Raw genomic sequence first — 112,113 nt, 5'->3', positions numbered from 1 at the left:
TAACGTGCAGCAACGTAGCCATAGCTGCTGTGCCTCTCATATGTGGGGCAACGTGGGATGGGAAACTTCAAAACCAGACCTCATCCACTCTAACTGCGGGTACGCCAGGTAGGCAGGCAAATGCCCTGCAGAGACAACGCCAGCTGCCCCTGCACGGAGCTGGCTCAGGCATGGGGAGCTGCTTGGTCTGCATTCGTCAGCACATGAAAGCAATTCAGCTCTTTGCAGGACTGAACTGGTGCGGGAAACGTTCAATCTTCTGCTCCTGATATCTCCTCGTAGCCAGGCAGCTGCAGCCACGCGGTCACGGAGCCATGAACCGCGTTGGGACAGCAGACATCTAAGTGCCTGAGCTCTTTTCAGGGGAGCTGGAATAAGAAGGAATAATTAGTGCTGGAGTCCCAGCGAAAGCCTGTCTGGAAGGACTGCAAAGAGGGCCGTTTTCAGTTCTGAGCCCCAGAAAGGCCAGGAGGAGAGAGGGAACCTCCTCTTGCAGAAGGAGACGAGGGACTGGGGAAGTGGCCGGGAAGCAAACTGCTCCTGGGCAGGAAGGAATAGCTCTGTGTGGCACTGTCGCTGGGATCCGGCATCGGGAAGCAGAGACAACCAACGCCTGGCAGCAGGGGTCATCTGTACGCTCTACGTTTCAACTCTGTGCTGCATTGCCGGGAGAGAAAGGGAAGGAAAGAAGCTGAACTAAGTCACGCACACGAGAGAGACCCAGAATTCTCAGGAAAAAGAGCTACCTCCGTCACATAACTTAGCTGTCAAAATATACGCCGTGCGTTAATAAGAATACAGAATAAGCTCTTAATATGCTGCCCTCCCTTATTGGCACATTCACCCTTTCCTTCCTCCTCAGCTGTCAGTCACTTTGAGCTGGTATCTCTTCTCATTTTGCCCAGCACCTGACCGCAATTGGCACCGAGACCAGAGCGGGAAAAACTATGAAAGTGTGCCTTTCAGCGTATCGTCAGGTTGACAGAGTTCCTTCGTAACAGAGGTCTGCTGGAGTCTCGGCTGCAGTCTGTGAGCGTATCAAACGTATTACCTGCCATTGGGTTTTGAAGGAGGTTTTTAAAATTAGTTTTAAACCCTACCAAAAATGAGATAGGGATTAACATGGAAAAGATGACCATAAAGTCCTTAAACATAAAAGAAGAATCCTAGTGTCTTAGCAATCTGGCTATAAACTAACTCTTTTTAGCAGGTTAGCAATTTAGGAGAAAGAGAGACAGACAGATGAGAAGACAGAGGTGGGTTTTGTCAAAGTGAATACTGAAGGTGCTCAAATCCTGGTAACTCTGCCTTACGCTAGCGCCAACGTAAAAAAAACCCTCAAAACCACGTCGATGGTATTGGTACAAGTAACAGTTGAAGAATCTGTCCTTAAATTTGTTCAAAACAGTAAGAAAGTTAGCATTTGAAGAAACTCAGGTAAGCTGTTTGAAGACTGTCAGCATTTACAGTCAACATTTTCACACGTGCACGTTTTCTATTTGTATTCTTCCATCTTTCATTTGATAGTACTTGCTTTAAGAAAAAATACCTCTTCAAAGGTGCTGGAGTATACAGTTAATTCACCCGAGACAAAGAGGACCCTGTGGGGGTTTCATCTTATTTAGGAATGCAACATCTGGTGCACAGGACCAACAGTAATCGCGGATTACAGGAAACAAAACTACTTGTTTTATAATACTGCCTCGCTTTATGTAAAGAACACGGCGTTTATATAAAACAGGTGCTTATAGTTTTATAGCTGCATTTATCTCTATTTAGTTAAATTTTTCCAAATATGCAGAGAACTCTTGCAAAAGAAGTGGGGTTTCAATCTCTAACGTAGAAAGCGAGAGATCGATTTTGTGTCAGCCACGTTTCTGTTCTGAAAACAGAAATGGTCTCCATTTGAGTGATGCATTAATAGTGCTACGAATCTTTTAGAATCATAGAATGGTTTGGGTTGGAAGGGACCTTAAAGATCATGTAGTTCCAACCCCCCTGCCCTGGGCAGGGACACCTCCCACTAGGCCAGGCCGCTCAAAGCCCCATCCAGCCTGGCCTTGAACGCTTCCAGGGAAGGGGCATCCACAGCTTCCCTGGGCAACCTGTTCCAGTGCCTCACCACCCTGACAGTAAAGAATTTCTGCCTGATATCTCATCTAAATCTACCCTCCTTCAGCTGTAAACCGTTACCCCTCATCCTATCGCTACACTCCCTGATAAAGAGTCCCTCCCCATCCTTCCTGTAGGCCCCCTTTAGGTACTGGAAGGCTGCTATAAGATCTCCCCAGAGCCTTCTCTTCTGCAGGCTGAAGAACCCCAACTCTCTCAGCCTGTCTTCATAGGAGAGGTGCTCCAGCCCTCGGATCTTCCTTCTTAACCCCCTTTTTTCTTCAAAAAAGGAGGACAACCCAGAAAAGAGAAAGAAGGAATGTACTACAAGAGATGAAACAGCTTGGCCAGTGTTACGGCAGAGCAGCCGGGTGGCTCAAGCAGCAACACGATGCTCTTAGGTCCAGGCAGCACCCACACACTTCAGCCAACATGCCCAGAAGGGTCACGTTAAGAGAGCATAAAGGATGATTTTCAAATTACAATGAGCAAAAAAGAAATCAATGTACACAGAAAACTAAGATTTGTTAATACGGAAGCAAAGCGACCTCATTACCTGGTCATTATAGATTTCCAGCACGTTGAAAGTGTTCTGTAAAGACAAGAAGTAATTAGAAGGTAAAACAGACAGGCAACAAACAGCAAAAGCTAGGCTCTGTATTTCAGCAGCTTAAACATTAAGTTTCTGCCCCATGACTTTTCTCTTCTCCCTGTTGCTTATTCCGTGTGCCTGCACTTTCCACAGAACCAAAGCAAGCACCGTGAGCTGGGCTGGAAAACCCGTGATTTCAGCAAAAATCCGGTACTGGTAAACCACTCTTAGAAATCCTTTTGCTCTGAAACAGGATATTTCACCACATCATTCTAGTAAGAAGCCATTTGCTACAGATAGGAGGGTTTTAAAAAATTTAAAACGGTGTTTAAACTTTGAGAGAAACTAAGGGATATCTTCAACATTTCCTACTAAAACTGTTTTCTCTTATCAGAGAAGACTTTCTAAACTCCATCGTAACATACGTTTCAATACACCATTTTATTGTATTTTTGTTGTATTTTCCCCTAGCCAAATGTGCACGAGGAAACCGCTAGCAGACCTCAGGGTGGGCTAGCCAGTGAGCAGGAGGAAAAGCCATCTCTGGAAAGATGCGGTGTCTCAGCCAGAGGTGAGAGACGGAGCCCAGAATTGGGGCACAGACGACAGCTGGGCTCAAGGCTCTGCTGATCCTCTGGGGCTCTGCAAATGTGGCTGCGTGGGGGAACCTGCAGAGTGACAGCATGCCTCTGGTGTCACTCGTGAGCTTCAACTGCAACAAGCCAGAGAGGCGGCTTTCTGTGAGCTGCCCCAGTGCAAGATGGCAGGTGGTAAAGGCACGGCCCCGTCTCTGGCAGCCTGCGTAGCCAGCCGCGTTGCTGTCGTGCATGTGTGTGGTGCACCCTCAGCCTTGCTACTGGCCTGACCTGCAAACGGGAAAGCAGCAGCCGCATCCAAGGGTCTGGGACAGAGACACCCCCAGGTCTGGGGTGCACCAGGCCGGGCTCCTGCCGCCAGGAAGGACGAAGCCCCGGCTCAGCAGATTTGTAACAACCCTTCGCTACTTGGCAGACACCGGCATCAAGCTTTAAGCTTCGCAGTATTAAGTTCACCAACGCCAAAAAGAAACCTGTTCTGTACCAGGAAGACTACGGAGAAGAAGTAAATGACTCGTGAGACCCTATGGATTGGTTTCTGCCCGTAGCTTGTTTTCCCCACCAGAAATCAACAACAAAGCTATTTACGAGTGGTTACATGGGAACTGATGAAATTGCAGCAAACAATTTTATTGAAATAACAAGCCTGAGAGTAGCGTTCCACGAGGGGAAGTTCTGATGGGGGATTAAACTGCTCGGTTATCCTCAGACATATTTGCACACCGGGCATATTCTTGAAATACGATCCAGGCTTTATCCAGTGCACTTCCAAAAGGAGAGACGAATTTTATTTCCACCGGTGGAGGTGACCAAGAGCCTCCTTTTCTTGTGGTCCTGAAAAGAAAGAGAAGTATCAAATTGATTTTTTGATTATCAACAGTATTCAGTAGAGGAAAACGTTTTGCAATGTTGGAATTACAAAATCGATGCCAAAGAATTATTTATGGGCTTCTTTGAAGATAGGGTCAAGGCAGAAAACATACAGAAACAAGCTTCCTTTTGCTTTCGTTCCTTACCAGACTGTCCCAAGCATTCTCACTCAGTATTCGTGTGAGCTTTTTGAGCGCCCCCACGCCCTGATTTTAAGAGGCAACTCTCCCCAGACGGTTTTCCAGAAGGAACCGGAAAACACGGCCAGAAACAAGACGTTCTCTTTACTCGTCGTCTGACCCACTCCTGCCTTCTATGGGGAACTAAAGACCGTAAGAGCGTGGTTTCGTAAGGCGGAATGACAGGAGAGCACGCCATCATTGCAAAGAGTAGCACCCACTTGGCCTTTCCTAGCCCCTCCCTCTTCTGGTTCCAATAGAAAACTGAATATAAAAATATAAAAATATTGCACAGCTTAAAATACAATTGTTTACATTCTGACTTCGATACAATGCAACTTAACTGTGAATGTAAGGAATTATCATTTTGTATTGTAAGCCCAATTATTTGTGCCAGAAGGTCAAAAATCATTTATAAAATTTACACTAGTACATTTTACACGATTACTTGTTAAAGGAGTTCTAAGCAAACTTTAAAAAGCTTAAAAAGCTTTTGGCCTCACTTTCGAAGGCTTTAAACACTCTTGCAAACCAACATTAACATTTCTGACCTATAAAGGCCATTCAACCCTATGTTCCCTCAAAAAGCTATCAGACAGTAAGCATGTTGTGAAGTATACATTTTTATTTAACAATCCTAAAATAACTTGTATTTACATATTATATAAATGTATGAAGTCTTACTATAAAATAGAAAACTGCATTGACGGAGGAAATAACACTCCATATGGAGTTACTTATTGAAGACCGTTTGTTTATGAAATTTTACAATAATTTATATAAATTAGCTCTTCCAAATTAGATGATTTTTTTTTTCTTTTTACTAATCCACACAGTTTTGATGACTTTACGAACAGTGGTGTGTGTACATTATAAACTTAAAACACTGTTACAGCATCTTCCGGCGCACAACTGGCTTTGGAAAATTAGACAGTCTTTTTTTGTTCTTTCGTAGAGTCTTCTCTGCCGTGTCTGCGGTTTCTTTCTGTTTGCTTTTTGTTCCATCTGCTGGAGTTCCAAAAGGAGAGACGAATTTTATTTCCACTGGTGGAGGTGACCAAGAGCCTTCTTTTCTCGTGATCCTAAAAAGAGAGAGAAGTATCAAATTGATTTTTTGATTACCAACAGTATCCAGTAGAGGAAAACGTTTTGTAATTTTGGAATTACAAAAATCGATGCCAAAGAATTGTTTATGGGCTTCTTTGAAGATAGGGTCAAGGCAGAAAACATAGAGAAACAAGCTTCCTTTTGCTTTCGTTCCTTACCAGACTGTCCCAAGCATTCTCACTCACTATTCGCGTGAGATTTTAAAGCCCCCCTCCCTCCTCCCCCTGCCGGGATTTTAAGAGGCAACTCTCCTCAAACACTTCTCCAGAAGGAACTAAAGACCGTAAGAGCGTGGTTTCGTAAGGTGGAATAAGATGACAGGAGAGCACGCCATCATTGCAAAGAGTAGCACCCACTTGGCCTTTCCTATCATGGACATTTTTTCTCCTGGACCTCAAAAGAGGAGGCGAAAAGACAAATTGAGAAGACAGGTCCGGGTCCAAATCCTTAAGCTGCACAGAACGGTCTGCTTCTCCAGCTAAAACCACAATGCACTGTTAGCATACACGGACACTAGACATAAAGGACAGTGACATTAAATTGCAGCTGATAATCAAAAGCACAATAGCCGCCTGAAATAAAAGGTCCAATCAGGTTCATAAACACTCAATGTGGAGGTATTTTTCCCCTAGTTACTGCCTCTTAGGATCCATTCTTTGGCAGTACATAGTGAAACAAAAATAATGCGGTGCAGTGATTTTACCTACACTTAGGTAATCAAAGATATTGCGCTCAAGAGGCATCAGCAATCCTTAAACATCTCAAAAGAGTTCTTCTTATCATGTACTCTAATACAAAGAGCCCAATGCGCAGTAACTTCACTACCAAAGTATATGTCCATGGAAAACAGTCACATCATTAAACAGCTGGATAGTTTGTTACAAGACGCAGCTCATTTTAAGTTAAAAACTGAACAGGATTTTGGAAGCATGTCCCCTTTGTTTCTCCAGTGTGGGGAAGAGATGTCAATCACATATTACCAGATACCCTCCGGTTTTTGAAACAGGTAGAAATTAAGCTCATGATAAAAATTCAGATTAAATTTCATATTACTCTACTCAGATCAGCCTCCTCCACCACTAGCCAGCCAGTCACGTAGAGTTCAGAAAACAGATGAATCATCTCCTCCCCAATTTTTTTTGTATGGTTAGATTCTTTACAACGCTTAAAAGCCGTCCTCACAGTCTGTTTTCTGTGGTTTACAAAACAGCAATATCCCCTATTTTGCGTATAAACATAATGCTCCTACCTTTACATTTCTTTGTCAGCTTTGTGAGAGGAGGGGAGAAAAGGAAGGACGCATTTTCCTCAACAGGCAGTTTCTGATGCACGGCAGTTTTGCGGGATCTGGTGCTCATAACGCGATCTGTTGAAGTTCTTGATGTTTCATCACGTCCTGATGGATTTAAGTCTTCAAGCAGCAAAGGACTGCCACCAGGTCCCTGGGGGAAGGCCCCCTCCCCTGTGCTCTCCTCCAACACTGCTCGTCTCTTTCTGCCCCGACGCCCTGTCCTTACTGCCGTCCTGGGTGGGGTTAATTCCTCCTTTGGCTGTGCAGGTGTTTGCTCATGAGTATCCGTTTTTTCTGGCTTAGCATGTGGAACTCTTCTGGTACTTCTCCTGGGAGTAGCAAGGATTTCCACCTTCCCGCCTGAACGTATGCCTTCCCGAGTAGAGAGAGATTGTGTCTCTGCCAAGAGATTTTGGGCCCCCTTCCTAGCACTTCTTCTAGGAGTCACAGGAAGTTTAAATTCTGTTTGAGGAAGTGACGATCTAGACAGATCAAGGTCAGAATTTTCTGAAACTTCTGATGAACTCATCTTTCTTCTTCTGCCTCTTTTAGTTGGCACAGGTAAAAGGACTTGGTCACTAGACTGCGCCTCTTGGTCCTTGACAATACTTTCAGTAAATTGTGAATTAATGCCCTTCAGTTTTCCTGCCCTTCTGCTGGGACTGACGGCTGGTTTTACCTTATGATCAGGGTCAGCCTGGCCAGGTCCTTGATCTCCTGCTGAACTTTTTCCTCCTCTAGTCCTCTTGGAAGCAGCAGAAGCAGTAATGCTACCCTCAGAGAGAGACGTTTCCTCAATAGCCTCTTCTTCCAAGACTTCAGACGTAGCTTCCTTTGCTCTCCTTAATCCTCTTCTTGGAGTAACGGCTATGGACTGCGTACTGACGGACAATGTTTGTCCGTCAGAATGGCTGCTTTCTACTTTCTGTACGTTAGTCACTTTAGGCTTCCTACCTCTCCTAGGAGTAACAGGCATCACAGGTGTTTGCTCACCTTGAGCATTTTCTTCTGTTTGAAGACCAGAAGTCTCAGGGGCTTCTTTGGCTCGCCTGGTACTTCTCCGAGGAGACAGTCCAACCAGAAACGGTTTATCTGCCTTCAGAAGTTGCTGAGCACCTGCAGATGGAATACTTAAACTTCTACTCAGTTGTCCCCTTGTGCGTGTTCTAGGAGTGCTAACATACTCCACTTGATGGATGCTGGTTTCATCTTCCGCTCCTTCTGGCACAGTTGTTAAAGGAGCTCTGGCCTTCTGGAATCTAGTTCCCTTTTTTCCTATGGTTTCATGAATAGATTGTTCTACAACTTCAGACGTGAATTCTTTACTTCTTGTGTCTTTGATTACATCCAGTAAGTTCTCAGCAATAGCCACCTTAATGGGTTCAGGCACATATGGAAGCGACTCTACAATATTTTGAGATTCCTGATCATTAGTTACAGTGGACGCTGCGTTTGTAACATGTTCTTGGTTTTCAGTATTTCCTAAACTGTTCACAGGTTTCTCCTCTGTTGTTGCGCCAGCCGGCTTAGAAGCATCTCCTAGTGTAGGGTCTCCCATCTCCCCTTCACCACCTTCTTCTTCCAAGACTAAAGTAAAATTACTCTGAGATATAAAAAGCTCTCCATCTCCCTCAGCTGCATCACATTCACCATCTTTATCGTCAGGCAAATCACATGCAAACTGCTGCTCTATAGGATCACAGGTGTATGGAAGATTGCCTGATGGATGTCGTTCACTATAGGGTGGTGTTTCCGGTGCCTCTTCAGAGATTTGTGCCTTAACCCCACTGTCTTCAATCACCTAAAGTTAAAAAAAATGCCTGTTAATGCAATAGTCATTACCAAAGAGACCGACTTCAAACTGACCCAGACGAAACTGAGGACAGTGAAATGCTGCTTTTCCTTTCGGATCACTGCTGGGTGTAAAGTCAGAAACATACAGTGTACTCCCTGCTACCGATGACAGCTTCTGTGTTTAAGGGACAGAGAAGAGAGTGTTCAGTGTACGCCATCGCGTGCTCCATTTACCATCTAACAGGGTAAAAGGCAGCGATGAGAGAAAAGCTGAAAGTTCCAGTCGGCAACACTTTGTCAAACTGGCCAGCCCTCACATCCGACAGCTCAACCCTGCACTCTAAGGAGCCGCTTGGATTGCCTGAGACAACACAGCATATTCTAAATAGCTCCACCTCGTGTTTTTATGGTGCGAGCAAAGGCAGTATCTGTTACGTATTTCCAGGGACTCAGATGGTCAAGATAATTTAATCCACGTGTAAAGATCTTTTCCCAGCCCTCTAAGTTGTAGAGCTAGCCAACACCGGCAGAAGGAAGAAGCCCCTCAAGAGCAGTCCCCAGTCTCCATAGAACCTGCTCATTTTCTTGCCTCCTGCTTTGTCAAAAGTTGCTAAAGCATCATATTATAGCAACGCGCCATGCTTCAAAACTAAATCCAAGAAATACCAGTCTGCATAAACTTTCCTTTTATGCTTACAACTCTATGAACAAGAAAGCGGTAAGCAGTTTGCCCTAAGTTTCCCAAGTCTAGAACCATCTTCTCTACAGCGTTGTCCTAAATCCCAAAGCCCAGACGAGCTACATCAGTGACTGCCTGTTTAACTTCCTCTGCAATCTGGGACACCGAAACGCATTTTCTCTTACTTAAGACCAATCTAATTGTGGTACCCCTACCTTTCAGTCTGTATTTCACTCCTAACTATTACTAATTCCTGTGACTACAATCCTACAGGAAATTGACAGTATGCTCTGCATGGTACGTGGATTCATTGTGGATGTCCCCTAAAGAACTCAGCAGCCCCAGCAGAAGAAAGAATAATGGGACAACTAGAGAATCACCAGTGCTAATTTTCACTCCACGTGAACAACCTTTAAAAAGTCCTCTTTTACGAAGTGGAGATGTTGCAAAAAAATGCTGTTGTACTTAAAAAAAAAAAAAAAAAAAAAGAGCTTGAAGTACCTGGAGTAGCTGGAAATATCTTGACACTGAAATGAACTCACTGCTGGGATTTCTGTTTATGTTAATAAGGAAGAGAGAGGAAAGGATCCAAGCACCTAAATCATTCTGAAAATGAGTTTGGTTCCCGCATCATTTTGTCCTTTCGTAAACGGCCCCCAGCATCAACAAGCTGCACTCCCCAACTTTTTGTATCATCTTTAACAATTAAACTACTACTTTGTTAAGTCAAATAAGAAATGTTTACGTTCCAGGAAACCAAATGAATGCATGGTTATTTTAAAAAATAGTTTAGACATTTGTTTGTCCTTCTACAGCTCTCAAAGGCCCAAGTTTTGACAGGTTCTATTTGGTGCTACAGGAGCAGAAAATGCACAGCAGAAAAAGCGATCTGCCCTTATGGAATGAGGTTTTCACTTGTGTTGACCAGCTAAAGAAACACAGATGGTTTTGTGTGCCTTCTAATTGTCAGTAAGATGGGACTGTCCTCAACACTTGCAAAGCGTTTTCTATTTTGTAGAAAATGGGAAAAGAGTTTACTTACAGTCGTTTCCTCAGTTTTAGGAAGATTGAGAGAAAGAGTTATTTCTTCCTGCAGAAAAGGAACATTTTCTTCAACTTCAGCTGCTTCCTGGTTCTGTTCTTCAGGTAAATCCACACACTTCCCCTCGAGGCGATTTTCTGAATGAGTACTGACCATGTCCTCACTGTCAAGGATACTTATCACAGCTGGAAGAGATTTTTATAATTTAAACTCAACTGCTGTATAAATGACACAGTTGTAAGCAACAAGAAGTAACAGACGGAGCAGGAGCCAACAATGGTAGTCTCCGTCCTGCCACCTATATTGGGCTTCCTCCAAAAACTAGAAGCCAGAACTATCTACCTGGTGAAAGAGGCAGCCCCACAATAAATTAAAAAAAAATACTGAAAAAAAAAAAAAGGAAAAAGAAAAAAGAGGAAAAGGAAAATCAGCTGGCAATTCCATAGAGAAGAACAACAAGAGAGGAAAGGGGGGCTGGAAAGGCACACTCATAGCGAGCTCTTCTTCACAGCCTGAACCCCGAGGATGCATCATCTTTTAACGCAGGAACTCAAGCAGCAGATCCCTGTCCTGGTTTCAGCCAGACGGGCTTAATTTTCTTTCTAGTAGCTGCTGTCTTTTGGATTTGGTATGAGAAGAATGTTGAGGAATGTAGATAACACCGACTGTTTCAGTTGTTGCTAGCTAATGTTTATATTGGTCATGGACTTTTTCAGCTTCCCAGAGAAGCTGAGGGACCATAGGCACCACCAGGGGGATATTCCATACCACAGGCATCATGCTCAGTACATAAATGGGGGTTGGCTGGGGCGGAGGGGCGGGCAGGGATCCGCGATCACTGCTCAGGACAGGCTGGGTACGGGTCATCGGGTATTGTATCGTTTTATCTTGTATACCCTGTTACCATAATAATTATTATTACCACCATTATTATGACTTTCCTCTTCTGTTACTGTTCTATTAAACTGTCTTTTTCTCAACCCACGAGGGTTTTTTCTGTCCCCTCTTCTCCCTACCCTGCTGGGGGGAGTGAGCGAGCGGCCGCGCGGGCCTAGTTGCTGGCTGGGGTTAAACCACAACAATCCCATACCACACAAATTAGTAGTGGTGCACAACAGCCAAATAAATACTGATCTCTCCCTCTAATATTTTAAATTCTACCAGTTTTCTCAATATCTTTATCAAGAACTGGAACATTCGCTATGCGCCTTCTACAAGGACTTTGTTTGAGGAGGGTTTTTTCTCTACAGTTCAATGAAAGTTGGCAGTAACATGCTAGTACTACCTCAGTCTGAGACACCTCTAGTGGTATGGCCGACTACACATTTTACTTCAGGAGTCCAGCTACCTCAACTCACATAACAGCTCCAACGCACTGTACGTACACTCACCGTCTGTCTCCGGGGATGCAGAAAGCTGTGCATTTGGTGCAACTGCTATGGCTTTTTCTTCGGACGAAGAGGACATTTTGGACTCCTGGTAGTTTGTTTCACTTCTTGAACAGAAAAAGAGAAATGCCTCGTTAAGCTTCAAAACAAACCTTGCACAACTTTACAAATGACTAACATTCTCTCAAAAAGCAGCTGCAGCTTTTAAAGCATCTGGTGAGAAAAGGGCTTCCCTTTCCATAAACAAATAGATGCTAATTGAGCACGCAGAGAAAATAGAAATTAAGTGTATAAAACACTGCCAGAAAGTATTCAAACCCCCAAATAAACCCGCTTATGTTACAGGAACCTCAGGTGTAACTTTAAAAGCTACTCCAAAGTCGTTTGGTCTGACCTGGCAGAGATGTTACTATTTTCTTTGCTGACATCCATTTTCTCCAAACCATCTCCAGGTATGCTTTCTGAAGACTCTTCCGTTTCAGCACGATCATCCTCGGGATTGCTCAGAGTCAACAGAGTTGGTTTAGCTCTACTTTCCGACCAAGCATCCTCCACCACTCCACGATGATGATGCTCAGACGAAGGTCCAGACAGCACTTTAGCATCTTCTGTCACCTTTTTTTTTTTTCCAAAAAACAAAATTGACAATCAGTAACACGCAAATGCCCTTTGTCAAAGCAAGAAATAAAAAAAAAGGAAAAACAAACTGATATACAGTATAAGGATTACAAGTGTCAGCTTAATCAAGGTGCTACAAAATTAATTCTTATTCTGGCACTACGTTAGCCTTTGAAGCCAGCTGTCACAATTAAGCATGCTTTTGACGCCTCATTGAGTTTCCACGACCTTGGGGGATTAGGATGGAGTGAGTCTTGAAAGAGATCGCTTATACTGTCATCTCAGGGCGGTTCATTGGGTTCACTGCTGTCTCTTCAAGAAGAGCAGGAGCTTTACGTACCTAAAATCATAACTCAAGATTTCTCTTTCTTTACCTTTGCATTTTTCAACTTGGACGCACCGCTCAAATATTCCACTCTTCACTATGCCCGGAGCATGGAACGAGGAAATTCATGTGCTCACGCTACAGTATCAGTAAGAACTTTGTAGAGGAGAGGGAGCCTCTTGCTATAATTGAGTAGCTCTTTGTAACAGGCAATAAAAGGTATAATAAAAACTGACTGTGACAATTTGTTAGTACCTGTACGGAAAGCTCGTATGTGTAGACACTAGCACGTGCCCCTGTTCTGCCCCTGATTTTGGTACGTTACTTCGACAACTGCAGGACGAGCTGAATGAGGGAATCCAAGCGAGAGAACAAAAGGAAGAGGGGAAGGGGACAACTTTCAGGTGCACCAACTTCCTTTGACCACTATCCGAATGCTACCCCTGGTGCAAGGCAAGAAGCAAAACTGAGCACCTGAGGGCTGGAGAACAGACAGCGCTACAGCTCTCTTCATCCGGGGTCTGTTTTTAACGTCCCTTTAGTAAATCCAGCCTTGCAAAAAGAGAGACTAGAAGGTAATGCAGCTCATGACTACGCTGCTTTCAAAGGTGTTTAATTCACCAAGTTTAACAAACCCAAACACCTGGCTCAATCTATATTCCTTTCCTGCCTGCCATACCACCCCTTCATAAGGTTTAGCAGGAAGCTGAACTAGCAATCGGGAACACTCACAGCTCCTAACGACACTTGAGTAAAAACCACCAAGATCACTGGTATGTATTATGAAGGTGTTCCTGCAGGCAGGTGATGCTACAGAAGGTCTAACACAGCCGTTTAGGACCAAATTCAAGTCTGCCATTCTGATGTGCAATTCCAGGTCTCAATTTAAGGAGGCAGGCAAACTCTATAAAAATCCAAATCCAAACACAGTCTATAAAGACTTTAACTGGAAAAAGATCACTCACTGCAGCCCAACTTACCCCAACAGTCCACGCTGCATTCGAGTTCTCCTCCCTGAATGATATCCTAGGCTCCTTTGCTCGTAAAGGAGGAGTGACCGATCGTCCCGGAGACGCGGAGGGAGTAGCTAGGGGAGTGGTGCGAAGGCTGGATCTGAGAACAGACCGAGGAGTAAACCCAGGAACACCAGAAGCAGATGTGGCCAAAACTTTAGCTCTCTAGGAAAAGAAATAAAAGCACTTAATTTAAAACCCATTAAATGTTCAAAACAGAAGGCTTCCCTTGTCAAAAGTAAGAGTTTAAATTACAAACCGAGTTTGTACCAGCAGGGAGGATGTTTAGCCTCTGCACTGCTCTTTTTCCAGAGGTACGAAAACCTTAACGATAAAAAAGCTTTTTATGTCTACAAGCTTTATATAACGATAAAAAAGCTTTTTATGTCTACAAGCTTTTGGTTTGGTTGGTTGTCACTGGTGTGTTGCGTTGGTTTTTTTAATACAAACCTTAACCACAGGAGGAGTGGTAAGTAAATTCAGCTCTGAGCCTCCTGAAAAATTATTTTGTGAGGTGGAACCATGCATATTTGATCTCGGTGGGCTGGATGGCATGAACGAAGTGGAAGCTCTGCACGGTGACTGTGCTGCAGAACATGAAGGAACGGGATGGACCATCAAATCAGGCAACCTGTTAAGAGACACGATTTAAAAGAGGAAAACAGATAAATCAATGGGGGCAAGCTCATGCTGCGTTCGAGAAATCTGACATGACACAGCACAAAAACATTCAATCAACAAGAAATATGGGTAAGCCCTCAGCTGTTCAGGTGATGTATCAGGCCCAGGAAGAAGTTACAGGCATTTCCTTTTTGTAATTATTTCTCTACATTTCACACTTAATTTCCCAAATCACTGCCTCTGAGGCAAGAGTAATCCCATTTCAAGCTGCACAAGGCATGTAAGTCCCATGCCAGAAGAAAATGTATCTACATTTCTGCGCTGGGACCACTTCCAATTCTCCACTTAGTCGTGTCCCTAAGTTGGCCTTTTGGAAGCATTCATTCTGTGGATGTACTATAGCTGGAACGCTTCCATGAAGATTTCGTAACTGGCGTCCCAACAAATGCATCGCGCCACTCTGCACCAGGGAGAGGATGTGTTATGGCTGGTGGTCCTGTAGCTCGAGGTCTAGAATTAAAAGGAAAATGTAACTGACTGTCATTCCCCTGAAGTCCACACATACCGGAACTCAAGTTCATTTGACCACGCCACTCGTAGGAAAGTCATCTGACAACTACGAGCCTCCTTCCTGCTCTTTATAACTCTGCCAAATTTTAAGCAAAAAGGGCAGAAACAAAGCAGACACTGGGCAGGAGGTGGTAAAACAGGACTATTTGATCCCACAATCAAGTCTATCAGTATCTGTACGCCCATACCTTGATGGTAATCATAGTCTTAGTTTCAGCTACCTAAAAGCCTGTAAACACACTTCCCAGAATGTAAACATATATGTATTTGCATAAATGAGATTACCATAGCAGAAAAACTGTCTCTCCACACAGTACTTATGAAGTATTGATTCTTAAATGTAATATGTTGAATGTGCAAAAAGCCAAACAAGGCTTTAGTCAGGTGCACCTTCCTTCTGGCACACAACATAACGTATCTGAGCAACTGAATGGTAAGGCTGTCTGAGTAAGAAGACGTGTATTTATTGCTCAGTTGCACAGAAACTGTTTTAAGTGGGGTCGTCAATGGTGTGTAACATTGAATAGCTTCATAGAGTAGCTTTGGAGTAGTGCCATATTTTGTTCAACATTTAGCTTCAGCTGTAAGCAAAGGTGTAGAAACTTATTCCTAGTGTTTCAATGGATAGTACAAAAAATACAGGACGATTTTTATTGAGAACTAGCAAAACCAGTTAGTAACACCTAACAGAAGCTTGCACACTTGAGAGAACTTTCTCCTGGAGCAGGCTGCAAAGGTTGGCATCCAGGCACCTTTTGGGTACCTCCAGTGAAGGAGACCCCACTACCTCACTGCAGGCAGGCGAGTAAGGACAAAAGACCACATAACCTCAAGACAACGGTACGGAGTCAGGTGACCTTTATAACACGTAGATCAAGACTAAACTTTGTTAAAGGGCTGCTTACCTATCAACACGTGAGAAACCGGTTTCCTGCTCATTTCCTTCCCAGACTTCTCCAGTTTTGCACAATACAGCACTGAGGAAATTTTCTCTAGTACACAAATGTCCTGCATTAGCTGGGTTTGTTACGGTGGATAATGGCGTTGGTCTTGAGACTGGAAAGCAAGAGGGGAAAAATATCAGCCTGCTGCCGTCAAAGAGGTGGGTGGTTAGTTCTCCACCATATTTCCCCCCCTAAAAGTTACCTTCTCTTACGACCGACGCAGGCAAATGGTAAGGCTTGGCTCTCTCTACGGCCAGCTTCCTTTGAATTCGTGGAAGGATCTTGCCATATTGGGGTAATGCAGAATTTCGGGCAACTGCCCTCTCTCTCAAGCGAGGATCATGATCATTCTGATGAAGGAAAAGCATAAAGAAAAACTTTAACTAATTACAAGAAGTTCCTTGCACAGACCTCTCCGTGCTATTTCGCATTAGTGAGCAGATTTCCTCTACAGGTATGGGAAAACACCTCCACTGCACAGAACAGCGGCAAGTTCTACCCATCCGCACACACCGATTTCACCTGGTACTTTTAGCAAAGTGGAAGGAAGACTGGAATAGCAACAGAGCCTACAACTTGAAGTTAAAACAATGCTGGCACTCTGCAGAACCTTCTTCTGATAACACCTGTTATCACCTGCAATTTTCTGATATCACCTGCAATTTGCAAACGACTTACTACATAGCAGGCTTTCCCTTGTTCTTCCTGAAACGCCAGCGCCCTGAATATACGGGACAACTGGAAATTACCCTGGACAACATGATGTGAAGATTAAAACAAGCAAGAAAAAGCGACCTACGCACACCACCTGGCCGCAAGACAGTTTTCAAATGCAGGACCTACGACTTCCAAAACCACCTTAGAAGTTTGAGTCACTGGAAAACTATGATTCCAGAAAACAGCAAACGCGTCACAAATCCAGAACACAAGTTCATGTAACACAAAATGTAATCTGGCTATTTTGAGAAATAGAGGTTAGACAAGAATTTTTGTCATAAAAGCCGTGAAATGAAAGTTGTGGAATTGGAGAGCACACTGTAACTCGCAGAAATTAAAAAAACAAAGAAAACCCACAGAAATTTAACCTGTGGATTGGCATCTAGCCTGCTCTCAGCTAGAAAAATACAGTTGCGTGCAAGACACAAGCGATGACATACAACCTACTCGTCATCCCACAGGAAGGAGTGACACAAACAACTTCCAGTAATCTAAGCCACGCATAACATAAGTATCTCAATCACGGAATGGTAAGATTGGCTGATGGGAAAGATACATGTTTATTCCTCAGATGCAAACAAACTGTTCTCCGAGGGGTCAACAGTGGTGTGTAACATTTAATTTATAGCTTCATAGAGTAGCTTTGGAGTAGTGACGTATATTGGTCAACATTTAGCTTCAGCTGTAACCAAAGGTGTAGAAACTTGTTCCGAGTGTTTCAAAGACTGGTATGAAAAAAACAAAGCAGGATTTTTATTGAGTACTATCCAAACCAGTTAGTAACACCCAGCAGAAACTTGCACGCTTGACAGAACAGAAATTTCACGCTTACCATAAGATTGACATTCATGGACTGATTCAGCTCTAGTGCTGCAATGTAGTTGGCACGCTGCAGATGGTAGACTAAAAGGAATTCTTGATTCTGAACACCAGCACTGGTCCTTAAAAACTTCTCCAAACACTCCTATGAGAAAAAAAAAATCATTCCAAAAATCTGTTATGGCTCTGCCTTTTCTCTTTTCAAAGAGACGATGAACATTTTTCCTTGCTCCCACTTACTTGTTCGGTGTCTGTGAAAGGCAGCTTCAGCAAGTCTTCCATCAGGCCCATCTCCCGGCACGTTTCGTACATGTGTTTTAAGAGGTCTTCTAAGTTTGCCTGAGCGGCATGTTGGTGCAACAGACCCCAAGCCTCCACCATGCACCTGTAATTAATGTTTCAGACGTAAAGGCATGTTAATAGCATAACCAAAGAGATGCCCCAAGAGTCTTGTACTCAAAGTTTAAAGGAAACTTAGGGGATGATGATTTCTATTCTTTGTTCTCCATTTTCACAAGATTTGCGTGACAAAATGGTGGGGTGTATTTCTTTACCTATTGGAGAGCAACACAGTGAGGAGAAGCTGCACTTCCCCGCTGCTTGACACTGATGGATTCATCATCTGGATATATCTGAGGGCTTGCCCATGCTCCCCTTGGCACAGGAGGGACTGAATAATTCTCTTGTGCTGCCATGACGCGGTTTTGATTGTAGCGGGATGAAAGAGCAGGGCCAGTGAATTCTGTACAAGTTAGAGATCGGGTTTTAAAATCATTTTCTAGATTATAGCTTTGTACTGCCATGTATGTCTAACTCAACTCTACCATACTTACTTCGTAATCATTGTGATCGAGAAGCCAAAAACCTTCAACAAGCTTAACAAGTCCCCAAGGCATGCCAAAGGCAGTTGGGAAGGAGTCGACTGAAGTTTCTGTCTCACTCGGAAAGGAACGCTTGATATCCAGCAGCAAGTAAATTGTCTGACATCAGGTATCTCATTAAGGCTAATCAGTTTATAAGACCAAAACTTTATCACATTACCTTTAGAAAAACATAATGAAGTAAGAATATAAAAGTGGTAGGAAGCAGAAAATACATTCAAAACATTGGAGCATCCAACGCTCAATTATTACAGCAAATAAATTCCACAGTTGGGTTTTTCCCTCATGTCCAGCGTCTATAAAACAGTGTAAATTGTGGCATCCTTACAGTACAGCTCAGCTCCGAATGCTTAAAACTGGATTTAAACCAGTATGCGGGTCACTCATTGGTAGCGTCATTTTCTCTTTCTGACGTCCGTTTTTAGGGACATCATCTAACAAGACAGCTCTGGGCTATAAGCGTTTCTAAGCCCCTTGCTCTCTAGGCTCCCCTCGCGGGTTAGGCAACAAACAGCAAAAGCAAGGCTGTGTATTTCAGCAGCTTAAAAATTAAGTTTCTGCCTGTGATTTCAGCAAAAATCCGGTACTGGTAAACCACTCTTAGAAATCCTTTTGCTCTGAAACAGAAATTGTTTTATAACCCATCATGGGTGTTTTAGAAAATTTTAAACGGTGTTTAAATTTGGAGAAAAACTAAGGACATTTTATATCTTCAACCCTTATTACTAAAACTGTTTTCTCCCTATCGGAGAAGACTTTTGCAACAAAACGTTTAAGAAAAATGTCATCAAAAATCCACAGTACAAAGAAATAAAACAGCGCTTCTGTCTACAACTTAACGCTAAACTAAATGTTTTCACTTGCATCGCCTTTGAAGCATAAATGAAAAAATGTCATGAAACAGGTCGGCGACCAACACTGAAGAACATTTATGTGCATCCCCTGGAGGTGTAATAAAAATAACTAGAAAGGATACAATTGCGTGTTTGCAGTTTTCTTCAATGCTTTCTAGCAAATAGAGATCCAGCAGTGCCTGAAATGAAAAATTAACAGTTCTGAAAAAATGCCTGTCTTCCCTAAATCATTGGCTTTTGGGTGGGGTTTGGCTGGGAGGGCGGCCGTTTGTTGTTGTTCTCAGTGAACAGGACACTCACATGCAAACTGGCAGGCGGGTATTTCCCAGTTCCTCCTGCATCTCTCCGCCACAGCTTCTCCACTTGGTCTCCTAACTGGGAAACCATTCCATCAACCATCAAGCAGTCCGAGTCCCATTTTCCTCTGGAACAAAAGGTAGCAAGGATTTGGACAGAGTTAAACACTAATTCCGGCCTCCCGGTGTAACGGCTTTCCTCCAGTCTTCTGCTGACTGCAGCCCTGCCCTTTCATCTCCCGATGGCACAAAGCAGAAAAAGGACACTAGCGGCTCTGTGCTTCGAAGGAACACACGAGCCTGTATGTAAGTTACTTGAGAAGTAAGCCAAGGAAGATGAACTTTGAAGTCAATACCTCCTACCCTGCAGCTTCCACCTTAACTCACCTTGCAGCCTCTTGGTCACAGTGCCATCGCCGAAGCTTGGTCAGCTCTTTATTCAGTTTTCAGTACAATTTCCAAAGAAAAACCTATTATCGGCTAATCCAAGGCATGCCGCCTATGTGCTAGGCAGCTAGTCCAGGAAAGAGAGCTGACGTTAGCAAGTGACTTCTATCCGACAGCCAGCAGAGTGCGAGGCGTGCCAACTCCATGTAACTCCAACCATCTTACAGAATCACACCACGTACTTGTGAGAAGGGGACTTAGGCCAACAAAGTTATGACCCTCTATTGGTCATATGGTCATAATCGGTCATATGGTCATATGGAGGTGACTGATCCTGCCCTAATCACATGGCCTTTTTCAGTAGTCAGAAATTATACACATTAGCCAATTAATAAAATAGACTCCCGAAAAATGATGATACCAACCAGTGGTACTAAGCAGAGGTAGATAGCAACGTTTTAACACAGGAAAGTAACCTCTCTGTTCAACAGAACACACGTATCACTGAAGTCAAGAGTATTGCTGGCAGCGGCATTACGCATAGCCCATGCAACTGTTGAGATAAAAGCCATTCCCTTCCACTTCTGAATTTGCCGTGGAAGTGTTCTAGAGTCTTCCTCTAGCTCTTACCTTGATAAACGCTCAAGTTTCTGTCGCTGACCAGTATAGTAGCTCTCAATCAGAGGATAATTGTAGAAAGGTCTCGACAAACGCGTATCGTCATCTACAGGCAACAAAGTAGAAGCAAGTTAAAGCAGTCATATCACACTTGTAAACGAAAATTTTTGCCTAAAGAGACAGAAGATCGTACAAGCTAAGCATCAAGAAGCCTCCAACTCTGAAAGAAGCCAATCCTCTTTCTGCCTTTGCTAAAAGAACTCTAAGAGACGAGACTCAATTCCTTCTTGCCCCAAGTGCCGTTTCAAGGTTACAGTTCACGCAGCATTCACAACATGTAGGGTAAGCTGAAGTTCACTATAAAAAAACCCACCCAGTTCTCAAAGGGAATGGTTTCTAAACATGCCGCGTGAGCATCTGTGAGACAATTAATGCTGACAATGGAATTTCTAATCCATCCAACTAAAGAAGGATTTCCAAGGTGTACTTTCTCCTCAAGCAACTGATAGAAAGTTCAAAACATGCAGGTAATGCTCTCACTCTAAAAACAAGCATTCCGGTACTTGTTGTTTAATAGTACTTTGTTTAAAATCTCAAGTAGTTCAAGCTGTGGACACAAGCAGCGCCTTGAAGTCAGGGGTCCATTGCTATTCCTAAAATCCACCCAGGAAAGAAACTGCCTGCCTCATTCTACGCCGTGTACTTGACAACCCAGCAAAATCTCAACTTCACCCACAGAACTTCAGCACACCCTGCCACTGAACCAGCACGACTTCTTCCTGACAAAACCGTTACAAAAACACGGCTAAGCATGCGTTCGTGGGAGTCACTCACTGGATGGTCGCCTTGTTACAAACGTATGACAGGTCACGCTTACCTAAACCCTCTGGAAGGAGACCGGATCGACAGAACCAGATGACCACTCGTGCATACAAAGAAATGAGGCCGGTTACCGCTTGCTTATTTGTCACGTCTGCAAAACCTGAACAAAGGCAGGAGATGATTAGCGTTATGCAATTCTGTTCATTTTCACAAAACTCCCTTCATCCTACTAAACCAAAAGTATAAAAATAGCACATTAGAAATCTTTCTCTTTGCGTTTTTCATGCTGTATCGCTTTCTTATTTGAAGAAAAAAACCACTATCACCACCAAACCAAAAAGCAACCCCTATAAAGAACTAAACTCACTAAAGGCTAAAATAAAAAAAAAAAAAAAACAAAAACCCCAAAGCCTGAACTACTAAATGCACGCAGGAATAAGACATCTGTTTCTCACGTAGCAGAGATTCTTCTGATAGCAAAGGGATATTCTTTTCTTTTCTCAATAGGCCAAGAACGATTTCTAAGAGAAAAAGCTGTAGAAACTCAAGTAACTTACTTTGCACGTTACTCGTTTACGCTTCCTTCGTATTGTTTAGCAATTTGCAACACGGTGTCTGCATGCAACTAGAACTTGCTAGCTAAGAACTCAAAGGAATAATTTTCAGCAATACCACATTCGGTTGCTGTAATTTCAGCCCAGTTGCCTACAAAGCTTCTCTCTGAATGTAGCCTCCCCCACCCCCTTGCATGAGCTCCACCATAAACTGTTGCCCTGAACTCCATGCGTGTTTTGTGGTGGTCCCAAGCGCTCAGCTTTAAGCCCCTTCTCCCAGCTAAATGTGACTGTCTTCCAATCCTCAGAAACAACAAAAGCCCATGTTGCCACAATTCCAAATCTTAATAAAACATACCAAAGATTTTGTAGCACTACTACAAACCTTTTCCAGTAAGCTCTTGTGCTTCTGTGAGAAAACAGTTTAAGACCGTGCTAAGGTTGCTCAAAAGCAACTGGCAGCGCTGGAGAGACCGTAATGTCTGGGCGTCAATGAAGTTGCAAGAGCCATTAAACAGCGGAACACCTTTTCAAGAATAAATATTAAATCGTTAGCCGACAGAGCAATTCCAGAGTTTCAAGGCGCACTTCAAGGACCGCGTGCAATATCCTATAGCGGCGTATTACTGAGGAAGCTCAATCAGAAAGAACGACTTTAGGTTTGCGGAATGACTACACTAGTACTCACAGATTTGGTCAAATTCTTCCTTTGTAGAGATCACTTGGTTCCATGTCCACTCAAGAACAAACCGTAAATTACCAGCAGACCTTGGCTGCTCTTTAAACAAAGAGAACAAAAAAGAAATGAATCAACAGGCTCCAACTCAAAGAGGTACCACGTAAAAAAACAACGTTCCAAGTATTACCTTCAGATATCCAATGTTTAATGCATCCAGTCAGAAGTCCCACAGAACCTGTCTGGACAGCAGCTGACAATACTGCTTCCAGCTGCTCCTCCTAAACGTAACAGACAAACTCAAATGAGAATCTTACCTACTTGCACCATGTGAACCATCAACAGTAAATGTTTCTTTCTAACTGTATACTCATTCAGACATCACAAAGTCAATCAGGACACAGGCCAGGAATGCCACGTCCTTTCTCTTAATTCCAGCCACAGGCTGGACTGCTCACTGCTCTGAGGAACACATTAACACACTTCTCCTCTGACATTTCAACTTACTGCAGCCTAATTCTAATCTTTCTTCGCATGCCTCTGCATTACAGTCTTCACGTACTGAGTTCCAACTATTTTCAGAAACATCCTCTGCTATCACCTGTTACGCATTCTGTGCATGTAGGTTTGCCATTGGAGTGCACGAAGGGGGCAGAACAAATACACTGTTTGCTTGGAAACTCTTGAAACTACAGCCAAGCAGTTTTCTAGACTGTGAAGACATGAAGCAGGTCTCATACCCAAAAACACTGTTAGAATTTTCAGTCAGCCAGAAAATTAAGTTATAAGTCAGCCAGAAAAGGAAGGTCAAAAAAAGCGTACCCCCTCCACGAGCAGCGCTGGCAAATTGGTAACAATGCCCAGTGACTGGAAAAAGGGAAACACTGCACCCATTTTTAAAAATGGTAGAAAGGAGGACCCTGGGAACTACCGACCTGTCAGCCTCACTTCTGTGCCTTGGAAGATCGTGGAACAGATCTTCCTAGAAGCTATGCCAAGGCACATGGAGGACAGGGATGTGATTTGAGACAGCCAGCACGGCTTCACCAGGGGCAAGTCCTGCCTGACCACCCTACTGGCCTTCTATGATGGAGTGACTACACCAGTGGACAAGGGAAGAGCTACGGGTTCGTTTACCTGGACTTCTGTAAGGCCTTTGACATGGTCCCCCACAACATCCTTCCCTCTAAATTGGAGAGACAGGGATCTAATGGGTGGACTGTTTGGTGGCTGAGGAATTGGTTGGATGGTGGCATCCAGAGGGTAGTGGTCAATGGCTGCATGTCCAGATGGAGATCAGTAACAAGTGGTGTCCCTCAAGGATCCAGATTGGAACCAGTACTGTTTAGGATCTCCATCGGTGACATGGACAGTGGGATCAAGTGCACCCTCAACAAGTTTGCAGATGACAGCAAGCTCAGCAGTGCGGCTGACATGCCTGGAGGTTGGGATGCCATCCAGAGGGACCTGGACAAGCTCGAGAAGTAGGCCTGTGTGAAGCTCATGAGGTTCAACAATGCCAAGTGCACCTTGGGCAACCCCCAGTATCAATACAGGCTGGGGGATGAAGGGATTGAGAGCAGCCTCGAGGAGAAGGACTTGGGGGTACCGGTGGATGAAAAGCTGGACGTGTCTCAACTGTGCACGTGCAGCCCAGAAGGCCCACCATATCCTGGGCTGCATCCAAAGAAGTGCAGCCAGCAGGTCGAGGCAGGTGACTGTGCCCCTCGGAGGGCTGGAGCACCTCTCCTATGAGGACAGGCTGAGAGAATTCGGGTTGTTCAACCTGGAGAAGAAAAAGCTCCGAGAAGACTTTATTAGGGGTTTCAGTAGTTAGAAGGCGGTTATGAGAAAGATGGGGACAAACTTTTTTGCAGGGCCTGTTGCGATAGGACACAGGGGTAACGGCTTTAAACTAAAAGAGGATAGATTCAGTCTAGATATACAGAAGACATTTTTTACAATGAGGGTGGTGAAACACTGGAAGAGGTTGCCAGGAGAGGTGGTAGATGTGCCATCCCTGGAAACATTCAAGGTCAGGCTGGATGGGGCACTGAGCAACCTGATCTAGGTGAAGATGTCCCTGCTCACCGCAGGAGAGGTTGACTACATGATCTTTTAAGGTCCCTTCCAACCCAAACGATTCTATGAATTTTCTGAAATAACAGAAAAGAAGTGAAACATTTCCATTCTAATAGGTTTAAATTTTAGGCTCTTCAAATACTGGATTATAATGTGGTGCTAATCCTTTAGAAGAATAATCCACAGGTATGCACAGAGGCGCGATATTAAGTAGTAGCTTGTCTCAGCTGGAGTTCTCATACTTCTTTCAGATGAAAGGATCCCTCAGAAAACTTTATTTTGTTGTGGGGGGTGATGAGGGGAGGGGAGATTTGTTTGTTTTTTTAAACACACTGAAAAGTATCTTTCCCTTCCAGGCAAAATCATGACATTCAAAGCGATTTCTACACATTAGAAGACACATGAGATGTTTCCACCTTTTCTGAATACTGGTTTCAGGCAAGGAAACACACCAAATACTGCTCACAGTGGCAAACAAAACTGCAAAGCAAGCTTCTTGACCCTACTTCTGAAATTTGTCTTCCTAACACTCACAGGAAATCCCTGCTCAAATGCATAACAAGCCTGATGTAGAATCCAGGAGGCAGGAAGATGAGGGCAGCGGGAAGGCTGCTCTCCCCTTCCTGCTGATGGCTCCACTGCATGATGACCAGCTGGCTGATCCTTTCGCTTAGACCCTGCCGGGGGGAAGAAGATGGGCTGCTCATCACAAAGGCTCCATCTCTCACGGAACTCTTCAAATGACAGAGAAAGGTTGATGCAAATGGAAAACCTATGGCAGGGGGAGTGAAGTCACTGTGGTGGCATAAAGCACAGAGAAGGTAGCGAGTGTCATGAGATAAAGGTGATTAAGGTGTTGCAGCTGCAAGAGGGCAGTCTCAGAGCAGCAAATTGGGCTACTGCAGCACAAGGCAGAGGCTACAGAGGTGGAGATCCGCCCGGAGAGGATGCAGAAAAGCCTACCGATGAAGGGAAAACGAGGGCAAGCCGTGAAGAAATTGCCAGGGAGAGCTGACAGCAGTAATCCTTTACCACAGCCCACTTCCTTGGAAGCAAATGATCACGTACAGTGACAGTGCAGCAAGCCGACGTCTGCAAGAGCTCGCATCCCAGTGAGACGCCCCCATTGTCGGCTACTGCACTGAACCACTGCTTTGAGAATCTGACAGGGATGGGGGTTGCTCTGGGGGACACATGCGTTATGTTGGGCATGACCAGCACTGACTGCACGCTTCCTTGTGCGCATCTGTGTGTGGCACCGAATTAAGAGAGGGGTCTCTAAAGACAGATCTCTTAGGGCTGTTCCCAGTCAAAGTCACTACTTTGGATCTAAGGATACGGTTACTTCTGCTAGCTCAGGTCATGCCTGTATTTCAATGCAACTTTGCAAAGAATCCAAAAATTGGATTATCGTGTCTTGTAGCCCCTCCAGCCCTGTCAGACCAGATGGATGTATTTCCCCCTTGATTCCCTCATAGGCACTCACCTGACTCAAACTGGATGGCTGGACATCAACTGGTCTTGGAGACCGCAAGCCAGCTACAAGACACCTATTGTAGCTCTCCTGAATGGCTTCACATATTGAAGGACCAGATTTCTTCAAAAAATTCAAGGTCTGAAACATCAATCGAAAACCACAGATTAAGACAGCATTGTTATTCCGTCACTACACTTCTGGATAACCTCTAAAAGGAAGAATCTAAACGTTCACTGACACCGTCAGACAGCCTGAACCACTAAGATGCTTTAGGTTAGCAATCTGCGTAATTAAGTCTTTTCTACCTTCTCTGTCTATACACAGGCCTTGCTCTTTCCCTCAACACTGACACAAAATACATTCTGTATAAGCTAAGCTAACATGCAACTTCACGCTTTGGAAGATCCTTTCCATGCCTGTTCGTATGGAAGCCGATTCATGTTGGAAACATTTAGTGAGCTGAAACTTCACTCAAAATTATCTGTCACAATCTGTGCCGTGGCTCAGAAGTTATAATTGGCCGAGTTTGGGAGAAAACAAAATTTTCACTCCTCAAACAGTTATGTCATTTTTCATTTTCTCCATTCCCTCCTTTTTCAAGAGAATTGGGGATCAAAACTCTAACTCAAGACTATGCAGGCAGTTCGACTGAGGGGCAATAAAGAAGTAACACCTTTCCCCGCCTTCTACAGTGGTTTTGTTCTTGCTCCTGGAGCGACGTTGCATTCCTTTCTAGACGTTCAATCCCCGATCGTGCTTCAAGAGGAGACAACGGCAGTTGTACAGTCCCAAGAGGGGACCTAAAACATTACCATTTGCATACAACTGGCGACAGGATACAATTGCAACTATGCGTGTGGACGGGCAGGATGAGCATGAAACGGTCCCTAACACGGAAAGCAGTGCAACAGAAAACTTAGAAAAGCTACATCTCCTGCCACTCGCAATAAAGATACAGTAAAAGATCACCTCCTTCTGGAAGCCGGTGCAAGTCATGTGAACGACTCCGGAGGTCAGCAAGCACGTACCATCTGCAGAAACAGGGAACGTTTGACAACCTTCCGTACTCTCACAGTTATGGCATGACCACTTTACATTTTTTACACACCGGTATCTAGAAACATATAACTGAGTGCTTTGAGCTTCAGTTCACAGTCATTTCAGGCTATAACCAGCACCACTTCACCGGCTACATTACAAAAGCACCAAAACTCAGCCGGCTGTCAGATATGTTCCACAATAGTAAATACCTTGTCAGTACAACGTGATCAGAGTTGGGTTTGGGGGGGACTGGGTGGTTTTTTGGTTTGGTTTGGTTTGGGTTTTGAATGACAAACAATGACTGAACAAGAGAACCAATGAATGGCATTTGACCTCATTTTAAGCTTATCACTCTCAAAAGCAGTGAAATACCTACCAAAGTTATAGGTGCTTGGATTAAAAAACTGCTCAGGTGGTGGATAAGAAGGAGGAACTCCCCGACTTAGACTCCGCTCATGGACCAGAATATCCAAAAGGAGCTTCGGAGAAGTCACGCTCACTACGGTATCCAGCGACCACAGTGCAAAATAGGGGCACTCATGAGGGAATTCTTCCGGCCTTAAAGAAAACAAGCGCGTAAGCTAAATGCTGACATTCAAATGAATTATTGGCAGGCATATGGAAAACTACTGAAGAAAAATCTACCTTAGCGAATCTGGCATTTGAGCAGAATACCAGCGATTAATGTCAAATACACCCAGGTAAGTAGATGGTTTTCCCTGACCGTACGTATTCACTTGCCAACTGAAGACTGAGACACTGGTGTCAGGAGACGTGACTGTAAAAGACAAGACGTTGTTTCTGACTTGTAGAAAATACGATAGATCCGATAGTTTTAAAACACCACTTTCTATTTTGGCTTCATTCTCTTCTGTCACTCGTGAAACACAACACTTCCTAAGAGTGATTACAGTACTTACGGAATAGCAAACATCTCTGTGATAGGTTTCAGTCACACTGCCCCTTTTTCTTGTCCCCTCGTCCAGATCACTGGTCAAGATACTAAAGAGAAGTGGCCCCAGTGCAGTGCCCTGGGGAACAGCACTTGTGACGGGCTACCATCTGGATGCAGATGCGGACATCGGTTTGAAGAAGGGAAAAAATTCTGGTAACATTCCTAAGCAATGGAGAGTTTGAACTTCTTGTTCAAAGATGGCAGCTGGAGGAGTAAAACGACTGACCATCATCATACAAACGGCCCCACCATACATCGCGATAGCATGTCAGCAAGCATAAAATAAAACTCACTTTTTCCCTTAAAGAAGTCCCACATAACTTAAGCATCCATTTTTTCTTCGTAAATAATCCCAACAATCTAGTCTATGCAGATAGGCAAGACTTTCAGACTGTGGGGACAGAACAGCATTCGTTGCTTAGGTTCCAAAAGCACTTCTTTTAAAATCACCAAACACGGACATCAGAACAAACCTTCATTTACGCTATCCTCTCCGCCAACGTCGCTGCGGAATTTTTCGACAGTCTGGCAGCTGATTAATGTAGTACTCATCTGGCCTCTCAAGGGAAAGACTCCACCCGTGAGATCTAAACTGAACTTTTCGCCACAGTATTCCAAACCCTGGGGGAAAAAATCAGAGAAGAGAGCAAAGGTCATTCTAAGATAAAAACATACATTATGGCTAAATATGAAAGACAGTCTAACAGAATAGGCTTATTATACTGTGTATTTCGCATGAGCCTATTTCTGATGGTAAATAGAAACTACGCCTGACATGCAAGAGAATGCAGTGTCAAATCGTAACGGGTAAGTTTGGCTGTAAAGGCTTTGCAGATCTAAACATGCTTTGCAGAATTCCTTGCAACATCAAGGTTTCTTTAAAAAACCTAAATATATCTCTACAAAGGGATATCTGAAATAGTGCAACACACATGCATGCAAAGCTCTTGGCTCTGCATCTTGACTACAGAACTCATGATGTTAGAGAAGTCCCAGCAAAAGAGCAGTAAGCCTTAACTGAAATACCGGCAAGGTAATACTGAACAGCAAGCAAAGCCCTTCTAAAACTAAAACACCCAATCCGGGTGCGCTGCTCCTCTAGAGCAACGTATGTTTCTGTCATAAAAACCCTGCACATCAACAAAGATAAGGAGATGGCATCCAGCACGCCATGAATCCCTGGAAGATCCTTCTACTTGGTCACCGTGATAGATAATGCATTTTAAAGAAATTTTTTCCAAACACCTAACCTCTATCTATGCAAAAGCAACAGTGCCAAATGAGGAAGCACCTTTCCTACACATAAGCAAAACACTCAAAAATCTAAACCAATCCAAAAAAAGGCACAGTCCCTACAAAAACCAGAGTACCACGATACAAGAGTCACCCCTGTTTCGTTCCATAGCTATTGAGAATATGCAAGAGAAAGTACCAAATCAGGAGGAAAGACTTGCTCTGAACTAAGATTACTGTCCCCTCAAAAAGATTTTGGAAGACTTCCAGGCGTACAACTGAATGGAATTACACATCTAACAGATGCGCCTTGTCTCTGTTAGCTATCTGAGATACAAGGATACCTCACATCTGTATTTTAAACGCATCCTCCTTGGAGCCAGATCTAACATTTAGGTACACTCTTCTGACCAAATTACATATTTTCCTGGCTTTAAGAGTAGATTGAATAGGTCACCCAGCCAAAAAGAAGAACGAGTTATCTTTACAGCTACTAAGTGGCAGGATCAACACTGAAGAGACACTGTAGGTGCATTTCATGTGAAAAGTCCGGCTGACAAAGCTCTAAGGGAAACCAAGAATATAAAACTGAAGATCAGCAAAGACTAGAGTATGACTGTATTTTAAGAAAGGGAGAGAGACAGAAGCTTATTCAAGTCCGAAGCTTGGTTAAACCAAGCGATTCAAGGCCCAGTCTTCTCTTCCTACATGCCATTCGTTTGGTATTTCAGAATAATTTTATTTGCAAAAGCCGCTTCCTCTTCAGGAATTTCATTTATACGGGCTCTTTGCAGATGGATCTAGCTGGAACACACGACACTGCAGTATAAAATGGTACGCCTTCTTTCCAAAAGGTATGGACAAAGGCCGTGCCCAAGAAGACTCAGCAAAACATGATTATTTTTTCAGCCAGCTCTGAAGGTTGATGGTAAATCTCACCCCTGTAACTCAACTGATACTCCCTTAGAGAAAATTACTATTGTCTGCTTTTCCCATGCATGCACCTCTTACCTCATACATGACTTGTCCTGAGGCCACGCGTTTTCTGTCACCAAACGTTAACTGCAGCAGGTGTAAACTCACCACATCACCTTCACTGAAAAAGGGATAAATTATGAAATTTGGTTACAAAGCTGCTTTATAGTCCTCACTGTCGTGTTAGTAGACCTAAATGTTTTCTTAATAGCATGCTCCTGCTGAAAAGAACACCACCTCTTCCCAAAACATCATCACCGGCCACATTTAGCCACTGAAACATAAAGGAGGGTGTTTGGACACTAACAGCTTCAGGGGCAAAAGCCAACCGTACAATTGGAAAGCTGTAATATGTTGTATGGACTAAGAATTGTTGGAAATAGTTCTTCACAATGAAGAGTTCTCCATCAAAACTGCTTTGAAGTCAAATTTTAAAAGACTGCCACTCTACCAACAGCTGAGCTGATGGAATCGCTTGCTGATGCAGACAGAGAGATCTCTCTGCCCTTCCCTTACCACCAAAGTTCCCCTCCCCCTCTTGCACACTCTGCACCCTTCCAAGTCCGATTTGATTCAGCAGAACAGCAGGAACCCATTGGCTTTTCTGCTGAATCGTTTTCTGCCCGGGGAGCTGCACTGCCTCACCAAGGCTCCACAGACTGCTGACGCTGGCACAAGGCCATCGGCAATACTGTCACCGCCGCCTTTAGGGGCGGCAGGCTGTTGTGTGGGCACGTCTGGTGTTCTAGATCTGCAGCCTCAACTGCTCCTAGTGGTATTTTAATACCACGGTGTGACTATCAAACAAATGATGAAGCGGTCATCGAGGAACAAAAGCAAACCATTTGAGAATGCGAGCAGAAGAATATGGCCACTGTTGCTTTGCCTTCTGACAGAAGGCAGGAACTAGTAGGTCCCTCTTCACGTCTGGTAAATCCTGTAAAAATTGCATTCTAAGTTTAACACCTTCCGTACCGGAGAGAATCGCAGACACACAACAAATACACATGTTCAACTGTATGGGAACAAATATCCTTAAAAAAAAAAGGAATTAATTCAGTGGCTGATAGTTAAAGTCTTTATTCACCTTTCCTGCGTAGACTGAACAGCCCACAAGTAGCAACAATTGCGAGGATCATTCTCAGGCTCTTGAAAAGTGACAGCATAGACAGGAATCCTCCCTCCTTCAAGCTGAGCGTGGTGCCTACAGGTTTAGGGGAAAAAAAAAGCAAAACGAAAAAGAAAACAAAAGGTGAGCCTAGTGGCCCAAACACAGGTAGTTTCTCGTTTCTTGGACTACGTCAAGCATTGTTCTTCCTGACTTCTGAACCTTACTTGTACCTCCACACTCTACTCTTGCCACCTAATTATTCCTCCACTGTCTATTTATGCATCCAACAGCTTCTGGGGAGTCAGTGCAGATCTGCTGAAGGGAATCCCAACCAGAAGTTAGCCAAATATTTCAGGTGAGATTGCTCTTTCGGCCAAAGCTGACATGCAGGAAAGAATACATTTTTCAGGCACAGGTCAGCTATTGAGTTTTCATGTCTCACTAGTTTCACCCTGGACACTTTAGAGAATATCGGCACCAAAATCACATCACTGACATACTTCAGCCTTTCAATGGATGCCCCAGTTGCAGTAACTGGTTCTGAAAACCCCAGGAAGCATGCTTCCCACAATTCCTCAATCCACAGGCACAATAAGGAAAACAATCCTAGTCCACTGGGGAGAAGGCGGACCACTTCATCCAGGTATGACTGAAAAGTTATGTCAGAAGAGGATTTCTGAACGTGCCAAGATTATACTCATACTCATTTCACTCCCTGAAAAAGTTCTCTTTACATCCACATACTTCCTTAAGCAACAAATCGAGAGCCCCGCACCTCCAGGCATGGCCAAGTGTAAAGGCCTACTTACTCTCTCTTCAAAGTTTTCATATTCCAGAGCGACAGGTAGCCGTCTGAGAAACCCACAACGAGCTGGTTGCTTCTGCTTATGTAGCACAGGGCTGATACTGCTGTTCCGGAAGCATTTTGTAGTTGAAAACAGAGACGTCTCCCTTCGCTGGTCACAGTTTCTCTTCTTTGTGCAACTTCAGCAGGATTTTTAGTGACAACTTCTAGATCTACACACACAAAACCAAGCAATAAATGAATACGTTATGCCATTTAGGCTGCATTTTAGGCACTGACGTGACAACCCCTATCATCTAATGCTACCGTGCCAGGCAAAATAGCCATTTATGCAACACTTTTTTTTGCCATTTCCATTATGTATGTCTTTGAACAACATAAGAACTCTCGGATCAGACAAGTATTCTCACTCACGTTTGAAAGCTAGGTAAAAGCGTAACCTTAATAACGTAACCAAATTCTTCCTGGACTCTGAAAAGCAGGAGTTTGGGCCTCGTGATGAAATTTGAAGTGGCACCTCGTGTTTGAAGTGGCACCAATTTCTGAAGCTGCTGTTGTAATAGCCAAAACGGTGTATGCAATCTGAGTACACCTATTCGAGATTTCATTCATCCAAATGCATGGGTGTTGGTAAGTGGGGTTTATTTTAAAAAACAAGCCCAAAATTTGCCCCAAGTCAATTAACACAAGCAGAAGAGCATTCCCGGGAAACAGGGCTCCTCCAACACAACTTCCTACCAGGCGGCCGCACCGGCTCACGTGGCAAAATTCCTACACCTCTCTGGCAAGAATCATAGTGGCACAGGGATCTTGGTGGGAGGGGGCATTTACAACACTGCGAGGAGCAGTCAGACGCTCCCAGGTTTAATCAGGTCGGGACTATACGATGTCAAACTGCCACCTGTAACCAGTCGTCAGAAATGTCTGACACAAGGGTCTTCAAAGTGGGATGCATACTGTTTCGTTAGAAGACAGAAGTTTTCTTGCGTTTAAATTCATGTGGAAAAACTGCAGGCTTACCCAATGCTTCGATATCATTCTGAGTGCAGGAGCAATCATCCAAACTAAGGTCAACCAGAAGCAGATGGCCAGCATCTGTAGCCACTGCTGCCACCCCAAAGAGCCATCGCAGACTCTGATGGAGGTGCTGAGTGCTCACGCTGGGTCCTCCGTGATTCGCTATGGGTTCTATAGCGGTTACCTACAGGAAAACTACAAGTTACTATTTGAGCTCTTTGACAAGCTCAATAGAGAAAGTAAATACAGGAGCATCAAAGCATTGTTTGCAATTAGATCAAGAAAAGAGACAAAGACAAAAAAGCCCCGTACAAAAACCTGTTACTGCCTTCCATTTACTAGATTTCCTGCGGGTAAGTGACTTAACTTCAACTTACATGGGGCATTCTATTAGTACAGCTTAGCAATTTCCATTTCCTACTTCGCAGTAATTAACTGGAGGAAAACACAGAAAATCAGTTATACGCAAGAAACTTTATCGTATTCAAGGGGCTTAAGACAGACAAACACAACTACATCAAGGTCTCCCACCGCTCACAGCCCACCAGCACCGCGGTACAGTCTATGCCTTCTTTGACAAACGGGCGTTAGGATAAATCAGGGCTCCAGAGTCAGACGAGGCAGCGGCCAAGTTGCATGGGAGACACACCATTTCCATGGGAGCGAAACGTATTTAGAAAGCGTTGAAGGGAGAGACCAGCTTAGTAAAATTCACACTAGTCCGCATTTAGAAGAAAAGTAACAACCACATAAAGGAAAAGAAGCTTTAAATGCACACCAGCGCTTTCACGAATGTTGAGAAAAATGTTAAAAGCCAGCCTAAAGCAGCAGCTTCTCAGATAAAAAGGTGACTCCACCTGAAGGAGGAAGCGCACACTGCTCTCTCACGTGCCCAGCAGTCTGCACGCAACTGTCTCACAAGGTGAAGACAGACCTTTCAGCACACGTTGCAGCACATCCCAGGACAACACTGACTGCTAGAGCAGAGACACGAGCACACAAAGACTCCTGCGCTAAAGCTGCACGTATTTCTCTCTCTCAGTCACCCCAATACGAATGCTTACTACTAGTCATCACACTGTAGCATTACAAACAAACAAAACTCCACCTGTATTCTAGCAAGTCAAACCAAAGCAGCTGATGGAAAGCTGGCTAAGAAGTTAGTTAGTTAGTTGTTGCAGATTCTAAGATGATAAAAATGAATCTTGATGTTCTATTGACTGCCACCGATTCTTGTTTACATTAAGATAATGAGGCTAGGGGACACACATCATTTGAGTTTCTGGGTTACAGAAGACAGAAAACATCAGCAACATTACACCAGTGTGTCCCATCTACACAAACACACTAGTCAGAGAGCAGAGATTCAAGGACTGCAGGCTGAAAGGTGACCTCCCAACAATCTGTCAGATAACTCACTAGAGGCTCTTTTTTCCTCTCCTAAGTCAACAGAAAAATGTGTTCTCCTCAGCCTGCTTGCTAGGCTGAGATTCAAGGCAATGTGTCGAAGTCATTTACAGCACAACTATGGAATTCTGAGCCATTTTAAAGACGGTATTTCTGATGGAAATCAAGCAATTAGGGCCAAACAAAGGTGCTTTTCAATGCCTTTTTGCGGAAGGAGAGAATCGGGTAACTCTGTGCTCTACAATAAAACCAGAAAACTTGTTTTACTCTCAGTAAACTCCAACAATAATGGCACATTAAGCCCAAGATTTTACAGCAACACCGTCTTGACTGGATACTCTCAAGTGACAGGATGTTAACGCACGATAGAAAAAATACCTCCTACAAAGAGACGCTCCAAAGCTTGTCCTAAAACAGGCCTACGCAGCACCTAACAACATCAAAGCTTCGTTTCTCCAATTAAAAAGTACCTACCCTCCCGGGAAGAACAACTGCTTTAACCACTCTTGAGAGTCCAAGGTCGTACAGACAGAGAACGCTTCCCTCTGCGTCTTCCAACCCAACCAGCAGTCCAGTTCTCTTCTCCCAGGAAAACTCCTTCACCACACGAACAGTGGGAGGCTGTTCATTGACTCCACTGAAACGGTACGCAGAGAGCCGCTCTCCTGTCACACAGTTCACCACCTCAAGGTGAGGACCACGTGCCAACCACGCCAGGCCGTTTCTCCCTGTGAGAGAAAAGAAAGAGGACTGAAGCAAATGTCCAACGGAAGACTGAAAACAGCTGAAAAAAAATCACAGTGCCTGCCCCTTTCCTTCAATAAACGTACCTAGCAGAGGAAGACCGACCTACCTCATTCTAGTCAATGATTCAAAATCACCCGTTGAAATCCCCAAGCAATCCCTCCTAAAATTAACCACCTTGTTATTTTGCATTGGTACTTGTCATTCCCGCACCGAAGAATCTGGGTTGTTTGGGATAAAGATGACAAGGTCCTGATCGACAGCCTTTATACCATATTCGCCTTGGTTTTGCTAGAAATGATCTAAACGCATATGGGAATACAAGTCTTAGAGCGTAGAGGAAGAATCAAAGGCATTTTGTTTCGCTGAACTACTGCCAGCCCAAAGGAAGTATGAGCTCAATTCCTGCATTTACACTCAGGTAGATAGATTCCACCTGGTCTTAACAGAAGCCTAGACCTCCAGATAGGCACCCAGCTCTACTGTCACATCACCTGGAAAGTCCACTTCAAAGTTTAACTATACTCACGTTTTAATATTAGCATTTGTCATCGCTGAAGCACCCTTTTTGTTCTCTCTCTCTAAACAGGATGCCTCTTAACAGCACCAACCTGACACAGCTGATACGATGACCTGAGGCTTCAGGTAGCCTCCAGGCAAGAACAGCTTTGTACCGAGACCAAATTTAAAGGAAAATGCTCACCTCCAGAAAACCTCCCGCACAGCACAGAGCCGAGGGTTCCCTCATCTTCCCCAAGTGCCTGAAGAGTCACCTCTGGAAACTGCAGCAGACTGCTCGTTACCTCAGCTGTTAGGTCTTGCATTCTTCGCTGTAAATACAGGAAAAAATTGCACAACTAGACTCACGTCAGCCAGAAATATTCTTGAGAGTGACAGAAGTTTCATCAGTATGCAGTGAAAAATCCCCTAGACATCACCTCTAGCTCTTTTCCTTGCAAATAATGGCACTCGGGAGACTTTTTGCTCTCCCAGCAGAGCAAAAGGAGAATCCTTTGCTTTTCTGATGCCTGTGAGATCACCAACAAAAAGCGACCCAGACGTATCCACAGAGAAATAACAGGAAAAAGCCCAATACACTGAGTTCAAGTCTACTCACACAGGTTAGGAAGATGGGAGCTGAGAAAAATCAGATTTTAAAAAGCTTCTCAGTAACAGGTACAACTTTCCATTTGTCCTTTCCCTTGATTTCGTACTTTACCCTTTGTTACTTATTGTCAGTTGTCTTCTAGCAGCCAAAATTACCATTGGTCTTCACCTTAGGTACTTATGACTTCCAAACTATTTCCAAAGAAAGGAGCGTACCACGAGTCACAGGCTGAGGATAGATTTTTGCATTAAAAAGCTCCAAGTAGAATAAACATGGAGAAATTACATGTTCAAGCAGAATCACATTCAGCCAAGTCAGGGTTCAGGGACGTCAGTTTTGACTGACGGTAGTACCTGAAAATCCATTTCAAGGGCCAACAATGCAATGGGCTTACTGACGAAAAAGCTAAAAATATGGCCAGCCGCAGCTGAAGAGATGGTTTCACAAAACATGCTGACTTCCCTGCCACCAAAAGAGAGGACTTGCCGCCGCCTCCCATCTCTCCATCTGCTCCTTTGTTCTACTACCGTACTCCTGTGGCTCACCTCGCACTGCCTTAACAGTGCCTTAGAGCACTTTAGGAGCCAAGTTCACTCCCTGAGCAGGCAGGAAACTCACACAGAAAAGCAGGTGGTGTTCCACCAGCTTCGAGAGCTCAACTGCCTTGCAGAGACAACCAGCAAGCATAAGAGGTGGCACAAGGAAGGAGGCAGGACCACGCATCGGGAAGAAGGAGAGGGAATTTGTCCATCTCCTTTTTGTGGCAGTCAGCCCGGGCTGCTAGCTCATACCCGGGTGAAACGGCACACTCAGTTTGCAGGGAGGGCTAAAAACCCCTTCACTTTTAGAAAGGACACCACCCAGGACACAGTCAGGCATCTTTTAAGGCAACTTTTAACTCCCTCTTGCACGGAGAGACTCCCTAGCTCTCTGGGAAAGGCTGCAGCTGACAGGCGTCGTTCTTTCATTCCGCCAGAGGTGGAAGCTAAAGTGATTTCAGGGAAGGGTTATAAAAGGGTTTATAAAAGTTATACCAATTTTTGAATTGTTGTTCATGACTGGTTCCATGACATTTTCCCCAGAGAAACAGGAAGCAACTCACAAGCACTGGAGGAGCAGCAGATGGAAAAGTCACTTTCTGCACTCTCGTAGTCGTCAGGTTCAGTGAATTTGCACTTTGCCGGATTTTACTCCTGCAGAAAGAGGATTTAGCGAGTGAGTGAGCAGGTGATTTAGGGAGTACCACCGGGTCAGGTCTTTCCCGCTTAGGCAGAAAGCCTCCCCGCTCCCGGCGGTTTAGGCAAAAACCCTACATTTCATCCAAGCCCTAAGCTGTAGTCTAAAAAGCCACCAGCGTGACAGAGACGGTCTGTACCAGAATCCTACAATCGGCCTTATTTCACTCAAGTGCAGCCTACAGATTGTCTTGCCGAGTTTGTGCAGATGCTCCACAAGCACAAAGCTACAGCAGAAGGTGAGACGAGGAAAGAATTTCAGCTCTCTACCCCAACAGCCCCCAACAGCGAAGACCCTGTGTCTGATGCAGACCACAGATGTGACATCCCTCTCCATGAAAAAACAAACAAAACCAACACAGATCAGAACCTGACGCTGGAGCCACTTTACCCAGCTACCTCCTGCGGTTATTCCCCAACACGACTATACTTCCCTTCAAGAGTTGCAGTCCCCGTCTACCGTGGCGAAGCTCGCAGCAGTTCCCAAAGGCACTTCTGACCTTACGCTCTTTTTTACCTTGCTCGGTGCACCTGGACAGACAGACGTAGGCGCTGAGTGTCTCAGGACAGAACATACACGCAGCCTTCCCAGCACAGGGAGACAGTGGTGAGCAAGGCACTCCCAGCACACCACACCGCTCGCCTCTCCCAGCACGAATTCCAGAATCCCAGCACGAATTCCAGAATCCCAGCATCACAATGAAGAGAAAGGCCTTCCAGAATCACTGGAGGTCCTCTGGTCCAGCCCCCCTGCTCAGGCAGGGTCACCTACAGCAGGCTGCCCACGACCGTGTCCAGGCGGCTTTTGCGTATCTCATTCTGAAACATACTTTGACAAAGAGCAACCTGACAAGCCCAACTGCAAATGCATTTGCAACACGTGCAACAGGCCCGGCTTGTTGGTGACTCTCTCCTGCCAATTTAAGGCTTCTCTCCACCACACAAGTCAAGCAATACCACACCAGCAAAGCCTTGTCACCATTAGTTCTCCAAAACTGTATCCGACAGCTTCCTAGGTAGAAGGCACAAAATTAACAGAAGCCTGATTACGTTCTATTCTATGCACATTGCAAATTTCCCACCTCCTTCATTTGGCAGTTTCCCATGTTGAAACAAAGAAATGGTCTGCAAGGAGCAACTGGGAGGGGGGCAGCGTATGGCCTTTCAGTGAAGCTGTGCCTTGAATGATTTATTAAGTCACCAGCAGACCCCTTCCTTCCCAGAGCAGCCTGTCGTGCACTCCTTGGCTCCTACACACCACAGCATCCTCCTGAAATGCTTCTGTCTGGCTAAGTACATTGTGTTAACATTGGTTGCTTCCAGAAGCATGCCCAAAAATTAAAAGCAGTATTAATTCAGAAAAAAAAAAAAAAAAAAAAAAGAACAAAGAGCACATCTCCCCACGTTGTGGGATGTTTATCTTGTGACTGGTTTTAAAGTGAAAATCTTTGGTTCTCCCTGTCAAGGACTCTGCAATGACACAAGTCTGAGCTGCTTTGACACGACTCGGTGCTTTCAGCAGCATCTTTTATTTCAGTAATCATTTTTATAACTACAAAATGAAAACAAGACAGTCAGGAAAACCCTCAGGGCCTTGATTAAGGGGCCAGGAGCACAAGTTGTGTTCTCCTCTACCCCTCCAGCTGCAGGGTATAATGGGGGCAGAAATAGGAAGACCCTCTGAGTGTGGCATCTCCAGGAGGACTTTGGGTATTTTGGTCATGGTTTGGTTTACATGACACCAGGCCAGCAGGCGACACACAGGGTACAGCGGTCTCAAAGGGGCAAAAAGACTTTTGCACAGGAGTTGGCAGGGCTCATTGAAAGAGCTTTGAGCTACATTTGAAGGGGGAAAGGGATAAAACCAGGCTACCAGAGACAAGCCTGGGGGCGGCACATCAATATTTGTGGGACAGCATGCTAGTGAGGTGCTTTGGTCTGCCATCGCAGGGGAGGAAGGGGATGGAGTGCCATGCGGTAGCAAAGACACAAGGGATATTGATGGGTTAGAAATCATGGAAGCACCTGGGAATGGTCAGGTAGAAGCTGGGGTTTTCCCACCCCCCCCAAAAGGTGGTGGGATCAGTAGCACAACTGAAGTGCTTCTACACCAACGCATGCAGCATGGGCAACAAACAGGAGGAGCTGGCAGCCATTGTGCAGCAGGAAAACTCTGACATAGCGGCCACCGCAGCAACACGGTGGGATGATACGCACGACTGGAGTGCTCCATCGGATGGCTATAAACTCTTCAGAAGGGATAAGCCAGGAGGGAGAGGCAGTGGGGCGTCCCTGTGTGTTAGGGAATGTTTGGACTGTCATGAGCTTAATGATGATGATGACAGGGTTGAATGTATACGAGTAAGAATCAGGGGGAAGGTGAACAAGGCAGATATCAAGGTGGGACTCTGTTACAGACCACCCAACCAGGATGAAGAGGCGGACAAAATATTCCATAAGCAGCTGGGGGAAGTCTCACAATCACTACCAGTTGTTCTCACGGGGGACTCAACTTACCAGATGTCTGCTGGAAATATCTTCGTCAACAACCTGGACGAGGGGATCGAGTGCACCCTCAGTAAGTTTCCAGACGACACCAAGCTGGGTGCGAGTGTTGATCTGCTTGAGGGTAGGAAGGCTCTACAGAGGGCACCTGGACAGGCTGGATCGACAGGCCAAAGCCAATGGTATGAGGTTCAACAAGGCCAAGTGCCAGGTCCTGCACTTGGGTCACAACCACCCCATGCAGCGCTACAGGCTTGGGGAAGGGTGGCTGCAAAGTTGCCTGGTGGAAAACGACCTGGCGGTATTGGTAGACAGCCAGCTGAATAAGAGCCAGCAGCGTGCCCAGGTGGCCAAGAGCATCCTGGCTTGTATCAGAACTAGTGTGGCCAGCAGGACTAGGGACGTGATCGTCCCCCTGCATTCGGCACTCGTGAGGCCACACCTGGAGACCAAGTCTCATGAGGAGCGGCTGAGGGAACTGGGGTTGTTTAGCCTGGAGAAGAGGAGGCTGAGGGGAGCCCTTCTTGCTCTCTACAGCTACCTGAATGGAGGTTGGAGCGAGGTGGGGGTCGGTCTCTTCTCCTAAGTAACAAGTGACAGGACAAGAGGAAAGGGCCTCAAGTTGCACCAGGGGAGGTTTAGGTTGGATATTGGGAAGAATTTCTTCACCCAAAGGGTTATCAAGCATTGGAACCGACTGCACAAGGAAGTGGTGGAATCGCCATCCCTGGAGGTCTTTAAAAGGCGGGTAGATGTCATGCTGACAAACCTGGCTTAGTGGTAACTTGGCAGTGCTAGGTTATCGGTTGGACTTGATGATCTTAAAAGTATCCTCTATCTATCGCTCTGCGCTCCCGAGCCCAGCCAGTCTGGACAACACTTTGGTGTTTTCAGCCTTCAGTTCCCTCAGCAGCTTCTCACCAGGACTTGCCTTTATCACGGCTTTGGTCCTGATCATTTTTGTCCTTTTAAATATGAAAATATATAAAAGACAAAAAAGCACCTGTTACCCAGACAATCCCAGCAAACAAGATTTCCTGTCAAACATGATTTTTTTTTCTTCCTTCTTCTTTTCTTCTTTTCCCTCTTCAGAAATATCTCAGGTAGCTCTAGAACTTGACAGGTGAAAGAGTCTTGCGGCCACTTCGCTCCTCGGGTGGAAGTATCTGCTGCCCTCTCTTGTACCGCTACCAGCAATCACAGCCTGGTTTGGTTTGGACCCTGCCAGCCCAGGAAAATCCCTCTCTTCTCCAGCTAAGCCTAACGTGCAGCAACGTAGCCATAGCTGCTGTGCCTCTCATATGTGGGGCAACGTGGGATGGGAAACTTCAAAACCAGACCTCATCCACTCTAACTGCGGGTACGCCAGGTAGGCAGGCAAATGCCCTGCAGAGACAACGCCAGCTGCCCCTGCACGGAGCTGGCTCAGGCATGGGGAGCTGCTTGGTCTGCATTCGTCAGCACATGAAAGCAATTCAGCTCTTTGCAGGACTGAACTGGTGCGGGAAACGTTCAATCTTCTGCTCCTGATATCTCCTCGTAGCCAGGCAGCTGCAGCCACGCGGTCACGGAGCCATGAACCGCGTTGGGACAGCAGACATCTAAGTGCCTGAGCTCTTTTCAGGGGAGCTGGAATAAGAAGGAATAATTAGTGCTGGAGTCCCAGCGAAAGCCTGTCTGGAAGGACTGCAAAGAGGGCCGTTTTCAGTTCTGAGCCCCAGAAAGGCCAGGAGGAGAGAGGGAACCTCCTCTTGCAGAAGGAGACGAGGGACTGGGGAAGTGGCCGGGAAGCAAACTGCTCCTGGGCAGGAAGGAATAGCTCTGTGTGGCACTGTCGCTGGGATCCGGCATCGGGAAGCAGAGACAACCAACGCCTGGCAGCAGGGGTCATCTGTACGCTCTACGTTTCAACTCTGTGCTGCATTGCCGGGAGAGAAAGGGAAGGAAAGAAGCTGAACTAAGTCACGCACACGAGAGAGACCCAGAATTCTCAGGAAAAAGAGCTACCTCCGTCACATAACTTAGCTGTCAAAATATACGCCGTGCGTTAATAAGAATACAGAATAAGCTCTTAATATGCTGCCCTCCCTTATTGGCACATTCACCCTTTCCTTCCTCCTCAGCTGTCAGTCACTTTGAGCTGGTATCTCTTCTCATTTTGCCCAGCACCTGACCGCAATTGGCACCGAGACCAGAGCGGGAAAAACTATGAAAGTGTGCCTTTCAGCGTATCGTCAGGTTGACAGAGTTCCTTCGTAACAGAGGTCTGCTGGAGTCTCGGCTGCAGTCTGTGAGCGTATCAAACGTATTACCTGCCATTGGGTTTTGAAGGAGGTTTTTAAAATTAGTTTTAAACCCTACCAAAAATGAGATAGGGATTAACATGGAAAAGATGACCATAAAGTCCTTAAACATAAAAGAAGAATCCTAGTGTCTTAGCAATCTGGCTATAAACTAACTCTTTTTAGCAGGTTAGCAATTTAGGAGAAAGAGAGACAGACAGATGAGAAGACAGAGGTGGGTTTTGTCAAAGTGAATACTGAAGGTGCTCAAATCCTGGTAACTCTGCCTTACGCTAGCGCCAACGTAAAAAAAACCCTCAAAACCACGTCGATGGTATTGGTACAAGTAACAGTTGAAGAATCTGTCCTTAAATTTGTTCAAAACAGTAAGAAAGTTAGCATTTGAAGAAACTCAGGTAAGCTGTTTGAAGACTGTCAGCATTTACAGTCAACATTTTCACACGTGCACGTTTTCTATTTGTATTCTTCCATCTTTCATTTGATAGTACTTGCTTTAAGAAAAAATACCTCTTCAAAGGTGCTGGAGTATACAGTTAATTCACCCGAGACAAAGAGGACCCTGTGGGGGTTTCATCTTATTTAGGAATGCAACATCTGGTGCACAGGACCAACAGTAATCGCGGATTACAGGAAACAAAACTACTTGTTTTATAATACTGCCTCGCTTTATGTAAAGAACACGGCGTTTATATAAAACAGGTGCTTATAGTTTTATAGCTGCATTTATCTCTATTTAGTTAAATTTTTCCAAATATGCAGAGAACTCTTGCAAAAGAAGTGGGGTTTCAATCTCTAACGTAGAAAGCGAGAGATCAATTTTGTGTCAGCCACGTTTCTGTTCTGAAAACAGAAATGGTCTCCATTTGAGTGATGCATTAATAGTGCTACGAATCTTTTAGAATCATAGAATGGTTTGGGTTGGAAGGGACCTTAAAGATCATGTAGTTCCAACCCCCCTGCCCTGGGCAGGGACACCTCCCACTAGGCCAGGCCGCTCAAAGCCCCATCCAGCCTGGCCTTGAACGCTTCCAGGGAAGGGGCATCCACAGCTTCCCTGGGCAACCTGTTCCAGTGCCTCACCACCCTGACAGTAAAGAATTTCTGCCTGATATCTCATCTAAATCTACCCTCCTTCAGCTGTAAACCGTTACCCCTCATCCTATCGCTACACTCCCTGATAAAGAGTCCCTCCCCATCCTTCCTGTAGGCCCCCTTTAGGTACTGGAAGGCTGCTATAAGATCTCCCCAGAGCCTTCTCTTCTGCAGGCTGAAGAACCCCAACTCTCTCAGCCTGTCTTCATAGGAGAGGTGCTCCAGCCCTCGGATCTTCCTTCTTAACCCCCTTTTTTCTTCAAAAAAGGAGGACAACCCAGAAAAGAGAAAGAAGGAATGTACTACAAGAGATGAAACAGCTTGGCCAGTGTTACGGCAGAGCAGCCGGGTGGCTCAAGCAGCAACACGATGCTCTTAGGTCCAGGCAGCACCCACACACTTCAGCCAACATGCCCAGAAGGGTCACGTTAAGAGAGCATAAAGGATGATTTTCAAATTACAATGAGCAAAAAAGAAATCAATGTACACAGAAAACTAAGATTTGTTAATACGGAAGCAAAGCGACCTCATTACCTGGTCATTATAGATTTCCAGCACGTTGAAAGTGTTCTGTAAAGACAAGAAGTAATTAGAAGGTAAAACAGACAGGCAACAAACAGCAAAAGCTAGGCTCTGTATTTCAGCAGCTTAAACATTAAGTTTCTGCCCCATGACTTTTCTCTTCTCCCTGTTGCTTATTCCGTGTGCCTGCACTTTCCACAGAACCAAAGCAAGCACCGTGAGCTGGGCTGGAAAACCCGTGATTTCAGCAAAAATCCGGTACTGGTAAACCACTCTTAGAAATCCTTTTGCTCTGAAACAGGATATTTCACCACATCATTCTAGTAAGAAGCCATTTGCTACAGATAGGAGGGTTTTAAAAAATTTAAAACGGTGTTTAAACTTTGAGAGAAACTAAGGGATATCTTCAACATTTCCTACTAAAACTGTTTTCTCTTATCAGAGAAGACTTTCTAAACTCCATCGTAACATACGTTTCAATACACCATTTTATTGTATTTTTGTTGTATTTTTGTTGTATTTTCCCCTAGCCAAATGTGCACGAGGAAACCGCTAGCAGACCTCAGGGTGGGCTAGCCAGTGAGCAGGAGGAAAAGCCATCTCTGGAAAGATGCGGTGTCTCAGCCAGAGGTGAGAGACGGAGCCCAGAATTGGGGCACAGACGACAGCTGGGCTCAAGGCTCTGCTGATCCTCTGGGGCTCTGCAAATGTGGCTGCGTGGGGGAACCTGCAGAGTGACAGCATGCCTCTGGTGTCACTCGTGAGCTTCAACTGCAACAAGCCAGAGAGGCGGCTTTCTGTGAGCTGCCCCAGTGCAAGATGGCAGGTGGTAAAGGCACGGCCCCGTCTCTGGCAGCCTGCGTAGCCAGCCGCGTTGCTGTCGTGCATGTGTGTGGTGCACCCTCAGCCTTGCTACTGGCCTGACCTGCAAACGGGAAAGCAGCAGCCGCATCCAAGGGTCTGGGACAGAGACACCCCCAGGTCTGGGGTGCACCAGGCCGGGCTCCTGCCGCCAGCAAGGACGAAGCCCCGGCTCAGCAGATTTGTAACAACCCTTCGCTACTTGGCAGACACCGGCATCAAGCTTTAAGCTTCGCAGTATTAAGTTCACCAACGCCAAAAAGAAACCTGTTCTGTACCAGGAAGACTACGGATAAGAAGTAAATGACTCGTGAGACCCTATGGATTGGTTTCTGCCCGTAGCTTGTTTTCCCCACCAGAAATCAACAACAAAGCTATTTACGAGTGGTTACATGGGAACTGATGAAATTGCAGCAAACAATTTTATTGAAATAACAAGCCTGAGAGTAGCGTTCCACGAGGGGAAGTTCTGATGGGGGATTAAACTGCTCGGTTATCCTCAGACATATTTGCACACCGGGCATATTCTTGCAATACGATCCATGGCTTTATCCAGTGCACTTCCAAAAGGAGAGACGAATTTTATTTCCACCGGTGGAGGTGACCAAGAGCCTCCTTTTCTTGTGGTCCTGAAAAGAAAGAGAAGTATCAAATTGATTTTTTGATTATCAACAGTATTCAGTAGAGGAAAACGTTTTGCAATGTTGGAATTACAAAATCGATGCCAAAGAATTATTTATGGGCTTCTTTGAAGATAGGGTCAAGGCAGAAAACATACAGAAACAAGCTTCCTTTTGCTTTCGTTCCTTACCAGACTGTCCCAAGCATTCTCACTCAGTATTCGCGTGAGCTTTTTGAGCGCCCCCACGCCCTGATTTTAAGAGGCAACTCTCCCCAGACGGTTTTCCAGAAGGAACCGGAAAACACGGCCAGAAACAAGACGTTCTCTTTACTCGTCGTCTGACCCACTCCTGCCTTCTATGGGGAACTAAAGACCGTAAGAGCGTGGTTTCGTAAGGTGGAATGACAGGAGAGCACGCCATCATTGCAAAGAGTAGCACCCACTTGGCCTTTCCTAGCCCCTCCCTCTTCTGGTTCCAATAGAAAACTGAATATAAAAATATAAAAATATTGCACAGCTTAAAATACAATTGTTTACATTCTGACTTCGATACAATGCAACTTAACTGTGAATGTAAGGAATTATCATTTTGTATTGTAAGCCCAATTATTTGTGCCAGAAGGTCAAAAATCATTTATAAAATTTACACTAGTACATTTTACACGATTACTTGTTAAAGGAGTTCTAAGCAAACTTTAAAAAGCTTAAAAAGCTTTTGGCCTCACTTTCGAAGGCTTTAAACACTCTTGCAAACCAACATTAACATTTCTGACCTATAAAGGCCATTCAACCCTATGTTCCCTCAAAAAGCTATCAGACAGTAAGCATGTTGTGAAGTATACATTTTTATTTAACAATCCTAAAATAACTTGTATTTACATATTATATAAATGTATGAAGTCTTACTATAAAATAGAAAACTGCATTGACGGAGGAAATAACACTCCATATGGAGTTACTTATTGAAGACCGTTTGTTTATGAAATTTTACAATAATTTATATAAATTAGCTCTTCCAAATTAGATGATTTTTTTTTTCTTTTTACTAATCCACACAGTTTTGATGACTTTACGAACAGTGGTGTGTGTACATTATAAACTTAAAACACTGTTACAGCATCTTCCGGCGCACAACTGGCTTTGGAAAATTAGACAGTCTTTTTTTGTTCTTTCGTAGAGTCTTCTCTGCCGTGTCTGCGGTTTCTTTCTGTTTGCTTTTTGTTCCATCTGCTGGAGTTCCAAAAGGAGAGACGAATTTTATTTCCACTGGTGGAGGTGACCAAGAGCCTTCTTTTCTCGTGATCCTAAAAAGAGAGAGAAGTATCAAATTGATTTTTTGATTACCAACAGTATCCAGTAGAGGAAAACGTTTTGTAATTTTGGAATTACAAAAATCGATGCCAAAGAATTGTTTATGGGCTTCTTTGAAGATAGGGTCAAGGCAGAAAACATAGAGAAACAAGCTTCCTTTTGCTTTCGTTCCTTACCAGACTGTCCCAAGCATTCTCACTCACTATTCGCGTGAGATTTTAAAGCCCCCCTCCCTCCTCCCCCTGCCGGGATTTTAAGAGGCAACTCTCCTCAAACACTTCTCCAGAAGGAACTAAAGACCGTAAGAGCGTGGTTTCGTAAGGTGGAATAAGATGACAGGAGAGCACGCCATCATTGCAAAGAGTAGCACCCACTTGGCCTTTCCTATCATGGACATTTTTTCTCCTGGACCTCAAAAGAGGAGGCGAAAAGACAAATTGAGAAGACAGGTCCGGGTCCAAATCCTTAAGCTGCACAGAACGGTCTGCTTCTCCAGCTAAAACCACAATGCACTGTTAGCATACACGGACACTAGACATAAAGGACAGTGACATTAAATTGCAGCTGATAATCAAAAGCACAATAGCCGCCTGAAATAAAAGGTCCAATCAGGTTCATAAACACTCAATGTGGAGGTATTTTTCCCCTAGTTACTGCCTCTTAGGATCCATTCTTTGGCAGTACATAGTGAAACAAAAATAATGCGGTGCAGTGATTTTACCTACACTTAGGTAATCAAAGATATTGCGCTCAAGAGGCATCAGCAATCCTTAAACATCTCAAAAGAGTTCTTCTTATCATGTACTCTAATACAAAGAGCCCAATGCGCAGTAACTTCACTACCAAAGTATATGTCCATGGAAAACAGTCACATCATTAAACAGCTGGATAGTTTGTTACAAGACGCAGCTCATTTTAAGTTAAAAACTGAACAGGATTTTGGAAGCATGTCCCCTTTGTTTCTCCAGTGTGGGGAAGAGATGTCAATCACATATTACCAGATACCCTCCGGTTTTTGAAACAGGTAGAAATTAAGCTCATGATAAAAATTCAGATTAAATTTCATATTACTCTACTCAGATCAGCCTCCTCCACCACTAGCCAGCCAGTCACGTAGAGTTCAGAAAACAGATGAATCATCTCCTCCCCAATTTTTTTTGTATGGTTAGATTCTTTACAACGCTTAAAAGCCGTCCTCACAGTCTGTTTTCTGTGGTTTACAAAACAGCAATATCCCCTATTTTGCGTATAAACATAATGCTCCTACCTTTACATTTCTTTGTCAGCTTTGTGAGAGGAGGGGAGAAAAGGAAGGACGCATTTTCCTCAACAGGCAGTTTCTGATGCACGGCAGTTTTGCGGGATCTGGTGCTCATAACGCGATCTGTTGAAGTTCTTGATGTTTCATCACGTCCTGATGGATTTAAGTCTTCAAGCAGCAAAGGACTGCCACCAGGTCCCTGGGGGAAGGCCCCCTCCCCTGTGCTCTCCTCCAACACTGCTCGTCTCTTTCTGCCCCGACGCCCTGTCCTTACTGCCGTCCTGGGTGGGGTTAATTCCTCCTTTGGCTGTGCAGGTGTTTGCTCATGAGTATCCGTTTTTTCTGGCTTAGCATGTGGAACTCTTCTGGTACTTCTCCTGGGAGTAGCAAGGATTTCCACCTTCCCGCCTGAACGTATGCCTTCCCGAGTAGAGAGAGATTGTGTCTCTGCCAAGAGATTTTGGGCCCCCTTCCTAGCACTTCTTCTAGGAGTCACAGGAAGTTTAAATTCTGTTTGAGGAAGTGACGATCTAGACAGATCAAGGTCAGAATTTTCTGAAACTTCTGATGAACTCATCTTTCTTCTTCTGCCTCTTTTAGTTGGCACAGGTAAAAGGACTTGGTCACTAGACTGCGCCTCTTGGTCCTTGACAATACTTTCAGTAAATTGTGAATTAATGCCCTTCAGTTTTCCTGCCCTTCTGCTGGGACTGACGGCTGGTTTTACCTTATGATCAGGGTCAGCCTGGCCAGGTCCTTGATCTCCTGCTGAACTTTTTCCTCCTCTAGTCCTCTTGGAAGCAGCAGAAGCAGTAATGCTACCCTCAGAGAGAGACGTTTCCTCAATAGCCTCTTCTTCCAAGACTTCAGACGTAGCTTCCTTTGCTCTCCTTAATCCTCTTCTTGGAGTAACGGCTATGGACTGCGTACTGACGGACAATGTTTGTCCGTCAGAATGGCTGCTTTCTACTTTCTGTACGTTAGTCACTTTAGGCTTCCTACCTCTCCTAGGAGTAACAGGCATCACAGGTGTTTGCTCACCTTGAGCATTTTCTTCTGTTTGAAGACCAGAAGTCTCAGGGGCTTCTTTGGCTCGCCTGGTACTTCTCCGAGGAGACAGTCCAACCAGAAACGGTTTATCTGCCTTCAGAAGTTGCTGAGCACCTGCAGATGGAATACTTAAACTTCTACTCAGTTGTCCCCTTGTGCGTGTTCTAGGAGTGCTAACATACTCCACTTGATGGATGCTGGTTTCATCTTCCGCTCCTTCTGGCACAGTTGTTAAAGGAGCTCTGGCCTTCTGGAATCTAGTTCCCTTTTTTCCTATGGTTTCATGAATAGATTGTTCTACAACTTCAGACGTGAATTCTTTACTTCTTGTGTCTTTGATTACATCCAGTAAGTTCTCAGCAATAGCCACCTTAATGGGTTCAGGCACATATGGAAGCGACTCTACAATATTTTGAGATTCCTGATCATTAGTTACAGTGGACGCTGCGTTTGTAACATGTTCTTGGTTTTCAGTATTTCCTAAACTGTTCACAGGTTTCTCCTCTGTTGTTGCGCCAGCCGGCTTAGAAGCATCTCCTAGTGTAGGGTCTCCCATCTCCCCTTCACCACCTTCTTCTTCCAAGACTAAAGTAAAATTACTCTGAGATATAAAAAGCTCTCCATCTCCCTCAGCTGCATCACATTCACCATCTTTATCGTCAGGCAAATCACATGCAAACTGCTGCTCTATAGGATCACAGGTGTATGGAAGATTGCCTGATGGATGTCGTTCACTATAGGGTGGTGTTTCCGGTGCCTCTTCAGAGATTTGTGCCTTAACCCCACTGTCTTCAATCACCTAAAGTTAAAAAAAATGCCTGTTAATGCAATAGTCATTACCAAAGAGACCGACTTCAAACTGACCCAGACGAAACTGAGGACAGTGAAATGCTGCTTTTCCTTTCGGATCACTGCTGGGTGTAAAGTCAGAAACATACAGTGTACTCCCTGCTACCGATGACAGCTTCTGTGTTTAAGGGACAGAGAAGAGAGTGTTCAGTGTACGCCATCGCGTGCTCCATTTACCATCTAACAGGGTAAAAGGCAGCGATGAGAGAAAAGCTGAAAGTTCCAGTCGGCAACACTTTGTCAAACTGGCCAGCCCTCACATCCGACAGCTCAACCCTGCACTCTAAGGAGCCGCTTGGATTGCCTGAGACAACACAGCATATTCTAAATAGCTCCACCTCGTGTTTTTATGGTGCGAGCAAAGGCAGTATCTGTTACGTATTTCCAGGGACTCAGATGGTCAAGATAATTTAATCCACGTGTAAAGATCTTTTCCCAGCCCTCTAAGTTGTAGAGCTAGCCAACACCGGCAGAAGGAAGAAGCCCCTCAAGAGCAGTCCCCAGTCTCCATAGAACCTGCTCATTTTCTTGCCTCCTGCTTTGTCAAAAGTTGCTAAAGCATCATATTATAGCAACGCGCCATGCTTCAAAACTAAATCCAAGAAATACCAGTCTGCATAAACTTTCCTTTTATGCTTACAACTCTATGAACAAGAAAGCGGTAAGCAGTTTGCCCTAAGTTTCCCAAGTCTAGAACCATCTTCTCTACAGCGTTGTCCTAAATCCCAAAGCCCAGACGAGCTACATCAGTGACTGCCTGTTTAACTTCCTCTGCAATCTGGGACACCGAAACGCATTTTCTCTTACTTAAGACCAATCTATTTGTGGTACCCCTACCTTTCAGTCTGTATTTCACTCCTAACTATTACTAATTCCTGTGACTACAATCCTACAGGAAATTGACAGTATGCTCTGCATGGTACGTGGATTCATTGTGGATGTCCCCTAAAGAACTCAGCAGCCCCAGCAGAAGAAAGAATAATGGGACAACTAGAGAATCACCAGTGCTAATTTTCACTCCACGTGAACAACCTTTAAAAAGTCCTCTTTTACGAAGTGGAGATGTTGCAAAAAAATGCTGTTGTACTTAAAAAAAAAAAAAAAAAAAAAGAGCTTGAAGTACCTGGAGTAGCTGGAAATATCTTGACACTGAAATGAACTCACTGCTGGGATTTCTGTTTATGTTAATAAGGAAGAGAGAGGAAAGGATCCAAGCACCTAAATCATTCTGAAAATGAGTTTGGTTCCCGCATCATTTTGTCCTTTCGTAAACGGCCCCCAGCATCAACAAGCTGCACTCCCCAACTTTTTGTATCATCTTTAACAATTAAACTACTACTTTGTTAAGTCAAATAAGAAATGTTTACGTTCCAGGAAACCAAATGAATGCATGGTTATTTTAAAAAATAGTTTAGACATTTGTTTGTCCTTCTACAGCTCTCAAAGGCCCAAGTTTTGACAGGTTCTATTTGGTGCTACAGGAGCAGAAAATGCACAGCAGAAAAAGCGATCTGCCCTTATGGAATGAGGTTTTCACTTGTGTTGACCAGCTAAAGAAACACAGATGGTTTTGTGTGCCTTCTAATTGTCAGTAAGATGGGACTGTCCTCAACACTTGCAAAGCGTTTTCTATTTTGTAGAAAATGGGAAAAGAGTTTACTTACAGTCGTTTCCTCAGTTTTAGGAAGATTGAGAGAAAGAGTTATTTCTTCCTGCAGAAAAGGAACATTTTCTTCAACTTCAGCTGCTTCCTGGTTCTGTTCTTCAGGTAAATCCACACACTTCCCCTCGAGGCGATTTTCTGAATGAGTACTGACCATGTCCTCACTGTCAAGGATACTTATCACAGCTGGAAGAGATTTTTATAATTTAAACTCAACTGCTGTATAAATGACACAGTTGTAAGCAACAAGAAGTAACAGACGGAGCAGGAGCCAACAATGGTAGTCTCCGTCCTGCCACCTATATTGGGCTTCCTCCAAAAACTAGAAGCCAGAACTATCTACCTGGTGAAAGAGGCAGCCCCACAATAAATTAAAAAAAAATACTAAAAAAAAAAAAAAAGGAAAAAGAAAAAAGAGGAAAAGGAAAATCAGCTGGCAATTCCATAGAGAAGAACAACAAGAGAGGAAAGGGGGGCTGGAAAGGCACACTCATAGCGAGCTCTTCTTCACAGCCTGAACCCCGAGGATGCATCATCTTTTAACGCAGGAACTCAAGCAGCAGATCCCTGTCCTGGTTTCAGCCAGACGGGCTTAATTTTCTTTCTAGTAGCTGCTGTCTTTTGGATTTGGTATGAGAAGAATGTTGAGGAATGTAGATAACACCGACTGTTTCAGTTGTTGCTAGCTAATGTTTATATTGGTCATGGACTTTTTCAGCTTCCCAGAGAAGCTGAGGGACCATAGGCACCACCAGGGGGATATTCCATACCACAGGCATCATGCTCAGTACATAAATGGGGGTTGGCTGGGGCGGAGGGGCGGGCAGGGATCCGCGATCACTGCTCAGGACAGGCTGGGTACGGGTCATCGGGTATTGTATCGTTTTATCTTGTATACCCTGTTACCATAATAATTATTATTACCACCATTATTATGACTTTCCTCTTCTGTTACTGTTCTATTAAACTGTCTTTTTCTCAACCCACGAGGGTTTTTTCTGTCCCCTCTTCTCCCTACCCTGCTGGGGGGAGTGAGCGAGCGGCCGCGTGGGCCTAGTTGCTGGCTGGGGTTAAACCACAACAATCCCATACCACACAAATTAGTAGTGGTGCACAACAGCCAAATAAATACTGATCTCTCCCTCTAATATTTTAAATTCTACCAGTTTTCTCAATATCTTTATCAAGAACTGGAACATTCGCTATGCGCCTTCTACAAGGACTTTGTTTGAGGAGGGTTTTTTCTCTACAGTTCAATGAAAGTTGGCAGTAACATGCTAGTACTACCTCAGTCTGAGACACCTCTAGTGGTATGGCCGACTACACATTTTACTTCAGGAGTCCAGCTACCTCAACTCACATAACAGCTCCAACGCACTGTACGTACACTCACCGTCTGTCTCCGGGGATGCAGAAAGCTGTGCATTTGGTGCAACTGCTATGGCTTTTTCTTCGGACGAAGAGGACATTTTGGACTCCTGGTAGTTTGTTTCACTTCTTGAACAGAAAAAGAGAAATGCCTCGTTAAGCTTCAAAACAAACCTTGCACAACTTTACAAATGACTAACATTCTCTCAAAAAGCAGCTGCAGCTTTTAAAGCATCTGGTGAGAAAAGGGCTTCCCTTTCCATAAACAAATAGATGCTAATTGAGCACGCAGAGAAAATAGAAATTAAGTGTATAAAACACTGCCAGAAAGTATTCAAACCCCCAAATAAACCCGCTTATGTTACAGGAACCTCAGGTGTAACTTTAAAAGCTACTCCAAAGTCGTTTGGTCTGACCTGGCAGAGATGTTACTATTTTCTTTGCTGACATCCATTTTCTCCAAACCATCTCCAGGTATGCTTTCTGAAGACTCTTCCGTTTCAGCACGATCATCCTCGGGATTGCTCAGAGTCAACAGAGTTGGTTTAGCTCTACTTTCCGACCAAGCATCCTCCACCACTCCACGATGATGATGCTCAGACGAAGGTCCAGACAGCACTTTAGCATCTTCTGTCACCTTTTTTTTTTTTCCAAAAAACAAAATTGACAATCAGTAACACGCAAATGCCCTTTGTCAAAGCAAGAAATAAAAAAAAAGGAAAAACAAACTGATATACAGTATAAGGATTACAAGTGTCAGCTTAATCAAGGTGCTACAAAATTAATTCTTATTCTGGCACTACGTTAGCCTTTGAAGCCAGCTGTCACAATTAAGCATGCTTTTGACGCCTCATTGAGTTTCCACGACCTTGGGGGATTAGGATGGAGTGAGTCTTGAAAGAGATCGCTTATACTGTCATCTCAGGGCGGTTCATTGGGTTCACTGCTGTCTCTTCAAGAAGAGCAGGAGCTTTACGTACCTAAAATCATAACTCAAGATTTCTCTTTCTTTACCTTTGCATTTTTCAACTTGGACGCACCGCTCAAATATTCCACTCTTCACTATGCCCGGAGCATGGAACGAGGAAATTCATGTGCTCACGCTACAGTATCAGTAAGAACTTTGTAGAGGAGAGGGAGCCTCTTGCTATAATTGAGTAGCTCTTTGTAACAGGCAATAAAAGGTATAATAAAAACTGACTGTGACAATTTGTTAGTACCTGTACGGAAAGCTCGTATGTGTAGACACTAGCACGTGCCCCTGTTCTGCCCCTGATTTTGGTACGTTACTTCGACAACTGCAGGACGAGCTGAATGAGGGAATCCAAGCGAGAGAACAAAAGGAAGAGGGGAAGGGGACAACTTTCAGGTGCACCAACTTCCTTTGACCACTATCCGAATGCTACCCCTGGTGCAAGGCAAGAAGCAAAACTGAGCACCTGAGGGCTGGAGAACAGACAGCGCTACAGCTCTCTTCATCCGGGGTCTGTTTTTAACGTCCCTTTAGTAAATCCAGCCTTGCAAAAAGAGAGACTAGAAGGTAATGCAGCTCATGACTACGCTGCTTTCAAAGGTGTTTAATTCACCAAGTTTAACAAACCCAAACACCTGGCTCAATCTATATTCCTTTCCTGCCTGCCATACCACCCCTTCATAAGGTTTAGCAGGAAGCTGAACTAGCAATCGGGAACACTCACAGCTCCTAACGACACTTGAGTAAAAACCACCAAGATCACTGGTATGTATTATGAAGGTGTTCCTGCAGGCAGGTGATGCTACAGAAGGTCTAACACAGCCGTTTAGGACCAAATTCAAGTCTGCCATTCTGATGTGCAATTCCAGGTCTCAATTTAAGGAGGCAGGCAAACTCTATAAAAATCCAAATCCAAACACAGTCTATAAAGACTTTAACTGGAAAAAGATCACTCACTGCAGCCCAACTTACCCCAACAGTCCACGCTGCATTCGAGTTCTCCTCCCTGAATGATATCCTAGGCTCCTTTGCTCGTAAAGGAGGAGTGACCGATCGTCCCGGAGACGCGGAGGGAGTAGCTAGGGGAGTGGTGCGAAGGCTGGATCTGAGAACAGACCGAGGAGTAAACCCAGGAACACCAGAAGCAGATGTGGCCAAAACTTTAGCTCTCTAGGAAAAGAAATAAAAGCACTTAATTTAAAACCCATTAAATGTTCAAAACAGAAGGCTTCCCTTGTCAAAAGTAAGAGTTTAAATTACAAACCGAGTTTGTACCAGCAGGGAGGATGTTTAGCCTCTGCACTGCTCTTTTTCCAGAGGTACGAAAACCTTAACGATAAAAAAGCTTTTTATGTCTACAAGCTTTATATAACGATAAAAAAGCTTTTTATGTCTACAAGCTTTTGGTTTGGTTGGTTGTCACTGGTGTGTTGCGTTGGTTTTTTTAATACAAACCTTAACCACAGGAGGAGTGGTAAGTAAATTCAGCTCTGAGCCTCCTGAAAAATTATTTTGTGAGGTGGAACCATGCATATTTGATCTCGGTGGGCTGGATGGCATGAACGAAGTGGAAGCTCTGCACGGTGACTGTGCTGCAGAACATGAAGGAACGGGATGGACCATCAAATCAGGCAACCTGTTAAGAGACACGATTTAAAAGAGGAAAACAGATAAATCAATGGGGGCAAGCTCATGCTGCGTTCGAGAAATCTGACATGACACAGCACAAAAACATTCAATCAACAAGAAATATGGGTAAGCCCTCAGCTGTTCAGGTGATGTATCAGGCCCAGGAAGAAGTTACAGGCATTTCCTTTTTGTAATTATTTCTCTACATTTCACACTTAATTTCCCAAATCACTGCCTCTGAGGCAAGAGTAATCCCATTTCAAGCTGCACGAGGCATGTAAGTCCCATGCCAGAAGAAAATGTATCTACATTTCTGCGCTGGGACCACTTCCAATTCTCCACTTAGTCGTGTCCCTAAGTTGGCCTTTTGGAAGCATTCATTCTGTGGATGTACTATAGCTGGAACGCTTCCATGAAGATTTCATAACTGGCGTCCCAACAAATGCATCGCGCCACTCTGCACCAGGGAGAGGATGTGTTATGGCTGGTGGTCCTGTAGCTCGAGGTCTAGAATTAAAAGGAAAATGTAACTGACTGTCATTCCCCTGAAGTCCACACATACCGGAACTCAAGTTCATTTGACCACGCCACTCGTAGGAAAGTCATCTGACAACTACGAGCCTCCTTCCTGCTCTTTATAACTCTGCCAAATTTTAAGCAAAAAGGGCAGAAACAAAGCAGACACTGGGCAGGAGGTGGTAAAACAGGACTATTTGATCCCACAATCAAGTCTATCAGTATCTGTACGCCCATACCTTGATGGTAATCATAGTCTTAGTTTCAGCTACCTAAAAGCCTGTAAACACACTTCCCAGAATGTAAACATATATGTATTTGCATAAATGAGATTACCATAGCAGAAAAACTGTCTCTCCACACAGTACTTATGAAGTATTGATTCTTAAATGTAATATGTTGAATGTGCAAAAAGCCAAACAAGGCTTTAGTCAGGTGCACCTTCCTTCTGGCACACAACATAACGTATCTGAGCAACTGAATGGTAAGGCTGTCTGAGTAAGAAGACGTGTATTTATTGCTCAGTTGCACAGAAACTGTTTTAAGTGGGGTCGTCAATGGTGTGTAACATTGAATAGCTTCATAGAGTAGCTTTGGAGTAGTGCCATATTTTGTTCAACATTTAGCTTCAGCTGTAAGCAAAGGTGTAGAAACTTATTCCTAGTGTTTCAATGGATAGTACAAAAAATACAGGACGATTTTTATTGAGAACTAGCAAAACCAGTTAGTAACACCTAACAGAAGCTTGCACACTTGAGAGAACTTTCTCCTGGAGCAGGCTGCAAAGGTTGGCATCCAGGCACCTTTTGGGTACCTCCAGTGAAGGAGACCCCACTACCTCACTGCAGGCAGGCGAGTAAGGACAAAAGACCACATAACCTCAAGACAACGGTACGGAGTCAGGTGACCTTTATAACACGTAGATCAAGACTAAACTTTGTTAAAGGGCTGCTTACCTATCAACACGTGAGAAACCGGTTTCCTGCTCATTTCCTTCCCAGACTTCTCCAGTTTTGCACAATACAGCACTGAGGAAATTTTCTCTAGTACACAAATGTCCTGCATTAGCTGGGTTTGTTACGGTGGATAATGGCGTTGGTCTTGAGACTGGAAAGCAAGAGGGGAAAAATATCAGCCTGCTGCCGTCAAAGAGGTGGGTGGTTAGTTCTCCACCATATTTCCCCCCCTAAAAGTTACCTTCTCTTACGACCGACGCAGGCAAATGGTAAGGCTTGGCTCTCTCTACGGCCAGCTTCCTTTGAATTCGTGGAAGGATCTTGCCATATTGGGGTAATGCAGAATTTCGGGCAACTGCCCTCTCTCTCAAGCGAGGATCATGATCATTCTGATGAAGGAAAAGCATAAAGAAAAACTTTAACTAATTACAAGAAGTTCCTTGCACAGACCTCTCCGTGCTATTTCGCATTAGTGAGCAGATTTCCTCTACAGGTATGGGAAAACACCTCCACTGCACAGAACAGCGGCAAGTTCTACCCATCCGCACACACCGATTTCACCTGGTACTTTTAGCAAAGTGGAAGGAAGACTGGAATAGCAACAGAGCCTACAACTTGAAGTTAAAACAATGCTGGCACTCTGCAGAACCTTCTTCTGATAACACCTGTTATCACCTGCAATTTTCTGATATCACCTGCAATTTGCAAACGACTTACTACATAGCAGGCTTTCCCTTGTTCTTCCTGAAACGCCAGCGCCCTGAATATACGGGACAACTGGAAATTACCCTGGACAACATGATGTGAAGATTAAAACAAGCAAGAAAAAGCGACCTACGCACACCACCTGGCCGCAAGACAGTTTTCAAATGCAGGACCTACGACTTCCAAAACCACCTTAGAAGTTTGAGTCACTGGAAAACTATGATTCCAGAAAACAGCAAACGCGTCACAAATCCAGAACACAAGTTCATGTAACACAAAATGTAATCTGGCTATTTTGAGAAATAGAGGTTAGACAAGAATTTTTGTCATAAAAGCCGTGAAATGAAAGTTGTGGAATTGGAGAGCACACTGTAACTCGCAGAAATTAAAAAAACAAAGAAAACCCACAGAAATTTAACCTGTGGATTGGCATCTAGCCTGCTCTCAGCTAGAAAAATACAGTTGCGTGCAAGACACAAGCGATGACATACAACCTACTCGTCATCCCACAGGAAGGAGTGACACAAACAACTTCCAGTAATCTAAGCCACGCATAACATAAGTATCTCAATCACGGAATGGTAAGATTGGCTGATGGGAAAGATACATGTTTATTCCTCAGATGCAAACAAACTGTTCTCCAAGGGGTCAACAGTGGTGTGTAACATTTAATTTATAGCTTCATAGAGTAGCTTTGGAGTAGTGACGTATATTGGTCAACATTTAGCTTCAGCTGTAACCAAAGGTGTAGAAACTTGTTCCGAGTGTTTCAAAGACTGGTATGAAAAAAACAAAGCAGGATTTTTATTGAGTACTATCCAAACCAGTTAGTAACACCCAGCAGAAACTTGCACGCTTGACAGAACAGAAATTTCACGCTTACCATAAGATTGACATTCATGGACTGATTCAGCTCTAGTGCTGCAATGTAGTTGGCACGCTGCAGATGGTAGACTAAAAGGAATTCTTGATTCTGAACACCAGCACTGGTCCTTAAAAACTTCTCCAAACACTCCTATGAGAAAAAAAAAATCATTCCAAAAATCTGTTATGGCTCTGCCTTTTCTCTTTTCAAAGAGACGATGAACATTTTTCCTTGCTCCCACTTACTTGTTCGGTGTCTGTGAAAGGCAGCTTCAGCAAGTCTTCCATCAGGCCCATCTCCCGGCACGTTTCGTACATGTGTTTTAAGAGGTCTTCTAAGTTTGCCTGAGCGGCATGTTGGTGCAACAGACCCCAAGCCTCCACCATGCACCTGTAATTAATGTTTCAGACGTAAAGGCATGTTAATAGCATAACCAAAGAGATGCCCCAAGAGTCTTGTACTCAAAGTTTAAAGGAAACTTAGGGGATGATGATTTCTATTCTTTGTTCTCCATTTTCACAAGATTTGCGTGACAAAATGGTGGGGTGTATTTCTTTACCTATTGGAGAGCAACACAGTGAGGAGAAGCTGCACTTCCCCGCTGCTTGACACTGATGGATTCATCATCTGGATATATCTGAGGGCTTGCCCATGCTCCCCTTGGCACAGGAGGGACTGAATAATTCTCTTGTGCTGCCATGACGCGGTTTTGATTGTAGCGGGATGAAAGAGCAGGGCCAGTGAATTCTGTACAAGTTAGAGGTCGGGTTTTAAAATCATTTTCTAGATTATAGCTTTGTACTGCCATGTATGTCTAACTCAACTCTACCATACTTACTTCGTAATCATTGTGATCGAGAAGCCAAAAACCTTCAACAAGCTTAACAAGTCCCCAAGGCATGCCAAAGGCAGTTGGGAAGGAGTCGACTGAAGTTTCTGTCTCACTCGGAAAGGAACGCTTGATATCCAGCAGCAAGTAAATTGTCTGACATCAGGTATCTCATTAAGGCTAATCAGTTTATAAGACCAAAACTTTATCACATTACCTTTAGAAAAACATAATGAAGTAAGAATATAAAAGTGGTAGGAAGCAGAAAATACATTCAAAACATTGGAGCATCCAACGCTCAATTATTACAGCAAATAAATTCCACAGTTGGGTTTTTCCCTCATGTCCAGCGTCTATAAAACAGTGTAAATTGTGGCATCCTTACAGTACAGCTCAGCTCCGAATGCTTAAAACTGGATTTAAACCAGTATGCGGGTCACTCATTGGTAGCGTCATTTTCTCTTTCTGACGTCCGTTTTTAGGGACATCATCTAACAAGACAGCTCTGGGCTATAAGCGTTTCTAAGCCCCTTGCTCTCTAGGCTCCCCTCGCGGGTTAGGCAACAAACAGCAAAAGCAAGGCTGTGTATTTCAGCAGCTTAAAAATTAAGTTTCTGCCTGTGATTTCAGCAAAAATCCGGTACTGGTAAACCACTCTTAGAAATCCTTTTGCTCTGAAACAGAAATTGTTTTATAACCCATCATGGGTGTTTTAGAAAATTTTAAACGGTGTTTAAATTTGGAGAAAAACTAAGGACATTTTATATCTTCAACCCTTATTACTAAAACTGTTTTCTCCCTATCGGAGAAGACTTTTGCAACAAAACGTTTAAGAAAAATGTCATCAAAAATCCACAGTACAAAGAAATAAAACAGCGCTTCTGTCTACAACTTAACGCTAAACTAAATGTTTTCACTTGCATCGCCTTTGAAGCATAAATGAAAAAATGTCATGAAACAGGTCGGCGACCAACACTGAAGAACATTTATGTGCATCCCCTGGAGGTGTAATAAAAATAACTAGAAAGGATACAATTGCGTGTTTGCAGTTTTCTTCAATGCTTTCTAGCAAATAGAGATCCAGCAGTGCCTGAAATGAAAAATTAACAGTTCTGAAAAAACGCCTGTCTTCCCTAAATCATTGGCTTTTGGGTGGGGTTTGGCTGGGAGGGCGGCCGTTTGTTGTTGTTCTCAGTGAACAGGACACTCACATGCAAACTGGCAGGCGGGTATTTCCCAGTTCCTCCTGCATCTCTCCGCCACAGCTTCTCCACTTGGTCTCCTAACTGGGAAACCATTCCATCAACCATCAAGCAGTCCGAGTCCCATTTTCCTCTGGAACAAAAGGTAGCAAGGATTTGGACAGAGTTAAACACTAATTCCGGCCTCCCGGTGTAACGGCTTTCCTCCAGTCTTCTGCTGACTGCAGCCCTGCCCTTTCATCTCCCGATGGCACAAAGCAGAAAAAGGACACTAGCGGCTCTGTGCTTCGAAGGAACACACGAGCCTGTATGTAAGTTACTTGAGAAGTAAGCCAAGGAAGATGAACTTTGAAGTCAATACCTCCTACCCTGCAGCTTCCACCTTAACTCACCTTGCAGCCTCTTGGTCACAGTGCCATCGCCAAAGCTTGGTCAGCTCTTTATTCAGTTTTCAGTACAATTTCCAAAGAAAAACCTATTATCGGCTAATCCAAGGCATGCCGCCTATGTGCTAGGCAGCTAGTCCAGGAAAGAGAGCTGACGTTAGCAAGTGACTTCTATCCGACAGCCAGCAGAGTGCGAGGCGTGCCAACTCCATGTAACTCCAACCATCTTACAGAATCACACCACGTACTTGTGAGAAGGGGACTTAGGCCAACAAAGTTATGACCCTCTATTGGTCATATGGTCATAATCGGTCATATGGTCATATGGAGGTGACTGATCCTGCCCTAATCACATGGCCTTTTTCAGTAGTCAGAAATTATACACATTAGCCAATTAATAAAATAGACTCCCGAAAAATGATGATACCAACCAGTGGTACTAAGCAGAGGTAGATAGCAACGTTTTAACACAGGAAAGTAACCTCTCTGTTCAACAGAACACACGTGTCACTGAAGTCAAGAGTATTGCTGGCAGCGGCATTACGCATAGCCCATGCAACTGTTGAGATAAAAGCCATTCCCTTCCACTTCTGAATTTGCCGTGGAAGTGTTCTAGAGTCTTCCTCTAGCTCTTACCTTGATAAACGCTCAAGTTTCTGTCGCTGACCAGTATAGTAGCTCTCAATCAGAGGATAATTGTAGAAAGGTCTCGACAAACGCGTATCGTCATCTACAGGCAACAAAGTAGAAGCAAGTTAAAGCAGTCATATCACACTTGTAAACGAAAATTTTTGCCTAAAGAGACAGAAGATCGTACAAGCTAAGCATCAAGAAGCCTCCAACTCTGAAAGAAGCCAATCCTCTTTCTGCCTTTGCTAAAAGAACTCTAAGAGACGAGACTCAATTCCTTCTTGCCCCAAGTGCCGTTTCAAGGTTACAGTTCACGCAGCATTCACAACATGTAGGGTAAGCTGAAGTTCACTATAAAAAAACCCACCCAGTTCTCAAAGGGAATGGTTTCTAAACATGCCGCGTGAGCATCTGTGAGACAATTAATGCTGACAATGGAATTTCTAATCCATCCAACTAAAGAAGGATTTCCAAGGTGTACTTTCTCCTCAAGCAACTGATAGAAAGTTCAAAACATGCAGGTAATGCTCTCACTCTAAAAACAAGCATTCCGGTACTTGTTGTTTAATAGTACTTTGTTTAAAATCTCAAGTAGTTCAAGCTGTGGACACAAGCAGCGCCTTGAAGTCAGGGGTCCATTGCTATTCCTAAAATCCACCCAGGAAAGAAACTGCCTGCCTCATTCTACGCCGTGTACTTGACAACCCAGCAAAATCTCAACTTCACCCACAGAACTTCAGCACACCCTGCCACTGAACCAGCACGACTTCTTCCTGACAAAACCGTTACAAAAACATGGCTAAGCATGCGTTCGTGGGAGTCACTCACTGGATGGTCGCCTTGTTACAAACGTATGACAGGTCACGCTTACCTAAACCCTCTGGAAGGAGACCGGATCGACAGAACCAGATGACCACTCGTGCATACAAAGAAATGAGGCCGGTTACCGCTTGCTTATTTGTCACGTCTGCAAAACCTGAACAAAGGCAGGAGATGATTAGCGTTATGCAATTCTGTTCATTTTCACAAAACTCCCTTCATCCTACTAAACCAAAAGTATAAAAATAGCACATTAGAAATCTTTCTCTTTGCGTTTTTCATGCTGTATCGCTTTCTTATTTGAAGAAAAAAACCACTATCACCACCAAACCAAAAAGCAACCCCTATAAAGAACTAAACTCACTAAAGGCTAAAATAAAAAAAAAAAAAAAACAAAAACCCCAAAGCCTGAACTACTAAATGCACGCAGGAATAAGACATCTGTTTCTCACGTAGCAGAGATTCTTCTGATAGCAAAGGGATATTCTTTTCTTTTCTCAATAGGCCAAGAACCATTTCTAAGAGAAAAAGCTGTAGAAACTCAAGTAACTTACTTTGCACGTTACTCGTTTACGCTTCCTTCGTATTGTTTAGCAATTTGCAACACGGTGTCTGCATGCAACTAGAACTTGCTAGCTAAGAACTCAAAGGAATAATTTTCAGCAATACCACATTCGGTTGCTGTAATTTCAGCCCAGTTGCCTACAAAGCTTCTCTCTGAATGTAGCCTCCCCCACCCCCTTGCATGAGCTCCACCATAAACTGTTGCCCTGAACTCCATGCGTGTTTTGTGGTGGTCCCAAGCGCTCAGCTTTAAGCCCCTTCTCCCAGCTAAATGTGACTGTCTTCCAATCCTCAGAAACAACAAAAGCCCATGTTGCCACAATTCCAAATCTTAATAAAACATACCAAAGATTTTGTAGCACTACTACAAACCTTTTCCAGTAAGCTCTTGTGCTTCTGTGAGAAAACAGTTTAAGACCGTGCTAAGGTTGCTCAAAAGCAACTGGCAGCGCTGGAGAGACCGTAATGTCTGGGCGTCAATGAAGTTGCAAGAGCCATTAAACAGCGGAACACCTTTTCAAGAATAAATATTAAATCGTTAGCCGACAGAGCAATTCCAGAGTTTCAAGGCGCACTTCAAGGACCGCGTGCAATATCCTATAGCGGCGTATTACTGAGGAAGCTCAATCAGAAAGAACGACTTTAGGTTTGCGGAATGACTACACTAGTACTCACAGATTTGGTCAAATTCTTCCTTTGTAGAGATCACTTGGTTCCATGTCCACTCAAGAACAAACCGTAAATTACCAGCAGACCTTGGCTGCTCTTTAAACAAAGAGAACAAAAAAGAAATGAATCAACAGGCTCCAACTCAAAGAGGTACCACGTAAAAAAACAACGTTCCAAGTATTACCTTCAGATATCCAATGTTTAATGCATCCAGTCAGAAGTCCCACAGAACCTGTCTGGACAGCAGCTGACAATACTGCTTCCAGCTGCTCCTCCTAAACGTAACAGACAAACTCAAATGAGAATCTTACCTACTTGCACCATGTGAACCATCAACAGTAAATGTTTCTTTCTAACTGTATACTCATTCAGACATCACAAAGTCAATCAGGACACAGGCCAGGAATGCCACGTCCTTTCTCTTAATTCCAGCCACAGGCTGGACTGCCCACTGCTCTGAGGAACACATTAACACACTTCTCCTCTGACATTTCAACTTACTGCAGCCTAATTCTAATCTTTCTTCGCATGCCTCTGCATTACAGTCTTCACGTACTGAGTTCCAACTATTTTCAGAAACATCCTCTGCTATCACCTGTTACGCATTCTGTGCATGTAGGTTTGCCATTGGAGTGCACGAAGGGGGCAGAACAAATACACTGTTTGCTTGGAAACTCTTGAAACTACAGCCAAGCAGTTTTCTAGACTGTGAAGACATGAAGCAGGTCTCATACCCAAAAACACTGTTAGAATTTTCAGTCAGCCAGAAAATTAAGTTATAAGTCAGCCAGAAAAGGAAGGTCAAAAAAAGCGTACCCCCTCCACGAGCAGCGCTGGCAAATTGGTAACAATGCCCAGTGACTGGAAAAAGGGAAACACTGCACCCGTTTTTAAAAATGGTAGAAAGGAGGACCCTGGGAACTACCGACCTGTCAGCCTCACTTCTGTGCCTTGGAAGATCGTGGAACAGATCTTCCTAGAAGCTATGCCAAGGCACACGGAGGACAGGGATGTGATTTGAGACAGCCAGCACGGCTTCACCAGGGGCAAGTCCTGCCTGACCACCCTACTGGCCTTCTATGATGGAGTGACTACACCAGTGGACAAGGGAAGAGCTACGGGTTCGTTTACCTGGACTTCTGTAAGGCCTTTGACATGGTCCCCCACAACATCCTTCCCTCTAAATTGGAGAGACAGGGATCTAATGGGTGGACTGTTTGGTGGCTGAGGAATTGGTTGGATGGTGGCATCCAGAGGGTAGTGGTCAATGGCTGCATGTCCAGATGGAGATCAGTAACAAGTGGTGTCCCTCAAGGATCCAGATTGGAACCAGTACTGTTTAGGATCTCCATCGGTGACATGGACAGTGGGATCAAGTGCACCCTCAACAAGTTTGCAGATGACAGCAAGCTCAGCAGTGCGGCTGACATGCCTGGAGGTTGGGATGCCATCCAGAGGGACCTGGACAAGCTCGAGAAGTAGGCCTGTGTGAAGCTCATGAGGTTCAACAATGCCAAGTGCACCTTGGGCAACCCCCAGTATCAATACAGGCTGGGGGATGAAGGGATTGAGAGCAGCCTCGAGGAGAAGGACTTGGGGGTACCGGTGGATGAAAAGCTGGACGTGTCTCAACTGTGCACGTGCAGCCCAGAAGGCCCACCATATCCTGGGCTGCATCCAAAGAAGTGCAGCCAGCAGGTCGAGGCAGGTGACTGTGCCCCTCGGAGGGCTGGAGCACCTCTCCTATGAGGACAGGCTGAGAGAATTCGGGTTGTTCAACCTGGAGAAGAAAAAGCTCCGAGAAGACTTTATTAGGGGTTTCAGTAGTTAGAAGGCGGTTATGAGAAAGATGGGGACAAACTTTTTTGCAGGGCCTGTTGCGATAGGACACAGGGGTAACGGCTTTAAACTAAAAGAGGATAGATTCAGTCTAGATATACAGAAGACATTTTTTACAATGAGGGTGGTGAAACACTGGAAGAGGTTGCCAGGAGAGGTGGTAGATGTGCCATCCCTGGAAACATTCAAGGTCAGGCTGGATGGGGCACTGAGCAACCTGATCTAGGTGAAGATGTCCCTGCTCACCGCAGGAGAGGTTGACTACATGATCTTTTAAGGTCCCTTCCAACCCAAACGATTCTATGAATTTTCTGAAATAACAGAAAAGAAGTGAAACATTTCCATTCTAATAGGTTTAAATTTTAGGCTCTTCAAATACTGGATTATAATGTGGTGCTAATCCTTTAGAAGAATAATCCACAGGTATGCACAGAGGCGCGATATTAAGTAGTAGCTTGTCTCAGCTGGAGTTCTCATACTTCTTTCAGATGAAAGGATCCCTCAGAAAACTTTATTTTGTTGTGGGGGGTGATGAGGGGAGGGGAGATTTGTTTGTTTTTTTAAACACACTGAAAAGTATCTTTCCCTTCCAGGCAAAATCATGACATTCAAAGCGATTTCTACACATTAGAAGACACATGAGATGTTTCCACCTTTTCTGAATACTGGTTTCAGGCAAGGAAACACACCAAATACTGCTCACAGTGGCAAACAAAACTGCAAAGCAAGCTTCTTGACCCTACTTCTGAAATTTGTCTTCCTAACACTCACAGGAAATCCCTGCTCAAATGCATAACAAGCCTGATGTAGAATCCAGGAGGCAGGAAGATGAGGGCAGCGGGAAGGCTGCTCTCCCCTTCCTGCTGATGGCTCCACTGCATGATGACCAGCTGGCTGATCCTTTCGCTTAGACCCTGCCGGGGGGAAGAAGATGGGCTGCTCATCACAAAGGCTCCATCTCTCACGGAACTCTTCAAATGACAGAGAAAGGTTGATGCAAATGGAAAACCTATGGCAGGGGGAGTGAAGTCACTGTGGTGGCATAAAGCACAGAGAAGGTAGCGAGTGTCATGAGATAAAGGTGATTAAGGTGTTGCAGCTGCAAGAGGGCAGTCTCAGAGCAGCAAATTGGGCTACTGCAGCACAAGGCAGAGGCTACAGAGGTGGAGATCCGCCCGGAGAGGATGCAGAAAAGCCTACCGATGAAGGGAAAACGAGGGCAAGCCGTGAAGAAATTGCCAGGGAGAGCTGACAGCAGTAATCCTTTACCACAGCCCACTTCCTTGGAAGCAAATGATCACGTACAGTGACAGTGCAGCAAGCCGACGTCTGCAAGAGCTCGCATCCCAGTGAGACGCCCCCATTGTCGGCTACTGCACTGAACCACTGCTTTGAGAATCTGACAGGGATGGGGGTTGCTCTGGGGGACACATGCGTTATGTTGGGCATGACCAGCACTGACTGCACGCTTCCTTGTGCGCATCTGTGTGTGGCACCGAATTAAGAGAGGGGTCTCTAAAGACAGATCTCTTAGGGCTGTTCCCAGTCAAAGTCACTACTTTGGATCTAAGGATACGGTTACTTCTGCTAGCTCAGGTCATGCCTGTATTTCAATGCAACTTTGCAAAGAATCCAAAAATTGGATTATCGTGTCTTGTAGCCCCTCCAGCCCTGTCAGACCAGATGGATGTATTTCCCCCTTGATTCCCTCATAGGCACTCACCTGACTCAAACTGGATGGCTGGACATCAACTGGTCTTGGAGACCGCAAGCCAGCTACAAGACACCTATTGTAGCTCTCCTGAATGGCTTCCCATATTGAAGGGCCAGATTTCTTCAAAAAATTCAAGGTCTGAAACATCAATCGAAAACCACAGATTAAGACAGCATTGTTATTCCGTCACTACACTTCTGGATAACCTCTAAAAGGAAGAATCTAAACGTTCACTGACACCGTCAGACAGCCTGAACCACTAAGATGCTTTAGGTTAGCAATCTGCGTAATTAAGTCTTTTCTACCTTCTCTGTCTATACACAGGCCTTGCTCTTTCCCTCAACACTGACACAAAATACATTCTGTATAAGCTAAGCTAACATGCAACTTCACGCTTTGGAAGATCCTTTCCATGCCTGTTCGTATGGAAGCCGATTCATGTTGGAAACATTTAGTGAGCTGAAACTTCACTCAAAATTATCTGTCACAATCTGTGCCGTGGCTCAGAAGTTATAATTGGCCGAGTTTGGGAGAAAACAAAATTTTCACTCCTCAAACAGTTATGTCATTTTTCATTTTCTCCATTCCCTCCTTTTTCAAGAGAATTGGGGATCAAAACTCTAACTCAAGACTATGCAGGCAGTTCGACTGAGGGGCAATAAAGAAGTAACACCTTTCCCCGCCTTCTACAGTGGTTTTGTTCTTGCTCCTGGAGCGACGTTGCATTCCTTTCTAGACGTTCAATCCCCGATCGTGCTTCAAGAGGAGACAACGGCAGTTGTACAGTCCCAAGAGGGGACCTAAAACATTACCATTTGCATACAACTGGCGACAGGATACAATTGCAACTATGCGTGTGGACGGGCAGGATGAGCATGAAACGGTCCCTAACACGGAAAGCAGTGCAACAGAAAACTTAGAAAAGCTACATCTCCTGCCACTCGCAATAAAGATACAGTAAAAGATCACCTCCTTCTGGAAGCCGGTGCAAGTCATGTGAACGACTCCGGAGGTCAGCAAGCACGTACCATCTGCAGAAACAGGGAACGTTTGACAACCTTCCGTACTCTCACAGTTATGGCATGACCACTTTACATTTTTTACACACCGGTATCTAGAAACATATAACTGAGTGCTTTGAGCTTCAGTTCACAGTCATTTCAGGCTATAACCAGCACCACTTCACCGGCTACATTACAAAAGCACCAAAACTCAGCCGGCTGTCAGATATGTTCCACAATAGTAAATACCTTGTCAGTACAACGTGATCAGAGTTGGGTTTGGGGGGGACTGGGTGGTTTTTTGGTTTGGTTTGGTTTGGGTTTTGAATGACAAACAATGACTGAACAAGAGAACCAATGAATGGCATTTGACCTCATTTTAAGCTTATCACTCTCAAAAGCAGTGAAATACCTACCAAAGTTATAGGTGCTTGGATTAAAAAACTGCTCAGGTGGTGGATAAGAAGGAGGAACTCCCCGACTTAGACTCCGCTCATGGACCAGAATATCCAAAAGGAGCTTCGGAGAAGTCACGCTCACTACGGTATCCAGCGACCACAGTGCAAAATAGGGGCACTCATGAGGGAATTCTTCCGGCCTTAAAGAAAACAAGCGCGTAAGCTAAATGCTGACATTCAAATGAATTATTGGCAGGCATATGGAAAACTACTGAAGAAAAATCTACCTTAGCGAATCTGGCATTTGAGCAGAATACCAGCGATTAATGTCAAATACACCCAGGTAAGTAGATGGTTTTCCCTGACCGTACGTATTCACTTGCCAACTGAAGACTGAGACACTGGTGTCAGGAGACGTGACTGTAAAAGACAAGACGTTGTTTCTGACTTGTAGAAAATACGATAGATCCGATAGTTTTAAAACACCACTTTCTATTTTGGCTTCATTCTCTTCTGTCACTCGTGAAACACAACACTTCCTAAGAGTGATTACAGTACTTACGGAATAGCAAACATCTCTGTGATAGGTTTCAGTCACACTGCCCCTTTTTCTTGTCCCCTCGTCCAGATCACTGGTCAAGATACTAAAGAGAAGTGGCCCCAGTGCAGTGCCCTGGGGAACAGCACTTGTGACGGGCTACCATCTGGATGCAGATGCGGACATCGGTTTGAAGAAGGGAAAAAATTCTGGTAACATTCCTAAGCAATGGAGAGTTTGAACTTCTTGTTCAAAGATGGCAGCTGGAGGAGTAAAACGACTGACCATCATCATACAAACGGCCCCACCATACATCGCGATAGCATGTCAGCAAGCATAAAATAAAACTCACTTTTTCCCTTAAAGAAGTCCCACATAACTTAAGCATCCATTTTTTCTTCGTAAATAATCCCAACAATCTAGTCTATGCAGATAGGCAAGACTTTCAGACTGTGGGGACAGAACAGCATTCGTTGCTTAGGTTCCAAAAGCACTTCTTTTAAAATCACCAAACACGGACATCAGAACAAACCTTCATTTACGCTATCCTCTCCGCCAACGTCGCTGCGGAATTTTTCGACAGTCTGGCAGCTGATTAATGTAGTACTCATCTGGCCTCTCAAGGGAAAGACTCCACCCGTGAGATCTAAACTGAACTTTTCGCCACAGTATTCCAAACCCTGGGGGAAAAAATCAGAGAAGAGAGCAAAGGTCATTCTAAGATAAAAACATACATTATGGCTAAATATGAAAGACAGTCTAACAGAATAGGCTTATTATACTGTGTATTTCGCATGAGCCTATTTCTGATGGTAAATAGAAACTACGCCTGACATGCAAGAGAATGCAGTGTCAAATCGTAACGGGTAAGTTTGGCTGTAAAGGCTTTGCAGATCTAAACATGCTTTGCAGAATTCCTTGCAACATCAAGGTTTCTTTAAAAAACCTAAATATATCTCTACAAAGGGATATCTGAAATAGTGCAACACACATGCATGCAAAGCTCTTGGCTCTGCATCTTGACTACAGAACTCATGATGTTAGAGAAGTCCCAGCAAAAGAGCAGTAAGCCTTAACTGAAATACCGGCAAGGTAATACTGAACAGCAAGCAAAGCCCTTCTAAAACTAAAACACCCAATCCGGGTGCGCTGCTCCTCTAGAGCAACGTATGTTTCTGTCATAAAAACCCTGCACATCAACAAAGATAAGGAGATGGCATCCAGCACGCCATGAATCCCTGGAAGATCCTTCTACTTGGTCACCGTGATAGATAATGCATTTTAAAGAAATTTTTTCCAAACACCTAACCTCTATCTATGCAAAAGCAACAGTGCCAAATGAGGAAGCACCTTTCCTACACATAAGCAAAACACTCAAAAATCTAAACCAATCCAAAAAAAATCAAAAGGCACAGTCCCTACAAAAACCAGAGTACCACGATACAAGAGTCACCCCTGTTTCGTTCCATAGCTATTGAGAATATGCAAGAGAAAGTACCAAATAAGGAGGAAAGACTTGCTCTGAACTAAGATTACTGTCCCCTCAAAAAGATTTTGGAAGACTTCCAGGCGTACAACTGAATGGAATTACACATCTAACAGATGCGCCTTGTCTCTGTTAGCTATCTGAGATACAAGGATACCTCACATCTGTATTTTAAACGCATCCTCCTTGGAGCCAGATCTAACATTTAGGTACACTCTTCTGACCAAATTACATATTTTCCTGGCTTTAAGAGTAGATTGAATAGGTCACCCAGCCAAAAAGAAGAACGAGTTATCTTTACAGCTACTAAGTGTCAGGATCAACACTGAAGAGACACTGTAGGTGCATTTCATGTGAAAAGTCCGGCTGACAAAGCTCTAAGGGAAACCAAGAATATAAAACTGAAGATCAGCAAAGACTAGAGTATGACTGTATTTTAAGAAAGGGAGAGAGACAGAAGCTTATTCAAGTCCGAAGCTTGGTTAAACCAAGCGATTCAAGGCCCAGTCTTCTCTTCCTACATGCCATTCGTTTGGTATTTCAGAATAATTTTATTTGCAAAAGCCGCTTCCTCTTCAGGAATTTCATTTATACGGGCTCTTTGCAGATGAATCTAGCTGGAACACACGACACTGCAGTATAAAATGGTACGCCTTCTTTCCAAAAGGTATGGACAAAGGCCGTGCCCAAGAAGACTCAGCAAAACATGATTATTTTTTCAGCCAGCTCTGAAGGTTGATGGTAAATCTCACCCCTGTAACTCAACTGATACTCCCTTAGAGAAAATTACTATTGTCTGCTTTTCCCATGCATGCACCTCTTACCTCATACATGACTTGTCCTGAGGCCACGCGTTTTCTGTCACCAAACGTTAACTGCAGCAGGTGTAAACTCACCACATCACCTTCACTGAAAAAGGGATAAATTATGAAATTTGGTTACAAAGCTGCTTTATAGTCCTCACTGTCGTGTTAGTAGACCTAAATGTTTTCTTAATAGCATGCTCCTGCTGAAAAGAACACCACCTCTTCCCAAAACATCATCACCGGCCACATTTAGCCACTGAAACATAAAGGAGGGTGTTTGGACACTAACAGCTTCAGGGGCAAAAGCCAACCGTACAATTGGAAAGCTGTAATATGTTGTATGGACTAAGAATTGTTGGAAATAGTTCTTCACAATGAAGAGTTCTCCATCAAAACTGCTTTGAAGTCAAATTTTAAAAGACTGCCACTCTACCAACAGCTGAGCTGATGGAATCGCTTGCTGATGCAGACAGAGAGATCTCTCTGCCCTTCCCTTACCACCAAAGTTCCCCTCCCCCTCTTGCACACTCTGCACCCTTCCAAGTCCGATTTGATTCAGCAGAACAGCAGGAACCCATTGGCTTTTCTGCTGAATCGTTTTCTGCCCGGGGAGCTGCACTGCCTCACCAAGGCTCCACAGACTGCTGACGCTGGCACAAGGCCATCGGCAATACTGTCACCGCCGCCTTTAGGGGCGGCAGGCTGTTGTGTGGGCACGTCTGGTGTTCTAGATCTGCAGCCTCAACTGCTCCTAGTGGTATTTTAATACCACGGTGTGACTATCAAACAAATGATGAAGCGGTCATCGAGGAACAAAAGCAAACCATTTGAGAATGCGAGCAGAAGAATATGGCCACTGTTGCTTTGCCTTCTGACAGAAGGCAGGAACTAGTAGGTCCCTCTTCACGTCTGGTAAATCCTGTAAAAATTGCATTCTAAGTTTAACACCTTCCGTACCGGAGAGAATCGCAGACACACAACAAATACACATGTTCAACTGTATGGGAACAAATATCCTTAAAAAAAAAAGGAATTAATTCAGTGGCTGATAGTTAAAGTCTTTATTCACCTTTCCTGCGTAGACTGAACAGCCCACAAGTAGCAACAATTGCGAGGATCATTCTCAGGCTCTTGAAAAGTGACAGCATAGACAGGAATCCTCCCTCCTTCAAGCTGAGCGTGGTGCCTACAGGTTTAGGGGAAAAAAAAAGCAAAACGAAAAAGAAAACAAAAGGTGAGCCTAGTGGCCCAAACACAGGTAGTTTCTCGTTTCTTGGACTACGTCAAGCATTGTTCTTCCTGACTTCTGAACCTTACTTGTACCTCCACACTCTACTCTTGCCACCTAATTATTCCTCCACTGTCTATTTATGCATCCAACAGCTTCTGGGGAGTCAGTGCAGATCTGCTGAAGGGAATCCCAACCAGAAGTTAGCCAAATATTTCAGGTGAGATTGCTCTTTCGGCCAAAGCTGACATGCAGGAAAGAATACATTTTTCAGGCACAGGTCAGCTATTGAGTTTTCATGTCTCACTAGTTTCACCCTGGACACTTTAGAGAATATCGGCACCAAAATCACATCACTGACATACTTCAGCCTTTCAATGGATGCCCCAGTTGCAGTAACTGGTTCTGAAAACCCCAGGAAGCATGCTTCCCACAATTCCTCAATCCACAGGCACAATAAGGAAAACAATCCTAGTCCACTGGGGAGAAGGCGGACCACTTCATCCAGGTATGACTGAAAAGTTATGTCAGAAGAGGATTTCTGAACGTGCCAAGATTATACTCATACTCATTTCACTCCCTGAAAAAGTTCTCTTTACATCCACATACTTCCTTAAGCAACAAATCGAGAGCCCCGCACCTCCAGGCATGGCCAAGTGTAAAGGCCTACTTACTCTCTCTTCAAAGTTTTCATATTCCAGAGCGACAGGTAGCCGTCTGAGAAACCCACAACGAGCTGGTTGCTTCTGCTTATGTAGCACAGGGCTGATACTGCTGTTCCGGAAGCATTTTGTAGTTGAAAACAGAGACGTCTCCCTTCGCTGGTCACAGTTTCTCTTCTTTGTGCAACTTCAGCAGGATTTTTAGTGACAACTTCTAGATCTACACACACAAAACCAAGCAATAAATGAATACGTTATGCCATTTAGGCTGCATTTTAGGCACTGACGTGACAACCCCTATCATCTAATGCTACCGTGCCAGGCAAAATAGCCATTTATGCAACACTTTTTTTTGCCATTTCCATTATGTATGTCTTTGAACAACATAAGAACTCTCGGATCAGACAAGTATTCTCACTCACGTTTGAAAGCTAGGTAAAAGCGTAACCTTAATAACGTAACCAAATTCTTCCTGGACTCTGAAAAGCAGGAGTTTGGGCCTCGTGATGAAATTTGAAGTGGCACCTCGTGTTTGAAGTGGCACCAATTTCTGAAGCTGCTGTTGTAATAGCCAAAACGGTGTATGCAATCTGAGTACACCTATTCGAGATTTCATTCATCCAAATGCATGGGTGTTGGTAAGTGGGGTTTATTTTAAAAAACAAGCCCAAAATTTGCCCCAAGTCAATTAACACAAGCAGAAGAGCATTCCCGGGAAACAGGGCTCCTCCAACACAACTTCCTACCAGGCGGCCGCACCGGCTCACGTGGCAAAATTCCTACACCTCTCTGGCAAGAATCATAGTGGCACAGGGATCTTGGTGGGAGGGGGCATTTACAACACTGCGAGGAGCAGTCAGACGCTCCCAGGTTTAATCAGGTCAGGACTATACGATGTCAAACTGCCACCTGTAACCAGTCGTCAGAAATGTCTGACACAAGGGTCTTCAAAGTGGGATGCATACTGTTTCGTTAGAAGACAGAAGTTTTCTTGCGTTTAAATTCATGTGGAAAAACTGCAGGCTTACCCAATGCTTCGATATCATTCTGAGTGCAGGAGCAATCATCCAAACTAAGGTCAACCAGAAGCAGATGGCCAGCATCTGTAGCCACTGCTGCCACCCCAAAGAGCCATCGCAGACTCTGATGGAGGTGCTGAGTGCTCACGCTGGGTCCTCCGTGATTCGCTATGGGTTCTATAGCGGTTACCTACAGGAAAACTACAAGTTACTATTTGAGCTCTTTGACAAGCTCAATAGAGAAAGTAAATACAGGAGCATCAAAGCATTGTTTGCAATTAGATCAAGAAAAGAGACAAAGACAAAAAAGCCCCGTACAAAAACCTGTTACTGCCTTCCATTTACTAGATTTCCTGCGGGTAAGTGACTTAACTTCAACTTACATGGGGCATTCTATTAGTACAGCTTAGCAATTTCCATTTCCTACTTCGCAGTAATTAACTGGAGGAAAACACAGAAAATCAGTTATACGCAAGAAACTTTATCGTATTCAAGGGGCTTAAGACAGACAAACACAACTACATCAAGGTCTCCCACCGCTCACAGCCCACCAGCACCGCGATACAGTCTATGCCTTCTTTGACAAACGGGCGTTAGGATAAATCAGGGCTCGAGAGTCAGACGAGGCAGCGGCCAAGTTGCATGGGAGACACACCATTTCCATGGGAGCGAAACGTATTTAGAAAGCGTTGAAGGGAGAGACCAGCTTAGTAAAATTCACACTAGTCCGCATTTAGAAGAAAAGTAACAACCACATAAAGGAAAAGAAGCTTTAAATGCACACCAGCGCTTTCACGAATGTTGAGAAAAATGTTAAAAGCCAGCCTAAAGCAGCAGCTTCTCAGATAAAAAGGTGACTCCACCTGAAGGAGGAAGCGCACACTGCTCTTTCACGTGCCCAGCAGTCTGCACGCAACTGTCTCACAAGGTGAAGACAGACCTTTCAGCACACGTTGCAGCACATCCCAGGACAACACTGACTGCTAGAGCAGAGACACGAGCACACAAAGACTCCTGCGCTAAAGCTGCACGTATTTCTCTCTCTCAGTCACCCCAATACGAATGCTTACTACTAGTCATCACACTGTAGCATTACAAACAAACAAAACTCCACCTGTATTCTAGCAAGTCAAACCAAAGCAGCTGATGGAAAGCTGGCTAAGAAGTTAGTTAGTTAGTTGTTGCAGATTCTAAGATGATAAAAATGAATCTTGATGTTCTATTGACTGCCACCGATTCTTGTTTACATTAAGATAATGAGGCTAGGGGACACACATCATTTGAGTTTCTGGGTTACAGAAGACAGAAAACATCAGCAACATTACACCAGTGTGTCCCATCTACACAAACACACTAGTCAGAGAGCAGAGATTCAAGGACTGCAGGCTGAAAGGTGACCTCCCAACAATCTGTCAGATAACTCACTAGAGGCTCTTTTTTCCTCTCCTAAGTCAACAGAAAAATGTGTTCTCCTCAGCCTGCTTGCTAGGCTGAGATTCAAGGCAATGTGTCGAAGTCATTTACAGCACAACTATGGAATTCTGAGCCATTTTAAAGACGGTATTTCTGATGGAAATCAAGCAATTAGGGCCAAAAAAAGGTGCTTTTCAATGCCTTTTTGCGGAAGGAGAGAATCGGGTAACTCTGTGCTCTACAATAAAACCAGAAAACTTGTTTTACTCTCAGTAAACTCCAACAATAATGGCACATTAAGCCCAAGATTTTACAGCAACACCGTCTTGACTGGATACTCTCAAGTGACAGGATGTTAACGCACGATAGAAAAAATACCTCCTACAAAGAGACGCTCCAAAGCTTGTCCTAAAACAGGCCTACGCAGCACCTAACAACATCAAAGCTTCGTTTCTCCAATTAAAAGGTACCTACCCTCCCGGGAAGAACAACTGCTTTAACCACTCTTGAGAGTCCAAGGTCGTACAGACAGAGAACGCTTCCCTCTGCGTCTTCCAACCCAACCAGCAGTCCAGTTCTCTTCTCCCAGGAAAACTCCTTCACCACACGAACAGTGGGAGGCTGTTCATTGACTCCACTGAAACGGTACGCAGAGAGCCGCTCTCCTGTCACACAGTTCACCACCTCAAGGTGAGGACCACGTGCCAACCACGCCAGGCCGTTTCTCCCTGTGAGAGAAAAGAAAGAGGACTGAAGCAAATGTCCAACGGAAGACTGAAAACAGCTGAAAAAAAATCACAGTGCCTGCCCCTTTCCTTCAATAAACGTACCTAGCAGAGGAAGACCGACCTACCTCATTCTAGTCAATGATTCAAAATCACCCGTTGAAATCCCCAAGCAATCCCTCCTAAAATTAACCACCTTGTTATTTTGCATTGGTACTTGTCATTCCCGCACCGAAGAATCTGGGTTGTTTGGGATAAAGATGACAAGGTCCTGATCGACAGCCTTTATACCATATTCGCCTTGGTTTTGCTAGAAATGATCTAAACGCATATGGGAATACAAGTCTTAGAGCGTAGAGGAAGAATCGAAGGCATTTTGTTTCACTGAACTACTGCCAGCCCAAAGGAAGTATGAGCTCAATTCCTGCATTTACACTCAGGTAGATAGATTCCACCTGGTCTTAACAGAAGCCTAGACCTCCAGATAGGCACCCAGCTCTACTGTCACATCACCTGGAAAGTCCACTTCAAAGTTTAACTATACTCACGTTTTAATATTAGCATTTGTCATCGCTGAAGCACCCTTTTTGTTCTCTCTCTCTAAACAGGATGCCTCTTAACAGCACCAACCTGACACAGCTGATACGATGACCTGAGGCTTCAGGTAGCCTCCAGGCAAGAACAGCTTTGTACCGAGACCAAATTTAAAGGAAAATGCTCACCTCCAGAAAACCTCCCGCACAGCACAGAGCCGAGGGTTCCCTCATCTTCCCCAAGTGCCTGAAGAGTCACCTCTGGAAACTGCAGCAGACTGCTCGTTACCTCAGCTGTTAGGTCTTGCATTCTTCGCTGTAAATACAGGAAAAAATTGCACAACTAGACTCACGTCAGCCAGAAATATTCTTGAGAGTGACAGAAGTTTCATCAGTATGCAGTGAAAAATCCCCTAGACATCACCTCTAGCTCTTTTCCTTGCAAATAATGGCACTCGGGAGACTTTTTGCTCTCCCAGCAGAGCAAAAGGAGAATCCTTTGCTTTTCTGATGCCTGTGAGATCACCAACAAAAAGCGACCCAGACGTATCCACAGAGAAATAACAGGAAAAAGCCCAATACACTGAGTTCAAGTCTACTCACACAGGTTAGGAAGATGGGAGCTGAGAAAAATCAGATTTTAAAAAGCTTCTCAGTAACAGGTACAACTTTCCATTTGTCCTTTCCCTTGATTTCGTACTTTACCCTTTGTTACTTATTGTCAGTTGTCTTCTAGCAGCCAAAATTACCATTGGTCTTCACCTTAGGTACTTATGACTTCCAAACTATTTCCAAAGAAAGGAGCGTACCACGAGTCACAGGCTGAGGATAGATTTTTGCATTAAAAAGCTCCAAGAAGAATAAACATGGAGAAATTACATGTTCAAGCAGAATCACATTCAGCCAAGTCAGGGTTCAGGGACGTCAGTTTTGACTGACGGTAGTACCTGAAAATCCGTTTCAAGGGCCAACAATGCAATGGGCTTACTGACGAAAAAGCTAAAAATATGGCCAGCCGCAGCTGAAGAGATGGTTTCACAAAACATGCTGACTTCCCTGCCACCAAAAGAGAGGACTTGCCGCCGCCTCCCATCTCTCCATCTGCTCCTTTGTTCTACTACCGTACTCCTGTGGCTCACCTCGCACTGCCTTAACAGTGCCTTAGAGCACTTTAGGAGCCAAGTTCACTCCCTGAGCAGGCAGGAAACTCACCCAGAAAAGCAGGTGGTGTTCCACCAGCTTCGAGAGCTCAACTGCCTTGCAGAGACAACCAGCAAGCATAAGAGGTGGCACAAGGAAGGAGGCAGGACCACGCATCGGGAAGAAGGAGAGGGAATTTGTCCATCTCCTTTTTGTGGCAGTCAGCCCGGGCTGCTAGCTCATACCCGGGTGAAACGGCACACTCAGTTTGCAGGGAGGGCTAAAAACCCCTTCACTTTTAGAAAGGACACCACCCAGGACACAGTCAGGCATCTTTTAAGGCAACTTTTAACTCCCTCTTGCACGGAGAGACTCCCTAGCTCTCTGGGAAAGGCTGCAGCTGACAGGCGTCGTTCTTTCATTCCGCCAGAGGTGGAAGCTAAAGTGATTTCAGGGAAGGGTTATAAAAGGGTTTATAAAAGTTATACCAATTTTTGAATTGTTGTTCATGACTGGTTCCATGACATTTTCCCCAGAGAAACAGGAAGCAACTCACAAGCACTGGAGGAGCAGCAGATGGAAAAGTCACTTTCTGCACTCTCGTAGTCGTCAGGTTCAGTGAATTTGCACTTTGCCGGATTTTACTCCTGCAGAAAGAGGATTTAGCGAGTGAGTGAGCAGGTGATTTAGGGAGTACCACCGGGTCAGGTCTTTCCCGCTTAGGCAGAAAGCCTCCCCGCTCCCGGCGGTTTAGGCAAAAACCCTACATTTCATCCAAGCCCTAAGCTGTAGTCTAAAAAGCCACCAGCGTGACAGAGACGGTCTGTACCAGAATCCTACAATCGGCCTTTTTTCACTCAAGTGCAGCCTACAGATTGTCTTGCCGAGTTTGTGCAGATGCTCCACAAGCACAAAGCTACAGCAGAAGGTGAGACGAGGAAAGAATTTCAGCTCTCTACCCCAACAGCCCCCAACAGCGAAGACCCTGTGTCTGATGCAGACCACAGATGTGACATCCCTCTCCATGAAAAAACAAACAAAACCAACACAGATCAGAACTTGACGCTGGAGCCACTTTACCCAGCTACCTCCTGCGGTTATTCCCCAACACGACTATACTTCCCTTCAAGAGTTGCAGTCCCCGTCTACCGTGGCGAAGCTCGCAGCAGTTCCCAAAGGCACTTCTGACCTTACGCTCTTTTTTACCTTGCTCGGTGCACCTGGACAGACAGACGTAGGCGCTGAGTGTCTCAGGACAGAACATACACGCAGCCTTCCCAGCACAGGGAGACAGTGGTGAGCAAGGCACTCCCAGCACACCACACCGCTCGCCTCTCCCAGCACGAATTCCAGAATCCCAGCACGAATTCCAGAATCCCAGCATCACAATGAAGAGAAAGGCCTTCCAGAATCACTGGAGGTCCTCTGGTCCAGCCCCCCTGCTCAGGCAGGGTCACCTACAGCAGGCTGCCCACGACCGTGTCCAGGCGGCTTTTGCGTATCTCATTCTGAAACATACTTTGACAAAGAGCAACCTGACAAGCCCAACTGCAAATGCATTTGCAACACGTGCAACAGGCCCGGCTTGTTGGTGACTCTCTCCTGCCAATTTAAGGCTTCTCTCCACCACACAAGTCAAGCAATACCACACCAGCAAAGCCTTGTCACCATTAGTTCTCCAAAACTGTATCCGACAGCTTCCTAGGTAGAAGGCACAAAATTAACAGAAGCCTGATTACGTTCTATTCTATGCACATTGCAAATTTCCCACCTCCTTCATTTGGCAGTTTCCCATGTTGAAACAAAGAAATGGTCTGCAAGGAGCAACTGGGAGGGGGGCAGCGTATGGCCTTTCAGTGAAGCTGTGCCTTGAATGATTTATTAAGTCACCAGCAGACCCCTTCCTTCCCAGAGCAGCCTGTCGTGCACTCCTTGGCTCCTACACACCACAGCATCCTCCTGAAATGCTTCTGTCTGGCTAAGTACATTGTGTTAACATTGGTTGCTTCCAGAAGCATGCCCAAAAATTAAAAGCAGTATTAATTCAGAAAAAAAAAAAAAAAAAAAAAAAGAACAAAGAGCACATCTCCCCACGTTGTGGGATGTTTATCTTGTGACTGGTTTTAAAGTGAAAATCTTTGGTTCTCCCTGTCAAGGACTCTGCAATGACACAAGTCTGAGCTGCTTTGACACGACTCGGTGCTTTCAGCAGCATCTTTTATTTCAGTAATCATTTTTATAACTACAAAATGAAAACAAGACAGTCAGGAAAACCCTCAGGGCCTTGATTAAGGGGCCAGGAGCACAAGTTGTGTTCTCCTCTACCCCTCCAGCTGCAGGGTATAATGGGGGCAGAAATAGGAAGACCCTCTGAGTGTGGCATCTCCAGGAGGACTTTGGGTATTTTGGTCATGGTTTGGTTTACATGACACCAGGCCAGCAGGCGACACACAGGGTACAGCGGTCTCAAAGGGGCAAAAAGACTTTTGCACAGGAGTTGGCAGGGCTCATTGAAAGAGCTTTGAGCTACATTTGAAGGGGGAAAGGGATAAAACCAGGCTACCAGAGACAAGCCTGGGGGCGGCACATCAATATTTGTGGGACAGCATGCTAGTGAGGTGCTTTGGTCTGCCATCGCAGGGGAGGAAGGGGATGGAGTGCCATGCGGTAGCAAAGACACAAGGGATATTGATGGGTTAGAAATCATGGAAGCACCTGGGAATGGTCAGGTAGAAGCTGGGGTTTTCCCACCCCCCCCAAAAGGTGGTGGGATCAGTAGCACAACTGAAGTGCTTCTACACCAACGCATGCAGCATGGGCAACAAACAGGAGGAGCTGGCAGCCATTGTGCAGCAGGAAAACTCTGACATAGCGGCCACCGCAGCAACACGGTGGGATGATACGCACGACTGGAGTGCTCCATCGGATGGCTATAAACTCTTCAGAAGGGATAAGCCAGGAGGGAGAGGCAGTGGAGCGTCCCTGTGTGTTAGGGAATGTTTGGACTGTCATGAGCTTAATGATGATGATGACAGGGTTGAATGTATACGAGTAAGAATCAGGGGGAAGGTGAACAAGGCAGATATCAAGGTGGGACTCTGTTACAGACCACCCAACCAGGATGAAGAGGCGGACAAAATATTCCATAAGCAGCTGGGGGAAGTCTCACAATCACTACCAGTTGTTCTCACGGGGGACTCAACTTACCAGATGTCTGCTGGAAATATCTTCGTCAACAACCTGGACGAGGGGATCGAGTGCACCCTCAGTAAGTTTCCAGACGACACCAAGCTGGGTGCGAGTGTTGATCTGCTTGAGGGTAGGAAGGCTCTACAGAGGGCACCTGGACAGGCTGGATCGACAGGCCAAAGCCAATGGTATGAGGTTCAACAAGGCCAAGTGCCAGGTCCTGCACTTGGGTCACAACCACCCCATGCAGCGCTACAGGCTTGGGGAAGGGTGGCTGCAAAGTTGCCTGGTGGAAAACGACCTGGCGGTATTGGTAGACAGCCAGCTGAATAAGAGCCAGCAGCGTGCCCAGGTGGCCAAGAGCATCCTGGCTTGTATCAGAACTAGTGTGGCCAGCAGGACTAGGGACGTGATCGTCCCCCTGCATTCGGCACTCGTGAGGCCACACCTGGAGACCAAGTCTCATGAGGAGCGGCTGAGGGAACTGGGGTTGTTTAGCCTGGAGAAGAGGAGGCTGAGGGGAGCCCTTCTTGCTCTCTACAGCTACCTGAATGGAGGTTGGAGCGAGGTGGGGGTCGGTCTCTTCTCCTAAGTAACAAGTGACAGGACAAGAGGAAAGGGCCTCAAGTTGCACCAGGGGAGGTTTAGGTTGGATATTGGGAAGAATTTCTTCACCCAAAGGGTTATCAAGCATTGGAACAGACTGCACAAGGAAGTGGTGGAATCGCCATCCCTGGAGGTCTTTAAAAGGCGGGTAGATGTCATGCTGACAAACCTGGTTTAGTGGTAACTTGGCAGTGCTAGGTTATCGGTTGGACTTGATGATCTTAAAAGTATCCTCTATCTATCGCTCTGCGCTCCCGAGCCCAGCCAGTCTGGACAACACTTTGGTGTTTTCAGCCTTCAGTTCCCTCAGCAGCTTCTCACCAGGACTTGCCTTTATCACGGCTTTGGTCCTGATCATTTTTGTCCTTTTAAATATGAAAATATATAAAAGACAAAAAAGCACCTGTTACCCAGACAATCCCAGCAAACAAGATTTCCTGTCAAACATGATTTTTTTTTCTTCCTTCTTCTTTTCTTCTTTTCCCTCTTCAGAAATATCTCAGGTAGCTCTAGAACTTGACAGGTGAAAGAGTCTTGCGGCCACTTCGCTCCTCGGGTGGAAGTATCTGCTGCCCTCTCTTGTACCGCTACCAGCAATCACAGCCTGGTTTGGTTTGGACCCTGCCAGCCCAGGAAAATCCCTCTCTTCTCCAGCTAAGCCTAACGTGCAGCAACGTAGCCATAGCTGCTGTGCCTCTCATATGTGGGGCAACGTGGGATGGGAAACTTCAAAACCAGACCTCATCCACTCTAACTGCGGGTACGCCAGGTAGGCAGGCAAATGCCCTGCAGAGACAACGCCAGCTGCCCCTGCACGGAGCTGGCTCAGGCATGGGGAGCTGCTTGGTCTGCATTCGTCAGCACATGAAAGCAATTCAGCTCTTTGCAGGACTGAACTGGTGCGGGAAACGTTCAATCTTCTGCTCCTGATATCTCCTCGTAGCCAGGCAGCTGCAGCCACGCGGTCACGGAGCCATGAACCGCGTTGGGACAGCAGACATCTAAGTGCCTGAGCTCTTTTCAGGGGAGCTGGAATAAGAAGGAATAATTAGTGCTGGAGTCCCAGCGAAAGCCTGTCTGGAAGGACTGCAAAGAGGGCCGTTTTCAGTTCTGAGCCCCAGAAAGGCCAGGAGGAGAGAGGGAACCTCCTCTTGCAGAAGGAGACGAGGGACTGGGGAAGTGGCCGGGAAGCAAACTGCTCCTGGGCAGGAAGGAATAGCTCTGTGTGGCACTGTCGCTGGGATCCGGCATCGGGAAGCAGAGACAACCAACGCCTGGCAGCAGGGGTCATCTGTACGCTCTACGTTTCAACTCTGTGCTGCATTGCCGGGAGAGAAAGGGAAGGAAAGAAGCTGAACTAAGTCACGCACACGAGAGAGACCCAGAATTCTCAGGAAAAAGAGCTACCTCCGTCACATAACTTAGCTGTCAAAATATACGCCGTGCGTTAATAAGAATACAGAATAAGCTCTTAATATGCTGCCCTCCCTTATTGGCACATTCACCCTTTCCTTCCTCCTCAGCTGTCAGTCACTTTGAGCTGGTATCTCTTCTCATTTTGCCCAGCACCTGACCGCAATTGGCACCGAGACCAGAGCGGGAAAAACTATGAAAGTGTGCCTTTCAGCGTATCGTCAGGTTGACAGAGTTCCTTCGTAACAGAGGTCTGCTGGAGTCTCGGCTGCAGTCTGTGAGCGTATCAAACGTATTACCTGCCATTGGGTTTTGAAGGAGGTTTTTAAAATTAGTTTTAAACCCTACCAAAAATGAGATAGGGATTAACATGGAAAAGATGACCATAAAGTCCTTAAACATAAAAGAAGAATCCTAGTGTCTTAGCAATCTGGCTATAAACTAACTCTTTTTAGCAGGTTAGCAATTTAGGAGAAAGAGAGACAGACAGATGAGAAGACAGAGGTGGGTTTTGTCAAAGTGAATACTGAAGGTGCTCAAATCCTGGTAACTCTGCCTTACGCTAGCGCCAACGTAAAAAAAACCCTCAAAACCACGTCGATGGTATTGGTACAAGTAACAGTTGAAGAATCTGTCCTTAAATTTGTTCAAAACAGTAAGAAAGTTAGCATTTGAAGAAACTCAGGTAAGCTGTTTGAAGACTGTCAGCATTTACAGTCAACATTTTCACACGTGCACGTTTTCTATTTGTATTCTTCCATCTTTCATTTGATAGTACTTGCTTTAAGAAAAAATACCTCTTCAAAGGTGCTGGAGTATACAGTTAATTCACCCGAGACAAAGAGGACCCTGTGGGGGTTTCATCTTATTTAGGAATGCAACATCTGGTGCACAGGACCAACAGTAATCGCAGATTACAGGAAACAAAACTACTTGCTTTATAATACTGCCTCGCTTTATGTAAAGAACACGGCGTTTACATAAAACGATGCTCTTAGGTCCAGGCAGCACCCACACACTTCAGCCAACATGCCCAGAAGGGTCACGTTAAGAGAGCATAAAGGATGATTTTCAAATTACAATGAGCAAAAAAGAAATCAATGTACACAGAAAACTAAGATTTGTTAATACGGAAGCAAAGCAACCTCATTACCTGGTCATTATAGATTTCCAGCACGTTGAAAGTGTTCTGTAAAGACAAGAAGTAATTAGAAGGTAAAACAGACAGGCAACAAACAGCAAAAGCTAGGCTCTGTATTTCAGCAGCTTAAACATTAAGTTTCTGCCCCATGACTTTTCTCTTCTCCCTGTTGCTTATTCCGTGTGCCTGCGCTTTCCACAGAACCAAAGCAAGCACCGTGAGCTGCGCTGGAAAACCCGTGATTTCAGCAAAAATCCGGTACTGGTAAACCACTCTTAGAAATCCTTTTGCTCTGAAACAGGATATTTCACCACATCATTCTAGTAAGAAGCCATTTGCTACAGATAGGAGGGTTTTAAAAAATTTAAAACGGTGTTTAAACTTTGAGAGAAACTAAGGGATATTTTCAACATTTCCTACTAAAACTGTGTTCTCTTATCAGAGAAGACTTTCTAAACTCCATCGTAACATACGTTTCAATACACCATTTTATTGTATTTTTGTTGTATTTTCCCCTAGCCAAATGTGCACGAGGAAACCGCTAGCAGACCTCAGGGTGGGCTAGCCAGTGAGCAGGAGGAAAAGCCATCTCTGGAAAGATGCGGTGTCTCAGCCAGAGGTGAGAGACGGAGCCCAGAATTGGGGCACAGACGACAGCTGGGCTCAAGGCTCTGCTGATCCTCTGGGGCTCTGCAAATGTGGCTGCGTGGGGGAACCTGCAGAGTGACAGCATGCCTCTGGTGTCACTCGTGAGCTTCAACTGCAACAAGCCAGAGAGGCGGCTTTCTGTGAGCTGCCCCAGTGCAAGATGGCAGGTGGTAAAGGCACGGCCCCGTCTCTGGCAGCCTGCGTAGCCAGCCGCGTTGCTGTCGTGCATGTGTGTGGTGCACCCTCAGCCTTGCTACTGGCCTGACCTGCAAACGGGAAAGCAGCAGCCGCATCCAAGGGTCTGGGACAGAGACACCCCCAGGTCTGGGGTGCACCAGGCCGGGCTCCTGCCGCCAGCAAGGACGAAGCCCCGGCTCAGCAGATTTGTAACAACCCTTCGCTACTTGGCAGACACCGGCATCAAGCTTTAAGCTTCGCAGTATTAAGTTCACCAACGCCAAAAAGAAACCTGTTCTGTACCAGGAAGACTACGGAGAAGAAGTAAATGACTCGTGAGACCCTATGGATTGGTTTCTGCCCGTAGCTTGTTTTCCCCACCAGAAATCAACAACAAAGCTATTTACGAGTGGTTACATGGGAACTGATGAAATTGCAGCAAACAATTTTATTGAAATAACAAGCCTGAGAGTAGTGTTCCACGAGGGGAAGTTCTGATGGGGGATTAAACTGCTCGGTTATCCTCAGACATATTTGCACACCGGGCATATTCTTGCAATACGATGCATGGCTTTATCCAGTGCACTTCCAAAAGGAGAGACGAATTTTATTTCCGCCGGTGGAGGTGACCAAGAGCCTCCTTTTCTTGTGGTCCTGAAAAGAAAGAGAAGTATCAAATTGATTTTTTGATTACCAACAGTATTCAGTAGAGGAAAACGTTTTGCAATGTTGGAATTACAAAATCGATGCCAAAGAATTATTTATGGGCTTCTTTGAAGATAGGGTCAAGGCAGAAAACATACAGAAACAAGCTTCCTTTTGCTTTCGTTCCTTACCAGACTGTCCCAAGCATTCTCACTCAGTATTCGCGTGAGCTTTTTGAGCGCCCCCACGCCCTGATTTTAAGAGGCAACTCTCCCCAGACGGTTTTCCAGAAGGAACCGGAAAACACGGCCAGAAACAAGACGTTCTCTTTACTCGTCGTCTGACCCACTCCTGCCTTCTATGGGGAACTAAAGACCGTAAGAGCGTGGTTTCGTAAGGTGGAATGACAGGAGAGCACGCCATCATTGCAAAGAGTAGCACCCACTTGGCCTTTCCTAGCCCCTCCCTCTTCTGGTTCCAATAGAAAACTGAACCGTGAAGTGGGGAAAACGGTGCCCAGGAGACCAGCAAGCTGGACAGGCTCGCAAAGTCAGAGCAGAACTGTACCGCCAAGTGAGGAAGAGCAAGTGAGGTGGCCCAAAGCTGAATCGCTACCGCTGTTTCTTAATGACTGCAAGCTGGCTCTGTTCAGGGGAAGAGTGGGATTCTTTCCCCTTCTCAGACACTTTTTCAAGCATTTCATGAAGAAGTTTCGCACTTTTCTCATTTTGCTCAGCTATTGTCTTAGTCATTTTCTCCACCGCCTCCGGGCCGGAGCCGTGGCGTTTGCCGGGGCCCGTGTGGGGGCAGCCCATGCCGCTGGCGGCGGTGTCCCTACGGCCGGGCCGTGGCTTTGGCCTGTATGGGCGGAGGCGTGGCTTTCGCCGGGGCCTCTGGGCGGCGCAGCCGCCGTGGGCCTGGCCGATGCCGGGGCCGGTGGGGGGCAGCCGATGCCGCTCGGGCTGGTGTCGGGGCCGGTGGCGTTGTTTGTGCCTGTGTTGCGGCTTGGGCAGTCACCTGAGTTGTTTGAGTTTCTGCTGTAGCTTTCCGTGGGGGGGTTGTCTGAATTCCTACTGCAGCTTTCGGTGGCAGGGCTGCCCGAGTTTCTGCTGTCTTCGGCTTTGGCCCCGGGGTCTGAGTAGCAACATCACATGTCACATCATACTCACTCCTGCACCGATATTTAACAATAAACCAGCCCTGCAACACACTCGGGAAAACCGACAACAGGATCACGTACGAATGAAAGTAACCTTCACTCTCGAAACGGCCCGAAGGTTTCTCATCCCGATTCTGTTACTGTCGCTTTGGCATCATCACCGAAGGGCAAAGTCAACTTTCCCCAGGTACGACCAAGAGCGTAATGAGGAAAAGAATCCATCCCGAAAGTGTAATTAGGAAAAGCCTCCATCACGAGATGCCCAAGATAGGCAGGCAGAACCGTTATCCAAGCAATTATTTTATACCTCTGAAGGCAAACCCACGCCAACGTGGCACGCTTAGACCACCGCGTCCAAACACAAACGAGAAACAGGCCATGCAATATATTTGACCGCTTAAACCCCACTGCATCCATTAACTTCATACAAAGCTCTCTAAAGGCACGATACCAGATTTCACGTAAGACCGACATGCTGTGAACTCTCTGTTCTCCCTGAACAAGCTGGAATTCAAACTATTCAGGCAATCTATCAGAGCTGCGTTCGTGCCCCACGTCGGGCGCCAATAAATCTGTCGTGGTTTTGGCCGAATTGGCCAATCGCCGGCGACAGATGCTCCCCCCCAACCTCTCGTACACGGAGAGGAGGAGGAGAGGTAGAGAGAGATTTACGAGCTTAGGAGAAACTAAACTGCTTTCATGAAATCCTAATAATAAAATAAAAAGGGAAAGAATGAAATAGATACAGTCCATACAAAACTGGACGAAGCTCCCAGGATGACGTCACCGCACAAACCTCAAATTCTCCTAATTCCGAGTGTTCCTGCAGGCAGGCAGGTGACGTTACAGAAGGCCTAACATAGCCGTTTAAGACCAAATGCAAGTCTGCCATTCTGATTTGCAGTTCCAGTTCTCAACGTAAGCAGTTTGAGCAAACTCTATAAAACTGCAAGTGTAATCACGGTCTGTAAAGCCTTTAACTGGAAAAATCACTAACTACAGCCCACCTTACTCCATCAGTCCACGTGGGGTTCGAGTTCTCCTTCCTGGAAGATATTCTGGGTTCCTTTGCTCGTAGAGGAGGGCGAACTGATCATCCCGGAGATGCAGAGGGAGCTGCTAGGGGTGCGGTGCGAAGGCTGGGTCTGAGAAAGGACTCGGGAGGAAAAAAGACAGGATCCTGGGAGGGCACGTAGCCAGGACAGCTGACCCAAACTGACCAAAGGGATGTTCCATACCCTCTGCCGTCTGCTCAGCTACAAAAGCTAAGCGAGAGGAGGAGGGCTGGGGGGCATTCCTTATTACAACGCTTGTCTCTGAAAATTACTCTGAGGTGTAAAAAGCTCTCCGTCTCCTTCAGCTGCATCACATTCAACAATGTTTATTGACAGTCAAACAACATCCTAACTATGACTCTGGAGAATCCTAGCTGTATGGACGATCACCCGATGGATGTCCTTCACTTTATCCTGGCGTTGCCGGTGCTGCTTCTGAGGTTGGTGACTTAAGCGCACTATCTTCCACCACCTACAGTTAAAAAAAAGCCTGTTAATGCAATAGTCGTTACCAAACAGACTGACTTCACACTCACACAGATGAAACTGAGGACAGTGAAATGCCGCTTTTCCTTTCAGATCACTGCTGGGTGTAAAGTCAGAAACATACAGTGTACTCTCTGCTACCGATGACAGCCTCTGTGTTTAAGGGACGGAGAAGAGAGTGTTCAGTGTACGCCATTGCGTGCCCCGTTTCTGGTATTTCTGTTCCTGACTACGATTTGCCACCACTCCTGGACAAAGTGAGCAGTTTTACAATGCGAGCTGTAGCCACAACTGGCAGAAATCATCCCATTGCAGTACTTCCTGCACTGACGACAAATGCCCACACGGCGACCCACTCTGCATCTAACAGGGTAAAAGGCAACGATGAGAGAAAAGCTGAAAGTTCCAGTCGGCAACACTTTGTCCAACTGGCCAGCCCTCACATCCGACAGCTCAACCCTGCACTTCAAGGAACCGCTTGGACTGCCTGAGACAACACAGTATATTCTAAATAGCTCCACCTCGTCTTTTCCCGTTCCCTGTGCTGAGCAAGTATTCGTTCCTTCTAGATCCACGTGAAGAGCTTTGTGACCTGCTGCCTTCTTCCCAACCCAAATTTTCCATTGACTCCCATGAGGGATTTGCGTATTCCCAAGTCCAGCCCCGTCTTCTCTACAGTGTTGTCCTAAATCCCAAAGCCGAGACGAGCTGAATAAGTGAATGTATCTAAGGTCTCTTCTTGTTCCTGTCTCTAGTGAGGGACTGGCGGGTGCTGTTGAAACCCAACTGCTTGCTCTCCTGTTTGGATCTCAACAGGTCCCATTTTAGAAACATCCTCAATTTTAGAAACATCCTGCTGAAGAAACAGCACGTTTAGCAGCTATAAAAACGACAGCATCTTTAAAATCCACCTTGTGAGAAACCGGTTTTCTCCTTCATTCCTGCCCAGGATTCTTTAATTCTGGACAATATTTTCGCCAGAAAATTTGGTCTTCGACGCACATTTCCTGCTTTAGCTTGTTTTCTTACTGGAGTTAATGGCTTTGGTCTTGAGACTGGAAAGCAAGAGGGGGAAAATTTCAGCCTGGTGTCATCCAAGTGACAGGGAATTCTCCCCTCTATTTCCCCCCGCTACAAGTTACCTTCTCTTGAGGCCAGTGCAGGCAAATGGTAAAGCTTGGCTCTCTCTACGGCCAGCTGCCTTTCAATTCGTGGAAGGATCTTGCCATATTGGGCTAATAGAGAATTTCTGGCAACTGCTCTGTCGGTCAAGCGATGATCGCCGTCGTTCTGATGAAGGAAAAGCGGAAAGCAAAAGCTTAACTAATTACAAGAAGTTCATTGCACAGACCTCTCCGTGCTGTTTCGCATTAGTGAGCAGATTTCCTCTACGGGTGTGGGAAAACACCTCCACTGCACAGAACAGCGGCAAGTTCTACCCATCCGCACACACCGATTTCACCTGGTACTTTTAGCAAAGTGGAAGGAAGACTGGAATAGCAACAGAGCCTACAACTTGAAGTTAAAACAATGCTGGCACTCTGCAGAACCTTCTTCTGATACGCCTGTTATCACCTGCAATTTTCTGATATCACCTGCAATTTGCAAACGACTTACTACATAGCAGGCTTTCCCTTGTTCTTCCTGAAACGCCAGTGCCCTGAATATACGGGACAACTGGAAATTACCCTGGACAACATGATGTGAAGATTAAAACAAGCAAGAAAAAGCGACCTACGCACACCACCTGGCCGCATGACAGTTTTCAAATGCAGGACCTACGACTTCCAAACCACCTTAGAAGTTTGAGTCACTGGAAAACTATGATTCCAGAAAACAGCAAACGCGTCACAAATCCAGAACACAAGTTCACGCTTACCATAAGATTGACATTCATGGATTGATTCAGCTCTAGTGCTGCAATGTACTTGGCACGCTGCAGATGGTAGACTAAAAGGAATTCTTGATTCTGAACACCAGCACTGGTCCTTAAAAACTTCTCCAAACACTCCTATGAGAAAAAAAAAAAATCATTCCAAAAATCTGTTATGGCTCTGCCTTTTCTCTTTTCAAAGAGACGAACATTTTTCCTTGCTCCCACTTACTTGTTCGGTGTCTGTGAAAGGCAGCTTCAGCAAGTCTTCCATCAGGCCCATCTCCCGGCACATTTCGTACATGTGTTTTAAGAGGTCTTCTAAGTTTGCCTGAGCGGCATGTTGGTGCAACAGACCCCAAGCCTCCACCATGCACCTGTAATTAATGTTTCAGACGTAAAGGCATGTTAATAGCATAACCAAAGAGATGCCCCAAGAGTCTTGTACTCAAAGTTTAAAGGAAACTTAGGGGATGATGATTTCTATTCTTTGTTCTCCATTTTCACAAGATTTGCGTGACAAAATGGTGGGGTGTATTTCTTTACCTATTGGAGAGCAACACAGTGAGGAGAAGCTGCACTTCCCCGCTGCTTGCCGTGGGTGGCCTCATCAGCTGGATGTATCTGAGGGCTTGCCCATGCTCCCCTTGGCACAGGAGGGACTGAATAATTCTCTTGTGCTGCCATGACGCGGTTTTGATTGTAGCGGGATGAAAGAGCAGGGCCAGTGAATTCTGTACAAGTTAGAGATCGGGTTTTAAAATCATTTTCTAGATTATAGCTTTGTACTGCCATGTATCTCTAACTCAACTCTACCAGACTTACTTCGTAATCATTGTGATCTAGAAGCCAAAAACCTTCAACAAGCTTAACAAGTCCCCAAGGCATGCCAAAGGCAGTTGCAAAGGAGTCGACTGAAGTCTCTGTCTCACTCGGAAAGGAACGCTTGATATCCAGCAGCAAGTAAATTGTCTGACATCAGGTATCTCATTAAGGCTAATCAGTTTGTAAGACCAAAACTTTATCACATTACCTTTAGAAAAACATAATGAAGTAAGAATATAAAAGTGGTAGGAAGCAGAAAATACATTCAAAACATTGGAGCATCCAACGCTCAATTATTACAGCAAATAAATTCCACAGTTGGGTTTTTCCCTCATGTCCAGCGTCTATAAAACAGTGTAAATTGTGGCATCCTTACAGTACAGCTCAGCTCCGAATGATTAAAACTGGATTTAAACCAGTATGCGGGTCACTCATTGGTAGCGTCATTTTCTCTTTCTGACGTCCGTTTTTAGGGACATCATCTAACGAGACAGCTCTGGGCTATAAGCGTTTCTAAGCCCCTTGCTCTCTAGGCTCCCCTCGCGGGTTAGGCAACAAACAGCAAAAGCAAGGCTGTGTATTTCAGCAGCTTAAAAATTAAGTTTCTGCCCCATGACTTTTCTCTTCTCCCTGTTGCTTATTCCGTGTGCCTGCACTTTCAACGGAACCAAAGCAAGCACTGTGAGCTGCACTGGAAAACCCGTGATTTCAGCAAAAATCCGGTACTGGTAAACCACTCTTAGAAATCCTTTTGCTCTGAAACAGAAATTGTTTTATAACCCATCATGGGTGTTTTAGAAAATTTTAAACGGTGTTTAAATTTGGAGAAAAACTAAGGACATTTTATATCTTCAACCCTTATTACTAAAACTGTTTTCTCCCTATCGGAGAAGACTTTTGCAACAAAACGTTTAAGAAAAAAGTCATCAAAAATCCACAGTACAAAGAAATAAAACAGCGCTTCTGTCTACAACTTAACGCTAAACTAAATGTTTTCACTTGCATCGTCTTTGAAGCATAAATGAAAAAATGTCATGAAACAGGTCGGCGACCAACACTGAAGAACATTTATGTGCATCCCCTGGAGGTGTAATAAAAATAACTAGAAAGGATACAATTGCGTGTTTGCAGTTTTCTTCAATGCTTTCTAGCAAATAGAGATCCAGCAGTGCCTGAAATGAAAAATTAACAGTTCTGAAAAAACGCCTGTCTTCCCTAAATCATTGGCTTTTGGGTGGGGTTTGGCGGGGAGGGCGGCCGTTTGTTGTTGTTCTCAGTGAACAGGACACTCACATGCAAACTGGCAGGCGGGTATTTCCCAGTTCCTCCTGCATCTCTCCGCCACAGCTTCTCCACTTGGTCTCCTAACTGGGAAACCATTCCATCAACCATCAAGCAGTCCGAGTCCCATTTTCCTCTGGAACAAAAGGTAGCAAGGATTTGGACAGAGTTAAACACTAATTCCAGCCTCCCGGTGTAACGGCTTTCCTCCAGTCTTCTGCTGACTGCAGCCCTGCCCTTTAATCTCCCAATGGCACAAAGCAGAAAAAGGACACTAGAGGCTCTGCGCTTCGAAGGAACACACGAGCCTGTATGTAAGTTACTTGAGAAGTAAGCCAAGGAAGATGAACTTTGAAGTCAATACCTCCTACCCTGCAGCTTCCACCTTAACTCACCTTGCAGCCTCTTGGTCACAGTGCCATCGCCGAAGCTTGGTCAGGTCTTTATTCAGTTTTCAGTACAATTTCCAAAGAAAAACCTATTATCGGCTAATCCAAGGCATGCCGCCTATGTGCTAGGCAGCTAGTCCAGGAAAGAGAGCTGACGTTAGCAAGTGACTTCTATCCGACAGCCAGGAGAGTGCGAGGCGTGCCAACTCCATGTAACTCCAACCATCTTACGAAATCACACCACGTACTTGGGAGAAGGGGACTTAGGCCAATACAGTTATGACCCTCTATTACCAGTCAAGGACGGAGATGATTGTTTTTTAAAAAACACGCTTTCTTCTGCTTCCAAAACAATTGTTCTGTGAACACCCTGCTTTGCTGAACTGGAGGTGACTGATCCTGTCCTAATCACATGGCCTTTTTCAGTAGTCAGAAATTATACACATTAGCCAATGAATAAAGTAGACTCCCGAAAAATGATGATACCAACCAGTGGTACTAAGCAGAGGTAGATAGCACCGTTTTAACACAGGAAAGTAACCTCTCTGTTCAACAGAACACACGTGTCACTGAAGTCAAGAGTATTGCTGGCAGCGGCATTACGCATAGCCCATGCAACTGTTGAGATAAAAGCCATTCCCTTCCACTTCTGAATTTGCCGTGGAAGTGTTCTAGAGTCTTCCTCTAGCTCTTACCTTGATAAACGCTCAAGTTTCTGTCGCTGACCAGTATAGTAGCTCTCAATCAGAGGATAATTGTAGAAAGGTCTTGACAAACGCGTATCGTCATCTACAGGCAACAAAGTAGAAGCAAGTTAAAGCAGTCATATCACACTTGTAAACGAAAATTTTTGCCTAAAGAGACAGAAGATCGTACAAGCCAAGCATCAAGAAGCCTCCAACTCTGAAAGAAGCCTATCCTCTTTCTGCCTTTGCTAAAAGAGCTCTAAGAGACAAGACTCAATTCCTTCTTGCCCCAAGTGCCGTTTCAAGGTTACAGTTCACGCAGCATTCACAACATGTAGGGTAAGCTGAAGTTCACTATAAAAAAACCCACCCAGTTCTCAAAGGGAATGGTTTTAAAACCATTGTTTAAAACAATTGTTTGTGAGACAATTAAGGCTGACAATGGAATTTCTAATCCATCCAACTAAAGAAGGATTTCCAAGGTGTACTTTCTCCTCAAGCAACTGATAGAAAGTTCAAAACATGCAGGTAATGCTCTCACTGTAAAAACAAGCATTCCGGTACTTGTTGTTTAATAGTACTTTGTTTAAAATCTCAAGTAGTTCAAGCTGTGGACACAAGCAGCGCCTTGACGTCAGGGGTCCATTGCTATTCCTAAAATCCACCCAGGAAAGAAACTGCCTGCCTCATTCTATGCCGTGTACTTGACAACCCAGCAAAATCTCAACTTCACCCACAGAACTTCAGCACACCCTGCCACTGAACCAGCACGACTTCTTCCTGACGAAACCGTTACAAAAACACGGCTAAGCATGCGTTCGTGGGAGTCACTCACTGGATGGTCGCCTTGTTACAAACGTATGACAGGTCACGCTTACCTAAACCCTCTGGAAGGAGACCGGATCGACAGAACCAGATGACCACTCGTGCATACAAAGAAATGAGGCCGGTTACCGCTTGCTTATTTGTCACGTCTGCAAAACCTGAAAAAAGGCAGGAGATGATTAGCGTTATGCAATTCTGTTCATTTTCACAAAACTCCCTTCATCCTACTAAACCAAAAGTATAAAAATAGCACATTAGAAATCTTTCTCTTTGCGTTTTTCATGCTGTATCGCTTTCTTATTTGAAGAAAAAACCCACTATCACCACCAAAACAAAAAGCAACCCCTATAAAGAACTAAACTCACTAAAGGCTAAAATAAAAAAAAAAACAAAACCCCAAAGCCTGAACTACTAAATGCACGCAGGAATAAGACATCTGTTTCTCACGTAGCAGAGATTCTTCTGATAGCAAAGGGATATTCTTTTCTTTTCTCAATAGGCCAAGAACCATTTCTAAGAGAAAAAGCTGTAGAAACTCAAGTAACTTACTTTGCATGTTACTCGTTTACGCTTCCTTCGTATTGTTTAGCAATTTGCAACACGGTGTCTGCATGCAACTAGAACTTGCTAGCTAAGAACTCAAAGGAATAATTTTCAGCAATACCACATTCGGTTGCTGTAATTTCAGCCCAGTTGCCTACTAAGCTTCTCTCTGAATGTAGCCTCCCCCACCCCCTTGCATGAGCTCCACCATAAACTGTTGCCCTGAACTCCATGCGTGTTTTGTGGTGGTCCCAAGCGCTCAGCTTTAAGCCCCTTCTCCCAGCTAAATGTGACTGTCTTCCAATCCTCAAAAACAACAAAAGCCCATGTTGCCACAATTCCAAATCTTAATAAAACATACCAAAGATTTTGTAGCACTACTACAAACCTTTTTCAGTAAGCTCTTGTGCTTCTGTGAGAAAACAGTTTAAGACCGTGCTAAGGTTGCTCAAAAGCAACTGGCAGCGCTGGAGAGACCGTAATGTCTGGGCGTCAATGAAGTTGCAAGAGCCATCAAACAGCGGAACACCTTTTCAAGAATAAATATTAAATCGTTAGCCGACAGAGCAATTCCAGAGTTTCAAGGCGCACTTCAAGGACCGCGTGCAATATCCTATAGCGGCGTATTACTGAGGAAGCTCAATCAGAAAGAACGACTTTAGGTTTGCAGAATGACTACACTAGTACTCACAGATTTGGTCAAATTCTTCCTTTGTAGAGATCACTTGGTTCCATGTCCACTCAAGAACAAACCGTAAATTACCAGCAGAACTCGGCTGCTCTTTAAACAAAGAGAACAAAAAAGAAATGAATCAACAGGCTCCAACTCAAAGAGGTACCACGTAAAAAAACAACGTTCCAAGTATTACCTTCAGATATCCAATGTTTAATGCATCCAGTCAGAAGTCCCACAGAACCTGTCTGGACAGCAGCTGACAATACTGCTTCCAGCTGCTCCTCCTAAACGTAACAGACAAACTCAAATGAGAATCTTACCTACTTGCACCATGTGAACCATCAACAGTAAATGTTTCTTTCTAACTGTATACTCATTCAGACATCACAAAGTCAATCAGGACACAGGCCAGGAATGCCACGTCCTTTCTCTTAATTCCAGCCACAGGCTGGACTGCTCACTGCTCTGAGGAACACATTAACACACTTCTCCTCTGACATTTCAACTTACTGCAGCCTAATTCTAATCTTTCTTCGCGTGCCTCTGCATTACAGTCTTCACGTACTGAGTTCCAACTTACTACGTCCAGAAACATCCTCTGCTAATACGCGTTACACATCTGTGCAGATAAGTTTGCCATCAGGAACACAGGAAGGGGACAGGACAAACACAACTGTGCAACGTTTGCATGGAAACAGTGAAGCTACGGCCAAGCAGCTTTCTAGACCATGAAGACATGAAGCAGTTCTGACACCCAAAACAGTACGTTGGAATTTTGTAACGTGACAGAAAAGAAGCGAAACATTTACATCCTAATGGCTTAAATGTTAGGCTCTTCAAATACTGTATTATAGTGTAGTGGTAATCCTTCAAAGGATAAATCACAGGTATGCACAGACGCGCGATATTAAGTAGTAGCTTATCTCAGCTGGTGTTCTCGTACTTCTCTCAGGTGAGAGAACCCTTCATAAGTTTTTACTTTGGTTTTTGGGATGGGATTTGGTTGGTTGGTTGGGTTTTTTTAAACACATTCAAAAGTATCTTTGCCCTCTAGGCAAAATCATGACATTCAAAGCGACTTCTAGACATGTAGAACACACATGTGATATTGCCATCTTTTTCTGAAAACTGGTTTCAGACAAGGAAACACACCATTGGCCAGCTTGCCAAGAAATGTCTTTGAGCTACCACACTGTGCAGAAGCGTTCATGTCCTAACACAAACGTCCACAAATGTGGTGACGAATGCAGGAGACAGGAAGAGGAGGGCAGCGGGAAGGCTGCTCTCCTCTTCCTGCTGATCGCTCCAGGGAAAGGTTGGTGCATTGCAAATGGAAAACCTATGGCAGGGGGAGTGAAGTCACTGTGGTGGCATAAAGCACATAGAAGGTAGCGAGTGTCATGAGATAAAGGTGATTAAGGTGTTGCAGCTGCAAGAGGGCAGTCTCAGAGCAGCAAATTGGGCTACTGCAGCACAAGGCAGAGGCTACAGAGGTGAAGATCCGCCCGGAGAGGATGCAGAAAAGCCTACCGATGAAGGGAAAACGAGGGCAAGCCGTGAAGAAATTGCCAGGGAGAGCTGACAGCAGTAATCCTTTACCACAGCCCACTTCCTTGGAAGCAAATGATCACGTACAGTGACAGTGCAGCAAGCCGACGTCTGCAAGAGCTCGCATCCCAGGGAGACGCCCCCATCGTCGGCTACTGCACTGAACCACTGCTTTGAGAAACTGACAGGGATGGGGGTTACTCTGGGGGACACATGCGTTATGTTGGGCATGACCAGCACTGACTGCACGCTTCCTTGTGCGCATCTGTGTGTGGCACCGAATTAAGAGAGGGGTCTCTAAAGCCAGATCTCTTAGGGCTGTTCCCAGTCAAAGTCACTACTTTGGATCTAAGGATACGGTTACTTCTGCTAGCTCAGGTCAACACCTGTATTTCAAATTGGAGTATCGTGTCTTGTAGCCCCTCCAGCCCTGTCAGACCAGATGGATGTATTTCCCCCTTGATTCCCTCATAGGCACTCACCTGACTCAAACTGGATGGCTGGACATCAACTGGTCTTGGAGACAGCAAGCCAGCTACAAGACACCTATTGTAGCTCTCCTGAATGGCTTCCCATATTGAAGGGCCAGATTTCTTCAAAAAATTCAAGGTCTGAAACATCGATCGAAAACCACAGATTAAGACAGCATTGTTATTCCGTCACTACACTTCTGGATAACCTCTAAAAGGAAGAATCTAAATGTTCACTGACACCGTCAGACAGCCTGAACCACTAAGATGCTTTAGGTTAGCAATCTGCGTAATTAAGTCTTTTCTACCTTCTCTGTCTATACACAGGCCTTGCTCTTTCCCTCAACACTGACACAAAATACATTCTATATAAGCTCAGCTAACATGCAACTTCACGCTTTGGAAGATCCTTTCCATGCCTGTTCGTATGGAAGCCGATTCATGTTCGAAACATTTAGTGAGCTGAAACTTCACTCAAAATTATCTGTCACAATCTGTGCCGTGGCTCAGAAGTTATAATTGGCCGAGTTTGGGAGAAAACAAAATTTTCACTCCTCAAACAGTTATGTCATTTTTCATTTTCTCCATTCCCTCCTTTTTCAAGAGAATTGGGGATCAAAACTCTAACTCAAGACTATGCAGGCAGTTCGACTGAGGGGCAATAAAGAAGTAACACCTTTCCCCGCCTTCTACAGTGGTTTTGTTCTTGCTCCTGGAGCAACGTTGCATTCCTTTCTAGACATTCAATCCCCAAACGTGCTTCAAGAGGAGACAACGGCAGTTGTACAGTCCCAAGAGGGGACCTAAAACATTACCATTTGCATACAACTGGTGACAGGATACAATTGCAACTATGCGTGTGGACGGGCAGGATGAGCATGAAACGGTCCCTAACACGGAAAGCAGTGCAACAGAAAACTTAGAAAAGCTACATCTCCTGCCACTCGCAATAAAGATACAGTAAAAGATCACCTCCTTCTGGAAGCCGGTGCAAGTCATGTGAACGACTCCGGAGGTCAGCAAGCACGTACCATCTGCAGAAACAGGGAACGTTTGACAACTTTCCGTACTCTCACAGTTATGGCATGACCACTTTACATTTTTTACACACCGGTATCTAGAAACATATAACTGAGTGCTTTGAGCTTCAGTTCACAGTCATTTCAGGCTATAACCAGCACCACTTCACCGGCTACATTACAAAAGCACCAAAACTCAGCCGGCTGTCAGATATGTTTCACAATAGTAAATACCTTGTCAGTACAACGTGATCAGAGTTGGGTTTGGGGGGGACTGGGTGTTTTTTTGGTTTGGGTTGGGTTTTGAATGACAAACAATGACTGAACAAGAGAACCAATGAATGGCATTTGACCTCATTTTAAGCTTATCACTCTCAAAAGCAGTGAAATACCTACCAAAGTTATAGTTGCCTGGATGAAAAAACCGCTCAGGTGGTGGATAAGAAGGAGGAACTCCCCGACTTAGACTCCGCTCATGGACCAGAATATCCAAAAGGAGCTTCGGAGAAGTCACGCTCACTACGGTATCCAGCGACCACAGTGCAAAATAGGGGCACTCATGAGGGAATTCTTCCGGCCTTAAAGAAAACAAGCGCGTAAGCTAAATGCCGACATTCAAATGAATTATTGGCAGGCATATGGAAAACTACTGAAGAAAAATCTACCTTAGTGAATCTGGCATTTGAGCAGAATACCAGCGATTAATGTCAAATACACCCAGGTAAGTAGATGGTTTTCCCTGACCGTACGTATTCACTTGCCAACCGAAGACTGAGACACTGGTGTCAGGAGACGTGACTGTAAAAGACAAGACGTTGTTTCTGACTTGCAGAAAATACGATAGATCCGATATTTTTAAAACACCACTTTCTATTTTGGCTTCATTCTCTTCTGTCACTCGTGAAACACAACACTTCCTAAGAGTGATTACAGTACTTACGGAATAGCAAACATCTCTGTGATAGGTTTCAGTCACACTGCCCCTTTTTCTTGTCCCCTCGTCCAGATCACTGGTCAAGGTACTAAAGAGAAGTGGCCCCAGTGCAGTGCCCTGGGGAACAGCACTTGTGACGGGCTACCATCTGGATGCAGATGCGGACATCGGTTTGAAGAAGGGAAAAAATTCTGGTAACATTCCTAAGCAATGGAGAGTTTGAACTTCTTGTTCAAAGATGGCAGCTGGAGGAGTAAAACGACTGACCGTCATCATACAAACGGCCCCACCATACATCGCGATAGCATGTCAGCAAGCATAAAATAAAACCCACTTTTTCCCTTAAAGAAGTCCCACATAACTTAAGCATCCATTTTTTCTTCGTAAATAATCCCAACAATCTAGTCTATGCAGATAGGCAAGACTTTCAGACTGTGGGGACAGAACAGCATTCGTTGCTTAGGTTCCAAAAGCACTTCTTTTAAAATCACCAAACACGGACATCAGAACAAACCTTCATTTACGCTATCCTCTCCGTCAACGTCGCTGCGGAATTTTTCGACAGTCTGGCAGCTGATTAATTTAGTACTCCTCGTCTGGCCTCTCAAGGGAAAGACTCCACCCGTGAGATCTAAACTGAACTTTTTGCCACAGTATTGCAAACCCTGGGGGAAAAATCAGAGAAGAGAGCAAAGGTCATTCTAAGATAAAAACATACATTATGGCTAAACATGAAAGACAGTCTAACAGAATAGGCTTATTATACTGTGTATTTCGCATGAGCCTATTTCTGATGGTAAATAGAAACTACGCCTGACATGCAAGAGAATGCAGTGTCAAATCGTAACGGGTAAGTTTGGCTGTAAAGGCTTTGCACTTTTTCAAAATTTAGAATTTCCCTAACACTATTCAGATCTAAACATGTTTTGCAGAATTCCTTCCGACATCCAAGAATGTTCTTTATAAAAATAAATATATCGCTACAAAGAGATATCTAAAATGATGCAACACACATGCATGCAAAGCTCTTTGCTCCATGTCTTGATTGCAGAACTGATGAAGTTAGAGAAGCCCCAGCAGCTAAAGCTGTCAAGAGGTATTTTCTATGGGCACACCACCAGAGTGACCGTGCACCCCTCTCTAGTTACTGTGAGAACTTCATACTGATTAGCAATCTTCTTTCAAGCCACGTAAGCTATGACAGCTCCTCCTCTCATCTTGTCAGAGACTAACGGGTGAAATATCCCTCAGCTCCTTCACCAAGCACAGCCAACAGCAAAAGGGAAAACCAGAAAGGACACGGGGTGCACGTGGCCAAGGCTTTTAGCATCACGAATTACTACACAGTAAACAAACTAATTTTGAGATACACAGAAACCCCGGCACGATTGTGTTGAACCTCTGTTAGTGCCATTTTTTAAGTAAGCATGAAGTGAAATACCGTCTTTCCAAATACAGCATTCATTCAAACTGTCTACCATACAACACATGAACGGGTGTACTGGGGACAAATAGCAGCTCTATTATTAAAAAAAAAAAAAAAAAAAAAAAGAGGGAAAAAGAAACCCAACCCACACAACCCATAAACTGATAACGCCACATTCTACCCAAGTTTCCTAAACTTGCAGAGCTCTGAAACGAACTGGCATGAAACCACACATTCCCGTATGATCTCATAGGATACATCTAATTCACCTAATCTGAGAAGAGGCGAGCTTTCTCTTAATGATTCCAGGAAGCGTTACAAATAAATATGAAGGTTGTCTAAAAAGAAAAATTAAATAATTAAAAAAAGTCTTTCATAACTAAAAAGAAAATGCTTCTGAAGCAAAGCAGTGCATTTTAAACTTTCCACGCCGGGCAAAGTCATTCTAAGGAACTCCATTGTATGGGAGATGTTAAGTAATGACTCCATTGACTAGCAAAACACAAAAACAAGTTTTCAAACGAGATGCACTGGTCAAACTCTGATATCAAAGTAGAGAGTGTATACTCTGCCCATCCGCAAGCATTGTGCAGAACGAGGGTAAAGATGCGCTCTACGATCGTGATTTGATGCACCAGATTTAGCAACTGCTGCGACAGTACAAAAAAGGTCTTTGGAAGCATTACTTAAACATACCTTTCTGTTTAATTACTTAAGCAGACTTAAACCAGCCTTGAAGGCAATGGAGACGAGAGTTTGACACGCATATAGAAAAACACAGTACCACATGTTCCATAAGTCCTATTTGTGACTCTTACCATGACACACAGTCAAAGAGGCACTGCTTCATAGCCTCAAACCTAATTCCTGGAACAAAAAGCACGGCTGTATTGAAAAAGTCTTTTGAGCTCCTATGAACTCTATCCAATGAACAAGGATCAACAGTAGATTCCTCCTTCTTTACTCAAACTTGGCCTAGCAAAGGGGAGACACTTAAATTTTCTACCCCTGAAGATGGACAAGAAACTTGACTCAGACAGCCATGCAGGCAGACAGTCATGTAGTACTAACCAATCTGTGACTACAAGGAAGTGTTCTGAGACTAAAAGTATCCGCTGTGGAGCACAGGTCCCGCACATCAACAAAGATAAAGAGATAGCATCCAGCACGCGATGAATCCCTGGAAGATCCTTCTACTTGGTCACCGTGACAGATAATGCATTTTAAAGAAACACCACCTTTTCCAAACACCTAACCTCTATCTATGCAAAAGCAACAGTGCCAAATGAGGAAGCACCTTTCCTACACATAAGCAAAACACTCAAAATCTAAATTAATCCAAAAAAATCAACAAAAACCAGAGTACCACGATACAAGAGTCACCCCTGTTTCGTTCCATAGCTATTGAGAATATGCAAGAGAAAGTACCAAATCAGGAGGAAAGACTTGCTCTGAACTAAGATTACTGTCCCCTCAAAAAGATTTTGGAAGACTTCCAGGCGTACAACTGAATGGAATTACACATCTAACAGATGCGCCTTGTCTCTGTTAGCTATCTGAGATACAAGGATACCTCACATCTGTATTTTAAACGCATCCTCCTTGGAGCCAGATCTAACATTTAGGTACACTCTTCTGACCAAATTACATATTTTCCTGGCTTTAAGAGTAGATTGAATAGGTCACCCAGCCAAAAAGAAGAACGAGTTATCTTTACAGCTACTAAGTGGCAGGATCAACACTGAAGAGACACTGTAGGTGCATTTCATGTGAAAAGTCCGGCTGACAAAGCTCTAAGGGAAACCAAGAATATAAAACTGAAGATCAGCAAAGACTAGAGTACGACTGTATTTTAAGAAAGGGAGAGAGACAGAAGCTTATTCAAGTCCGAAGCTTGGTTAAACCAAGCGATTCAAGGCCCAATCTTCTCTTCCTACATGCCATTCATTTGGTATTTCAGAATAATTTTATTTGCAAAAGCCGCGTCCTCTTCAGGAATTTCATTTATACGGGCTCTTTGCAGATGAATCTAGCTGGAACACACGACACTGCAGTATAAAATGGTACGCCTTCTTTCCAAAAGGTATGGACAAAGGCCGTGCCCAAGAAGACTCAGCAAAACATGATTATTTTTTCAGCCAGCTCTGAAGGTTGATGGTAAATCTCACCCCTGTAACTCAACTGATACTCCCTTAGAGAAAATTACTATTGTCTGCTTTTCCCACGCATGCACCTCTTACCTCATACATGACTTGTCCTGAGGCCACGCGTTTTCTGTCACCAAACGCTAACTGCAGCAGGTGTAAACTCACCACATCACCTTCACTGAAAAAGGGATAAATTATGAAATTTGGTTACAAAGCTGCTTTATAGTCCTCATCGTCGTGTTAGTAGACCTAGACGTTTTCTTAATAGCATGCTCCTGCTGAAAAGAACACCACCTCTTCCCAAAACATGATCATCGGCCACATTTAGCCACTGAAACATGGAGGGCGTTTGGACACTAACAGCTTCAGGGGCAAAAGCCAACCGTACAATTGGAAAGCTGTAATATGTTGTATGGACTAAGAATTGTTGGAAATAGTTCTTCACAATGAAGAGTTCTCCATCAAAACTGCTTTGAAGTCAAATTTTAAAAGACTGCCACTCTACCAACAGCTGAGCTGATGGAATCGCTTGCTGATGCAGACAGAGAGATCTCTCTGCCCTTCCCTTACCACCAAAGTTCCCCTCCCCCTCTTGCACACTCTGCACCCTTCCAAGTCCGATTTGATTCAGCAGAACAGCAGGAACCCATTGGCTTTTCTGCTGAATCGTCTTCTGCCCGGGGAGCTGCACTGCCTCACCAAGGCTCCACAGACTGCTGACGCTGGCACAAGGCCATCGGCAATACTGTCACCGCCGCCTTTAGGGGCGGCAGGCTGTTGTGTGGGCACGTCTGGTGTTCTAGATCTGCAGCCTCAACTGCTCCTAGTGGTATTTTAATACCACGGTGTGACTATCAAACAAATGATGAAGCGGTCATCGAGGAACAAAAGCAAACCATTTGAGAATGCGAGCAGAAGAATATGGCCACTGTTGCTTTGCCTTCTGACAGAAGGCAGGAACTAGTAGGTCCCTCTTCACGTCTGGTAAATCCTGTAAAAATTGCATTCTAAGTTTAACACCTTCCGTACCGGAAAGAATCGCAGACACACAACAAATACACATGTTCAACTGTATGGGAACAAATATCCTTAAAAAAAAAAAGAATTAATTCATTGGCTGATAGTTAAAGTTTTTATTCACCTTTCCTGCGTAGACTGAACAGCCCACAAGTAGCAACAATTGCGAGGATCATTCTCAGGCTCTTGAAAAGTGACAGCATAGACAGGAATCCTCCCTCCTTCAAGCTGAGCGTGGTGCCTACAGGTTTAGGGGAAAAAAAAAGCAAAACGAAAAAGAAAACAAAAGGTGAGCCTAGTGGCCCAAACACAGGTAGTTTCTCGTTTCTTGGACTACGTCAAGCATTGTTCTTCCTGACTTCTGAACCTTATTTGTACCTCCACACTCTACTCTTGCCACCTAATTATTCCTCCACTGTCTATTTATGCATCCAACAGCTTCTGGGGAGTCAGTGCAGATCTGCTTAAGTGAATCCCGACCAGAAGTTAGCCAAATATCTCAGGTGAGATTGCTCTTTCGGCCAAAGCTGACATGCAGGAAAGAATACATTTTTCAGGCACAGGTCAGCTATTGAGTTTTCATGTCTCACTAGTTTCACCCTGGACACTTTAGAGAATATCGGCACCAAAATCACATCACTGACATACTTCAGCCTTTCAATGGATGCCCCAGTTGCAGTAACCGGTTCTGAAAACCCCAGGAAGCATGCTTCCCACAATTCCTCAATCCACAGGCACAATAAGGAAAACAATCCTAGTCCACTGGGGAGAAGGCGGACCACTTGATCCAGGTATGACTGAAAAGTTATGTCAGAAGAGGATTTCTGAACGTGCCAAGATTATACTCATACTCATGTCAGTCCCTGAAAAAGTTCTCTTTACATCCACATACTTCCTTAAGCAACAAATCGAGAGCCCCGCACCTCCAGGCATGGCCAAGTGTAAAGGCCTACTTACTCTCTCTTCAAAGTTTTCATATTCCAGAGCGACAGGTAGCCGTCTGAGAAACCCACAACGAGCTGGTTGCTTCTGCTTATGTAGCACAGGGCTGATACTGCTGTTCCGGAAGCATTTTGTAGTTGAAAACAGAGACGTCTCCCTTCGCTGGTCACAGTTTCTCTTCTTTGTGCAACTTCAGCAGGATTTTTAGTGACAACTTCTAGATCTACACACACAAAACCAAGCAATAAATGAATACGTTATGCCATTTAGGCTGCATTTTAGGCACTGATGTGACAACCCCTATCATCTAATGCTACCGTGCCAGGCAAAATAGCCATTTATGCAACACTTTTTTTTGCCATTTCCATTACTTATGTCTTCAAAGAACATAAGAACTCTTGGATCAGACAAGTATTCTCACTCACATTTGAAAGCTAGGTAAAAACGTGACCAAATTCTTCCTGGACTCTGAAAAGCAGGAGTTTGGGCCTCGTGATGAAATTTGAAGTGGCACCTCGTGTTTGAAGTGGCACCAATTGCTGAAGCTGCTGTTGTAATAGCCAAAACGGTGTATGCAATCTGAGTACACCTATTCAAGATTTCATTCATCCAAATGCATGGGTGTTGGTAAGTGGGGTTTATTTTAAAAAACAAGCCCAAAATTTGCCCCAAGTCAATTAACACAAGCAGAAGAGCATTCCCGGGAAACAGGGCTCCTCCAACACAACTTCCTACCAGGCGGCCGCACCGGCTCACGTGGCAAAATTCCTACACCTCTCTGGCAAGAATCATAGTGGCACAGGGATCTTGGTGGGAGGGGGCATTTACAACGCTGCGAGGAGCAGTCAGACACTCCCAGGTTTAATCAGGTCAGGACTATACGATGTCAAACTGCCACCTGTAACCAGTCGTCAGAAATGTCTGACACAAGGGTCTTCAAAGTGGGATGCATACTGTTTCGTTAGAAGACAGAAGTTTTCTTGCGTTTAAATTCATGTGGAAAAACTGCAGGCTTACCCAATGCTTCGATATCATTCTGAGTGCAGGAGCAATCATCCAAACTAAGGTCAACCAGAAGCAGATGGCCAGCATCTGTAGCCACTGCTGCCACCCCAAAGAGCCATCGCAGACTCTGATGGAGGTGCTGAGTGCTCACGCTGGGTCCTCCGTGATTCGCTATGGGTTCTATAGCGGTTACCTACAGGAAAACTACAAGTTACTATTTGAGCTCTTTGACAAGCTCAATAGAGAAAGTAAATACAGGAGCATCAAAGCATTGTTTGCAATTAGATCAAGAAAAGAGACAAAGACAAAAAAGCCCCGTACAAAAACCTGTTACTGCCTTCCATTTACTAGATTTCCTGCGGGTAAGTGACTTAACTTCAACTTACATGGGGCATTCTATTAGTACAGCTTAGCAATTTCCATTTCCTACTTCGCAGTAATTAACTGGAGGAAAACACAGAAAATCAGTTATACGCAAGAAACTTTATCGTATTCAAGGGGCTTAAGACAGACAAACACAACTACATCAAGGTCTCCCACCGCTCACAGCCCACCAGCACCGCGATACAGTCTATGCCTTCTTTGACAAACGGGCGTTAGGATAAATCAGGGCTCGAGAGTCAGACGAGGCAGCGGACAAGTTGCATGGGAGACACACCATTTCCATGGGAGCGAAACGTATTTAGAAAGCGTTGAAGGGAGAGACCAGCTTAGTAAAATTCACACTAGTCCGCATTTAGAAGAAAAGTAACAACCACATAAAGGAAAAGAAGCTTTAAATGCACACCAGCGCTTTCACGAATGTTGAGAAAAATGTTAAAAGCCAGCCTAAAGCAGCAGCTTCTCAGATAAAAAGGTGACTCCACCTGAAGGAGGAAGCGCACACTGCTCTTTCACGTGCCCAGCAGTCTGCACGCAACTGTCTCACAAGGTGAAGACAGACCTTTCAGCACACGTTGCAGCACATCCCAGGACAACACTGACTGCTAGAGCAGAGACACGAGCACACAAAGACTCCTGCGCTAAAGCTGCACGTATTTCTCTCTCTCAGTCACCCCAATACGAATGCTTACTACTAGTCATCACACTGTAGCATTACAAACAAACAAAACTCCACCTGTATTCTAGCAAGTCAAACCAAAGCAGCTGATGGAAAGCTGGCTAAGAAGTTAGTTAGTTAGTTGTTGCAGATTCTAAGATGATAAAAATGAATCTTGATGTTCTATTGACTGCCACCGATTCTTGTTTACATTAAGATAATGAGGCTAGGGGACACACATCATTTGAGTTTCTGGGTTACAGAAGACAGAAAACATCAGCAACATTACACCAGTGTGTCCCATCTACACAAACACACTAGTCAGAGAGCAGAGATTCAAGGACTGCAGGCTGAAAGGTGACCTCCCAACAATCTGTCAGATAACTCACTAGAGGCTCTTTTTTCCTCTCCTAAGTCAACAGAAAAATGTGTTCTCCTCAGCCTGCTTGCTAGGCTGAGATTCAAGGCAATGTGTCGAAGTCATTTACAGCACAACTATGGAATTCTGAGCCATTTTAAAGACGGTATTTCTGATGGAAATCAAGCAATTAGGGCCAAACAAAGGTGCTTTTCAATGCCTTTTTGCGGAAGGAGAGAATCAGGTAACTCTGTGCTCTACAATAAAACCAGAAAACTTGTTTTACTCTCAGTAAACTCCAACAATAATGGCACATTAAGCCCAAGATTTTACAGCAACACCGTCTTGACTGGATACTCTCAAGTGACAGGATGTTAACGCACGATAGAAAAAATACCTCCTACAAAGAGACGCTCCAAAGCTTGTCCTAAAACAGGCCTACGCAGCACCTAACAACATCAAAGCTTCGTTTCTCCAATTAAAAAGTACCTACCCTCCCGGGAAGAACAACTGCTTTAACCACTCTTGAGAGTCCAAGGTCGTACAGACAGAGAACGCTTCCCTCTGCGTCTTCCAACCCAACCAGCAGTCCAGTTCTCTTCTCCCAGGAAAACTCCTTCACCACACGAACAGTGGGAGGCTGTTCATTGACTCCACTGAAACGGTACGCAGAGAGCCGCTCTCCTGTCACACAGTTCACCACCTCAAGGTGAGGACCACGTGCCAACCACGCCAGGCCGTTTCTCCCTGTGAGAGAAAAGAAAGAGGACTGAAGCAAATGTCCAACGGAAGACTGAAAACAGCTGAAAAAAAATCACAGTGCCTGCCCCTTTCCTTCAATAAACGTACCTAGCAGAGGAAGACCGACCTACCTCATTCTAGTCAATGATTCAAAATCACCCGTTGAAATCCCCAAGCAATCCCTCCTAAAATTAACCAGCTTGTTATTTTGCATTTGTACTTGTCATTCCCGCACCGAAGAATCTGGGTTGTTTGGGATAAAGATGACAAGGTCCTGATCGACAGCCTTTATACCATATTCGCCTTGGTTTTGCTAGAAATGATCTAAACGCATATGGGAATACAAGTCTTAGAGCGTAGAGGAAGAATCGAAGGCATTTTGTTTCGCTGAACTACTGCCAGCCCAAAGGAAGTATGAGCTCAATTCCTGCATTTACACTCAGGTAGATAGATTCCACCTGGTCTTAACAGAAGCCTAGACCTCCAGATAGGCACCCAGCTCTACTGTCACATCACCTGGAAAGTCCACTTCAAAGTTTAACTATACTCACGTTTTAATATTAGCATTTGTCATCGCTGAAGCACCCTTTTTGTTCTCTCTCTCTAAACAGGATGCCTCTTAACAGCACCAACCTGACACAGCTGATACGATGACCTGAGGCTTCAGGTAGCCTCCAGGCAAGAACAGCTTTGTACCGAGACCAAATTTAAAGGAAAATGCTCACCTCCAGAAAACCTCCCGCACAGCACAGAGCCGAGGGTTCCCTCATCTTCCCCAAGTGCCTGAAGAGTCACCTCTGGAAACTGCAGCAGACTGCTCGTTACCTCAGCTGTTAGGTCTTGCATTCTTCGCTGTAAATACAGGAAAAAATTGCACAACTAGACTCACGTCAGCCAGAAATATTCTTGAGAGTGACAGAAGTTTCATCAGTATGCAGTGAAAAATCCCCTAGACATCACCTCTAGCTCTTTTCCTTGCAAATAATGGCACTCGGGAGACTTTTTGCTCTCCCAGCAGAGCAAAAGGAGAATCCTTTGCTTTTCTGATGCCTGTGAGATCACCAACAAAAAGCGACCCAGACGTATCCACAGAGAAATAACAGGAAAAAGCCCAATACACTGAGTTCAAGTCTACTCACACAGGTTAGGAAGATGGGAGCTGAGAAAAATCAGATTTTAAAAAGCTTCTCAGTAACAGGTACAACTTTCCATTTGTCCTTTCCCTTGATTTCGTACTTTACCCTTTGTTACTTATTGTCAGTTGTCTTCTAGCAGCCAAAATTACCATTGGTCTTCACCTTAGGTACTTATGACTTCCAAACTATTTCCAAAGAAAGGAGCGTACCACGAGTCACAGGCTGAGGATAGATTTTTGCATTAAAAAGCTCCAAGAAGAATAAACATGGAGAAATTACACGTTCAAGCAGAATCACATTCAGCCAAGTCAGGGTTCAGGGACGTCAGTTTTGACTGACGGTAGTACCTGAAAATCCGTTTCAAGGGCCAACAATGCAATGGGCTTACTGACGAAAAAGCTAAAAATATGGCCAGCCGCAGCTGAAGAGATGGTTTCACAAAACATGCTGACTTCCCTGCCACCAAAAGAGAGGACTTGCCGCCGCCTCCCATCTCTCCATCTGCTCCTTTGTTCTACTACCGTACTCCTGTGGCTCACCTCGCACTGCCTTAACAGTGCCTTAGAGCACTTTAGGAGCCAAGTTCACTCCCTGAGCAGGCAGGAAACTCACCCAGAAAAGCAGGTGGTGTTCCACCAGCTTCGAGAGCTCAACTGCCTTGCAGAGACAACCAGCAAGCATAAGAGGTGGCACAAGGAAGGAGGCAGGACCACGCATCGGGAAGAAGGAGAGGGAATTTGTCCATCTCCTTTTTGTGGCAGTCAGCCCGGGCTGCTAGCTCATACCCGGGTGAAACGGCACACTCAGTTTGCAGGGAGGGCTAAAAACCCCTTCACTTTTAGAAAGGACACCACCCAGGACACAGTCAGGCATCTTTTAAGGCAACTTTTAACTCCCTCTTGCACGGAGAGACTCCCTAGCTCTCTGGGAAAGGCTGCAGCTGACAGGCGTCGTTCTTTCATTCCGCCAGAGGTGGAAGCTAAAGTGATTTCAGGGAAGGGTTATAAAAGGGTTTATAAAAGTTATACCAATTTTTGAATTGTTGTTCATGACTGGTTCCATGACATTTTCCCCAGAGAAACAGGAAGCAACTCACAAGCACTGGAGGAGCAGCAGATGGAAAAGTCACTTTCTGCACTCTCGTAGTCGTCAGGTTCAGTGAATTTGCACTTTGCCGGATTTTACTCCTGCAGAAAGAGGATTTAGCGAGTGAGTGAGCAGGTGATTTAGGGAGTACCACCGGGTCAGGTCTTTCCCGCTTAGGCAGAAAGCCTCCCCGCTCCCGGCGGTTTAGGCAAAAACCCTACATTTCATCCAAGCCCTAAGCTGTAGTCTAAAAAGCCACCAGCGTGACAGAGACGGTCTGTACCAGAATCCTACAATCGGCCTTTTTTCACTCAAGTGCAGCCTACAGATTGTCTTGCCGAGTTTGTGCAGATGCTCCACAAGCACAAAGCTACAGCAGAAGGTGAGACGAGGAAAGCATTTCAGCTCTCTACCCCAACAGCCCCCAACAGCGAAGACCCTGTGTCTGATGCAGACCACAGATGTGACATCCCTCTCCATGAAAAAACAAACAAAACCAACACAGATCAGAACTTGACGCTGGAGCCACTTTACCCAGCTACCTCCTGCGGTTATTCCCCAACACGACTATACTTCCCTTCAAGAGTTGCAGTCCCCGTCTACCGTGGCGAAGCTCGCAGCAGTTCCCAAAGGCACTTCTGACCTTACGCTCTTTTTTACCTTGCTCGGTGCACCTGGACAGACAGACGTAGGCGCTGAGTGTCTCAGGACAGAACATACACGCAGCCTTCCCAGCACAGGAGACAGTGGTGAGCAAGGCACTCCCAGCACACCACACCGCTCGCCTCTCCCAGCACGAATTCCAGAATCCCAGCACGAATTCCAGAATCCCAGCATCACAATGAAGAGAAAGGCCTTCCAGAATCACTGGAGGTCCTCTGGTCCAGCCCCCCTGCTCAGGCAGGGTCACCTACAGCAGGCTGCCCACGACCGTGTCCAGGCGGCTTTTGCGTATCTCATTCTGAAACATACTTTGACAAAGAGCAACCTGACAAGCCCAACTGCAAATGCATTTGCAACACGTGCAACAGGCCCGGCTTGTTGGTGACTCTCTCCTGCCAATTTAAGGCTTCTCTCCACCACACAAGTCAAGCAATACCACACCAGCAAAGCCTTGTCACCATTAGTTCTCTAAAACTGTATCCGACAGCTTCCTAGGTAGAAGGCACAAAATTAACAGAAGCCTGATTACGTTCTATTCTATGCACATTGCAAATTTCCCACCTCCTTCATTTGGCAGTTTCCCATGTTGAAACAAAGAAATGGTCTGCAAGGAGCAACTGGGAGGGGGGCAGCGTATGGCCTTTCAGTGAAGCTGTGCCTTGAATGATTTATTAAGTCACCAGCAGACCCCTTCCTTCCCAGAGCAGCCTGTCGTGCACTCCTTGGCTCCTACACACCACAGCATCCTCCTGAAATGC

At 44.8% G+C, this 112,113-nt stretch overlaps 3 protein-coding genes across 3 annotated transcripts; all 3 read right to left on the bottom strand.

The window, feature by feature from the left end:
• Positions 1 to 5,257: 5,257 nt before the first annotated feature.
• Positions 5,258 to 36,036, bottom strand: LOC134512960 (protein ELYS-like). Its single transcript, XM_063328887.1, has 31 exons — positions 35,916 to 36,036; positions 34,943 to 35,196; positions 33,065 to 33,245; positions 32,049 to 32,256; positions 31,216 to 31,332; positions 30,165 to 30,249; positions 28,394 to 28,541; positions 27,611 to 27,743; positions 27,342 to 27,523; positions 26,894 to 26,955; positions 25,934 to 26,062; positions 22,556 to 22,646; positions 22,378 to 22,467; positions 22,075 to 22,215; positions 21,191 to 21,295; positions 20,326 to 20,419; positions 19,313 to 19,436; positions 19,135 to 19,191; positions 18,111 to 18,257; positions 17,832 to 18,019; positions 17,518 to 17,662; positions 17,291 to 17,422; positions 15,944 to 16,091; positions 15,703 to 15,853; positions 14,057 to 14,237; positions 13,574 to 13,771; positions 12,045 to 12,265; positions 11,654 to 11,757; positions 10,263 to 10,447; positions 6,706 to 8,548; positions 5,258 to 5,431 (listed from the first exon to the last, which is right to left on the bottom strand). The coding sequence occupies exons 1-31, from the start codon at positions 36,034 to 36,036 to the stop codon at positions 5,385 to 5,387; spliced, it is 6,012 nt and encodes a 2,003-aa protein (XP_063184957.1). The 3' UTR covers positions 5,258 to 5,384.
• Positions 36,037 to 46,590: 10,554 nt separating this feature from the next.
• LOC134512958 (protein ELYS-like) lies at positions 46,591 to 77,377 on the bottom strand. Its single transcript, XM_063328885.1, has 31 exons — positions 77,257 to 77,377; positions 76,284 to 76,537; positions 74,406 to 74,586; positions 73,390 to 73,597; positions 72,557 to 72,673; positions 71,506 to 71,590; positions 69,728 to 69,875; positions 68,945 to 69,077; positions 68,676 to 68,857; positions 68,228 to 68,289; positions 67,268 to 67,396; positions 63,890 to 63,980; positions 63,712 to 63,801; positions 63,409 to 63,549; positions 62,525 to 62,629; positions 61,660 to 61,753; positions 60,647 to 60,770; positions 60,469 to 60,525; positions 59,445 to 59,591; positions 59,166 to 59,353; positions 58,852 to 58,996; positions 58,625 to 58,756; positions 57,278 to 57,425; positions 57,037 to 57,187; positions 55,391 to 55,571; positions 54,908 to 55,105; positions 53,379 to 53,599; positions 52,988 to 53,091; positions 51,596 to 51,780; positions 48,039 to 49,881; positions 46,591 to 46,764 (listed from the first exon to the last, which is right to left on the bottom strand). The coding sequence occupies exons 1-31, from the start codon at positions 77,375 to 77,377 to the stop codon at positions 46,718 to 46,720; spliced, it is 6,012 nt and encodes a 2,003-aa protein (XP_063184955.1). The 3' UTR covers positions 46,591 to 46,717.
• Positions 77,378 to 89,644: 12,267 nt separating this feature from the next.
• LOC134513818 (protein ELYS-like) lies at positions 89,645 to 109,316 on the bottom strand (the record flags this gene model as incomplete). Its single annotated transcript, XM_063330990.1, has 24 exons — positions 109,196 to 109,316; positions 108,223 to 108,476; positions 106,345 to 106,525; positions 105,343 to 105,550; positions 104,510 to 104,626; positions 103,462 to 103,546; positions 100,310 to 100,460; positions 99,527 to 99,659; positions 99,258 to 99,439; positions 98,815 to 98,876; positions 97,855 to 97,983; positions 96,018 to 96,108; positions 95,840 to 95,929; positions 95,537 to 95,677; positions 94,659 to 94,763; positions 93,790 to 93,883; positions 92,718 to 92,841; positions 92,540 to 92,596; positions 91,425 to 91,571; positions 91,146 to 91,333; positions 90,832 to 90,976; positions 90,606 to 90,737; positions 89,869 to 90,016; positions 89,645 to 89,781 (listed from the first exon to the last, which is right to left on the bottom strand). Coding segments are annotated over exons 1-24 (3,222 nt in total), but the record flags the coding sequence as incomplete, so codon positions are not given.
• Between the last annotated feature and the right edge of the window lie 2,797 nt (positions 109,317 to 112,113).

This window comes from Chroicocephalus ridibundus, chromosome 3 (genome assembly GCF_963924245.1).
Source record: "Chroicocephalus ridibundus chromosome 3, bChrRid1.1, whole genome shotgun sequence".
In the NCBI taxonomy this organism is placed as follows: Eukaryota; Metazoa; Chordata; class Aves; order Charadriiformes; family Laridae; genus Chroicocephalus; species Chroicocephalus ridibundus.
This window is presented reverse-complemented; position numbering and strand designations above follow the sequence as displayed.

What these genes read in the sequence shown, in the direction of transcription:
- LOC134512960 (XM_063328887.1), bottom strand. Translation starts at nt 36,036, where the DNA reads ATGCAAGACCTAACAGCTGAGGTAACGAGCAGTCTGCTGCAGTTTCCA. An exon ending in CCATGAATGTCAATCTTATG is followed by an intron (nt 16,092 to 17,290) that starts GTAAGCGTGAAA and finishes TTCCTTCATCAG; the next exon opens with AATGATCATGATCCTCGCTT. An exon ending in GCTGACAAAGAAATGTAAAG is followed by an intron (nt 5,432 to 6,705) that starts GTAGGAGCATTA and finishes CTCTCTTTTTAG; the next exon opens with GATCACGAGAAAAGAAGGCT.
- LOC134512958 (XM_063328885.1), bottom strand. Translation starts at nt 77,377, where the DNA reads ATGCAAGACCTAACAGCTGAGGTAACGAGCAGTCTGCTGCAGTTTCCA. An exon ending in TCCAAGCACCTATAACTTTG is followed by an intron (nt 68,290 to 68,675) that starts GTAGGTATTTCA and finishes CTGTTTCTGCAG; the next exon opens with ATGGTACGTGCTTGCTGACC. An exon ending in ACTGTGTTGCTCTCCAATAG is followed by an intron (nt 58,997 to 59,165) that starts GTAAAGAAATAC and finishes CATTAATTACAG; the next exon opens with GTGCATGGTGGAGGCTTGGG.